The following is a 142529-nucleotide window of genomic DNA, read 5'->3' as shown; positions in this document are numbered from 1 at the left end:
GGACTTCCGTCCATTAGCTTACCTCCCACAGCCTCTGTCTGCACATTGTAGAATGGGAACATGATTCCTATGCAGCAGGGTTGTTAAAGGTTTAATGGGAGGACTCTTTGGGGATGCACGGGGCTCTGTGAGCTCTGGAAGAGGGCCTCATCATTCCCATTTTACAGATGAGGAAACTGAGGCCCAGAGAAAGGAAGTGACTTGCTCAAGGTGTCCCAGGGAGCCAGGGGCAGAATCAGAACCTACCCCAGGTCTCTAGCCCCCTGGACTTGGTAGGTGACACAGAAGCACCAGAGGCCAGGCCTGGGGTGGGACTTGCTGTCTCCACCTGCAGGCCCTCGGGTTGGTGAGCTCTGTTTCCTCCCTCCTCAGTCGTCCACCTTGCTCTTCCTCTCCAGGTGGGCATCCAGGTGGCCTCCGAGGACCTGTGCTCTGACAAGCAGTGGAGTGTGTGCAAGGCCTTGGCCACCTTTGTGGCCCACCGGGAGGTCTCCAAGGTAGGTGGCTACACCTGACCACCCGATGCTGCCGGACCACCTGGGTGCCTGTCTACGTGGTGATTCTGGGGGTTGGTGGAGGGGTAGAGGTGGAGGCACAGCAGGGAATCCCCAGAAGAAGGCCCACCCTGTGCTGTGGTTGAACCCCAGGCGCCTCCCCGCTCTGCTTTTCCCCACCTCTCCCTGTGCACCTCGCACCCCAGGATCCTCCAGTTCTCTCCATTGCCTCCCATGTCCTGCGTCAACACCCCCCATCCACAGTGTCTTTGCCCAAGGATGGGGACAGGGACACTGGAGGATGAAAGTGATGTATCAGTCAACAGGGAGATGGAAGATGGGGACAAAGAGGGGGCAAGACTTGTAACCATCCAACAGCCCCAGGCGTGAGCTGGCCGTTTGGGGGACAGGCTCTCACGCTATTCCAGGAAACTTGTCCTGAGCACCCCCCACCTCACCCCCTGCCACAGGTGAAGCTGAAGCAGATCACGCCGCGGACCGAGGAGGAGAAGACAGAGCACAGCGTGGCAGCCGAGCGCCGGCGCATGCGGCTGGTCTACACAGACACCATCAAGGACCTCCTGGCCAACTGCGTCATTCAGGATGGTGAGCGCCGTGCGTGGAGAGGGCAGCCCATGTCCTGCATGGCCCCCTCTGTCCTGGGCCCTTACTGAGCAGAGGGAGGAAGGGAGTCTCCTTGGGGTGTCCACCCATGGGTGGCCTCAGGCCTGGATGGCCCTCTTGCCTCAAGGTTCCTTTGGGGAAAAGGGAGCGTTTGGACATCTCGCCCAGCTCCCAGGAGCCATGAAGATGGACCTGGGACATACAGAAAACCCTTTTAATCCGCTAAATGCATTTGGGTCTCTAGGAGTCAAGGTATTTGGGAAGGTCGTGTTGAGCTTGGCCTTGAAACCCTAGGACTTTTAAAAAAACAGATAGGTAGCTAGGTAGGTAGGTAGAAAGAGATAGGTGTAGGCATAGAGATAGAGTAAAAAGCAAGACTCTCTTCTACCCCAGAACCAAGGCTCCCTCCAGAGGCAGCTACTGTTCGTCATTTGGGGGCATCTTTCCAGAGTATTCTCTGCATATTTAAGCACACTACCTACCAGTTTGCCCTCTCTTTTTACCCAAAAGTAAACATACAGTACATACTGTTCTGTATCTTGCTTCTCTCCCCTTAAAGCGTATCTTGGAGAGTGTCCTGTACCAGCACACAAAGGTCCACTTGGGACTGGGAGGATTTTGACAGGTGGAGAGGTGAGGCAGGGTTTTCTGACAGAGGGCACAGGCTGGGCAAAGGCCTAGAGGGGAGACCTTGGATTTGTTCACTGATGTCCGGAACACTAGAATGCAGAGTCATCCTTGAAACCTAAAGGAGGCAATTTTAGGACCAACCAAGGGTGGTTCAGCTGCCCAGAGTGGAGAGAGAGCAGGCGGAAGTAGCAAACACCAGTGAAGGCAGTGAGCTGTGCTCTGAATTCCGTGTGCTGTTATTTATGCTGGGCCCGGAGGCCATGGCTGGGCAGGCCCAGCTCTTTCTACAGTTGTCAAGGCCCACGGGAACCATCCATCCCACTGCAGCCCCTGTAGATCCCTCCTGTCTTGACAGCCCTTCTACCCAAGCATCAGTCCAAATGCCTGAGCCTGGTATCCAGGCCCTTGGCTGGCCACTCAGCCTCATCGGGTGCTGTTCCTTTACTTGCCCTCAGCTCCAGCTAAGCCAAAGCCTCGTTGCTCCCTGTGACTGTCCTGCCTGTCTGGTCTCCAGAACTTGGCTCAGGCCTTCAACCTCCCCTCCTCCCTGCCTGTGGCATCTCTGCACAGCCTGCAAGCCAGGTGAAAGGCTACCTCTTTCACAGGCCTTCCCTGATGAGCTCTCCCCACCCCACCCCCCACCCACCCCCCGCCCCCCCGCCCCAGGAGATGGGAGATGCACGGCACCTCCTTGGTGCTGAATAAATAAAAGAATCTGTGTGGGGTGGACTGGTGGGCATGGGGGTCCTGGGCTGCGCATGGGGAGGGTTTGCCCTTGGGAATTTTCTCACTTCCCCGCCTCCCTCCCTCTGCGCCTCTCTGGTCAGATCTGGAGAGCAGAGACTGTAGTCGCATGGTGCCAGCCGAGAAGACCCGAGTGGAGAGTGTGGAGCTGGTCCTGCCCCCACACGCCAATCACCAGGGCAATACTTTCGGGGGCCAGATCATGGCCTGGATGGAGAACGTGGCCACCATTGCAGCCAGGTGAGGGAAGTGGCCTGCCTGTGCCTCTCCTCCTTTCTCTTCCTCCTTCCCTCGGCCAGCTCTCTCTGCGGGAGAAACCCCAGCTTGGTACTGGCATTCAAGGCTTCAGAAGCTTGGCTCTTCTTTCAGACCCAGAGAACCAGAGAGGAATGATTTTCTGTGAGCTCACCATTCCTTCCGTGGTTCCCATCATGGCATGGGAAATGCCAAGCCCCCCGGCTGGCACCAGGGCCTCCCCTTGCCCTGGCCCTACTCGCTTTTGCTTCCTGGATCTTAACACTTCTTGCAAATCAAGCCATTTGCCTTTCCCCTTCCAATCCTCCATGCTCCCATCCCCCGCCTTCACTCCTGGCTGGCTTCCCATCATGCCAACTCCAGTATTCTTTGTCTGCTAAAATCCTGCCCATCTCCTCCATGAAGCCTCTTTCACTGTTTCCTTCTCCCTAGAGGTGGAAATAATTACTTCCTTTTCCTATAACCTCTGTGCCAGTCCAGGTCTTGTTCTGCTCCAAGTATCGGGGCTTGTTTTTATAGTTATGATAACTGACATTCACTAACTGGCACTCTCATACCTCCATGACTTTGTACTTCCTGTTCGCTCTGCCATGAGTGCCCTCCCCAACCCACGTTCTCCTCAGCCAGGCACATTCTTCCTCACCCTTTAGAGACCAGCTCCAATGGCCCCTCCTCTGTGTTTAACCTGTGGACGCAGTACATAAGCAATGCTATTTTGGGCAGACCAGGCTATGAGAGTGATAAGATCTCAGAGGACGGTCAGAGTGTGTATAGTCAGGGAAGGCTTTCTGGAGGAGGAGTACTTCATCTGGGCCTTGAATGACGAGTAGCTTTGGGTAAGGGAGGGCTTCCAGATAGTAGGAAAAGCAGGTGCTAGGGTGTAAAAGTTAGAAGGAAAAGGTTTACCGCAAGCCCTGCCCTTTCCTATGTCACCTCAAATTCAGCTTTTTTCCAGCTACGCACGTAGACCTCAGTATTCTAAGCTGTGATATTGGACTTTAGTTCTCTTCCTCTGGGCAGAGCTGTCACTGGGTTGGGTGGGAGTGGGTGGGCCAGAGGGTGGTACGTGTGGTTCTGGGCTGGGTCTGGGGATGGGGGCAGCAGGAGAAGGCTGGCCCAAGCCAGTGGCTGAAGCACTCGAGGCCTTTGTCTGTCCCCCTGACTCCCGCCTCTTCCAGCCGTCTGTGCCATGCCCACCCTACGCTGAAGGCCATTGAGATGTTCCACTTCCGGGGCCCGTCCCAGGTTGGGGACCGTCTGGTGCTGAAGGCCATCGTGAACAACGCTTTCAAGAACAGGTATGGGGCTGGGATGGGCGAGATGGGGCCTCTTGGGGTTGAGGGCTCTTCCTGACATAAGAAGGGACCTTCCTGCCAAACTGCAGGAACTGTTTCCCCTGTAGACGAGGTCTATGAGATCTGAACTCTGCCTGGCTGCTGGGTCCCTTTACCATCACCAAGATTCAGCTCTGATGTTCCTTCTCTGGCCTCCCGAGCCCTGTGCTGCCGCTGTCACAGGTCACACCATGTGCTTGGTGTGTCTCTGTCTCTCTCCCCGGCTCCTGTCTCTGGTCCTGCCACACTGTGGATGCTCAGGTCACAGGGCCACCTCTTGCCAGTGTTGCCTTGTTTATCAAACCCTTTCCTACCCTTTTCCTAAAACAGCAGTTAGTTCCCAGAGCCCTTACCTTTGGAATGAATTCTGATACCCCCATGAAAGCTTTTTGGTGATTTCAAAGATTTGGTCATTTTCAATGATAGCGTAGTTGTTAAAAGTGAGGGATCTGGAGCCAGGCTGCCTGGGTTCAAATTTGGTTCATGGCTTATCAGCTGTGTGACTTTGGGCAAGTTACTTAACCCCTCTGAATCTCATTTCTTTCACTTGTAAAATGGGGCTCACCACAACTACCTCGTAGCTGTGAGGATTCAATGAAGGGTTACTGGTAGAATGCCAGAGAAAACGTTCAGTGAAGGTCAGCCATTCCTGCTGCTTATTATTAAAATTATTATTATTATTTTACTATTCACAGTCTGACTATCACACATTCTACTGTCATGCAGGGGGAAAGCCCTGAACTAGGTAGGAGCCGTGAGGCCTGGTTCCTAGTGCAGGTTCTCTTCCTTCCTGACTGTTGTGTGACCTTGGGCAAGTTAGCGCCCTGTTCTAGGTCTTGATTTCCCCATCTGCATAACGTCTACATTCTGGGATCACAGACCTTCCTAAGTGAGGGGGAATGGAGGTGGCTGCTCTTTTATTATTCATAACGACAGTCGGAGAAACAGAAACAGCAGCGACCGAGCTGTCAGGGGCATGGCTACGGCTATTAGAGAGCTGGTGAATAGGCGTATGATGAACATTTTCTCAAATTAGCCTCTGCCCCTCCACCTCCTTTCTTATGTCTTTCCATCACCCTTTGCAGCTTACGTGACGTATTTTATATAGACGTTTGTTGCCCCATCCCCTATCTGTTAGCCCGTGAGGACCTGGACTGGACTGGTTTATTCATTTCTGTGACCCCAGTGACAAGCATGGGGCCAGGGGTGCAGTGGGCACTCTGTAAACATTGTTGAAAGGGAACAGTTCTGGGTTTCCTGCCCATCGGACTCTGATCTGGGCTGTGGGAGGAACTGCAGGAGTACGTGTGTGCCTCTGTGCATGTGTGCGTGCGTGTTGGGGAGGGGGTGGCCTCGGGAAGGTCTTTCCAGCTGAGACCAGCCCTCCTTTCCCCTCAGCATGGAGGTGGGCGTGTGTGTGGAGGCCTACCGCCAGGAGGCCGAGACCCAGCGGCGGCACATCAACAGTGCCTTCATGACCTTTGTGGTCCTCGATGCAGATAACCAGCCTCAGATGCTGCCCTGGATTCGACCCCAGCCTGGGGTGAGTGCCCCACTACCAGCCCCCCTCCCTCTCTGCCCAGGGTGATAGGACTGGGGAGTGGACCCAGCTCTGTCCTTCTGCCGGGTCCCAGCCAGCCCCGAGTGCCCCGGTATAACCCGCCCACGGGGATGCTCCTTGTGCAAGGAAGGCACCCTGTGCTTCCTGGAAGAACTCAGACCACGTGCTGGGTGTTAACAGGCATTCATGAGCCTGCAGAGCTGTAAGAGCACTGGCTTTGGGGTCAGAGGTGGGTTGGAACCCCACCTTGGCCACGTTCTAGCAGGTGCCCTCTGTGAGCTTTCACTCCCCATCTGTAAGGAGGGTGTATCTGCAGTTCCTGCCTCGCAGGGCTGTTGGGGAGATACTGACCTTGCTCCGGGCTGAGTATGTGGCGACTGCTCTGACCATGGTGACAGGGGAGCAAAAAGCATAGAAATGAGAGTCAGGGACCTGGGTTCAAGGCTGGCTCTAAACAATGTTCCCTTGTGCCTCCTTTGGGCCCGGCTCGGGCTTGCTTCTAGGGGGCCAGGGAGTGACCTTGGAGAGGTTGCCCCTTCTCTCCAGGAAGGTCACCCACCCAGCCCACCCACCTTACAAGACTGAGCATGGGCTGTGAAGACCCCCGCTCCAGAGCTGGGCAGTCAGGATGGGTGGTGGCCGGAGGAGCAGGGAGCCTGGCAGGCGGTGGGACTGTAGACAGTCCACGAGGCCCTTTCAGGCTTTTGCCACTTAACGTTCACGAGTCGGGAGACGTTAGAAGTAGTGGTTCAGAGGGTGGGCTCTGGGTTCAGGCCGTCTGGGCTCTGTTCCCATCCCCACTCCTTAGCCCTGTGACCTTGGCTGAGCCACTTAGACTTTCCGTGACTCAGTTTCCTCCTCTGTAAAATGGGGATAGTACTGGGAGTTCCCTGGTGGCCTAGTGGCTAGGATTCTGGGCTTTCACTGCCGTGGCCCGGGTTCAGTCCCTGGTGGGGGAACTGAGATCCCGCAAGCCGCACAGCGCAGGCAATTAAAATAATAAAATGAAATGAAATGAAATAAAATAATTGGGGATAGTACTAGTGCCAATAATGCTTAGATGCAGTTTTGCATGGAAAACACTTCAGAAGCATGTCTGCCCATAGCAAGTTCTCAATAAATGTGGGTTCTTAGCATTGTAAGTGCCCTTTGGGGATCCCCTTTTACGGAGGAGGAAGCAGGTACAGTGAGGGCAGGTGGTGTTCCCAGAGTCACTCAGGGAGCCTCAGGGGAAGCTGGGGCTGGAGCTCAGCGACGGGGCACTGTCCTGTGCAGGCTGCCCCAGTGAGATCTGAACTTCACTTTAGGGCTGCAGGGAGGGTCTCCTTGGGCCCTTTGGGGAAGGGGGCAGGCAGTAATGGGGGCGGGGGCAAGCTGTTTGTCCCTCCTGCGCCACAGTCTGTCTCCTCTCCCCAGGATGGCGAGCGGCGGTACCGAGAGGCCAGTGCCAGGAAGAAGATTCGCCTGGACAGGAAAGTGGGGGCCGGGTGGTGACAGTGGACACGGCTCTAGGGCTTCCCTGTCTGCTCCCTGGCCCTGGGAACTTGTGTTTCTTCGGTGCTTCCCCTGGGCTGGGCCTTTACATCCAGGCAGCCTCTGGTCTTGGCCTCATGACACAGTGGTCTTACTGGCCCCTTGTACAGGCGAGGACAGAGGGATTAGGTGGCCACGGGCACTCAGATAGGAATGATGGGCAGAATGAGAATTTGAACCTGGCCAGGTGTGACCAAATTTACTTCTTGTGTTCCTCCCATTGAATCTGATGCCCGTTTGGCAGATGAAGAAAGAAAGGCTCTGAGAGGAGATGCAATTGCTTAAGAAGCAAATCCAGGTGTGAATGACTCTGCTGTGAAAGCACTTCACAAACTTGAAAGGGCTGTCAACGCACCAGGATTCACCCTCCGATGTTAATAAGAAAAGTGCGCATATGTGGAGGGTTTACCATGTGCCAGGCACTGTTCTCCCTGTGACGACCCCATGAGGAGGCAGGTGTGACCACTGATCCCATTTTACAGCTGAGGACACTGAGGCATAGGGTGAAGTCGCTTAGCAAGGGTGTTGGGGGTCTGCACCTTTCCCCCAGCCCGCCCCCGCCTCTGAGTGTGTATGTCCTCAGCTGCTGTTTTCTGTGTCCCATCCGGTCTCCCTGGCCAGACAGGAGTCTCTCCCACGCCGCTGGGCTGAGCACAGGGCCTGGCACACAGTAAGCCAGCAGTGAAGTCTGTGGAAAGAGATGGGCTCCCAAGGGAACAAGGTTGTTGTTTTCCCTCTCTCCCAGGAAGTACATTGTGTCCTGTAAGCAGGCGGAGATGCCCCTCTCTGTCCCCTGGGACCCTAGCAACCAGGTAAGGCCTTCTGCTCTGAGCGGCCCGTTCTCAGGCCCGTTGGGATCCCCGATCCTCCCCTCTTGTGAGCGGGTTTGGAGGTAGGCCCGGAGGGGACAGGATACTGCTGCCTCAAGACTGGCACAGGTAGCCCAGGGCTTTCCTGTGTCCCTTTGCTTGGCAGGAGGGAGCTGGGGCCCCAAGAGGAGGAGGAGTCTGCCAAGCCCCGGCCTCCTTTCCCAAAGCCAAGGGCCCCTTCCTTCACGTCCAGTTTCCTCTCCCCGCCCCAGCGCAGCCCGGCACGGAGCTCCCGAGGAAGGCGGAAGTTGAGGCTTCTCTGTGTGCTCTGTCCAGGTGTACCTGAGCTACAACAACGTCTCCTCCCTGAAGATGCTCGTGGCCAGGGACAACTGGGTGCTGTCCTCAGAGACCAGCCAGGTAGCTGACCCCACCCTCCCAGCTTTCCTTCCTCCTCGGAGCCACCAGAGGTGGCTGACTGTGAGACACAAAAACCCTCTCAAAGCACTCCAGTCAAAGGGAGTTTCCTTAAAGGGAGCTGGATGAGGCCATGAAACCAGCTCAGTTAGAGAAGCAAACCTGCCCCGCCAGGGCCTGGAGTGGGGGTCCCCCCTCCGGATCCTCTCCTGCCCACCCACCTTCTTGCCACCCATTTCATCCTCCCCCGCTGAGTCCTCCCTCTCTCTGCTCCTTCTACAGTGACGCGCTGCTGGGATGGGGGCCTGGGGCAAGCGCGGGCTGAGGGAGGACTTGAGCTCTGCCACTTTGGCCTGTGACTTTAGGGGGCTGGACGGCACCTGGCTCTGAGGATTCATTCTGTTGTTGTGTCGGCCCCTGCTTCTTTATCTCCTTTTAACAAAATTTTTCCACATTAAAAAAATTGAGGTATAATTTACATGTAGTAAAATGTCCCCTTTTTACTGTATAATGCTACTAGTTGGGAAAACACATAAAGTTACAGAATCGCTACCATAATCAAGATACAGAACATTTCCATAATCCCCCCAGTTTCTCTCATTCCCCATGGTGGTCAAGCCTCTTCCCACCCCCAGCCCCAGGAAACCACGGATCAGTTTTCTGTCCCTTTAGTTTTGTCTATTTTGAGAATGCCCAATACGGGGAGTCATACGGTATATAACCTTTCAATCTGACTTCTTTCTCTTGGCACAAGTCATTCACTCGTGTTGAGTGCCTGTTTGAGTTTGTTCCATTTCGTAGTGAGTACCGTTCCATCCTGTGCTTATGCATACAGTCACTGCTCCTTCAGACACCTTCCCATCCACTTGTGCTGAATCTCCCCATTTACATGGGAATGCGACCAAGGCTCAGAGAGGTTGAGTCGCTTGTTCACAGTCACACAGCAATCAGTGGCAGCCCTGAGCTTCCAGCCCCGATCCCCAGCATAGGCTGAGGAGGAGGCGCAGGAACGAGGCTGCCCTCTGGCCCACGCAGGTCCGCCTGTACACTCTAGAGGAGGACAAGTTCCTCTCCTTCCACATGGAGATGCTGGTGAACGTGGACGCCGCCCAGGCCTTCCTGCTCCTCTCAGACCTCCGTCGGAGGCCCGAATGGGATAAGCACTACCGGTGAGGGTAGCGGGGTGGGGTGCAGAGGTGGGCCCTCAGGTGTCTCCTCCTGAGCCGTCCCCCCACTGTGCTCAGCGCCTGCCGGCCTTTAGCAGGGAGGATGGGGGTGGGGCACTTGGTTATGTGTTAGGTGAGCATCAGAGTCAAGGGTAGTCTGAGCCCTCAGGGAGGAGAGTGAGCCTGGAATTGGAGTCGGGGGCCTGGGTTTAAGTCTTGTTCCTGGCCTAACTAACTGTGACCATGGCAAGTCATGTCTTTTCTGGGCCTCAGTTTCCCTCCTCTTAAAATGGGTACTTGAGGTGTGGGTTGTAGATTTGCACCCAGGGATAGATCAGTGATTTTCAAAGCGTGTTCTGTGGAGTTCTGCCTTCCCAGAAGGGGCTCAGGGACTGCTTGGGGAGGTAGTTGGAAGTGGAGGGGGTGGGTGGGAACCCCTCCCAGACTCATGGTAACTCAGAGAACGGCCAATTTGCTGAATTTACCAAGTTTGCCAGTTCTTCGTGTGGATATGTACAGGAATGTACAGGAATGTTATTTTTTAATGTAGTGAGTTCCTGAATGTAAATGTTATTCCTATAAATGCACTTGTTCCCCAAATTTATTGACTCTCCATGTAAGTTTTTGCTTAGGAAAATAGCCAGAAGTTCAGTGTTTAATATGGGAATGTTGAAGTGGAAACTGGTATTTTTTCAAATCCCTTTCAAGTCATTTTCTGTTATGCCAACGCCCTCCTTTGGGGGTTCTTTGATCATTTCTCCAATGGCTTATTAAGAGGAGCCTATATTCCTCAGTGTATCCATAAGGGGGGCCTGTGCATTTGGAAATTCAGTAAGCAGGTCATTTGGTGAGTTGATATTTGACAAATTGGCCTTCCCCTACCTTTCCCCATCTCTCTTCACCAAAGCAGGCCCGCTTGTAGCTGTTCACACACAGGCTTTCTGCATAAGGTTTCTTTGCAAGAAGGGCTGAGTTGCTTTAAAAAGCCCTGGTCTAGGTTTGCCTCAGGCCTGCTGGCCATGCCATCCTGGAAGCCTGAGAGGTGATTTGGTGGTGGATGTTGGGGAGAAGGGGTTGGGCATGTGGTAGGAAGGCTTCTTGGAGGAGGCGGGCTGGTGTGGGCCTTGAAGGCCCAATCAGATCTTGATGCTTGATGGGATTGGGGGGTGTGTCCTGAGGGGAAGGGAGGCCCTAGCAGCTTTCCTCCACCCTGCCCACAGCTGCGCCGTTCCTGAGGCAGCTTCCAGGGTGGGCGGGAGAGCAGGGAAAAGGTGGCGGGTCTGGACGTGGCTGGGTGTGTCTCTGCGTGGATGTCCTTGTGTGTGTGCGCGTGTTGGTGTAAGCCTACGTGTGTCTACCTGGGCACACGCGTGCAGTGTGCCCGGGCCTGAGGGGCACAGCTCTGGCGCCCAACAGCCCAAGCACGTCCCACACCTGCTTCCTTATTAGCTCTGTGGCCGGAGGTGAGTTATTTCTCTGAGTCTCAGCCCCCTCATCTATAAAATGGGGATACTAAGAGTACCAACTGCATGGGCTGATGTGGGGTTAGGTGAGATAGTACCCATAGTGCTCTTAGAACAGTGTCTGGCACACAGTGGGTGCTCACTGAATATTCAGTACAGCTCCTAAATCATCACACATCTGTGTAGGGCATGTGCGTCTGCACATAGACAGACACCCATAGTCTTGTGTGTGCGTCGGTGGGTGTCTATCTATGCATCTGTGCACATGTGTGCCCACGGGTGTGTGTGTTCATTTGCTTGTGTATGTGTCTGTGTGCCCGTGTGTGTGTTTATCTTGACAGCCTTTTCTGCCCTCCTGTGGTCCCTGCTGAGCAGTGTTAGGGGTGAAATATACCCCAAGCATCTGCTCAGGGCAGCTGAAGCATGGGAGGGCCTGGGTCAGACCTGCTCTCCCACGAGGAGCTGGTGTGACGCCCGTGGGTTTTGCACAGGAGCGTGGAGCTAGTGCAGCAGGTGGACGAGGATGATGCCATCTACCACATCATCAGCCCCGCCCTCGGTGGTGACCCCAAGCCCCAGGATTTTGTGATCCTGGCCTCTCGGCGGAAGCCTTGTGACAACAGGTGCGTGCCTGCCTTCTGGGGCGGGAGGTGGGCAGGGCTCATCTTCCTCCCCAGGGAGGGGACATCAGCCTAGAGTCAGCCCTCTGCTTCCTACTGGCCGCAGTGGTCTTACTGTGGGTAGAATGGAGGACATGGGGATGCCTGGCCCCTCTAGTCACTCATGCTCTAAAGCGGGGTGGTCTCTGTCCCTGGGATAGTGAGGGCGCCTTGTCCCAGGCCACAGACAGGCCAGTTCTCACATGGCTGACTCCTTGGCCTCCAGCCTCTGAAGGCCCTGTGTTGGCTGAAGGGTGGTGAGGCTGTCAGCTGTGCCATGGTGGGGATGCCAGAGAGACGGCATCACTTCTGCTAGAGACAGGCAAAAAGATGAAGCGCAAAAGTCCCAAAGAGCAACACTGCTTCCTGAGTGTCTGCAGTGGAGGGGCTTTTCCAGAAAGTCCACAGTGCAGTCACGCTGGCTCCTGGTGAGTTCAGAGCTGCTAACCCACAGGCATCTCCTCTTTCCAGCTTGGCCCAGAGCCAGGCTCTGTGTGCCTCAGACTCTGGAACCAGGCCCTCACCCTCTCCTGTGTCCCCTCCACCCCCTTCCTCCATTCCAGGGACCCCTATGTCATTGCGATGAGGTCAGTTACGCTGCCCACGCACCTCGAGACCTCGGAGTACAGGCGTGGGGAGACCATCTGCTCAGGCTTCTGCTTCTGGCACGAGGGGGATCAGTTGACCAAGGTGAGGCTGGGTGTCTCCTTTCCCCCTCCCACCCAGATTCACCCCAAAGCCACACTTGTGTCCAGAACTCAGCACCGTCCAGCTCAGACAGTTCCCGACTCAGGCTCCCCTGCCTGCCAGCAGTCTCTCTCTTCCAGCTCAGGGGAGCCTAGGAGTGTCAGGGGCTGAACATGAGCCTTCGTTAAGACCTGATCTGTGCTAAGCCCCAGGCCACTGCAGGGTCTTGGAAAAAGCACTGGACACAGAGGGCAGAGGCCCCAGGTTCTGATCTAAAATTCTATCTCCTCGTTTACGTATTGTCTAGGAAGGCTTTAAATGGCTCTCAGCGCCCATAAAACTCAGCAGGGCAGTCAGTGTTGACTAACGCGTAGGGGAGAAGGCTGAGAGTGGCTGGGCTGCGGATGCCCACTGCCCCTTCCCCAGCTCACAGTGGCTCTGAGACTCCCCCCAGGTAGGGACTTGGACAGTGCTAGCTAACGGAACACATCGAAACTGACGAGCTCCTCAGGGCAATCCTTGGGCTTATTCTAACTTGCAGATGGCCCTAGAGCACCTTCATTTAAAAAAGGGATTCTGTGCTGGGCTCTGGAGACCCAGCCCCGGTCCTCCAGGGCCTCCCGGCTGGCAGGGGAGACACGTGATGACAGTGGTGTGTGGTGACAGAGGGAAGCCAGGGTTGTCAGCACCCGGGGTGGGGGTGAGGGGTGGAGGGGGTCACACCCGCCAGTCACGCAGTCTTCTAAGGCCTCAAGTGCTGACTGGTATTTGCTGCCTTCCTAGCAGGCGACAAGGCTGCCTCCCGCCCGCCTCACGTCCACTCAGCTCCCCCCCCCCAATGCCCCGCCTCCCTGAGTGTGGCTTCCCACCCTGCAGGTGTCCTACTATAACCAGGCCACCCCAGGCTTTCTCAAGTACGTGACCACCAATGTGACTGGCCTCTCGTCTGCGTTCTACACCACCTTCAAGGCTTGTGAGCAGTTCCTCCTGGACAACCGGAACGACCTGGCCCCCAGCCTCCAGACCCTCTAGGCATCTTCAGCGGCCACCTCACGCCTACCTCCCACTCCATGCTGCCCTGAGGACACACACGCAGGGCACCGAGGGAGGCAGGGGCATTTATTCCTTCCTGCCACCCCCGTGGGAAACCTGGACCCAGGGCTCCACCAGCCCAGCTCCCCTGGGTGGTCACTTTCTGCCAACGTCCACCAGCAAGTCTTGGTAGGAACTCTGGGGTAGCCTGTAGTAGACTCGGGTCCTCTCCACGGCCCTGGCTGCCAGCAGCACTGCCCGCACAGATGCATAGCTGCCCCAGCCAGGGCTGTGTTCCACTGTGACAGTGGCCCGGGGGGAGGCTGCCAGCAGCCTGGCCACGACTCCAGCCGCGCTCTGGCCCAGCGGCCCAGCCTGAAGCTGGAAGGACACGGGTTGCCAGAGGCCCTGGCACAGCTCCAGCATATCTGTGAGCAGCTGTTCCCTGTAGCCACTGCTCAGCACTTCCTCGGGCCAGCCTGGTGCCACCGTCACATGGGGGAAAACCTCGGCCACAGCTGTAAGCAGCTCCCTGCCAGTCACGTAGCCAGGGACCACAAAACTCCCGTGGGAGATTGTGGCCCCGACCCACACAGGCCTAGGCAGGTGGCCAAGGGTGGAGAGGGTGGCCAGTGTGGCCAGGGATGGCCGGAGGGCCGTGGGCTCTGCTATGTGCACATGGATGCCCCAGCGTCCGGCGCGCGTGGCCAGCTGCAGCAGGCAGAACTCCAGTGTCAGGACACGGCCATCTGGGGCACGTACGATGGGCACGGGGTCCCCAGCTGCAGGCTCCAGGAGGCCAGCTTCCAGCAGGATCATGCCTTCTCTGTCTGGAAGAGGCAATGGAGGCAGCAGAGGGGCAATGGGATCTGTCGATCAGATCTGGGTTCCAGGTGGAAGGGCTGCTTTGTGAATGTGCCCGGGGCTCGTCAGAATGATACAGTGAGTTGCTAGCTCGGCTCTGGGCCCTTGCCTGGGGCTCAGCCCTGGGGCCCATGTCCACCTCTCTTGCAGCGTGTTGTGACTGAGGGCTCACAGGTGCTGAAGGCCCGGAGCCCCGCACTTTTGACAGCGCTGTACTCCCTACCTTGCAGCCGTGTTGCTATGGTAACGGAGATCTGAGGCAGCTTCCCCAAGTGTAGGAAACTTGTGGTTGAGCTAGGAGCACAGGGGCTGCAGGTAGACCTTACCTGGGAGTCGCACTGTCGCTGTGCTCCTGTTGCCCTGGATGTCAGGAACCAGCCACTCCACGCTCAGACCCTCATCCCCAGGGAGTTGGAGAAAGGGGATCAGGCTGCCTCCCGTGTAGTAGCTTTGCTTCCGTGAGGCGTTCACTGTGGGGCAAATTGCCAGGATGAAGAGCCCTTCTGTGCACCGCGCATCCTCTCTAAGCCTCACAGCAAGCTTCCTGGGAGCTGTAATTCCCTGTTTTCTAGATTACAGGTGATTTGCCCAAGGTCCTACAGCCAGTAGGCAGGGTTGCTGGGATTGGAACCTGATGGAGCCAGGTCCGTCTGACCCCAAAGCTGGTATTCCTCCCCCTCACCAAGATGGCTCCCAAGGCAGGAATGTTGGGTCTGATGGGTCCCCTCTGAGATGGCCTAACTGCAGGCTGTCCTAGGTTTGGAGTCAGGGGAGTGAGGTGTTTGGACAAGGTAGTGTCTGCATCACTGATTAGCAGGTACAGTGGAGGGGCCATTCTCTGAAATGCTAGAGTAAACCTTAGAGGAACTGTATTACAAGGGGAAGCGTATGGGGTTTGGAATTTGCTGGTTCCAGTAGGAGCTGTGCCACGTTCAAGCTGAATGACTTTGTATAAATTACCTAACTGTTCTGAATCTCAGTTTCCCTATCTGTAAAATGGCATCCCTGCTTCACAGATCTATAAAGCTTAGCATACTGTACTGGGGTCTGGCATACAACTGGCGCTTAAAACGATTCCTTCCTCCCATCCCTCCTAGGATTTTCCCCTTCCAGTGCCCCATCCCACCTGACTCTGCTGCCGTGTCTACCAAGTGCTGCCCTGTGCAGAATCCGGCCCCACCGCCCTTTCCCACACTGCCCAGACCCCTCCCTACTGGCGAGCTGCTTGAACTGGGACAGGAGAGGCTCGAAGAGGTCATAGTAGACTTGGTGGGTGGCGGTGTTGTCCCGGACGTAGAGGAGATCGTCCACTGACACGGGGTCTGAGGTGGCCTGCCACAGCGTCAGGCTGTACCTGGGGTCCAGAGAGCCAGCTCAGTGCCTGCCTGGGCCCAGCAGCCCTCAGCCCCACTCCTGTGCTCAGAGCTGGACCTGAGCTGGGCAAGGGGGGAACACTACCCTGCTTCCTGGGGGCAGAAGAAGCCACAGAGGCCTCGGGAACGATGACTGAGAGTAGAGACTGAGAAGGAGGGGAGATGGACTGCCCTGCCTCCTCATTTGGAGTGTCTGTTTCTGGGTCCTGTCTTAGGAAGGAGACAAGGACAGAAGAGACGGGCGCAGGGGGTGGGGCTAGAGGTCAGGTATGAAGAGGGGAAGGGGGCGGCCTCCAGTGGGGAGAGGCTGAGGAATGTGGGGCAGCTGGGGACAGAGTGCAGGGGTGGGGATGGGGCTTCCTCAATCCCTACAGAGCTATCTTGGGGCAGAGGCTATAGGTGCAATCTGGGCAGCCCCAGGGAACAGCTGGCTTCCATGGGAGGAAGCTGTGGGAGGCAAATTGTGTCTCAGTGTAGACACTTTCCAACGGGCAGAGTTGTCTGTCAATGGACGGGCTGCCTCATATGATAGTGAGCTCCCCATTACCGGAGGCATACAAGCAGAAAGCAGGGACATTGTAGAGGATGTGAGCACCAGCAGAGGTTGGACCAGATGATCAATAAGACCCTTCTAGCCATGAGCCTCTGGGATCTTCTGGGGGCATCAGTGCCTGGGAGCGGGTTTGGAGGGAATGGGAGCTGTGGCAGGGGCCTGGGAGTCCTCACCTCTCAGATTGTCCCAGCAGCCAGCTGAAGTGGGGCCAGGCAGCCCGTACCATGACAGCCCGCACAGGGAAGGTGACCTTCTGTGGCAGTCCTCCCACCAGCCCCTGCATCTTCTCTACCATGGCTCGGGTATATGTCCCATTTGGGAACAGGGGCAGGTAGAGGGTGGTCCAGCCTGGAGACAGGGTTGCCTTAGAATACTTCTCCTGGACCAAGGCCAGGAACCTGCAGAGAATCAGAGATGCTGGTCTTTTAGAGCCCCTTCCTCATCTCCCAGGTTCCCATCACAGTGCTAAGAAGAGGCAGGATCTCTTGCATCTATGATATAAGGGCACAGTCCTAAAGAACAGAAATGGCTTGCTCAAAGTCCCACAGTAGGGCATGGACTTTGGTGTTGGGGAGGTCTGGGTTTGGGTCCTGATTCTGTGACCTTGGGCAGCTCACCCAGCCCCTTTGATTCTCAAAGATGGCATCCTTTCAGGCAGGACAGGCCTTCGTAAACATACCCACATGGACGGGGGAATCTAAAGCCCCAGGTGTAGGATGTGGGTTCTCCCAGCTGTGAGAGTCTCTGAACTTTCATATTTTATTTAAAAATTTCATTCAGATTTTGCCTTAATGCAAATTTTAATAGGCAAATAATGTTACCCTCTCCCTCTCCCCAAATTATTGAGTAATTTTCTTCACTCCAAGAAGGGGAACCATTATTTATCTTGGGCCACTGACTACATTTTCAAACTGCTGCTTTCCAAATGCACCTCAGTTTGAGAATCGTGATAAATATTGGACAGACGGATTGTTGGCTGACTGGCTGCAAAGATGGATGGATGGATGGATGGACGGTAAAGAGCGTGGAGGTTAGAGTCAGATGGGCCTGGTTTTGAATCTTTCCTCTGCCAATTACTAGATTCAGGCAAGTCATTTAACTTCAGTGAGATATTTCCTGTATTAATAAAATGAAAATAATATTACCTACCTCATTCTCAAGTAAGAGTTAAGTGGTATTCTACAACTAGAGTACTTAAAACAGTGCCTGTGACACATAATAAACATTCAACAGATTGTGCCTCAGTTATTGTCAGCTTTCTCATCTGCAAAATGGTGAGAAAAAATGCTCCTAACCTGGCATTGCTATGTGAAGATCAACTCAGATGTATGCTCTCCTTTTAAGTGGCCCTTTGTAAACTGGAGCACACCGTGAAGCTGGTGTTACACGAGGGCGGTTGATGGCAGCGCTGGGATTTCATGCGGGGCTAAGGAAGGAGTCAGTGCTTTAGACTTTTCTAGCAGGCCAACTGTTGCCCTTGTCACTGGACCAGGCCCTGTTTGCCCTCCAGGAATAATCACTGTAGTAAGGGTGACAAACTGTAATCCAACGGTGATAGTCCAACGAAATCAGGACTGTTAGGAGAAAGTGTGAGTGAAGGCCCTCAGCGGCCTTGGATGTCAGGGAAGTTTCTGGGACAGGTAATGACTGGGCAAAGGTTCATCAGGAAATGGGGGAAAGGCATTCGAGGCAGAGGGAATAGCACGTGTGAAGGCTCAGAGGTCAGACTACATGGTGTGACTGGAAGCAAACTCAGCAAAGGTCCCCTGAGCACCTACTGTGCCAGATGTTGACAGAAGAGGATTGGACACAGCTGGGGCAGAGAGGCGAACACTCACTGTGTAGCATTGACTTCTATCGGGATGGCCATGTTGGGGCCCCTCAGGATGTCGGCATTGATCCACACAGGCCTCCGAACTCTCCCCTCCTCAGTCAGCCGCCGCAGGAGGTCCAGGGAGGGGCCCACGGCCTTGATGCTCTTGAAGTCTAGTTTGATGCCTGTGGGGAGAGGGCCAAGGGCTTGGGGAACTGGTCCCTCGTGCTCAAGGAAGAAGGAAACAGAAGACATGACTTCCTGGGACAGAGAGAGCAGGTATGGTATGTGTGTTGGGGGCAGGGAGGGAAGACAGGGACCAGATTCTCGCTGGGTGTGAAGAAGGGTTTTCAAACAGGCAGAGCTAACCTGGAGAGAAAGGACTTGCCTCTGTAGGAATGAGCTCCCGTCCCCCATCATCAAGGGGAGGAAGCAGATGACGGGTAAGGGCTTGGGACTTGGGGCAGGTTCAGGGGTTGTCAAGCATCGGATGAAAAGGGACTGTGATTCTTGGACAGGCAGGCTCAGAGGGTCCTAAGCCACCTGAGCCTGAACAGCAGGAGATGAGGCTGAGAAGTTAGAGCAGGATGTTGCAAGACAGGCCAAGGAGATCACACTTTGTCCTGAGGACAATGGGGAGCCATGGAGGGTTAAAGCAGGGGAGTGACGTGACAACTGGCATTTTGGAAAGCTCACTCAAGTAGGGGCTGAGTTTGGAAGCAGGAAGCCACTGAGGAAGGAGGTCCAGGAGAAAGATGATGTGACTGGGACTGGATCAGGGGGTAGGCTTCAGGGTTAGAATTGGCAGGTGCAGCAGCTGAGCGGATGTGGGGGATGAGGGAGAGACATTAGGGTGATGCCTGGATTCTGACTATAACTGGCAAAGAGACATGGGAGGGGAAGGTGGAATTTGGCTTTTGAGCATGTTGTAACCAGTTCCATGGATTCAGGGCCCAAACATGTTTGGCCCTTTGCAGCTTACCCTGCACTTTTATATCCCTCGTCTCACTGATCTTCCCCGAGCCCAGGCCTCTAGAGCGGTGGGCTGGAAAGCCAAGGCAACGAGCAACTCCTGACGAGCACTGGACTAGCTTCCTAGTGGAAGGACCCCTGCACATGCGGCCTGAGGACCAGAGGGCTGGGCAGCTGGGGAGGGGCTGAGAGAGGTCCTTACCCTTCTGGGAAGAAGCCAGCACGGCCTCCAGCCACTGCTGTAGGGTGTTGTCACTGTAGATGGCTGGGGGGTGCGCCATGATGGGGACCCCTGTCTCATTGACTGTGCCGAGCCCTTCTACCGTGACATCTGCCTCCAGGGCCACAGCGTCACCTGTGCAAGAGGACAAACTCCTTCTTGATTGGTTCCTTTTTTTTTTTTTTTTTTTGCTGCACAACTTGTGGGATCCTAGTTCCCCGACCAGGGATTGAACCTGGGCCCCGGCAGTGAGAGGGCCGTGTCCTAACCACTGGACCGCCAGGGAATTCCCAGATCATTTCCTTTTTTAAAGCAATTTTTCTCATCATCAAAGTATTACACATTTATTATAGAACATTTGGAAAATACAGAAAAGCAGAAAGAGAAATATTCGCCCACATTTCTAAATTTTTGCTACGAACAAATAATGGTGCATATTTTATTCTGATTTTCTGATTATTTTTTATCCTGACTTGAGGAAAGCATTTCCATCATAGTTCATTTTTTAATGTATTTTCTTCCACTTTTATCTATTTATAGTTTTTACACAGTTGGGAATACTCTGCATTTATAATTTTAATCTTTTTCTTTCAATAGTGACACATTTTTTACAATCTTTTCTATGTTTCATTAAAAAAAAAAAAAAGCTGCAAAAACCCGATTGAGGGCACTCACCCTGCTTTAGTTAGCCACTCTCCCATTCCTGAGACATCATAGTAGTTTCTAAATTTTTGCTACTAACAAATAATGATGCATGTTTTATTCTGATTTTCTGATTATTTTTTATCCTGACAAGGAATTTGAGTCAGGGCCATGCAGGGTGTTTTTAAGGCCCATACTAACAAATTACTGTCTAGAAAAATTCTTCTGACTCATGTTCCTGCCAGAAATACGTAAGCTGGCCCATCTCCGGCACACTTACAGCACTGAGCATCGTTATTTTTATCTTTTAAATGCACACAGTTAACTCCATCAGGTGGCTGTGTGATGCCTGTTCCGAGAGTTCAGTCCAGGAGGGAGCTGAGGCCTTTCAGTGAGAAGCAGGCCAGAATGGTCGGCCAGGGTCTCTGTCTAAGGAATGGAGTGGAGGGCCGGCGGGGTCGCTCTCAGCTCCTGCCCCATCACAGACAGTTGGCATCAGAGGGCCTCTTGTGTTTGACACTCACAGCCTCGTGACCTGAGCTCTGCTCCCCTCCAAGTCCATTCTGCACACGGCCACTAGAGTGAGTATTCCAAACACGTACCTGATCGTGTCACTTCTGTTAAAAAATCAAAACGTCCCTGCCCGTTGTCCTAAGAGTCCAAGCTAAATGCCTTACCATAGTCTGTGAGGTCCTGCATGACCAGGTCTGGCAAACTTTCCCATCTCATCTCGAGTCCCTCTCTCCCTCAATCTCTAGCTTCCAGCCACTCCTGTTTCTCCAACGTTAATGTGCACACAAATCACCCAGGAACTGTTAAAATGCAAGTTCTGCTCAGTAGGTCTGGGGTGGGGCCCAAGGTGTCTGACAATCTCCCCCGTGATGCCCATGCTGCGGGTCCGTGGCCCGCACTTCGAGTATCGATGCTCAAATATCTTGTCTTCCCTTCTCTGGGCTCTTACACATGGCTGTTGTCTTGGCAACACTTCCCTCCGCAGCTTTACTAGGCCACCTCCAGCTCATCCGTGGGTGTTGGCTTAAAATATCAAGGAGGCCATCCCTAAACCACACATCCAGTCTAAGTTAGGTTGCCAGCTTCTCCTCTGAGTGCTCAGCCCCCATGTAATCACTCATTTAGCACCAGCTTTCCTGAGTGTTAGTGTCAGGGAGCAGGATCCGGGTCTATGTTGCCCATCACTTGGATTTCCAGTGCCAAGACAATAATAGGCCTAAAAAAGGAGCTTCAGAAATGTTTGCTGGATGATAAAAGACTGAATGAATGGGTGATAGAAAAGTTAAGGTCAACCAGCGCAGGTTCAGAAAGGTGATAGCGCTTGCCCAAAGTCGCAGAGAATTTTTGCAGATTTCTTTAAAATCTAGGTGTCTGGATTTCCAGGAGGGGGAGGAAGCTGAGTGCCAGGCTGTCCCCAGCGCTGAGCCAGGCGCTTTGCATTGTCCCACTTCATCCTCATGTTATACCTCCTGCCCAGAGCTCTGGACTTCCTGGAGTCCTCACTGGCCAGATGGGGATGAGCCTCCCTGGACTGTGACTACAGGACATGGACATAAAGGCACGTTGTAAACTGTGAAGGGCTATATGAAGGTAGCCTTTATGTTTATGGCTTGAACACAAAGCACTTTCTTTTCTTAACTTTCGGTTACCTGGGAATGCAAAGAGAGGGGTCCAAAGAGTTTGGGACCCATCAAGGCCCAGAGAAGCCAGGCCCGAGGGGGCAGCTGGGCAGATAAGAGGGTAGTTCAAGAGAAAGAATACTGGCCTTCCCTGGTGGCGCAGTGGTTGAGAGTCCGCCTGCCGATGCAGGGGATATGGGTTCGTGCCCCGGTCTGGGAAGATCCCACATGCTGCAGAGCGGCTGGGCCCGTGAGCCATGGCCGCTGAGCCTGCGCGTCTGGAGCCTGTGCTCCACAACGGGAGAGGCCACAACTGTGAGAGGCCCGCGTACCGCAAAAAAAAAAAAAAGAAAAAAAAAAACTGCTTAAAAAAAAGAGAGTGGATACTGAGGGGTCTTCTTCCCCATCTAACGGGAGCCAGTTCCGGTCTGGGGAGGGTGGGGGCACGCTGGGCAGGAGCCAGGGCTGGAACCCAGGTCTCTGCGGCCCGGTGAACCTCCGATGCTGCTGCCTTGCTTGACTTTCACCAGCTGCCTTCCTTGAGACACTGTGAGCCCCTTGAACACAGGGCCACCTCTCACTCATTTCTAAACCTCCTCCTGAGCTGGGTGCAGAGTAGGGGCCCAGCAAACGCTCAGTGAAGTGGACTAAAGACTGATGGACCTGACCTGCCTCCTTGCGATCGCCACCTGGATCCAGCTTCCTCCCGAAGTCTTCTCCCTTGTCATTTACCCCTGTTGTGTGCCTTCCAGATGCTGAATCTGGGGGGCCAACTCACTTGGTTGGGGGTGTGAAGGAACAGGAGATGAGGAAAGGATCAGGTTTCTGCAGCCACAGTAAGAGTCCTGGTCCTCAGGGGTGCAGTCAGGTGGGGAGGAGTGATGCTCTCCAGAGGGAGCCCACAGGAAGTTACCAGACACTCCTTCCCCTCCCCCACATGCCAGGAGCTCTATGCATCACGTCTGGCAGGAGGGCGCTGTGGCTGAGTGTGCAGATCCTGAACCCAAGGCTGCTAGCTTCCAGTCCCAGCTCTAACACCTGCAAGCTGTGTGATCTTGGGTAGGTTACTGGACCTCTCTGTGCTCCCTGTCCCCTCGTTTACTAGAAGTAAATAATAAAATATCCGTTGTTAGGCATTCACTAAGTATTAATTATCATTTACGTGGAGTAGCTCACTTAACTAGGGTGAGCACATGTCCCCATTTGCCTGGGATAGTCTGGTGTATTCCTGTTGTTTCAGCATAATTATTAATAATGTCCTCTTTCACTATCAAAAGTGCCCTGGTGTGGATGATAAATGATATGGTCACCCTACCAGCCCACATTTTGCAGAGGGAAAAACTGAGCTGCAGATGGGTGAAGTCACCTGTCCCAAATCACTCCTCTGGTAAATGATAAAAGGTAGAATTTGAACCCAGTCTGTCTGCCTCCTAGGCCTTTGCTGTGGCCCCTCCCCTCCACATGGGTGTCCAGTCACGTTCAAGGTGACTTCACCGGCCTAACCCTGGCCTACCATTGGCTCCCCCCAAGGGTCTCCACCTCAGTTGTGGAGCCACCCTCCTCCCAGAGACCTACCTCAGGGGCCTAGCAGGACCCTCAGGGAGAAGACTGGGCCTGGGGCCCTCCACACCCCTGCAGCTATGCTAAGGGGTGTCTCTGCATGCTCCACGCTGTTGGGCACTGCCTGGTTGGGGCCCTTAGCTTTCTTCTTGGCCAAGGTCCCAACTTGGTGGGGCCTGATCCTTTACCTGCTGCCCCAGGGCTGACCTGGGATGAGCCTGGGGCTGGCAGATCCTCTTTGCTTTCCCTCAGGCCTTATCTGCCAGATAAGAGCCCTCCCTCTTGCCAGGGAGTTCTCTGGCCTCTTATCACCCAAGTCTGGCCATTAGCCTCCCGATCCTGAAGCAGCAGCAAACTGGCTCCACCCAGCCTGTGGTGGCCTCTCCTCTGCTGACCACCAAGCCTGCCTCCTCCAGGAAGTCTCCCTAAGGACTCATTCATTCATTCAGCAAACCTTTCCCAGATGCTCATTCCCAGGCTCTCTGCTGGTGACTCTGCTGGAGTAAGAGCCAGAGGCCTGGCGCCTAGGTCTTGCTCTGCTTCAGACCTACTGTGTGACCTTGGACAAGACCCTCTGGATCTCACTTTCCTAAACTTGAGGGATTTTGGTTGAGCAGTGGTTCTCAAAGTGTGATCCTGGGGCCAGCAACATCAATGTCACCAGGGAACTTATTAGAAATGCAAATTCCCAGGCCCCACCCCAGAACCACTGAATCTGAAACTCCAGGGGTGGGGCTAGCAATATGTTTTCTGAAGCACGCTCAAATTTGGGGACCCTTCCTTTCATCTCGAATAGTCACTGCTTTAGAGTGTACAAGCACATACATGAACATGATCTAATGAGCTTCCCCATAGTCCTGGAAGAGTGATCTTCCCTTTTGAACTGGGCCAGGCATAATGCAGTGGTTTAGAGAGTGGGAGCTGACCACTGGGTGCTCCAATGCTGGCTTAGCCACTTTCAAACAGTGTGATCTTAGTGAAGTTAGGTAAGTCACCTAACTTTTCTGAGCCTCCATTTTTCTCCTGTCGAATGGCACCCACAAAACAGGCTGCTGGTAGTCCCAGGAGACCCACGTGGAATGTGAGTGTGTGTCCCCACCGGGAGTGGTTGCCCACTGGCTGCCGTAATCATTCTGAATCAGAGGCTCAGGAGTTACACAACTTGCTCAGGCTTCCACAGCTCGTTTTTGGTAGCGCTGGCACTCAAACATCTTCTGGCTCTTTAGACTTTGAGGACCAAGGCCTCCTTAGCAGGGAAGCTGTCTCCTGACAAGGCCTGGGAGGAAGGGCAGGATGTGACCTTGGAACCAGACATCTCTGCACAACCTGAGCCAGTCACTTAACCCCTGAGCCCCCACTTTCTCAAGTGGAGGATGGCAAGAACGCGGCGATACCCATCCTAATGCCACCTCATAGGTAGTGCTGTCTTAGCCCCACCTCTGCTCTCCCTCCATTGCCTCCACCTCTGCCCCGGCCTGCCCCAGTTCTGGCAACTGGACTTACTGCTGAGGGCAGCCCTCATCTCCTTCTGGCTGTTGGCAGCATGGTACCAGGTGACCAGAAGGCCGTCGTGTTGGCTGATCTGACCCAGGCTCAGCAGGTAGTCCAGCATGTCCGCATCGGAGCGGCAGACCGCATCCTGCTCACAGCCTGCAATCAAGGCGAAGGGAACTGTCAACATCAGTTCTTGCCCCAGACCAAGACTCTCATCCGTACATCCTACTAACCCTCCTTGGGCCCCGGGGAGTATCTAGCACACCATCTAGCAGAGACGGTGGACCCCAGATTCATCAGAGCTGGGAGAGAGAGAAATACGTGGGGTCCTGGGCACAAAGATGCTCTGAACCAGCCTGCAGATGTTGGGAAGTTCACTGATAAGGGAACGTTTAAGAGAGACCTAGAAGGATGGGTGTGTAACTTTGACCAAAATAGGGGCCTAGGTTATTTCAGACACAGAGAACAGTATAAGCAAAGGTTTGACCATAGGAAATATATGGTTACCTAAAGGAATGGCCATTGGCCTGGTACAGAATGCAGAGAAATGGAACACGGCAAGATGGGAAGAGGGCTGTGATCCCGTTGTAAATGGCTTTGGGCGCCAGCAAAGGAGTTGGGTGTGTGCTGGAGACAGCAAACTAGGTTTATGTTTAGAAAGATCTCCTTACACAGTGGTTAAGAGTCTGCCTGCCAATGCAGGGGACACGAGTTCGAGCCCTGGTCCAGGAAGATCCCACATGCCACAGAGCAACAAAGCCTGCGTGCCACAACTGCTGAGCCACGTGCTGCAACTGCTGAGCCCACGTGCTGCAACTACTGAAGCCTGTGTGCCTAGAGCCTGTGCTCCACAGCAAGAGAAGCCACTGCAATGAGAAGCCCATACACTGCAACGAAGAGTAACCCCTGTTCGCCACAACTAGAGACAGCCCACATGTAGCAATGCAGACCCAACACAGCCAAAAATAAATAAATAAATAAAAATTAAAAAAAAAAAAAAAAAGGAAAGATCTCCTTGGTGGCAGACCGAGCATGGGCTGGTGTGAGCAGGCTGGCAGCGGAGACTGTGTGGGAGGGGGAGGGCTGCTGCAGGGGTCCAGCAGGAGACAGAGGCTTGAGAAGTCATGGTGGGCAGGGATGGAGGGTAGAGGATGGGAAGGAAGAGCCTCGAGGCACAGGACTGAAGATACAGGCATGAGGCAGGAGGAAGAGAGGAGGCTGCTCCCAGGTCCCCGTGTGGATGGAGGACCCTTCACCGGGAGAGGTTGCAGAGGGGAGAGGGAAAGTTCAGCTCAGTCAGCTGAATATGAGATGCCTGCATGACCCTCTAAGAAGGAATGTTCATCTGGGGGCACAGAAGGAGGTCTGGGCTGAAGACCAAGGTTCATTGGTCCTCAGGTAACTGAAGCCTGGTAAAGAAGGAAGGGAAAGTTAATGGGACTGTCTGCTGGGAATCAAGTCTTGGTGGGGTTGGTGATGGGAGGGGCAGGTAGAGCTGTGGATGGAGGAGAGTCTTGGTAGGGAGGGGAGAGGAGGCCATCAGGGCTGTCAATGAGGACAGAACCTTTTGGGGGCAAGGAGTGAGGGATGGGGGAAGCCGATCAGATGGCATGACTGGGAAGCTCCTACCTGGCAGGATGCCCTGCTGCAGAGAGAAGAACAGGATCATCCCGATGGTGAACACAAGAGCCACACTGGCACTGCTGACAAGGGCCCACTTCGAGCACCCCTTCTTGTAGGCCATGATGACCCTCTCTGGGAAATGCCCCACACTCCTTGCAGTGCAGAGTCTCCTGAGGCTCTCAGAGCTAGGATCAGATGGGAGGCAGGAGCCTTAGCAGCACCTAGTTGTCCCCCAGCGGGCCAGGAAAATGTCCCAGAAGACAGTTCCCGAAGTCCCTCCTACCTTCCCGCCCTACTCCTCCTCCTCTCTCTCTCCCAGGATCTTAACGGGTCAAGCAGAAAATCCTGCCACCTTCAAAATGACCTTTGAGCACATTAAGAGTCAGCAGAAGATGTTAGACTGAGCCCCACCTGCTGCCTGTCTGCCCCTGCCTGGGAGTTGGGGGACCAGGGATCTAGATCCAGCTTGACTTTACTTTCCTGAAGACCTGGAGGTTTTCTGCCCCTGCATAAAAGGAGACACCTAGATGGTTCTTCCCTCTTTCTGCCCTGCCCCAGGGAGTCACAAAGGTCAGGCAAGGGTGGGCGACAAGGACAGATTAGATCTGCCTGAGGAATATGAATTTTCCTTCTATCCCAGATAGATTATCTACCTGAGATTGAAAGTGGTAGGCCTGGAGGGCAGGGGGGAAGATGGCAGAGTAGAAGGACGAGCGCTCACTCCCTCTTGTGAGAGCACCGGAATCACAACTAACTGCTGAACAATCATCAATAGGAAGAAACTGGAACTCACCAAAACAGATAGCTCACATCCAAAGACAAAGGAGAAGCCACAATGAGATGGTAGGAGGGGCGCAATCACAATAAAATCAAATCCCATAACTGCTGGTGGCTGACTCACAAACTGGAGAACACTGATACCACAGAAGTCCACCCACTGGAGTGAAGGTTCTGAGCCCCACATCAGGCTTCCCAACCTGGGGGTCCAGCAACGGGAGGAGGAATTCCTAGAGAATCAGACTATGAAAGCTAGCAGGATTTGATTGCAAATCAACAGGACGGGGGGAAACAGTGACTTCACTCTTGGAGGGCACACACAAAGTAGTGTGCACACTGGGACCCAGGGGAAGGAGCAGTGACTCCATAGGAGACTGAACCAGACCTACCTGCTACTGTTGGAGGGTCTCCTGCTGAGGCAGGTGTGGCTGTGGCTCACAGTGGGAACAAGGACACTGGCAGCAGAAGTTCTGGGAAGTACTCCTTGGCGTGAGCCCTCCTAGAGTCCACCATTAGCCCCACCAAAGAGCCAGGTAGGCTCCAGTGTTGGGTTGCCTCAGGCCAAACAACCAACAGGGAGGGAACCTAGCCCCACCCATCAGCAGACAAGCGGATTAAAGTTTTACTGAGCTCTGCCCACCAGAGCAACACCCAGCTCTACCCACCACCAGCCCCTCCCATTAGTAAACTTGTACAAGCCTCTTAGGTAGCCTCATCCACCAGAGGGCAGAAAGCAGAAGCAAGAACTACAATCCTGCAGCCTGTGGAAGGAAAACCACATTCACAGAAAGATAGACAAGATGAAAAGGCAGAGGACTTTGTACCAGATGAAAGAACAAGATAAAGCCCCAGAAAAACAACTAAATGAAGTGGAGATAGGCAACCTTCCAGAAAAAGAATTCAGAATAATGGTAGTGAAGATGATCCAGGACCTTGGAAAAAGAATGGAGGCAAAGATTGAGAAGATGCAAGAAATGTTTAACAAAGACCTAGAAGAATTAAAGAATAAACATCTAGAAGAATTAAAGAACAAACAAACAGTGGTGAACAATACAATAACTGAAATGAAAAATACGCTGGAAGGAATCAAGAGCAGAATAACTGAGGCAGTAGAACGGATAAGTGACCTGGAAGACAGAATGGTGTAATTCACTGCCATGGAACAAAATAAAGAAAAAAGAATGAAAAAAAATGAAGGCAGCCTAAGAGATCTCTGGGACAACATTAAATGCACCAACATTCGCATTATAGGGGTCCCAGAAGGAGAAGAGAGAGAGAAAGGACCTGAGAAAATATTTGAAGAGATTATAGTTGAAAACTTCCCTAACATGGGAAAGGAAATAGCCATCCAAGTCCAGGAAGTGCAGAGAGTCCCAGGCAGGATAAACCCAAGGAGAAACAAACTGAGACACATAGTAATCAAATTGGCAAAAAATTAAAGACAAAGAAAAATTATTGAAAGCAGCAAGGGAAAAACGACAAATAACATACAAGGGAACTCCCATAAGGTTAACAGCTGATTTCTCAGCAGAAACTCTACAAGCCAGAAGGGAGTGGCATGATATATTTAAAGTGATGAAGGGGAAGAAACTACAACCAAGATTACTCTACCCAGCAAGGATCTCATTCAGATACGACTGAGAAATCAAAAGCTTTACAGACAAGCAAAAGCTAAGGGAATTCAGCACCACCAAACCTGCTCTACAACAAATGCTAAAGGAACTTCTCTAAGTGGGAAACACAGAGGAGAAAAGGACCTACAGAAATAAACCCAAGAAAATTAAGAAAATGGTCATAGGAACATACATATCAATAATTACCTTAAATGTGAATGGATTAAATGCTTCAACCAAAAGACCCAGGCTCGCTGAATGGATATAAAAACAAGACCCATCTATATGCTGTCTACAAAAGACCCACTTCAGACCTAGGGAAACATACAGACTGAAAGTGAGGGGACAGAAAAAGATATTCCATGCAAATGGAAATCAAAAGAAAGCTGGAGTAGCAATACTCATATCAGATAAAATAGACTTTAAAATAAAGAATGTTACAAGAGACAAGGAAGGATACTACGTAATGATCAAGGGATCAATCCAAGAAGAAGATATAACAATTACAAATATATATGCACCCAACATAGGATCACCTCAATACATAAGGCAACTGCTAACAGCTATAAAAGAGGAAACCGACAGCAACACAGTAATAGTGGGGGACTTTTAACACCTCACTTACACCAATGGACAGATCATCCAAACAGAAAATTACTAAGGAAACACAAGCTTTAAATGACACAATAGACCCAATAGATTTAATTGATATTTATAGGACATGCCATCCAAAAACAGCAGATTACACTTTCTTCTCAAGTGCACATGGAACATTCTCCAGGATAGATCACATCTTGGGTCACAAAATCAAGCCTCAGTAAATTTAAGAAAATTGAAACCATATCAAGCATCTTTTCTGACCACAATGGTATGAGATTAGAAATCAATTACAGGGAAAAAAACATAAAATCACAAACACATGGAGGCTAAACAATATGTTACTAAATAACCAAGAGATCACTGAAGAAAACAAAAAGGAAATCAAAAAATACCTAGAGACAAATTACAATGAAAACACGACAATCCAAAACGTATGGGATGCAGCAAAAGCAGTTCTAAGAAGGAAGTTTATAGCAATACAAGCCTACCTCAAGAAACAAGAAAAATCTCAAATAAACAATCTAACTTTACACCTAAAGGAACTAGAGAAAGAAGAACAAACAAAACCCAAAGTTAGTAGAAGGAAAGAAATCATAAAGATCAGAGCAGAAATAAATGAAATAGAAACAAAGAAAACAATAGCAAAGATCAATAAAACTAAAAGCTGGTTCTTCGAGAAGATAAACAAAATTGATAAACCATTATCCAGACTCATCAAAAAAAAGAGGGAGAGGACTCAAATCAATAAAATTAGAAATGTAAAAGGAGAAGTTATGACAGACACCACAGAACTACAAAGCATCCTAAGAGAATACTACAAGCAACTCTATGCCAATAAAATAGAATACCTGGAAGAAATGGACACATTCTTAGAAAGGTATAACCTTCCAAGACTGAACCAGGAAGAAATAGAAAATATGGGCAGACCACTCACAAGTAATGAAATGGAAACTGCGATTAAAAATCTTTCAACAAACAAAAGTCCAGGACCAGATGGCTTCACAGGTGAATTCTATCAAACATTTAGAGAAGAGCTAACACCTGTCCTCAAACTCTTCCAAAAAATTGCAGAGGAAGGAACACTCTGAAACCCATTCTATGAGGTCACCATTACCCCGATTCCAAAACCAGACAACGATACTACAAAAAAAGAAAATTACAGAGCAATATCACTGATGAACATAGATGCAAAAATCCTCAACAAAATACTAGCAAACAGAATCCAACAACACATTAAAAGGATTATACACCATGATCAAGTGAGATTTATCCATGGGATGCAAGGATTCTTCAATATATGCAAATCAATCAATGTGATACACCATATTAACAAATTGAAGAATAAAAACTATATGATCATCTCAGATGCAGAAAAAGCTTTTGACAAAATTCAACACCTGTTTATGGTAAAAACTCTCCAGAAAGTGGGCATAGAGGGGACCTACCTCAACATAATAAAGACCATATACGACAAACCCACAGCAAACATCATTCTCAATGGTGAAAAACTGAAAGCATTTCCTCTAAGATCAGGAACAAGACAAGGATGTCCACTCTCACCACTATTATTCAACATAGTGTTGGAAGTCCTAGCCACGGCAATCAGAGAAGAAAAAGAATTAAAGGAATACAAATTGGAGAAGAAGAAGTAAAACTGTCACTGTTTGCAGATGACATGATACTATACATAGAGAATCCTAAAGATGCCACCAGTAAACTACTACAGCTAATCAATGAATTTGGCAAATTTGCAGGATACAAAATTAATGCACAGAGATCTCTTGCATTCTTATACACTAATGATGAAAAATCTGAAAGAGAAATTAAGGAAACACTCCCATTTACCACTGCAACAAAAAGAACAAAATACCTAGGAATAAACCTTCCTAGGGAGACAAGAGACCTGTATGCAGAAAAGTATAAGACACTGATGAAAGAAATTAAAGATGATCCAAACAGATGGAGAGATATACCATGTTCTTGGATTGGAAGAGTCAACATTGTGAAAATGACTATACTACCCAAAGCAATCTGCACATTCAATGCACTCCCTATCAAATTACCAATGGCATTTTTTACAGAACTAGAACAAAAAGTCTTAAAATTTGTATGGAGACACAAAAGACCCCAAATAGCCAAAGCAGTCTTGAGGGAAAAAAACAGAGCTGGAGGAATCAGGCTCCCTGACTTCAGACTATACTACAAAGCTACAGTAATCAAGACAATATGGTACTGGCAGAAAAACAGAAATACAGATCAATGGAACAGGATAGAAAGCCCAGAAATAAACCCATGCACCTATGGTCAACTAATCTATGACAAAGGAGACAAGGATATACAATGGAGAAAAGACAGTATCTTCAATAAGTGGTGCTGGGGAAACTGGACAGCTACATGTAAAAGAATGAAATTAGAACACTCCCTAACACCATACACAAAAATAAACTCAAAATGGATTTGAGACCTAAATGTAAGACCAGACACTATAAAACTGTTAAAGGAAAACATAGCAAGAACACTGACATAAATCACAGCAAGATCTTTTTGATCCACCTCCTAGAGTAATGGAAATAGAAAAAAAAATAAACAAATGGGACCTAATGAAACTTCAAACTTTTGCACAGCAAAGGAAACTACAAAGAAGACGAAAAGACAGCCCTCAGAATGGGAGAAAATATTTGAAAACGAATCAACGGACAAAGGATTAATCTCCAAAATATATAAACAGCTCATGCAGCTCAATATGAAAAAAACAAACAACCCAATCCAAAAATGGGCAGAAGACCTAAATAGACATTTCTCCAAAGAAGACATACACATGGCCAAGAAGCACATGAAAAGCTGCTCAACATCACTAATTATTAGAGAAATGCAAATCAAAACTACAATGAGGTATCACCTCACACCAGTTAGAATGGGCAACATCAGAAAATCTACAACAACAAATGCTGGAGAGGGTGTGGAGAAAAGGGAACCGTCTTGCACTGCTGGTGGGAATGCAAATTGATACAGCCACTATGGAGAACAGTATGGAGGTTCCTTAAAAAACTAAAAATAGAATTAGCATATGACACAGCAACCCCACTTCTGGGCATATACCCAGAGAAAACCATAATTCAAAAAGACACATGCACCCAATGTTCATTGCAGCACTATTTACAATAGCCAGGTTATGGAAGCAACTTGAATGTGCATTGACAGACGAATGGATAAAGAAGATGTGGTACATATATACAATGGGATATTACTCAGCCATAAAAAGGAACGAAATTGGGTCATTTGTAGAGACGTGGATGGAGCTAGAGTCTGTCACACAGAGTGAAGTAAGTCAGAAAGAGAAAAACAAATATTGTATATTAACGCATGTATGTGGAACCTAGAAAAATGGTACAGATGAACTGGTTTGCAGGGCAGAAGTTGAGACACAAATGTAGAGAACAAACGTATGGACACCAAGGGGGGAAAGTGGTGGTAAGGGGGGTTGTGTGATGAATTGGGAGATTGGTATTGACATGAATACACTAATATGTATAAAATAGTCAACTAATAAGAACCTGCTGTATAAAAAAATAAATTAAATAAAATTTAAAAATTCAAAAAAAAAGAAAAAAGGCAGGGGAAGTTGGTAGGAAAATAAAATGAAAAGAAAGGGATAGGCCTGGCATGCTGGCCTGGGTTGCTGCAGGCCACTCCTGAATCCACAGGGAAGGGACTGAGTCACCACCTGGCACAGAGGGTGTCCTGTGGGCCCCAGTGTGGGAAGGCAGTTAGAGACTGTCCCTATTTCAGGGACCCTGGAGTTTAAATGAGTCCAAGAATTACCTGTAATGTGCACAGGGACTTGGGCTTAGAGAGGTGCACAGAGAAATCCAGCAGGGTCCCTGGTGACTGACTCGAGTGTATGTGTGTAGGAGTGACTGGAAGGATGCCCAGGTGGGCAGATGGAGGGAATCTGGGAAGCAAGCAGCAGGTCAGGAGGGAGTTTGGTTCAGGCCTCCTGGAGTCCTGGGGGCTCTGTGTCATCCCTGAAGAGCTGTCCAGGAAGGAACTAGATATAGAGAGGTCTGGGGCTCCGGACCAAACATGAAGGTGTGAGCACCATTTCCTGCCCAAGGCAAAGAGAGAAGGGGGTGGAGGTAGACCTTTGGAGACCACTGACTTTAGGGATGATGGGGGAAGAGAAATCAGTCAAGCATAGTGGGACAGAACCAGCGAGAGGTTGGGGAGGGGTCCCGGGAGCCAATGGAAAGGTCACTTTGAGAAGAAAGCGGTGGTCATCTGTGCCTGGAGATGGAGGCCCATAAGGACAGCAAGGTCCTGCCAGATTCAACAATAAGAAGAGTAACGGTGATATTGGAGAGGGCAGCGTCCACGGACTCCATTTACAACGGGATCGTCACTCTTTTTGATTACAGTATCTAATGCCAATGCTGGACAAATCTATTTTTTGAAAGAAAAATCCAGAACTTAGCTCTTACAATTGACCAGGGCTCTCCACATACAAACAGCCCTCGTTTTAGAATTGTGTGCTTATTTAGTCTTTGTGACACTCTTATGGGGGAAGCATCACCCCCACTTCTCAGATAAGGGAGCGGGAGTGGGTCAGCAGCAGAGCTGGGGGATATGAGCCTGGGTCTTTCCGCCCAGCAGGCTGTGTGTTGCCTGCCCTTGGGAAGGATGCTGGTGAGTTCTGAGGCACTGAGCTTTGCTGCCTCTCTCGGCTCTGAGGCCTCTGCAGGCTGCCCTGGAAGAAGAGGAACTTTATCCAGCTCTGGCTTTTGGCAGGAGGAAGAGCTCTGGGATGGACTCCAGGCTGCAAAGGACTCTACTGCCCATGACACTTCTCATAAGACAGATAAAGGATGCCCCACTCTGTGCCCGGCACTGTGCTAGCTCTGGAGACCCCCTGGCCCCCCATGACATATAGTAAGAGAGGAGAACCTGAGGGTTGTCAGGGACTCCAGCATCTGAGAGGTGGAGCCACTGTTCTACAGCTGGCGCTGCAGGAGCGGGCTCACAGCCTATAAAGATGTTCTATTAATAGCAGGGCCTCCAAGGCGGGGCATGATGGATCAGGAGACACAAGGGGATTGGGAGCACAGCAGAGGAGCCCCGACCTCCTGGGTGGGCCAGGTGGTTTTCAGGGGAGGCATGGAGAACTTGGAGAGCCATGCGGGACTGGGGCTAGGGAAGGATGTCCTAGACAAGGGGGTAGCGTGTGCGGAGCGAGCAAGCCATGTGGGAGAGGGACTTGCTTGGGAGGGCAGTAGTGCAGTGGCACTGGATCCCACTAGGTGGGAGACAGGGGTGCTCGGGAGGGGAGGCTGGGGAGGCGAGCAGGTCTGGGTCACTGATAAAGAGCTTGGCACCTGGAGGGCACCTGTGGGACAAGCATGAGAAAGACACGCTCAGCTTTGATTTCAGAGAATGATTCTGGAAGTTGGTATTGAGATATGGCTGAAGAAGGCCTGACGGTCCCTAGCACCGGGGACATCCAGTTTTATCATCCCCTATACCTCCCCATCCCTCCATTCCCTGCATGGAGCCACAAGACTTCCCATGCCATTCTCCTCAGAACAACCACAGGCCCACAGAGGCCCAGCCTCTGTTACCTGATTACTTCAATCCCCCTGCCCTCACCTGAAAACTGGGTTCACCTCTTGTCGGTGTCAAGTCAAAAGACACAACCAAGCCAAACATCCGGAGAAGGAAGGATTTATTACTTGCAGCAAGGAGAACACTTGCTTTCCCAAAGGAGTGTTAAGCTAAGGGTACATGCATATTCATGAGGGGCTTGAGCAGAGGAGAATTCAGCATTGAACAGAGGCAAAGGTCAACAGAGTCCAAGCTTAAACTGTTTAAAGTCATGAAGGTCAGGAAAGGTCAACATCATCCCATCCTCCACCTGGGTGGGGGCCTTAGTTCCTGCAGAACTCAAAGATTGTTACTGTATCCCTTGAGGAGGAACTAGGACTCTGTTTTATCTGAACTACTGTTTTTTTTTTTTTTAACTTTTTTACATTGGAGTATAGCCGATTAACAACGCTGTGATAGTTTCAGGTACGCAGCAAAGCGACCCAGCCTGTTTCCTGACTGCTTTTCCTTTGTTCCTGCATTCCCTTACTTCCCTTAAGATTGTTGATTACTGAGACCTGTTCAAGGGCAAGCATTGTGGCCAGGCTTAGATCACAAAATGGCTTAGGCCAAAATGGCTTCTCTCATGTCAAGAAAGCCGTGCCTGGGATTCCCTGGTGGCGCAGAGGCTGAGAGTCTGCCTGCCGATGCAGGGGACGCAGGTTCGTGCCCCGGTCCGGGAAGATCCCACATGCCGTGGAGTTGCTGGGCCCGTGAGCCATGGCCGCTGAGCCTGCGCATCCGGAGCTTGTGCTCCGCAACAGGAGAGGCCACAACAGTGAGAGGCCCACGTACCACAAAAAAAGAAAAGAAAAGAAAAGAAAAGAAAGCCGTGCCTGGTTCTGTTTCTCTGGGGCTCCCCTCACCTATCTGCTTATATCCTCCACCTATATGATAGGGAGAAAAAATAGAGGTTATTAGGAAGCACCCACATTTCAGATATATGGAGCAGCGGTCTTCAGAATCTTTAGAGCTGGTGCTGCAGGAAGTTCTGCCCACTGCGCCCTAAGAGCTTCTGTGAGGCTGTGTCGCCCCACACAACCCCACCCAGAATCCCATCAGAGTGTCGGGAAATACAACCTTGAAGTACCTCAGTCAGGAAAAATGCTTGATTGTTCCTGAATCCAGGGCCCCCCTGGCACTAGCCAGGGCCCTGAGCTCAGGGGAGAATCCCACCTGAGGCATTTAGAATCCAGATGTAGTGTTAAGGCCATGGGAGAAGAGATGCCACCCCTAACCATGGGTAAAGCGTCTGGGAGGCTTCCTGGGGGAGGCGGCATTTGACCTGGACCTTGAAGGATGGGTATGATTGCTTAGGGAGAGTTTTCCCCTTATAAAAATGGTACAAAAAAGATATTGGAAAATTTGGAAATATGGAAAAAGAAATTATCATTCTTTAAAAATAAACAAAGAGATTCACCAACCAGATATAGCTGATTGTTTTCATTCTATTGAAGACCTGTCCAATCTTTTTCAACGCAGCACATTTATTACTGGAACTTTTGCTTTGCTTTGCTTTTTTGGTGGGCGTGTTTTCTATTGCTGCTGTAACAAATTACCGCAAATTTAGTGGCTTAAACAACACATCTTTAATCTTACAGTTCTGGAGGTCAGAAGTCTGAGATAGGTTTCTCTGGGCCAAAATCAACATGTTGGTATGGCTGGAGGCTGGAGGCTCTAGGGGAGAATCCGTTTCCTGGCCTTTTCCAGCTTCTAGAGTTGGCCTGCATCCCATGGCTCCTGGCCTCATTCCTCTATCTCCATAGCCAGCAAGGTTGGGCATATTATCATCTCTCGGTCTCACTTTCTTCTGCCTCCCTCTTCCACTTATAAGGAACCCTGTGATTACATTGGACCTACCCAGATAATCCAGAATAATCTCCCCATTTTAAGGTCGGCTACTTATTAACGTTAATTCCATCAGCAATCGTAATTCCTTTTGCATATAAAGTAATACGGTCACAGGTCCAGAGCTTAGGATGTGACTGTCTTTGGGGGGCCATTATTCTACGTACCATGGCAAGGTTTGGCTGTTACTGCCCTTTCAGTCTTTGGGGTTCCACTCCTTGTGGGGGGCAGCATGGCTAAGTGCACAGGCCCTGGGCTGCCGGCACTCCCTTCCAGCCCTGACACCCGCCAGCCGTGTGATCTAGGGCTTTCTGTGCCTCAGTTTCTCCATTTATTAGCTTGTAGGACTGTTGTGAAGCTTAAATGAGTAAATCCATGTAAATTACTCGGGACAGTACCCAGTACAAACCAAATGCTTGATAAAGATGATGTGCTGTTGCACGTGTATATACAATTTAACAAATATGAGTTTGCATTCTGCTTTTTTTTGTTGTTGTTGTTTTTGTTTTTTTTGTTTTTGCGGTACGCGGGCCTCTCACTGTTGTGGCCTCTCCCGTTGCAGAGCACAGGCTCCGGACGCTCAGGCTCAGCGGCCATGGCTCACGGGCCCAGCCACTCCGCGGCATGTGGGATCTTCCCGGACCGGGGCATGAACCCGTGTCCCCTGCATCGGCAGGCGGACTCTCAACCACTGCGCCACCAGGGAAGCCCTGCATTCTGCTTTTTTTCACATATATAATATGAGCCTTTCCCTATACGATTGTAATTTTCATTTTCATTTTGTCCCCCCTTTGGTCTGTTGGCCAGACTTTTTTTTTTTTAATTACTAGTGTTGTCTAATATGCAGCCCAGTGTTGTATTTTGGGCTCAGGAGCTGAACCTGAGTGTCCATCAGCCTTCTCCATTTTTATTTTATTTTTAAATTTTATTTTATTTATTTAGGCTGGGCTATGCGGCATGCGGGGTCTTATTTCCCCGATCAGGGGTCGAACCAGCAACCCATGCACTGGAAGCACAGAGGCTTAACCGCTGGACTGCTAGGAAAGTCCCTGTAACTTTCACTTTTAATAGATGCATAAAATCTCATTCAGTGGCTGTTTCCATAGTTTACGGAGCTATTGCCTTCCATGTTGGATACCTGGACTGTTTACAATCTTTTACTAACAGGCAAATGCTCCAGTGAGGATCTCTGGCCACATTCCTGATTATGTTCTTAGACCAGATCCTCAGAAGTGGAATTTCTTGGTCAGAGAGTAAGCACATTTTGAAGGCTTTTGGAATCTGCTGTTAAAATTTCATTCCAGGGACTTCCCTGGTGGTCCAGTGGTCAAGACTCCACTCTTCCACTGCATGGGGCGCAGGTTCGATCCCTGGTCAGGGAACTAAGATCCCACACACCGAATGGTGCGGCCAAAAAAAAAAAAAGAAAATTTCATTCCAAAAGATTTACGTCAATGTGGAGCCGCAGGGCTGGGTGGGGTTTCCACTGGAGGAGATGCAAAGAGAAAGTACCATTCCAGATAACGGGCAGGACGACCCAAGGCTCAGAGTGAGAGAGCACAGGACGCCCTAGGGGAGCCGGAAAAAAGACTGACTGGTCATGAGGTCTGAGTGAGCAGCGGTGGGGCATAAGGCTGCAGGGCGGAAAGAGTCATGTTTGATTCACCAGTGATGGGCAGGTCGTGGTGTAGGATGATTCAGGGAAATGTTAATGGAAGCGGGGAACCCAATGAAGAGGCTCTTGTTAGAAGCCAAGCAAGAGAAGAGGAGATCTGAATTAAGTGGGGGTGGTAAGAATGGAAAGGGGGGAGGGTATGGGTATTTTCTTTAAAGAACCTTTTGGACCTGGAAACTGACACCACATGGAGGAGGGGGGAGAAGGAGGGAGGAGTCAGAGGCCTTGCTGGAAGCTTTCAGCCTGCCTCTAGGAGAATCAGGGGCGACTGATAGAATGACGCTGGGTGGAGGAACATGTTTTGTGGGAAGGAGATTCAGCTGAGACATGCTGAGTTACAGGTGTCCCGTAAGTGGTGGGGCATGCAGATTGTGACCAAGCTGGGGCAGGAAGTATAGGTAGGGGGCTGTGTTAATCTCAGATCCACTCCTGGCTCTTCCCTTGCCCTGCACTGCGTTAACCCCTGCCTCCCTTCTCACTACCTTCCAGCTGCTCCAGCCAATGGGAGGCACTGGCAGGAGCATGGGGGGTGGAAGGGGAGAGGCAGTGTGTTTTGTCATCTCTCTCCCTCTGCTTCAGAGAACGTGTCCAGCAATGAATTGCTCTGTCTCCCTATGGCACTCACTTTGGCCAGGTGACCCAGGAACCTGGGCTCCTGTGTCCCTTCCTACTGCCCATTTGGCTTCTCAGCTTTCACTGTGGAACCATGTCCCTGGAATAAATTCCCTCTGTTTTAAATACTCAGTATGGTTTCTTGCTTTCCTGGTTGGACCCTGACTGATCTAGGAGCCAACTGCAAGGATGCCATAATGAAAGCAAGGAGTGTGGAAGAGGTCCCAAGTGAGAGAGAGGAGACCCAAAGCCAGAATCCTGGGGGACACAGATGTAGGGAGTGGGGGGGGTGGGGACTCTGAAAAGGACACAGGAGAAAAAGAATCTGGGGCAGGGAGAGAACCAGCAGAGTGAAGTGCCCCAGGGGCCAAGGAAGGAGAAAGTCTTAAGTTTGGATCATCGTACAGCAGATGTTCCAGAGGAGGCAGAGAATGAAGATGAAGGACAAGCCTTTCAAGCCAGCCATGGCCTCAGAGGCAGAACCTCAGTGGAGAGGAGGTGGCAGAGATTAAATGTTTAAGAACAGGGCAGGGAGTGAGGTGGAGGAGGCCAAAGTGAGAGTAAGACATTTCTTCAGGAAATACTTACTGAAGTATTGAAATTCTGACCCAAGTATACTTGGTATCAGGTATGGGTCAGGCCTTGGGTACCAGGCATGCAAAGATGAATAAGACATCATCTCTGTTCTTAAAGCATTCTCAGATTAATGGAGGAAATAATCACGTTACAAGAAATTGATAGCACACTGTAATAAGGTATAGTAATGCTGCAAGAGCAGAGGAGAAAGTCCTAAAACAGCTGTGGGGAGGGGCTCATGACAGACTTCCTAGAGAAGATACCACTGGGTTTTGACAGATGAGTAGGAGTTATGCAGATGAAATGGGGAGGAATGGGAGGGCAACAGCATTCTGCATGGAAGGAACAGCATGAGAAAAGGCACAGAGGCAAGAAACATCACTGTGAGTTCTGGGAAACCACTGTGTTGCTAAAGCAGAAATTGTGTAGGAGGAAATGGTAGGAGATGAGACTGGGGAATGATTCCAGTGGAATAATGAACTAGAAACATCAATGGAGGCCAGAAAGCAGTGGGATATTCACTTTGATGTGCTAAAATAGAATAACAGACACTCTAGAATTCTACATGCAGTGACAATATTTTCAAGAATGAGGACAAAATTTTTTTTGTAAACAAAAACTAAAAGAGCTTATCACTAGTAAACTCTTATTAAGGAATTTATCAAGGCTCTTCTTTTTTTTTTTTTAAGGCTATTCTTTAGGCAGAAGGAAATGGATCCCAGATGGAAGGTCTGAGATTGAATTAAAAAAATGATTGCTACCGAACCAAACATCGGTCCACTTGCTCGCCCGTGTGAAGTAAAGCCAATCTACTGACACCAGGCTGTGATAAAGGAAAATGCAGCATTTATTGCTGGGTGCCAAGCAAGGAGTTTACGCAGCTAGTGCTTGAAAGATCCGAACTCCCTGATGGCTTTAAGGAAAGGTTTTTAAGGACAGTGTGAGGGAGGGAGGTTGTGGGGTGTGTGATCAGCTGGTGGACATTCTTCTGATTGGTTGGTGGTGGGTAATAGGGAGTCAACATCATCAACCTTCTGGTTGCAAGAGGTCTGAGGTCTAAGTGCTGTGGGTGGCATACGGTTAACGTCTTCCACCTGGTGGGGCTTTCAGTATCTGAAAAATAGCTCAAAGGACATGACTCAGGATATTATCTATAGCCCTTGAGGAGGAACTAAAGGTTCTTGACTTTGTTTAATGGTTACACTTATTATGTTGTCTTGCTTAACTCTGACTCTTTTCCTTTGCTTCTGCATTTTCTCACTCCTCTGATTAAATTTATTCTTTAGAACTTGGGGAAGGCCTAGGAGGCTGAAGTTTTTCTACAAACAAGAGACAGGTGGAGGAAAAGGAGGGGTGTTCTGTCTAGGAAGGCCCCATAGAGTCCTGCTCGGTTACATGATCAGACAAAATATTGGTGAGATATTGGTTAAATCTAAACAAACACTGATTGCATAAAACAATGATGTCTAATTGGTAGGATTTAAAAATCAGAACAGGACTAAAATAAAGGATAACAATGGTATAGAAGTTGGCTGATTAGCGTTAAACTCTTCTCAGGTCCTTATGTCTTTTGTGTTTTGATTTTTCTGGAGGAGGATAACAGGATTACTTAATTTTAGATTTTTCTACGTAAAGCATGCATATTCAAATGGCTAGAGGAACCCTAAGGAATAGATACAAAATATGTAAATTCCATACGGATAGAAAAGGGGAAAAAAGGAGTGAGAGAAGAAAGGCAAATTCAGGAATCCTAAAGAAAGGAAAAAGGAAGACAAATAAGATAAAAATTAAAAAGGAGAGATTCTACTTCTGGTAATGGCAAGGTAGCTCCTATCAGACCAGCACTCCTAGAGGTAGCAGTTATGAGCTCTGGACAAAATATGAAGAACGACTAACTTCCTGAAGGCTCTGGAAAGAGATCAAGGTCAGGAAGAGACTAGAGGGGAGCCAACGTTTAGAAGAAGGAACAGCCAACACGTGCAAAGATATGTAAAATCTCACAAATTTAATATTGAACCAAAGAAGCCAGAAGCCAGAGTCTGTGCTGGAGAATTCCATTTGTATAAAGTCCAGAAACAGGCAAATCTAAACAGTACTGTTAGAAGTCAGGATAGCACTTACCCTCCGCGGGGCGGGGATAGTGACTGGGGGGTTTCTGGGATCCTGGTGGGTTCCATTTCTAGATCTGGGTGCTGGTTACGTGGGTGCGCCCACTCAGTGAAGATTCATCAAAATTGACACGGTATGTGCAATTTTCTGTATGTATATGGTGCTTCAGTACACACTTAAAAAATTGAAAAGGGAGCAGAAACAAGGCAGACTGTGAAGGGGCCTCAATTCCAGACCAAGGAGTGTGGATGTGACCTTGTGGGAAGTGGGAGGGCTTAAGGGGAAATGAGTTGTCAGGGATGCTCCCTAGCTGCAGGATGGAGCTGGATTTTATTGAGAAGACTGGCCAGAATCTGGGTTTCCGATGATGGTGAGGACCTCAGCCAGGACGGAGGGTATGGAGTTGGAGGGACAGGACAGATTTGGAAGCAGAAGGACTTGGTGATTAATTGGGTGCTTGAGGCCAGGGGAGGAGACGGAGGAGTCAGAAAGGGTTCTTGTCACTGCAGGTAAAGAGCGAGTGAGGGGCTGCGGGGAAAGAAGCAAGTTTGCTGGAGGATTTTTTCTGAGAGACCATGTTGGGAGGCCACGGAAACAAACAGGTGGAGGAGCAGCTAAGCAGCGGGGGGAGTGGGAGGTGCAGGGCCAGGAGTGGGGAAGCAGGGGGTGGGGGAAGGGGCCGCAAAGGCGAGATCCCAGGTAGACAGAAGGGGACCCACTCTCCAGAGCTGACACACCTGGGGGTGGGGACTACGTGTGAGGAGGCAGGTTTCCGGGCCGTAGAACTCAGAGCATCACATGACGTACACAGACTCTCCTAGGGTCTAATGATCTGGGTAAGTGGGAATACAGCTTAGTGGACAGTTCCACTACTGTTTTGAAGTTTGAAGTCACTGGTTGTCTTAGTTAGCTTAGTTATTGCTCATCGTTAAGCAGCTCGTCTTTAGGAAGATAATAGCATTGCCTTCATTTCCTTATCACAGGATCCGGGTTTCACATTCTGGGTCTCCTGGCCTGCCCCACCTCCACACTGTTATCTGTGCCTGCAGAAGCAGGGTGGAGCCCGAGAGAGACAAAGGACACATGCAGCGTCCTAGCTCATGACCTTGGGCTAATCTTTTCCCTCTGCGGGTCTCGGTTTCCTCGTTACAGGTTGTCTGATTACAAGCGCTTTGCACACACAGCACTACCCACGAGATTCCATCTCAGGTCTGCTGTGCCCCAAACCTGCCCTGTTCCTTGGAACCAGTCTGTCACCAAAAATAAATGGAGGCATAAGGTCACAGGGTGAGGGGCTTTTATGGGGAGGCTTGAATGCCAGGCAAGGAAGTCAGTCTTCGTTTGAGCTAGCTCATTTCATTTTTTTTAAAATTAAATTATTTTATTTTATTTATTTTTGGCTGTGTTGGGTCTTCTTTGTTGAGCGCGGGCTTTTTCTAGTTGCAGCGAGCGGGGGCTACTCATCGTTGCAGTGCGCAGGCTTCTCATTGCAGTGGCTTCTCTTGTTGCAGAGCACTGGCTCTAGGCATGTGGGCTTCAGTAGTTGTGGCACGTGGGCTCAGTAGTTGTGGCGCACGGGCTTTAGTTTCTCCACGGCATGTGAGATCTTCCCGGACCAGGGCTTGAACCCGTGCCCCCTGCATTGGCAGGCAGATTCTTAACCACTGTGCCACCAGGGAAGTCCCTGAGGTAGGTCATTTCCAGGCAGTGGTAGAGGGTCAGAAGATAGCTCCTTTTTTTTTTTTTTTTTTTTTTGCGGTAAACGGACCTCTCACTGTTGTGGCCTCTCCTGTTGCGGAGCACAGGCTCCAGACGTGCAGGCTCAGCGGCCATGGCTCACCGGCCCAGCCACTCCGCGGCATGTGGGATCTTCCTGGACCGGGGCACGAACCCGCACCCCCTGCATCGTCAGGCAGACTCTCAACCACTGCGCCACCAGGGAAGCCCGATAGCTCCTTTTTTGAAAGGACATCTTCCTGCTTCTTCCCACTGTGTAGGCATGAGAAGAGGCCTCATTGGCTGGGAACTCTGAGTCATGGTGACCTCACAAAGACCACGACACTGCCTGGAGTTGGGGGGAGCCTAGGTAAGCTTCAGTGTGGCTCTGGGGAAGTCCCAGGGGTGGAGGCGGCCTCCACAAGGCAGTTACCACCTTGACCCCCCCTCCCTGGGTAAAAGTCTTCCCGCTCTGGCTGTAATTCCACAGTTAGAACGTCATATCTTTGACTAACGGCTGAATTTCTGTTACCATGTGGATGCCCCGGGTGGAGGTAACACATTGAACTTTTACATCAGCACTTAAGGCTCATGGACAAAGAGTTTAGGCTATCAAGTTCTGAGAATGCGGTGGATGGGAGTCCGGGAGAGGAGAGGGAGAGTCAGAAGACTCAGGAGGGACTACCACAGCCTGGGGGGAAGAGGAGGCTGAGAAGCTAAAAGCCAGACTTGATCCTTTTCTCACGGCCCCCACCCAGCCATCACCCAGGGGGAGGAAGGGACGGTGAGGATGGACGTTTACGTGGGGAACTGCTGGGGGCCAGACGCTACGATCATCCCTGTGTGCATTATCCCATTTTATTCCCTACCTTACCTTGTGGATTGAGTATTAATATAGACGTGCAGTGTGGTGAGGCTAACCTTCTCAGGTTCACACCATTGGTGAGAGACAGAGCAGGTTTCAAATTCAAGTCCAGCTGACTCCAACGCCCTGGATTTGTGCATTATAACTGGGCATCAGGAGAGGCGCGTTGTTTTCACTGGACTTTTCCTCTAGGGTAGAGGCCCAAGAGTGGCAGAGGGAATGGGGGAAACGGGAAGACTTGGCTTCACTGAGTGATTCGTACCTTGGGAATCTCTGGGATCTTGTAGGGAAAACTGTGAGCTAAGGATACCTGGGTTGGAATCGTTCCTCTGCCACTTTCTGGGGACTTTGCAAAAATCTATTTATGTCCCTGATCAGTCTGAATTAACATGCCAGTAAATGAGGATAATGATACCTGTCTTGAAGAGTTGTCTTTCATCCATTCATCCCCTTATTCCGTTAAAGTGTTCTGAACCTTCTCTGTGTGCTAGGCACTATGCCATGTCCTGGGAAAACAGGGGTAATAGACACTCACCAAGCTCATTTTCTAAAGTGGAGACATACAAGTAAACAGAGCAATCCTCTGGTACAGGGTGATCACATGAGGTGGGCACCTTACCCACGTTTGAGGGTCCCAAGAAGACTTCCAGGAGGAAAAGACACCTAAGCTGGCATCTGGAAAGTGACTAGATGTTAACCAGGGGAAGTGATGGAGGTTTAGCTGCGTAGTCTTGGGGAAGTTTACAAGAAGAGGAAAGAGTATTTGCAAAGGCCCCATTTGAAGCACTAGGAGAAGTTGAAAGTGGCTCAAGCATAGGGCTGGGGAAGGGGATGGATGTAGCTGGAGAGATGGAGGGGCAAGGCCTGTGGGCTGAGGGTCCTGGCAAAAGAAACAGACATCAGACTGAAGATTAGAGGGTCTCCCCTTGTGGCCTGTCCACCAGCTATGTGATGATCACTTTGGGGAGGGTTGGAGGGGGAGAGCTTGATAAAAGGCCCCCTCAGAGCCTCCTCAGGGCTGCAAAGTGGAATTTCTAAGAGGGAGGCCCGGGAATCTGTCTTTTAGGAAATATAACATAACCCACACCCCATAGTCTAAAAAGCCATAAGAAGTCACAGAGAGGTTCTAAGAGGGGATCGGCACGGTTGAATTTGCATATGCATTTTTCCTTCATCTAAGAGAATCTTTTTTTTTTTTTTTTTGGTGGGGGGCACCAGACTGTGTGGCATATGTGGGATCTTAGTTCCCTGACCAGGGATTGAACCCATGCCCCCTGCGGTGGAAGCATGGAGTCCTAAACACTGGACCACCAGGGAAGTCCCATCTAAGAGTTTCTTTATTTCTCCTTCACCCCTCCATGGCTTCAGATGAGAAGATTGCTGTGATTTGAATTGGTGTTCTCCTATAGGTAATTCTCTCTGGTTGCTTTTAAGATTTTTTTTTTCATTGCCTTTAGTTTTCAGAAGTTTACTCATGATGTATTTTGGTATGGATTTCTTTTTTTTCTTTTAATTTAATTAATTAATTTTATTTATGGCTGCGTTGGGTCTTCGTTGCTACACACGGTCTTTCTTTAGTTGTGGTGAGTGGGGGCTACGCTTCGTTGCGGTGCATGGGCTTCTCATTGTGGTGGCTTCTTTTGTTGCAGAGCATGGGCTCTAGGTGTGTGGGCTTCAGTAGTTGTGGCACACGGGCTCAGTAGTTGTGGCTCACGGCCTTAGCTGCTCTGTGGCATGTGGGATCTTCCTGGACCAGGGCTCGAACCCATGTCCCCTGCATTGGCAGGTGGATTCTTAACCGCTGCACCACCAGTGAAGGCCTGTTTGCCCATTTTTAAATTGGGTTGTTTGTCTTTTTGTTGTTAAGTTGTAAGAGTTCTTTATATGTTCTAGATATTTGACTCTTATCAGATACATGATTTACAAATATTTTCTTACATCCTGTAAGTTGTGTTTTCACTTCCTAATAGTATCTTTTGATGCACAAGTTTTTAATTTTGCCGATGTTCAGTTTACCTATTTTTTCTTCTGTTGCTTATGCTATTGGTGTCATATCTAAGAAATCATTGCCAAATTCAAGGTCATGAAGATTTATGCCTATGTTTTTGCCTATGTGTTTATGCCTCTTATATTTAGGTCTTTAATCCATTTTGAGTTAACTTTTGTATCTAGTGTGAAAAGGGTCCAATTTATTCTTTAGATATTGATTTCCAGTTGTCCCACCACCATTTGTTGAAGAGACTATTCTTTCCCCACTGAAAGGGGTTGGCATCCTTGTCAAAAATCAATTGACCATAGAGGCATGGATGTATTTCTGGACTCTCAGTTCTATTCCATTGGCCTATATGTCTATCCTTTTGCCAGTACCACACTATTGAATGTAATTTTAAAGGAAGATCTTTGTGGCTCAATTTGGAAAATGGTTTATTGGGAGCTGCCCTTACACACAGAGACCCTTGTTGAGAGGGCAATTCAAAGACAGAGCCCCAAAGCAATGGGAGCTGTACTTGGGTTTAGCAGTGGTGATGGAGATATGGGGAGATACTTGGGAGATTTTCTGGAGCCAGAATTAGCAGAACTTGGCCAAATTTGGATTCAGCAAGTGAAGAAGAGAGTAGTCAAGAATAATATTTTTTCTGGCTTGGGTAATGGTGCCAGTTTCTTGCAACATAGGAGAATAAGAGGGTCTGATATGGAGGAAAGCTGGCATGTTCTCTTTCGGATTCTCTAGGTCTGAGGTATCTCAGTGTCAGGTGTGTGGGCACACTTACTCACACGAGTGCCTAACACATTCCAGGCCTATACGACTGATAAACATGTTCTCAAAGAGGAACCGGAAGACCCACTGGTAGTTCCTCCTCCGGAGAGCTCCAGAAACCCCTGTTAAGGGCCTGGAAAAGTTCACAGAAGTGGAGGAGAGAGGATGGGAATCGGTCCATGGTTCTGTTGGTCTCTGACTGCACTAGGTGTTTTATGGCCTCCCTCTACTCTCCTTATTTGGAGCCCCAGAGCCTGGGGGCAAAGGCCAATAGGTAGCTGTGCAGTGACCTCCTTTAGCTCTCTTGGGTACCACCCAAGCCCCTCAGTAACCGTCACTCTTCCCAGTGTACAACTTCCCTTTGGTGGAGGGTAAGATGTGGGCTACCCCCCACTGTCAGGCAGCTCTGAAGCCTTGCCTGTCTGCTGCAGGGTGGAGGAGGAAGACTGAGGGAACAGGAGAAAGTGGGAGAGATCACTCTTTTCTCATGGATGAAGGAGGGTCAGCCAGAGCTGGGACATGTGCCTTCCTGCCCAGTGACCAGTATTGTGCATCTGCTGGATCAGAGGGGTAGAAATTATTCTCTTTCACAGGCTAAACCGGTGAGGCCTTACAAAATCCTGCTGACTGCCTCATAGGCTGTACCTGACTCACATTTTTTTCCAGGTTGAAAATGCCTCCCTTTGTTAACTATAGCCTGTATGTGTGTGTGTGTGTGTGTGTGTGTGTGTGTGTGTGTGTTTCACGAGGGGAGAATTCGGGTGAGGTGATCCAGGGTGTTTTGGAGCTTGAGGCTTTTTATAATTTGGAGGCTCCTCTTTAAGTAGAAGAAGACAAAACGTGAACACAAAATTAAGGACAGTCCCTTTGGAAAAGAGCTATATGAGCAAGGAGCCTTGATATTTTCCATTTCATTAGCTTCAGGTTAACATCACCTCTGGTGCTGATGGTAGGTGAACGCTTCCTTCCTCTGAGGCAGATTGCAAAGGTCTGCATGAACTGCGTGCTTGGGGGTGACGGCAGGTCCCGCTGGGCTCTGAGCACCTTACTGTTCTCTGCCCACAGTGCCTCGCAGAGAGTAGCAGGACAAGTACTAACATTTAGAGAAGCCCTTCAGTGGGCCACGTGGGCTGCATGCCAGACACTGCGACTTCAACTACTCTTGGGTGGCAGGCTTTATGTGCCCCATATTAGAGATGGGCAGGGTGAGAGCCGAGCGGGAGTGTCTCTTCCCCTGATTTACTAACACTGCTAAGAGGATGAGCTGAGATTTGAACCCAGGACTACATGACTCCAGATCTATGTTTTTCCAAAGCCAAGCCATAAACATGCACAGCAAAATTTATGGGATGAGTAAATGACTTAGTGACTAAGTTAGTGCATAAATGAATAATAAATGAATACGTGTTGAAATGAACTAGTGACAGAATGGATGAATGAATGAAGAGATAAAAAGATGAAATAACAAGCTCACTTATTGAAAATTCACTGTGTGCCAGGTGCTGCGCTAGAGTCTTATGGGTCTTCTTGTCTAGTGAGGAAACCAGATATTGTGTGCCAAGAAAGGGGACGTGGATAAGATGCCCTGGGAACTTATAAGTGGACCTCACCTGTCTGGGGGACCTGGAAGGCTCATAACATATAAGCTGAAATCTGAAGGGGTGAAGCTGTGGGTGTTAGTCAGGGAATGCGGCTGGAGAAGGGGGTGCCCAACCTATGGAGGGCCAGAATTAACCTGGGAGCTTGGCTCTTCAGAGAAACTCAAAGGAGCTGAGGGATGTTGGAATGAAGAGGTGGGGTATAGAGGGAGTATGGAGGAGCAAGAAGGGAGAAAAGGGAGTTGGGTCCAGACACAGAAGGGCCTTTTAGGTCCTGCTAAGGATTGGGGATGCTGTCCTGAAGACAATGGGAAGCCATTGAGGGTAGGAAGTCAGGTGGCATAAAGAGGTGGTCTTGGCTGCCCTTAGGGCCAGTGGGGTGGGTCATTTTCCTCCCCTTGACCTCCACTTCCTTAAGTATATAATGCAGTAGTCATACCTAACTTCTGGGACTGTGTGTGTGTGTGTGTGTGTGTGTGTGTGTGTGTGCAGGGAGATTTTGTTAGCAGATGTGCATGCCTGGACTTTAGACTTTGCTCAGTAAGTGTTGGAAAAGCCACTCTTGCCTGACTTGCTCTCCTTTTGCATCTCCTCCCAGGGACCAACTCCTGCTTAAGAACACCATGCATGCAGGTGAGCTGTCCCTACAATTCCCGTAGGAAGGGTGGCCCAGGTATGGGGGCAGGATAGAGTGGGAGGATTGGGGAGTTCACCCAGCAGTCAGATTGCTGGGCTGAGACAGGCTCTGTTTTGGTTGATTGCCCCAGGTGCCTGCCGCACCCAGAGCAAACTGCTAAGGGCCGTGGGCAGCTCTGTCAAGGCTGCTTTGGGAATCTAGAACCACAGTCATTCACAGAATAGTTCTAGGAACTTAGGGGTTGGCTGGAAGTAGGGTAAGTAAGGAGGCTCCCCCTTCCCTTTTTCTGCCTTAAGGGGGATCCTCATTGGTCTAGTATTTGTGGACTTCTTACTGTGGACCTGGCATTGTGTTAGGTGCTGGGGATGCCCCTGGCACTAAGATGTGCATAGTTCTCTCCAGTGGGGAGCTCATCTCTAGCAGGGGCTGGACCACTAAACAAGTCATTGGAATAAAGTGCCATGAATCATTTGCTCAGAAGAGTGGGATCGGCAAGGACAGTAGGAGGAGGTTCCAGGACAAGGCAATTGCATGTAAGGGCCGTGAGCTGCAAGGGAGCAGGGTGTGGTCAAAGAAGGGAACACAGGGGATGGGGCTGGAACTGAGAGAGCCAGGGGAGAGCTGTGCAGGACGGGACTGGACAGGTGGGCTGGACGTGGTCATGAAGGACCTCGTAAGTCACCCCAGGGACTTCATGCTAAGGACGGTGGGGAGCCATGGAAGGGTTTCAACAGGTGAGGCTCAATTTGCCTTCTCCCTCTCAGGAGCTCAACAGTAGGCTATTGGACAGAAGGGAGCAGTGGCATTGAGAGAACTCCAGACCAGGCACGGCCATGAATCCAGGGGCTAGTCTGGTCCTCCGTGAAGACACAAAGATGATACCCACTCTCAACTCCACTGAGGCCCCTGGTTTAGGCTCTGACACCATCTCTGGGCCCAACCTAGATACAGAACTTGTTCCTGTCTTGAATCCACCCCTGGGTCCTGGCTTGGTTCTTGTTCCAGACCTTAATCCAACTCTGAGTCCTGTCTCAGAGGAAGCCCCTGGCCTGGCATCTGATAACACCCCCAGACCTGATGACAGCAGGGCCGCAGCTCCAGCCTGCCTCCAGGTCACCACTGCCCACTCTGGTGAAGCCTTGGGTTTGGATTCCAATCACATCTCGACAGCTGACTCACAGGGGGCCCTAAGTCCATCCTCAAACCTCGTTCTGAGCCCTGGCTCTACGGAAACCCAGGGTCTGAGTTTGGGGAACCGCTCTGGGCCAGACTCTGAGGAGGCCTTCAGCTCCCTCCCAAGCAAGAGTTTTGTTTTGGGTCAGAGTAACTCCAGTCCTTCCAGGCCTGAATCAAACCCATTTAAAAGGCCTTATTCAAAAGAAACCCTTGTTCTGGGCCAAAGCATCTCCAGGCCAGGCTCAAAAGCTCTCCTTATTCCAGCCCCAAACTCTTCTCTGGATCCTGATTCCAATAAGCTGCTCAGTGTGGGCTCAGGAAACATCTCCAAGCTGGACCTGAATGCAGCTCCAAGTTCTCCTGGGTCCCTAATGCCAGACATGAACGAGACCATCACTTTGGTTTCACATAACATCTCTGGATCTGTTTCAAAAAGAACCTTTGGTGCAGCCTGGAACACGAGTTCCAAGGGAACCATCAACATGGCTTCAAATGACAATCCCAAGTCTGATTTGAACATGACCATCACTCAGGCCTCATGCTTGACCCGGTTTCCTGGTCCCAGCGGGGCTATCAGCCTGCACTCCAGCACCCAGGGACCCAACTCCACCCCTTCTCCACCCTCATGCATGACCCCGATCCTGGGCTCCAATGAGACTCTGAGCCTGGTCTCCAGCCTCACCTTCAGTGACACCTCCACCCTGACACTGAGCAGCCAGCAGGACTGTTCCGAGGACAAGAGCATCCACACAGCGCCCGTAGAGGGGAATCCGGGGAGCTGGAGCAAGATGACTAGTGTCGAGGTGGGCCAGTTCCCACTGGGGTTCCCCACCAGTGACACCATGAACAAGGACTCCACAGCCTTCCAGAGCATCCCTCAGGGTGAGTAAGGCCAGAGCGCCAGCCCCAGAGAGGACACTGACCTGGAAGAACCCTATTCAGACTTGTAGGGCAGGGAGGGGAGAGGAGAGGGGAAAGGAAGGGAAGAGCATGCAACGGATAACATGCAATATATTTAACTATACGTGAGAAGGGGACAGCATGCAATGAATAACATGCAATATATTAATTATACATGAGAGATCTAGTGCTTGCTGTGTGATTTGGGACAAGTTACTTAAAATCTCTGAGTTTCAATTTTCTTAACTGTAATATAATATCTCCATATAATCATACTTTCATTCTGTCCAAATTACAAGTCAACTAACTAACTATACCTTCCTTTCCTTATTGAGAAATTTCAGGTCTGTCTTCTCAAGTCAAAGTTTGAACAGTGGAGCAGGCAGGCTTGAGTTTTTGAGGTCCCCACCTAAGTGAAGCCTTGGGGTCCAATCTGGAACCTGTGGCTCACTTCTGATGTGCAAGAGTTCTGTAAAGGAATCCCCCACCAGTTTTGGATGTTGTGAAGATCTTCTCCCTCTTATTTATATCTCCAAATATTTTTGTTTGTTCATGCACCAATACCATATTGCAATTAAAAAAAATTCACCATGGGTTTCCCTGGTGGCGCAGTGGTTGAGAGTCCGCCTGCCGATGCAGGGGACACGGGTTCGTGCCCCGGTCCGGGAAGATCCCACGTGCCACGGAGTGGCTGGGCCCGTGAGCCATGGCCGCTGAGTCTGTGTGTCTGGAGCCTGTGCTCCGCAATGGGAGAGACCACAGCAGCGAGAGGCCCGCGTACTGCAAAAAAAAACAAAAAACAAAAAATTTACCATGGCTTTGCAAGTATGCATTCATATCTGATAGGGTGAAAACCCCTCTTTAAAGTTCTCAAAACTATTCTGAGGACAACAGCATCCACACCATGCCCTGGAGGCTATTTGAACGCCCTCATTCTTCTATATACATTTTAAAATGCATTTGTCTAGGTCCTCAAAAAATCTTTCTGACATTTTTATTGGAATGTTATTAATCTATCCATCTATTGGAGTTTTACTTTATTTTTTAATTTTTTAAGCAAAAATTTTTAAAATTAATTTTTGACTGCGCTGGGTCTCCGTTGCTGCACGTGGGCTTTCTCTAGTTGTGGCTAGTGGGGGCTACTCTTTATTGCGGTCTGTGGGCTTCTCATTGCGGTGGCTTCTCTTGTTGCGGAGCACGGGCTCTAGGTGCACAGGCTCAGTAGTTGTGGCTTGCGGGCTCTAGAGCACAGGCTCAGTAGTTGTGGCGCATGGGCTTAGTTGCTCCACGGCATGTGGGATCTTCCCAGACCAGGGCTCGAACCCATGTCCCCTGCATTGGCAGGTGGATTCTTAACCACTGCGCTACCAGGGAAGTCCCAAGTTTTACTTTATATGGGATATATCCTTTACTAGAATTTAAAAAATTCTCCATAAAAGACTAGTGCATTTTTGGATAGGTTAATTCTTAGGTACTTTACAGTTCTTATTGCTTCCATGAATCATACCTTACTTTCTAATACAATTCTTATTTTGTACTGATGATGCTGATGATGTAGAGGAGCTTTGTTTATACAAGTTGGTCTTTTTGTTTAAACAGCTTTATTGAGATAAAACTTACATATCATAAAAGTCACTCAAAGTGTACAATTTAATGGTTTTAAAATCTACATGGAATTATGCAACCATCACCACCACAATCAATTTTAGAACATTTTCCAAAGTGGCTGAACTATTTTACATTCCCACCAGCAGTATATGACACTTGTTATTGTTTGTCTGTCTTTTTTTTTTTTAACAAAAAGCTAGGAATCCTTTTGAATTTCTTAAAATTATTTTTATCTTTTATTTTTATACAATTTTAAATGTTACACTCCATTTACAGTTATTACAAACTATTGGCTATATTCCCCATGTTGCACAATACATCCTTGTAGCCTATCTTACACCCAATAGTTTGTACCTCCCACTTGTCTGTCTTTTTGATTATAACCATCTTAGTGGGTATGAAGTATCTCATTGCGGTTTTGATTTGCATTTCCCTGAAGGGTAGTAATATTGAATGACTTTTCATATGCTCTCAGCCACTTCTATAGCTTATTTGGATAAATGTCAATTCAAATCCTTTGCCCACTTAAAAAAATTGGGCATGTCTTTTTATTATTGAGTTGTAAGTGATCTTTATATATTCTAAATATAAGTTATATCCCTTATCCCCAGATAAGATATATACCTTATCAGATATGTAATTTGCCAATATTTTTTAAACTATGGGTTGTCTTTTTACTTTTTTCATGGTGTCCTTTGAAACACAAAAGTTATAAATTTCAATCATGTCCAGTTTATTTTTTCTTTCATTGTTTGTGCTTTTGGTGTCATATGTAAGAAATTATTACCTAATCCAAGATCATGAAAATTTATGCCTATGTTTTCTTCTAAGAGTTTTATAATTTTAGTTCTGAAATTTAGGTCTTTGATCCATTTTGAGTTAACTTTTGTATATGGTGTGGAATTGGGGTCCAACTTCATTCCTTTGCATGTGGAGTCCAGTTATTATTGTGATACAATTCACATATTATACAATTTACCCATTTAAAGTGAACAATTCAATGGCTTTTGGTATATTATTAATCTTTTAAAAATTGTAGTAAAATATATATAACATACATATGCCATTTTAAACATTTTTAAAAATAAATTTGTTTATTTTATTTTTGACTGTGCTGGGTGTTTGTTGCCGTGCGTGGGCTTTTCTCTAGTCGTGGCGAGAGGGGGCTACTCTTCGTTACGGTGTGTGGGCTTCTCATTGCGGTGGCTTCTCTTGTTGTGGGGCACGGGCTCTAGGAGCGTGGGCTTCAGTAGTTGTGGCATGCGGGCTCTAGAGCGCAGGCTCAGTAGTTGTGGCGCATGGGCTTTTTTGCTCCGTGGCATGTGGGATCTTCCCGGACCAGGGCTTGAACCTGTGTCCCCTGCATTGGCAGGCAGATTCTTAACCACCGTGCCACCAGGGAAGCCCTTAAACATTCAGTGGCATTAGTCGCACTCACAATATTGTGTAACCATTACCACTATCTATTTCCAAAACCTTTTCATCATCCCACATAGAAGGTCTTACCATAGGCAATAACTCCCCATTCCTCTCTCCCCAGTCCCTCGTAAGCTCTAATGTACTTTTTCTGTCTCTATGAATTTGCCTACTCTAGGTAACTCATGAAATGGAATCATACATTTGTCCTTTTGTACCTGGTTTATTTCACTTAGCATAATGTTCATCCGTGTTGTAACATGCATCAGTACTTCATTCCTTTTTATGGTTGGATAATATTCCAATGTATGTACCACATTTTATTTGTCCATGGACAAATATTTGGGTTGTTTCCACTTTTTGGCTCTTATGAATAATGCCGCTATATACGTCAGCACACAAGTATCTGTTTGAATGCTTGCTTTCAATTCCTTTAGGTATATACCTAGGAGTGGAATTGCTGGATCATATGGTAATTCTATGTTTAGCTTTTTGAGGAACAGCCAAATTATTTCCCATATCAGCTGTACAATTTTGCATTCCCTCCAGAAATGTACAAGGGTTCTAAAGTACAAGGGTTCCAATTTCTGCACTACTAATCTCTCCTTGCCAACACTTGTTATTTTCCATTTTTTAGAAAACATTTTTATAATAGCCATCCTAAAGAGTGTGAAGTAGTATTTTATTATGATTTTAATTTGCATTTCCCTAATGACTGATGATTTTGAGCATTTTAACATGCTTATTTGCCATTTGTATATCTTTTATGGAGAAATAATTATTCAATCCTTTACCCATTTTCAAATTTGGTTGTTTTTTGTTGTTGAGTTTTAGCTCTTTACACATTCTGGATATTAATTCCTTATCAGATGTAGAATTTGTAAATATTGGCACCCATTCTGTGAGTTGTCTTTTCATTCTTTTGACATTGTCCTTTGATGCATAAAAGTGTTTAATTTTGATGAGAACCAATTTGTCTACTTGTCTATTATCTGTTATTTTGGTGTTATGTTCAAGAAATTGTTGCCATATCCAATGTCATGAAGATTTCCCCCTATGTTCTCTTCTAAGAGTCTCATAGTTTTAGCTTTTAAGTTTAGTCTTTAAGTTAATTTTTGTATGTAGTATGAGGTAGGGGTCCAACTTCATTCTTTTGCATGTGGATATCCAGTTTTTCTAGCATCATGTGTTGAAAAGAGCATCCTTTTTCCACTGAATGGTCTTGAGACCTTTGTCAAAAATCAATTGACCATATATATGAGGGTTTATGTCTATTTTATTCCATTGGTCTTTATGTCTGTCCTATGCCAGTACCACACTGTTTTGATTCCTATAGATTTGTAGTAAGTTTGGAATCAGAAAATATGAGTCTACCAACTTTGTTCTTTTTCAAGATTGCTTTGGCTATTTAGGGTCAATTTTTGTTTTTTAATAGGAGCATTTTGTCCATTTGGATTTTTAAAAACAATGTATTTTCAAACTGTATTTGTTTTTTAAAAACTTTTTCAAGGTATATAACATATATCAGTAAAATACGTAAAGTGCACTACTAACCTTAAGTGTACAGCTTGATGAATATTTACATACCTATACACACTGGTAACTACCACCCAGATCAAGACACAGATCTTTTCCAGCATCCCAGAACCTTCCCTTGTGATCCTTTCCAATCAATACCCCTTCTTCTGGGGCAGGGTTTCTCAGTCTTGGCACTATTGACATTTTGTGTTAGATAGATCTTTGTTGTGTGAGTGCGGGTGCGTGGGGAGCTGTTCTATGCATTGTAAGATGCATCCCTGGTCTCTGCCCAGTAGATGCTAGTAGTAACATCCCCCCTCACAAGTTGCCCTCAGCTAACAACAGCCATAGAGGGAACAATTCTGATTTGTATCACCATAGACTAGTTTTGCCTGTTTTTGAACTTCTTATCAATAGGATACTACAGTATATACTGTTTTGACTCTGGCTTCTTTAGCCCACCATGATGTCATTTAGATTCATCCACATCGTTGCATGTATCATAGTCGATTCTTTTTATTGTTTTGCAGTATTCCATCTTATGAACATACCACAATTTGTTTATCCATTCTTTGCTGATGGACATTAGGATTTTTTCTACATTTTGGATATTATAAATAAAGTTGCTTTGAACATTTTCGTACATGTCTTTTGGTACACAGATACATTTATTTATCTAGAAGAGGAGTTTCTGGGTCATAGCATAAGCATATGTTTAGCTTTAGTAGATATTGCCAATTTTTCAAAAGTGGTTGAATTAATTTAGCATCTCACCTGTGAGAGTTCCAACTACTCCATATCCTCACAAACATTTGGTATTGTTAGTTTTCAAAATTTTAGCCATTCTGTTTGGTGTCTAATGATATTTTGGTGTGATTTTAATTTGCATTTTTTGATGACTACTGATGTTAAGCATCTTTTAATATGATTATTGTCAATTTGTATATCCTTTTTTAGAATATATTTATTTATTTTTGGCTGTGTTGGGTCTTAGTTGCTGTGCACAGGCTGTTTGTTGCAGCGTGCAGGCTTCTCTCTAGCTGTAGCACGTGGGCTCCTGAGTGCGCAGGCTCTCTAGTTGTGGCATACGGGCTCTCTAGTTGTGGTGCACAGGCTCTCTAGCTATGGCCTGCAGCCTCAGTAGTTATGGTGTTCAGGCTTAGTTGCCCTGCAGCATGTGGGATCTTTGTTCCCTGACCAGGGATTGAACCTGCGTCTGCTGCATTGGAAGGCAGATTCTTAACCCCTGGACCACCAGGGAAGTCTCTGTATATCCTTTTTTATGAAGTGCCTGTTCAAGTCTTTTGCTTATTTAAAAAATTTGGGTTGTCTTTTTCTTATAGATTTGTGGAAGTTCTTTATATTGATATAATCCAGGTATGGGTACCCAAAGGTTGTGAAAATAGTCTCATATTTTCCCCCAGAAGTCTTATTGTTTTTTTGTTCACATTAAATTTATAATGCATCATGTATTAATTTTGGAAAACAGTGTGAGAGAGGGACTTAAGGCTCATTTTCCCCCCATGTGGATATCTAATTGCTCCAGACCATTTATTGAAAAGACCTACTTTCTCCACTGAATTGCAGTGTCACCTTTGAGGTAAGTCAAGTGACTGTATATGCATAGGTTTATTTCTGGACTCCTTCTGTTCCTTTGTTTGACTATCCTTAACCATTGCCGTAGTTACTGTGTTTTAGAGTAAGTCTTGGTATTTATTACTGTAAGTCCTCCAACTTTGTCCTTTCTCAAGATTGTCTATTCTAGGTGATTTACTTTTCCATACAGATTCTAGAAACAGCTTGTCTATTTCCATAAAATATAATAAAAATCTGTTAGATTTTCATTGGAATTTCATTGAATTTATAAATCAATTTATGTAGCATTGTCTTCTTTATAAACTGTGTTTTCCAACCCATAGTCCATTTATATTTAATGTAATTATGGATAGTTAAAAAAAATTTTTTAATTTTAAATTGAAGTGTAGTTGATTTACAATTATGGGTAGCTTGATATCTATCATCTTATGTTTGTATTCTTTGTTCTGCTTGCTCTATATTTCTTTTTTACTCCTTTTTTGGTTTTGGGGTTGTTTCTTCCTCCCTCTTTTCTCTGTTACTTGTGGGGAAGTTACTGTTTTAAGTCTTTTAGTGATTCTCTAGAAGTTACAATGTGCGTATTTAATTTATCACAAAGTCCAACTAATCAATGCATTTATCTTCCTCCCAGACAGTTTAAGACTTAGAAACATGTTAACCCCACTTAATCTCCCCCTCACCACCAATTTATATGCTCTCCTGGTAATGTATATTAATTCTGTCTTTTTCTTAACCCTATAAACATTATTATTATTTTATGTAGTTAATGTTCTTATATTTACCAAAATATTAACCTCTTTTTCTTATTTGCTTGTTGCATCTCAGACCTTCCATCTGGGATTAATTCCCTTTAGAATTTGCTTTAGTGAATTCAGCTGATGGCCGACTCTTTCCATTTTTGTCTGAAAATGCCTCTATTTATCCCTCATTCTTTAAAAAAAATTAAAACAATAAAAACTTGCAGAAAAGTTGAAAGTACAGTATAAAATTTTTTTCTGAATAATTTGATAATAAGTTGCCAAATGATATCCTACCCATCTTGAATTTTAATATGTGTTTCTTACAATAAAAGATAAAAGTTAACCATCAGAATCAGGAAATTAATACTGATACACTGCTACCATCTAATCATCACGCCCCATTCAAATGTCACCAATTGTCCCAGTAATGTTCTTTATTAAAAAAAGATACAGGTCAGAATCATTCATTGCTCTTTTTTGTCTCATCTGTTTTGTTTCCCCCAGCCCTCAGACTTTCCTTGGCTGTCGTGTGCCTGATACACTGGAAGATTACAGGCCAGCTATTTTATAAGATGTGCCTCATTTTGGGTTTATCTGATGTGTCCTCACGATCAGATTCATGTCATCCATCTTTGGCAGGAATAGCACAGACGTGATGCTTGGTTTTCCTCATTGCATCCTATCTGGTGGTGTATGATTCTGATTTGCTCCATTACTGGCGATGTTCACTTTGATCACTTGAGTACAATGGTTGCTGCCAAGGTTTTCCACTGTAAAGTCATTATTTACCCCTTTTTAGTAAATATTATGTATAAATATTATGTAAAAATATGAAGGAGGTACTTTGAAACTATGTAAATATACCATTCCTCATCAAACTTTCAATTTAGTTACTTATTTATATTAGTATGGACTTACGTTTTCCTAGTTTACTCGATGGACCATAATCTGTTGCTACCATCATTTATTGTGATACTCAAACTTTCCCGAGTTTAACCAAGGAATCCCTTTTGAGCAAGCTTTGTATCTCTTTGATGTGTTTCCATACTTCCTTGGGCTCTCTTCCTTGTTTTCTGGTACAAGATGTCTCAGGCTCATCCTGCACTTTCTCTGCCCAAGTCCTAGAATCAGCCATTTCTCCAAGGAGACTTGTTCCTTTAGTACTTAGAAGCCAAGGTTTGGTGCTAGCTCTATTCACTACTATTGAGGTGTCTCTGCTTCTCACTATTGACTCCATCCTCTGGTAGCCTTTGGTGGCCAAGTTACCCCTGAAGTTCCAGGGTCTCTCTCCTTGGGCTTCCCCTCAGCCCCACTTAAGTCAAGGGCTCTATTGGCCCTGCTCAGCCAATAGAGCCCATAGCTGGACCAATCACTGTGTCTGGGGGCACAGGACTCTCTTACTGGCCAAGCATGGGTTCCAGGTCCACCTTTATTCATTTGTTTGTTTATTGACAATATTATATTAGTTTCAGGTGTAAAGCCTACACTTATCTGAAGAGGGATGATGGGTGTGACTTGCAGCTTCACCTAGCTCTATGGCATGAGTAGCCTACATGGAACACAGAGGCTTTTTCACCAGAAGAAAGATGAGGAACTTTGGGGCTGACAAAATAACATGTATCTACTATAACAAATAAGAGTTTAACTATAGATTGTGATAACAACTGAAAGAAGAGACTAGGATGGTGCACAAGAGGATCACAGTGGGCCTTTCATTAGCCTGAAGGTCAGGGGAGGCCTCTTTGAGGAGTGGCAGGCAAGCAAAGACCTGAAGGATGGGGCTCTACCTGGGCAAGGGGGTGTGGCAGCGGAGCGGCCCAGGTAGAAGAAACGACCTGTGCAAAGGCCCTGAGGGGGAAGCTTGCTGGGCCTGGAAGGAGGCCAGTGTGGTGGGCGCATGGTGAGCGAGGGGAGAGCAGGGGGAGGTGAGGCTGAGGAGGTGGGCAGGGGAGACTGACCTGGCAGGGCCTTTAAGGCACTAACGAGGATGCTTGCTTTATGCTGGGTGAAATGGGGCCCCTGAAGGCTTTTAGGGATGGGAGCTCAGTCTGGCTGCTGGCGGAGTAAGGATTGGAGGGGCCTAGTGGGGGAGGTGGGAAGGGACTCTGCTATACCATATCTTTACCCTCTCCTCTCCTCTCCTCAATGGAACTATGACCCGCAGGAGCCTTCGATGAAGTAGCCTCATGTCTGGTGAAGGTGCCAGGGCAGAGAGAGGATGGCAGCAAAGTAGCTCTGGTATGCTTCCTGCTAACACCCACCTGACTTTTCTGGGATGCCCTCTCCCCCCGCGCCCACCCCACCCCCAGCATTCCTTGTTTCTCTGCCTGGCTCTTCTCTCCTCCTTGGTACTCATCATCATCTGAAGCACAACAGGCTTTATAAGTTTATCTTGTTTCTTGTTATCCTCTTGCACTGGGGTGCATCCTCCATAAATCAGGGATTTTTGTTTGTCTTATTCCCAGCTGCATTCCTAGCATCTAGAGCAGTGCCTGGCATATCCTAGGTGCTCGATAACAGTTTTTTAAACCATGGAATGAATTGTGAGAGGGTTTCTAAAAGTGGAAGAAAAGGGAATTCCCTGGTGGTCCAGTGGTTAGGACTAGGGTTCGATCCCTGGTCGGAGGAGTAAGATCCTGCAAGCTGTGTGGCATGGCCAAATTAAAAAAAGTTGGGTGGGGTGGGGAGAAAAGCTAGATATGACCTTTTTCAGGACACAAGCCCAACCCAGGTCTTAGCCATGCAGCAGGCCTCAGGAGGCCAGAGAAAGCCAGCATCTACTGGCCTTGGTGAGGGCCAGTGGGGGAAGACTGGACAGGCTGGTGGACGTGAGTGTGACACACGGGGTGTGGGTGAGCCTGGTTGGTGGACAGAGTCTGGAGGCAGGGGGTCTACCCAGGCCAGGCCGTGCAACCTGTTCTCTTGAAGGGAGGGATGGGAAAGAGGTTGTGACATCTTTGACCCACCACACTGTCCATTAGATTTTCTTGTTTTGCTTTCTTTACTATATATTTTATCTGTTTCATGTTTCTTTCTTCTTCTGCCTTAATAATGATAATGAGAACTAATAGGTTAATTAGACGTTGGTTAATGTTTTCCCTCTCTCAGGTTGCAGAATGCCTTAATCCGATTAGTGTGTGCCCTTAAGAAGGGTAGATATTAGAAGGCTCTTTTCAATTACGATGGCATTTCAGCTTGAGGTGCTGGGACCCTTTCTGTCCCATTGGCTCCTGCCTCTTCTCCCTTGCTTGGAGAGGAGAGAATGCTTTGCAGTCCCTGATATCTGGTCCTCCCCCAAATGCTAGCCTACAGGGATTATCCCCAACCTCCCCGCTGCCACCACAATCTTCTCAAGTCTTCAGCCCCCTCAAGTTCCCCTGTGGTTTCTCACTTGTCTTGAGCTGACGCTGGGGGCTGGCAGCTGCGGAGGAGCAGGCCGGCTTGCCTGCAGGTGGCAGGTGGCTAAGGGGGGTGAAGGGACAGCCCCTGAGGGCTGGGTTCAGTGTGGCTCTCACCCTGCGGCTTTGCCCTCTGCTGCCCCCGAGGTCGAGAATGCCCTCAGCCTCCAGAAGAGCCAGGATGTGCTGGACGTGGAAGAAGAGAAGATGACGGTGCGTGAGCAACTTGCGGTCTGTGACATCCGGGTGGGGAGGGGGCGGACGTCCCGAGTCCACCCACTGATGAGGCTGGAGTGGGGTGTGATGGGCAGAGGACAGTCGAGGCACAGACACTGGGGCTTGAGTCTCGGCTCCAGCTCTAACTGCCCCCCACCTACCCTGGGGGAGCTCAGCCAAGTCACTTCCCCTCTCGGAGCCTCGCTCTTAATACCTCACAAATGACTGTGATAAAACCTGTGTCCTTGGCTTGTTGGGAGGACAGAACCCAAAGGTTAGTTCACTGTAAAGCCTTAGGCACCTGGGAGCCGTCGTTAGTATTTTATACATTATTTCCCCCAAAATTCCTTCTGATGGGGAACCTGTGAAGGAACGTTCCTTTTCTCTTTGCTAAATACAGTCACTTCTCAGTTAACCACCAGAATGTTTGTGCTGGGATAACCACTGAAGTTTCCAGAATTATATTTAGCTACAAAGAGAGAAAAAATCCTTGCCTTTGACACTTCCATTTAATTAATGTTAACTGAGCACCTATAGGTCGTTGGTGCTAGATCAAAAGTGAGGAATTAGAAGGACATTTTAAAGGAATTCAACCGGACCACTTTCGAGGGCCATGCGTGGTGTTTTCTGCATTGGGTCGGTCCACGGTTTAGGTATACTTCCCCACCGTGGGGCTGCTGAAACAGTTCTTCCGGAGCCCTACATGGGGGGCGCGCAGCAGGCTAGGGCTTGTCATGCTTTTGGTGGCCTTGACCTGAGGGCTCTGGACAGGGCTTGAGCAGTCAGCTGGCTCCCCCCACTGGAGGCCAGGCAGGCTGTGGAGGCTGCCCACACCGAGGGGCTGCCATGGCCTGCTCCGCGAGGAGGAGTGGCCTCGGCCCTGGTGGTCTGCGGTGGCCTGTGCCCTCACTGACCCCTCCATGGTCCCCTGTCCAGAAGCAGATCCAGGAGGAGCCGCTGGATTCCCTCTTGAGCTCCGTCCGCCAGCAAGTCATGGAGACCCTGACCCAGCTGAGGTGACCACAGCCCCTTCCCCGAACCCCCTCCCCATTCCCTCTACCCACGGACTCCGCCTGTATCTTCTGGGGCCACTCTGCTGTGCGGGACCCCAGCCCAGTCCTGGGCCTTTTCCTTTCCCTTTGCCCAGCGCCTGCTGGGGCTGTCTGCCCTGCACCCCACTTCCCTCCTCCTACCCTCCTCATCTCGCGCTTTTGTAGATCTGAATCTCAGCTCTCATGCCAGCCCTGCATCCTTCGCTTCCTGCCTCCAGCCCCAGCATCCCCACCCCACACCCCGCCTCGCTCCATGCCCTTGCTTTCTGTCTCTTCCTCAGTCATTCCCAGCTTGTCCTGGGCGTGCAGCAACGGTCGGAGCTGGTGAACACGTGCATGAAGAGTGTGTTCTCCCTGCCCTCCGTGCAGGCCGTGCAGGAGAGAGACAAGGACAGGGCTGAGGCCATACAGGTGAGGCAGGGCCCTCCCCAGTGGGGCCTCGGGGCTGCCTGGCATCCTCAGAGCGAGGCACGTTCCTGGACTCCCAGCAGGGAAAGGAAGGTGTTCTGGGAGGTAGATTTTTTTTTAAAATTTATTTTACTTATTTATTTTTGGTTGCGCTGGGTCTTCGTTGCTGCACACAGGCTTTCTCTAGAGGCAGCGAGCGGGAGCTACTCTTCGTTGCAGTGCGCGGGCTTCTCATCGCGGTGGCTTCTTTTGTTGCGGAGCACGGGCTCTAGGTGTGCGGGCTTCTGTAGTTGTGGCACGTGGGCTCAGTAGTTGTGGCTCGCGGGCTCTAGAGCTCAAGCTCAGTAGTTGTGGTGCACCGACTGAGTTGCCCCGCGGCATGTGGGATCTTCCCGGACCAGTGCTCGAACCTGTGTCCCCTGCATTGGCAGGCGGATTCTTAACCATTGCGCCACCAGGAAAGTCCCCTGGGAGGTAGATTTGATGTTCACACTGCTCCTCAAGTAGCTTGGGCAGTTCACCTCCCCTCTCCTGGCCTGAGTAGGCACTCGATAAACATTTGGTGAATGTATGAATCTGCAGAATAAAGAATCCCTCATTTGAAGCACTGTCCACTTTGGGCTCTGCCCCGTGAGAAGGATGTGGGCAGATGTTGGCATGGCCTCAGGAGATGGCCAGAAGTGAGAGGAAAAGGCCTGAGGACTGGGTGAGTTGGGGCTGAGGCCTGGAAGTGGAACCTCAAGGGGCTCCCATGGCATCTTCAAACCCCGCAGGATAGTCCCAGGAGGAGTGATCAGAGGCGACCCTTCATGTAGGATGGAGTCAGTGGGGGAGGTTAGGGAGAGGGATTTCAGCTCTGGGTGAGGCACACGTATGCATCCTTTCATTCAGCAAATATTAACTGATGCCTAATCCAGAAGTACAAGGGAAGGATGCAGTAGGGCTGAGGGCAGATTATCAAAGTATCATACAAATAAATGCAAAATTACAACAGTGGTACGTGTTGCAAGCGAGAAGTACTTGATGCTATGAAGACCATGAAGAGCCTGGAACTGGCGGAGCCTGAGTGTGTTGGGGGTCAGGGCTCATGGTGCTGGAGGTGAGAGGTTACAGAAGAGCTAACTAGTTGAAGGGGATGGCAGAAGGAAGAGTGTGCCAGGCAGAGGGAGCAGCCTGAGGACAGAGAGAACATGGTGACCAAGGACGATAAGGAGGCAGTGTGGCTGGAGCCCAGAGGGTGAGGTGAGAGAGCCCTGGGGGCCAGACCAGCCCCAGTGTGAAGGTTCTGAGTCCCGGAGGTGGTGCACTTGAGAGAAGACCCAAAGGAGAGGGGGTGGACCCCATGCCGGGTGCGAAAAGAGCAGTGCTGCACAGTGATGGGCCACAGATGGGAGGGAAGGAGGAGGTGGTCGGTGAACGAGGCCTGCTTGGTGGTGGTGGTGTAAGCCTGGTGTGCACAGACTCAGGAAGCCTGGACAGAGACAACCTGGAAGGTAGATGTGGAGAGTGGTGGGAAGAGGGGAGGCAGGGGAGGGCGGGTCTCAGAACACTGCTCAGCCTTATGTGTGTGTAATGCTTGCACCCTCCTAAGATAATTTCAGGACTGTGGTGTGGCTGAGGAAGGAAGAAACAACCGGGCAGAAGAGAGATGGCTCCTAGAAGGGGCAACTTAGAAAATCTATTTGGATCTAGGAGTAGTAATATAAAAAAGAATCAGAACACTTCCCCAGAGACAGTAATATAAGTCACGCTGGTCGTCCGTTGATCTAGCTCTCACGGTTCCAGAGCTTTTTCCCACCCATCTTCTCATGCTCCTCACAAACCGAAACTTCCTTGTTCTGTGACCTTGGACAAGTGTCTCCTTATTGGTAGAATGAGAAAAACACTTTGAGGATAAGGTGATACGGTTGTGCAAATCACGAGGCACGCACCTGGCCTGCGGTAGATTTTCAGTAAATGCGGGGCCTCTGATGCCTCCCCTTGTAAGCTAAGAAGGGCAGAGATAATAATTACCAATTTGTCGATAAGGAAACTGTAACCCGTGGAGGGAAAGTAATCTGTCCAATGTCACACACCAAGGTTGGTCTCAGAGGCGGGACAAGAAAGCAGCTCTCCTGAGTCCGAGTGCCCCTTCTTCCCCTGACCCACACCAGGGGTCGCCTGGGGCTGGGGTCTGCTCCAGAGGTTCCCTAGTGGCTTGGCCCTCCTCCTGTCCACAGACACTTTATCGTCAGACCTGGGACGCCCTGCAGACACTTCTCAATGCCCTCTTTGTTGAGGACCCCACTCCTGCTGGGCTGAAGAGCATCTTGGAGGTACAGAGGCCGGGAGGAGAGCAAAGGCGGAGGAGAATGGAGAATTGACTCGGGAGATCTGGGGGTGGGGGGCTGGACCCAGAAAGAGTGATTTGACTTCAGGACGTCATCTTGTGCCAGGTCTCTGCTTCCCTGCCCCTCTCACAGGCTACGTCCCAAACTCCTGCCCCTTCACTCTCTCCCTATCCCCCATACTCCTGCTACAGCTGTCCCCATATCCTTGCTTTCCAAATTCTTGTTCCTGTCTCTCTCTCCTATCCTCAAGACTCTCCACCTTTCATCTCTCTCCTCACTGACGTTTGTCCTCCCTCTGGTCTCCCAGTCCTGTCCTCAGCTTCTGGACCCCATGTCTCCCCATGCTCTAAGAGAAGGAAGAGGGCTACAGCAGGTTGTCTTTATGCTGTCTCCGTAGAAGCTTCCTGATGATTGGTGAAGGCTGGCCTGTCCGTCCAGGCAGTAGACGCTGGCATCCAGCTTGTAGCTCTGAGCCTTGCCCTTTTCCCCACAGCCTCTGGGGCCCTGGATGAACTCTGGGAAGGCCCATGAGAGAGCACGGGCTGTGAAAAGCAATGTCTCCGTGTTGAACCACATGCTTCTGACCCTGCCTTTCTTTGTGAGTGGCCCTGGGAGGGAGGAGGGGCACTCCTAGGGAGACTCTTCCCAGCTCTGAGGGAGCCTGTGCATCCACCCAGAGATTCCCAGGTGGTCCCCCCATCCTCAGAGGGCTCAGCTCTCAGGGCCAGACCATCTAGCTCAGTTCACCATTTATGGTCTAGCCTTATTAAACCTGTAAGTCTCAATCCCTAAGATTATGACACAAACAGATGTCCTCGGGGTTCCCGGCACTGGGGCTTCTGCTGGGGAGGCTCATCATTCGCGTCGGGGATCCTGATGAGGAGATTGGCCGGGAGGCTCTGGACGGCATCACCATCCTCTACACCATCTTGGAGCTTCAAAAACGTAAGCCCTTTGGAGTGCCTCTAATACAAGGCTTTTGAGCAGGTACTCAGCCTAGGAATTGAATGGAGCCATGGCAACAAGGCACTGGGGGGATATGGAAGGGACCAACACAGAGTCCAATGGGGTCTGGAAATCAGTGTGAAGCCTTAGTCCCCACAGAACTAGGAGACAGAGGTGACAAACAAACCCGTTCTGACTTAAGCAATGCTTCTATGTAAGCTTCTCCTCATTCTTCCAAGTTTAATTTGTGACTCTCGTTTTCACATTCCCATGCCACCATGTACGCCCAGGCATAACAGCCCCAGTGTCCTGGGTTTTGGTCTGTCTTCCCCCACTAGACTATAAGTTCATTTGAGTCTGTGTCTTGTTCACCACTGTATTCCCAAGATCTAGCCCTGGGCCTGGAACATGGTGGGTGCTCAGTGAATATTTATTGGATGAATGAACAAAGAGCAGGTCCTATCTTGGAATCTGGAGTGGCTAAAACCTGTACGTGGGAGTACATCTCTGGATTCAGCTGCAGGGAGCTCGTGATATGGTATGGGCTGCCACAGGAACCCAGCTGGGACTGCACCTAGAGGTGTGCAGTATCAACTGTTACTTGCCTCCTTCCTTTCTCCAGAGTCCCAACTCTGCTCCAGACCAAGGAACCTTGGCACATTGTTCAAACTTCCCTGGCTCTGGAGGCAGAGTGACCTGGGTACAAGACCTAGCTCTGGCCCTTCCTAGCTGTGTGACCTTAGGCAAGTATTTTTCTTGTCAAGGCCTAGATTTCCTCATTTGTAAAGAAGGACACAATAGGATAGAACTCACAAGCTTTTTGGAAGATTAAATGAGATCATAGATGTAAAAAGACCAGCTCATTCCACACATTATAGGTACTTGCCAAATAGAGTTTCCTTTTTCCCCATCCCTACAAGGATCGTCTTATTAGTTTCAACCTTTGGGGATATGGCTGGTGTCCCTGCTCTTCTTGTTCTTTAGCATTTGGGGCAAAGATTTAGCCCCTCGGAGATTTCCCCTGCTGCCCAGGAACCACTCAGACCCCCTGAGTGATAGATGAAGGTGATATAAGCCACGTTAATGATCAGTCTTAGGGACAGGAATAGTATACACCAAATTAGTATTGCCAGATTTAGCAAATAAAAATATAGGACACCCAGTTAAATCTGAATTTCAGATAAAAGGTAAATACCTTTTGGTATATTTCAGACATACTTTCACTAAAAATTGTTTATCTGAAATTCACATTTACTGGGTATTTTGTATTTTATCTGGTGACCCTAAGACAAACCCACCCTGTTAGATTCTCAAGGAGTGAAATGGTTTATCCAGGGCCCCTGACTGTAGGAAGCAGCAAAGCTAGGATTTGAATCTGGGTCTGCCTGATTCCAGGTCTCAATCTCCTTCCTTTCACAAACAACCTGCCTACTTAGTCCATATGTTATTCTGCCTCAATGGCCCTCTCTTATGCCTGTGTCTCGCACACCCTGGGGGATCCAGGTAGGACCCACTCCAGGCCACAGTTAGGCTCAGGAAATGTTCCTGAAATGTGTTTCCTTCAGCAGAAAATAAGGAGCCCACACATGCAGGTACTATTCTAGGCACTCGGGACACAGAAGAAAAAAGATTAATTCAATAATCCTCCTGTTGAGCTTATCTTCTTGTTGTCAGGAGACAATGAACAAAAAAACAAGTAACACCTATTGTAAGTCAAGTGATGATTAGTATTACAGAAAAAAGAAGAAAACAGAAAAGGGGGATTGGGAACACCAGGGGTAAGGGAATTGCAATTTAATAGAGGTGTTGCCACACACACACCAGAGTGGCAAAAACGGAACAGACAAATTCACTGGTGAGATGTGAAGCCATGGAACTCTCACACGCTGCTGGTGGGGGCATAATCGGTCCCCACTGTGGAAAACTGTTTGGCAATATCCCCTGAAGCTGAACCCCTACCCACCTTAGGACACAATTCCAATCCCAGCTATGTGCCTACAAATGTGTACCTATAGTCACCAAAAGGCATGGACTAGACGTGTTAGAACATCCAGGTGAGCACTATGCATAACAGCTGGAAACAACCCAAATGTCCATCAGAAGTAGGACAGATCAATAAATTGTAGTATATTCATACCATGGAAAATTATACAGCGCTGGGAGTGAGTGAACCCATGCAACTTGCAGCAGGGTGGATGAATCTCATCCACATAAGGTTGAGTGAAAGCCAGACACGAAGGATAACATACAGTATGAGTCCATTTATGTAAAGTCCAACAGCAAGGAGACCGAATCTGCAGGTTTAGAAGTCAGAATAGTGGTTACCCTGAGTAGGGGAGGAGGATAGTGGACTGAAATGGGGGCACCGGAGGGTCTTCTGGGGTGCTGACCGTGTTCTGTTTCTTGACCTGGGTGCCCACTACAAGGACATGCTCACTGTGAAAACTGACCCCGCTGGTCGCCTATGATTTAGGCACATCCTACATCTATGTTTAACAAAAAGTTAAAAGACAAAATAGGTGGTCAGGCCTCACTGAAAAGGTTCTTTGCTTACAGGAGCCAGAGATAAGGAAGAGACCGATAAGAAGGAGCTGTATGAGAGCAACAAGCATTTCCTGGGCCCCTACAACCCTGTCAGCCCGTGCCAGAACATTCTGCGTGTTATCGCGGTGACCACCTGCTCCCCAACAGCCCTGGGCCTTCCTGGGGCGATGGGGACAAGGGAGGAGGGGCAGTACCAGCCTGCCCCAGTGCTTCCTCCTCCCCTTCCATCCTTCCAGGCTCAATTCCCTTTACGTTCCTTTACATGCTTTCCTTGACCACACAGGCCCATCCTGTGGGCTCCCAAACCCTCTGGTCTGCGCCACAGTGCGTGGGCCGTGTCACCAGCTCTGGGGGCAGGGGCCATGTCACCCCTTCTTTTGGAGCTCCTCCTCAAAGTGTTTGACACTCACGGATTCACTGAGTATATGCCCCCCTGCTGACCTCTGCATATGGCTGGTGGTGTTAGGGCATCCATGTACGGCTTGCTCTGGGTCTGCCCATGTGTGTCAAGGTCTCTATGCCTTTGTTTCAGGAATTTGGAGACTTCCTGGGGCCCCAACAGGTAAAGGACCTGCTACTAGCAGCCCTGGAAGGGCTGAAAGGTGGCTCAGAGGCTTGGGGCAAGGACTCGGGGGAAATGATGCAGCTGGCCTCGGAGGTCACACTCAGCTCGGTGCTGGAGCGGTACCGACACAGGGCACTGGAGGTGGTAAGGCCCCCGGGGGGCAGGGGCTGGGCTGGGAAACCCCACAGGGCCCACTCATCCCTCAGGCAGGGCAGGGCTGGTGGTGGCTGAGTTCCAGATGCTCCCAACTTGCAGGTGAGAAAGAACTCCCTTATTGGCCCCCAAGACAGCTCAACTATCAAGTGTGGGGTGCGGGAGGGCAGCAAAGACAAGCTGTCTCCCAGGGAAGGGGCGGCTGCTCTGTCTGCCCGTCTCCCCTTTTCTTCCCTCTGCGCCCTCCTCTCCCCTCTCTCTCCCCACACCCTGTCACCCCCTTCCTTCCTCCTCCTGTCTCCCTGCTCCCCCATCACCCCCTTGGCTTCTCCATTTGGCCCTCTGCCTGCTCCTGGTCACCCTGGCTGTACCCCAGATTCCAGAAATCATGCAGGGTATCTATGTGCACCTGAGCCACATTCAGAAGCCACGGGCCCGAGAGGTGGCCCTGCTGCCCGTCTCTCTCCTGGCCAGCTCCTTCATGACCGAGGTCGTCGTGGCCCTGCTCGTGTGTCCCCTCCCACTGGACAGGTACCAAGTGAGGGGGGCTTCCAGCCACTACACTTCAGAGGGTTGATATAGCCCTGTTCCCGGCTGGGAATCCCTTCTTCTACCAGAGGAGCCCCTCGCCCTCCCAGGTGGTCCCTCTTCTATGATCTACGATGCTCATGACAACCGTCGAGTCCTCCCTGAGCACTGCCAGGTGTCTGTGCTGCACATTTGTATGTTTTCTCACAAGTGTAACAACCCCATTCTATAGATAAGGAAACTGAGGCTCATGGGAAGTTTTCTAGCCCTAGGCACCTACTGAACAAGCAACAGAATGAGGACCTAAACTCGCATCTGACCAACTCCAAGCCCAGAGCGCTTCAACGATGCCATAAAAGTAGAACTGAGTGTTGGTCCTGATTCTGCCTCCAGACGCTCTGTGGTCTTGAGTAGCCTGCTTGCCCTCTCTGGGCTTGAGTTTTCCCCCAGATGCAAAAGGAAGAAATAATCCCCCCATTCTCACCCCAAATGGGTGGTCATGACAAGTAATGCAGGCGGTCGTGCTGAGTGCCTCCATGCTGTCAGCCTTCAGGGACCTCTGGTCTGATGGGCAGAGGGGACTGTGGCCAGATGGTGATGAGCTCGTGAGCAGGGGAGACAAATCTGGCTGCTCCAGTCTCCCAGCTCAGGAAACGCTCCCACACCTTTGAATGAAAACAAGGCAGAAGCGTGTGATCCACATCTTAAGGTAGTTGGTTGAGAGTGAATGGAAAAGAATTATGCAGAACTGTGCAAGTGAGGTGCGCTTCTAACCAGGAGAGCTGGTGTCGTTCATTGAAACCAAGATCAGCGCAGGGGTGACACACTCCCATCTCCCACCTGGAAGAATTTAACCCTTTCTGGCTTCACTGGAAACCAGGGAGTTTTCTTCTTGGAGCCACTAAACATTCAGACTCAAGACTGCCAGGGCCATACCTGACCTCAGTTACCCAGGATATAGGACAGGGCAGAGTCCTTACAGCAGCCTGTGTAGCAGGCCAGACAGAGCTGGGACAAAATTTAAGGAGGCCTCGCTCTCAATTGCCACTCCTGTGCTTGCCTGATTGGAGGACCTCCTTAAATGTTGTGCCCTGGATGCCTCACTTTCCTCAATCTAGTATTGGCCTTGGTCCTCCCAGGTGAAAGGTGTAGGTGCTGCCCTGGCTTAAGTGGCTCAGGCTTCAAAAGAACTAGTGTCTCTTACAGTAACTGTCTAGACTTTGCTTCCAGGATCCCCACAGGGACAAGCCCAGTCACAAGTCACTGCACCCTGAGAAGCCCAATGCCACAGCGTCCCCAATGGTCCTTCTAGTTAATTTATAGTTCCTCCAGCCCAGACGCAATTTACCAATTGGGTCATTTTTACCGTAAGCAATGTTGCCTAGCAACATAGTTGACATACTATCTTTATCAGGTTTCCAGGGGAACGGAGCTGGAAAGTTAATGGAAGGTTCAAATCTTAAGCAGAAGGGGGAAAGGGTTTTGTTAACCCTTTAGTGCACTGGCCCTGTCAGCATTTTCACCTCCCCACGATAGGAGTGCCTACAGGCTGGTGCCTGCTGGCCCAGATGCTATCCCCTGCCTGGTATACTGCCTTCTAAGGGACAGGAGTGGGCCCTCCTTGACATTATGTGACAAATGCAAGATCTAGGCCCCAAAGGGCTCCTTGGCATAGAAGAACAGGCACAGGCTTTGGAGTCATCAGGCCTGGTCACTTCTGGTCTCCGTAGCTCATTAGCCGTGTAGTCTTGGACCGGTGATTTCACCTCTCTGAGCCTTAACTCCACATCTGTAAAATTAGAATAATAGCCCACCTTGAGGGTCAGTGTAAGAATTCAGTGACCTTGAGTATCTTGACTACCTTGCTCACGTCTGCTGGCAGACAGCAGATGCTCAATATTTGCTGAAGTAATAAATTGTATGCAAAGCACCTGGTAAAGTAAGTCCCTGAGTCATAGGGTTTTCGATAATTGTTAGCCCCCCGCCTCTTAGGGAGCGTTTTCTTGTCCATTCCAGAATTTTCTGGTACGTCCATGGATGCCATTTCAAAGGCACCTTCCCTTCCCCCTCCCCAAACAATTGGGTGGCAGGGTGGCCCCACTGCCCTGGTCCCCACTAACCATCCCCACCCTTGACCCCCCAGCAACGGAGCAGAGATGTGGAGGCAGCTGATCCTCCGCAAGCCCAGCTGTGACACCCGAGATCTCCTGGATCTGCTCCTGACCAGCCTGAAGGAAAAGCCTGTCACCAAGAAGGGCCGGGCCTCCATCATGCCCCTAGCGGTGAGGACACCCCACCCTGCTCCATCACTGCCCCATCCCATCCTCCGCCCTCCTCCCCTCCCCCTGAGTTCTGCACACCCATTTTCTAGTTCCCTGCTCTTCCAGGAGCTAACTGTGGCCTTGAGCAAGTCTGTCTCTGGCCTCTTGTTTGTGATCCACTGGACGACAATAGTACTGTTACTTACAGTGACGGCAGCAGCCTGGAATAGTGGACACAGAATGACCTGGGACTCGCAGACCTTAGTCTGAGGGTTGGCTTTGCTCAGGTTTTGTAACACGAGCAAGTCACTTCACCTCCCTGAGGCTCACTCTCTGCCTCTGTAAATGGAAATAATAGTATATCCACCTCACATGGCAGTTGGGAAAATTAAACGAGGAAACTTGTTCACTCATTTAGCAACATAAAATGTTTAAGTGCTTCTGCTGCCAGTCTCAGAGGTCGGCCCTGGGAACACGGAGGGAAAGGGCTCTGACTGCAGGAACGGGGCTGGGTGGAGAGACAGATTTCTCTCTGCCTCTGTCACCAACCCCCTGGTCCTAGCCAGCTGGATTATACCCCCACTCATCTCCTTGCTTCCACTCCAGCCCCTCCAATCTGTACCACAGCCAAAAAAATCTTTGAGAAATGCACATCTGCTCTTCTCAACCCTCTCAGTGGCTTCCCATTGCCCTTGAGAGTAACACAGTGCTCCTACCTGTGTGCTACAGGCCCTGCACCCCTCACCGGCCTCGTGCCCTCACCCCTCACCGTGATCCTCTTGCTTGCATGGGTCCAACCTCGTTGTTCTTTGTCAGATCTTCTTCCTCTTCTTCTTTTTTAAATATTTATTTATTTGGTTGCGCCGGGTCTTAGTTGCAGCAGGTGGGCATCTTAGTGTGGCATACATGTGGGATCTAGTTCCCTGACCAGGGATGGAAGCTGGGCCCCCTGCATTGGGAGCGTGGAGTCTTATTCACTGTGCCACAGGGAAGTTCCCTGTCAGATCTTCTTAAACACTGCTATCTTCTGTCACAGGGCCTTTGCACATGCTGTTTCCTCTGCCTAGACTGCTATCCACCAAGTTAACTTCTGCTCAACCCTTAGCTCTTATCGCCTCCTCAGGGAAGCCCTCCCTGATTTCTCTGACCAGATCAAATTGGTGCATATTATACTTTGCTTCACATACTTTATCTTGGGAGAGTTTACCCCAGCTGTGATTTAACAATACTGTGTGTGTGTGTGTGTGTTGGGGGTGTCATTTGGGTAATCAGTGAGATGCATGAATTCAGTGCCTGAGCCTGATATCCCCAAAGTCCAACATACACCTGGCACACAGTAGACTCAAAAATTTTTTGTTGGATTGATCAATTTATTCAACAGGTATTGAGCACCTACTATGTGCCAGGCATACTCATAAGTTCTGGGGATTCAGCAGAGAGCAAGACAAGCTGGTGGAGGGAAGCAAATAAAGAGGGGCGAGTGGTATTATCCCTTTACAGAGGAAGATACTGATGCTCAGAGACATTCCACGTCTCATGTAAGGTCACACAGCTAGTGAGTGGTGGTGCCAGGACTCAGATCTCCTGCCCCGGAATCCCATGCTTTACCACTGGATCTCTCTGCCTCTCTCTCCCAGCACTGAGTTCCATGACTAGGGCACCAGCACCCATTCCTTCCCTGGTTTGGGCATTCATGCACTCCTCCTCTGATCACTGTGTGTTGGTGTATTCTCATGTCATTCAGAGGAGGCAGTGAGGGCAGCCTGGTTTAACGGCCCTCAACGAAGAGGCAACTGGTGTCCCCCTCACCGTCTGTGTGCCTGTGTTATGAACCAGAAGGAGGCAGGGCTCACTACAGCGCATAATCTGAAAACCTGGCTTCAAGTCCCAGCTGTGCCCCCGGGAGGCTGGGTGACCTTGGGCAAGTCTCTTCACTCCTCTGAGCTTGTCTCCTCCCCTGCACAGTGGGATGAAGACTCTACCTCACAAATGTGGGAAGAGATCCTCCCACCATGATTCTTCCAGGGGTGTGTCAAAGGCAAAGGGTCGCTGTGATTGTTCTGGGGCAGGGCTCACCCAGAGAGCCAGGAGTCGGGATGTGGTAGTTGGGGGGGAATCTGGGCTTGCCCAAGTCGGGCCAGAGAAGAGCAAAGATCCAGAGCCAGCCTCCTAGAGAAGCAGTCTAGGCCCTGCCAGGAGTGCTGGGACATCTAACAGATCCCGCCCCCTGCCCCACCAGGCAGCCAGTGGCCTCTGTGAGCTCCTGTCCGTCAACAGCTGCATGGGCCACGTGAGGCGCATCTACCCCCAGCTGCTCCTGGCCCTGCTTATTCAAGTCCATTACCACATCGGCCTCAACCTGCCTGGCCACGTGGTTTCCTGCAAGGACACCAAGAAAGATGGACAGCCCTCTGGTTTCGCGCCTGTATGGTATGTTCCTACTGTCCCCGGCAGGGGGAGGGCCACCAGCAAGGGCCCTTCCGAAAGTCTTTAGGGCAATTGATCAGTAGAAATTAGCTTTGGGACTAGAAGAGAAAACGGACGTGCACTTTTTTTTCTTTTTTAATTTATTATTTATTTTTGGCTGTGATGGGTCTTCGTTGCTGTGTGCGGGCTTTCTCTAGTTGTGGTGACCAGGGGCTACTCTTTGTTGTGGTGCACGGGCTTCTCATTGCAGTGGCTTCTCTTGTTGTGGTGCACGGGCTGTAGGTGCATGGGCTTCAGTAGTCGTGGCTTGCGGGCTCTAGAGCACAGACTCAGTAGTTGTGGCCTCCGGGCTTAGTTGCTCCGTGGCATGTGGGATCTTCCCGGACCAGGGCTCGATCCCATGTCCCCTGCATTGGCAGGCGGATTCTTAACCACTGCACCACCAGGGAAGTCCTCAGGTGCACACTTTTATGAGAGAGCCAATCATGTGTTCAACAACTGTTTGTGAGCACCTGCAGGGTATGTCTTCTGCTTAGTGCTGGATGGCAGGGAAGAATCAGCTTCCCCCAAGGAGCTCGCCATTTCGGTTTTCCTCCTCCCTCCCTAGAGATATTATTTGTATTAGATTTGTACCCAAGGCCGAACCATTTTGATTTTTATTTATTAATTGGAACAGGTAATATAGGCACACGGGTAAAAATCTCAAAAGGCATTAAAAGGGAGTCTCTGTTCCTCTCTTTACCCCAGTCATCTGCCCTAAGATGACTAAGAACCCCAGGTTCTTTCTTGCCCTTCAGAGGGGGTTGATGTAGGGCTAAGCCCATGTGTTTTCATTCTCTACTTTTATACCAGTGTTAGTGGACCTTACACAGTTATATATTTTTGCTTTTATTGTATACCATATCTCTGAGATCATTACATATAGAGCTGCCTCATTATGTTTAACAGCCGCATAATATCCCTCTGTGTAGATTCCAATATACCATCATTTACTTAACCAGGATCCTCTCGATTTAGGTGCTTCACAGCATTTTGCAATTAGAAACAATGCTGCAGTAAGTGAGGCTGTTTATATGTCTTTATACCTACATGTGATTGTATATGTAGGATGAATTCCTGAAAGTAGAATGGGTGCATCAGAAGGTTTCTGTATTTAAATATTATGGTGGAATAGGAATATGTGGTAGAAAAAGTTCTTGACCAGTGAGTGAAGGGAAAATGAAGGACCTCCTAAAGCACCCAGTTTGCCAAATTGCCTCCCACAGAGGACACCACCGCCAGTAGTATATGACACTATTTATTTCTCCACAGCCTTGCCAGCACATTCTCATCTTTGCCAATCTGAAATTTGAAAAAAATGGTATTTTGCTGTAATTTTAGTTTGTATTTCTCTTATTATGAATGTGGTTGAGGTTTAAATGCCATTTCTGTTTCCTTTTCTGTCAGCAACCTGTTCTTGTTCTTTGCCTAATTTTATATGGGACTGTTGGGAATTTTTCTTATTGGTTTGTAAGAGCTCTTTATATATTAAGGACATTAACTCTTTGTCATTTGTATTCCAGTTTATCACTTAACCTGCAACAATTTGATGGTCTTTGCTATTCAGAACTTTAAAATTTTTATGCAGTCCAGTTCCTCAGTCTTTTCCTTTTTGGTTTCTATTGCGTGTTATGCTCAGAAAAGTGCACTTTGAGGGATAGAAGGCAAGCAGTTGTGTAGCTGGGCTTGAAGTCAGGACACCTTGGGTTTGAGTCCTGGCCTATAACAGTGCTTTGCACTTTGGGTTAAACCAATTTAACCTCCTGGCAACTTGGTTCCTTGCCAATGAAATGGGGTAAGCAATTCCTACCCTGACAGGTGTGTTGTAAGGGCAAGATAGGATCTTGTCACATGACGATACCATGTGCTGAGGCTGTGGAGAGAAATTTGTCTGGCAGATGGAACTGATGGTGGGAGAGACTTGGGTGGAGGGAGGTCTGGCCTGTTGGGGGCAGGCTGACATGAGGTCTCAGTCCCCTTGTCTTGGCAGCTGGGTGGTCAAAGTGGTGAAAATCCTTCTGCTGAAGATGGGCTGCTCATACGAGGCTACCTTTCTGGAGGACCAGGGTGGCTGGGAGCTCATGGGACAGGCGGAGAACCACCACCGTGGAGTGTCCCTGCTGGCCAGGTGAGGCCAGCGACCCCCAGGGCAGGGGCTGGAGGGAGGGGAGAGACCTCAGGGTCTTTGGAAAGACCTGGGTTTGCATTTCTCTCTGGGCAAGACCCTTCCCTCCATCGTCTCTCCTCTGAGACTGGCAGAGTATCATATACCTCAGTGGGTAGCCAATTCAGATGTGAAAGATAGCACACACTCTACAAACTGTCGTTACAGCAGTACCTGGCATTGCAGAGCACTTAGGTTATTTATAAAGCACATTTCTCAGCACATTATGAATTTAGTTCCCACGCTAATACAGAAATTATGGTCTAGCCGAGCAGTTTATAGTGTGGCCTTGGAGCAGGTCTACCTGCGTCTGAATCCCAGCTTACCACTACCCAGCTGTGTGACCCAGGGCAAGTTCGTTTCCTTCTCTGTGTCTCAGTTTTCCCATCAGTAGTGTGGAAATAATAACAGGGCCCACCTCCAAGATCTGGGGGAGGATTAAAGTACTTTGAACAGCCCCTGACATATAGTAAGAGTATATAAAAGCTAACATATATAAAAGCTAACATATAGTACATATATAAAAGCTAACATATATAAAAGCTAACATATAGTACATATATAAAAGCTAACACAGGTTAGCTTTTATTATCGTCATGCTGACTGGTGGGGCAGGGATTTTTTTTGGGGGGGGGTGGCAGGGATTATTAATGCACATTTTGCAGGGGAGGGTGCCAAGTTTCAGAGAGGGACAGTTATATACCAAAGGTCACACAACCAGGAAGTGGCAAGGCTTGGAATTGACCTGCTGACCCAGATCAGGGCTTTTCCCCCCAACCACACACAGCCTCCCATGGGGTCAGGAGAAGGGTGGGGCGGCACCTTGATTTCACTAATGTGGCTCCTGCAGGAAGAGTCTGCTTCTTAGCCCTGCACGCTGAGTGTCCAGGATGGTGCTCTCCCCAGGGGTCTCAGGATACAACCGCATTTATTGAGCACTTACTGTGCTCTAGGCACCATGCAAACAGCCATACATTCATGGACTTCCATTTAACCCTCACCATGACCGATGAAATAGCACTATTATTTTCCCAGTGTTACCCATGAGGAACCTGAGACCCAGAGAAGTTAAGTGACTTGCCCAAAGTCACACAGCTAGTGGTAGGGCCAGAATTTGAACCCAGGCTGTCTTACTCCAGACTCTACTCTTGGCCGACACACTTTCCTGGACTCATTGATTAATGAAGCATAGTGCAGACTTGAGGTTGCATCAGAATCACCTATGGGACTCGTTAAAACACTGATTGCTGGGCCCCACCTCTAAAGCTTCTGATTCAGTTAGCCTGGGATGGGAGCCTGAGGATGTGCATTTCTAACAAGTTCCCAGGTGATGCTGATACTGCTAGTCCAGGGGCCGCACTTTGCAGTATTTTTTTTTTTTCTTTCTTTTTGCGGTACGCGGGTCTCTCACTGTTGTGGCCTCTCCCGTTGTGGAGCACAGGCTCCGGATGCACAGTCTCAGTGGCCATGGCTCAAGGGCCCAGCCGCTCCGCGGCATGTGGGATCCTCCCAGACCGGGGCACGAACCCATGTCCCCTGCATCAGCAGGCGGACTCTCAACCACTGCGCCACCAGGGAAGCCCAGGGGCTGCACTTTGAAAACCACTGGCTTAGTAGAATGAACGAGGCAGCTGGAGTGGGGAGCCCTGGGTTGGGGCTCCAGCTCTGCCATTTTCCAGCTCTATGACCTTGGGCATTTCACACTCAAAGCCTCTGTTTCCTCATCTATGAAACAGGTTAACAACAGTAACCTACCTCAAAGGGTAATGGTGAGGATCAAATGCAATAACTACTTGAAAGTGTCTGGCTGCTGCCTGGTGCCTAGCGAGTGGGTCCTCACACCCTTTCCTTCCTGTCTCTTCCTGCTGGAGTGGTCCTGTGCACGCAGGGGTCTTAAGCCTATCTTTCTTACTGATTTGCTCTGTGCTCTCAGGCAAGTCACTTTCCCACTCTGGGCCTCAGTTTTCCCATCTGTAAAATGAAGCAGTTAGATCAAATGGTCTCTGAGATCCTGTCCAGGTGGGAAACCCTGCGGATGCAGGAACACAGGTGACTTGGGCTTTCCCAGAGTTTTGAGTGTTGGGGCTAGGCCCCCACCCAGCACATGCCCCTGGGGCTGGAGAGCCTAAGGGCACTGTTCCCCCACCCCAGGGCCATGGTGCAGTACTCCTGCCAGGAGCTGTGCCGCATCCTCTATCTGCTCATCCCGCTCCTGGAGCGAGGCGACAAGAAGCACAAGATCACCGCCACTGCCTTCTTTGTGGAGGTAGAGACTGGGCACTGGGCGTGGGGCAGGGGTCCCCCTGGGCCTTCCCCTAAGCATAGGCCTCAGTTCCCACTGCTGGTCATTCCTCCTGTGCAATAAGTACTTAACACTTTAGAGTCTTTCCTGAACATGATTTCTTTTGAGTAGGAAGGCTTTGTAGTTCTCTCTCCCTCCTCCCTCCCATCTCTCCTCTTCTTTCTACCCCCTCCACCCCATTCCACTCTTCCCAGACTCCCCCTTGCCCCAGGCAACCACCAACATTTGCTGGGCACCTCTGTGTGCCAGGTGCCAGATTGGGGACACAAATATGAATTTGACTCTGCCTTGCTCTCAAGGAGTTCTTGGTATGGGAGTGGAGACAGAGTACACCCCAATTATGACACAGGGTACTATAGAGTGACTTGTGCTATGATGGGGGCAATTCAGGCTGTGGTGGGAGAACAAAAGTCTTGGATGTGTTGGGTGGGGGAACATCAGGGAGGCCTTCCTGGAGGAAGTGACAGCTAAACTGAGTGAGTGTATGGGGGTACTGGAGTGGGTACTGGGGAGAGATGAGTCAGGAGGAGGTTGGTAGGGTTGACCCCAGAAGGGAAGACTTGCCAATAACAATAGCCAACGTTTATTGAGCACTTACTACCTTCTAGGCATATTCCAAAAGCTTTACACATACCGATCCATTTAATCCTCACAATAATCCTATGATGCATATACTATTCCATCCCCTAGTTTAGAGGAGGAAACCAAGGCACAGATTTAAGTAACTTTCCCAAGGCCACACAGCTCGTTAAGTGGCTTATCCAAGATTCAAAGCCAGACACCTGGGCTCTAAAGTACACTCTCTCTTTCGTTTTGTGTGTGTGCTTGTGGTTGTGTATGTGGTAAAAAATATATATTTCATGAAAGTTACCATTTTAACCATTTTTAAGTGTACAGCTCAGAGGCATTAAGTGCATTCACACTTTTGTGCAACCATCACCACCATCCATCTTCAGAAGATTTTCGTTTTCCTTCCCAAACTGCAACTCTGTACCCGTTAAGCACTAACTCTCCCGCCCTCGTTTCCTCAGCCCGTCACCACCATTCTACTTTCTGTCTCTATGAATTTGCCTATTCTAGGTTTCATATAAGTGGATTCATCAATGTTTGTCCTTTCATGTCTTGCTTATTTCACTTAATATAATGTCTTCAAGGCTCATCCATGTTGTAGCGCAGGTCAGAATTTCATTCTTTTTTAAGTCTGAATAATATTCCGTCGTATGTACATACCACATGTTGTTTCTGCATTCATTGGTCGATGGACATTTGGAAAACCCACTCTCTTAACCGCCATCCCATCTTCCTCTTGTGACCTGCTGGCTGCCACACAGTGGGTCTGGGCTATCACCAGGGTCTGTACAGTGGGGCTCAGAGGCTCACTGTCTGCTCAGACAGCGGAAGGTTAAGGAAGGCTTCCTGGAAGAGGTGTCATTTGAGCTGGGCCTTGAGTAAAGATTGCCAGGTGGACACAAGGCAGCGTGGCAATCCCGGCACTTCTTGCACCTTTCTGCCTCTCCAGTGGACTGTGAGTTTAGGGAGTAGGGACTACATTGTGTTTATGTTGCATCCCTAAACCCAGCCCCAAGAGGGCCCCCAAGAAGTGGGGATAGGATGGATGAGTGAGCACCCAAGTGAACACTTTGCCTGGCTCTGCAGGCACCAGCAGAATATGTCACCTCCAAGAGGACAAGCGTGTGTCTGGGAGCCAGGAGGCGGGGTTACAGCCTCAGCTCTGCTGGGTCTACTTCTAATTTCCCCCATGACCCTGGTGAGGAAAGGGAAAGTGCCATTTCTTGAGGGGCTGCCACATGCCAAGCACCACGCTGACCTCTTTTATCTGCTACCCCACCCATCAGCACAGCAGCCCTGAAAACCAGGAATTATGAAGCTCATGTGTCGGCGAGGCAAGAGGCAGTTTTCAAGGTTGCACAGCTCAAGTTGTCCAGAGAGATTCAGACCAGGTCTGCCCACCTGGCTCCTCTATCCTGGTCAGCCTCGTGGCAGAGGCGGTCCTCTCTCTGTCTGTTAGTGGCTGCCACAGGGGCTCTTGGGGAGGGGGGTGGAGGTTGGACCTCCCGTGTCCACAAGGTCAGGGACAGTAGGCTTAACCTTTCCCAGCATTCCCCTGGAGCCCTGAGCAGTGGCCCTCCCTCCCTGTGGCAGGGGTCCTCACCCAGCTTCAGTCCTTCTCCCGGTCCCCAGAAGAGGTGGCCCACTCCTGGCCAGAGCCAGGCCCACCATGTTCACAGTGGTGCTTTGATGTCGCTCAGATGTCCCTCCCCGGCTCCCCCAGCCCCCCATGCTGTGACTGTGTGTGTGCTTGCTTCTTCCAATGGCGGGTGAAGTCTTCAAGGGAGCTGTGACCTTCGGCAAGATGCTGAACCTGTCTGTGCCTTGCTTTCTTATAATACAGGGATAAAAATTGCCCATCTCATGGGTTTTTTTTTTTTTTTAAGCAAAAATTTTAAATCTTTTATTGTTTCACTCTTATTTTGAAATAATTTTAGATGTAACAGAGGAGCTGTAAAAATAATGAGAAAGTTCCTATATATCCCACAGCCAGCCACCCCCGACGATAACAACTTACATAAAAATAGTACAATAATCAAAACTAAGACATGGGTACAATACTATGAACTACAGACTGCTCAGATTTCACAGTTTTCCACTGATGTCCTTTCTCTGTTCCAGGATCCATTCCGGATCCCACCTTGCACATTAGTTGACTTAATGGGACCTCCTTCATCTCCTCTAATCTTGTCTGTCATGGCCTTGGCACATTGAAAGACTAACTCTAGGTATTTTGTAGAACGTCCTTCCATTTGGCTTTGTCTCGTGTGTGCCCATGATTAGACTGAGGTTATGCATTTAGGAGAAGAACCTGTATAGGTGATGTGACCTCTCAGGGCATCATGTCAGGGGCCCCATGACCTCTATTTTAACTTCTTATTATTGATGATGTTAACTTTCATCAGTTGGTGAAGGCGGTTGGGACTGTGAGGGTAACACTATCCTTTTGTAAGTAAGAAATATATGTGAAATATATTTGAAACTAGGCAACTTAAACTTTTACCCCCTAATTTTAGCATTCATCAATGGATCCTGCCTTGAGCCATTATTCCTGTGGTTTTCTAATGGTGATTTTTCTACTTCCTTCATTCAGCCTACAATTATTAGTTGGAATTCTTCTGTACGAGTTGTTCCTTCTACTTTCACGTATTCATTTGGTCATTTTTTTATAGCAATACAGACTCGTGGATATTTACTTGATTCTTTGGGTTATAATCCAATACTATCCTTTTTTTCTTTTTTTTTTTGCGCTACGCGGGCCTCTCACCGCCACGGCCCCTCCCGTTGTGGAGCACAGGCTCCGGGCGCACAGGCCTAGCGGCCATGGCCCACAGGCCCAGCCACTCCGCGGCATGTGGGATCTTCCCGGACCGGGGCACGAACCCGTGTCCCCTGCATCGGCAGGCAGACTCTCAACCACTGCGCCACCAGGGAAACCCTTTATTTATTTATTTTTAACATCTTTATTGGAGTATAATTGCTTTGCAGTGTTGTGTTAGTTTCTGCTGCATAACCAAGTGAATCAGCTATACATACATGTATATCCCCATATCCCCTCCCTTTTGCGCCTGCCTCCCACCCTCCCTATCCCACCCCTCTAGGTGGTCACAAAACACTGAGCTGATCTCCCTGTGCCATGCGGCTGCTTCCCACTAGCTATCTACTTTACATTTGGTAGTGTATATATGTCCATGCCACTCTCACTTCGTCCCAGCTTCTCCATAGTGGCTGTATCAATTTACATTCCCACCAACAGTGCAAGAGGGCTCCCTTTTCTCCACACCCTCTCCAGCATTTATTGTTTGCAGATTTTCTGATGATGGCCATTCTGACCTCTCATAGGGTTTTGATGAGGATTAGGTGAGTTCACATAAAGCACTTAGAACAGTGCCAGCACACTGATGCAGAGCAGCAGTGCTGTATGATGAGTGGAGGGCGGGTGGTAGGTGGAGCCCCACTTTTCCTGCCTCCCCCACTCCCCACCCCATCAACTGTCCTGCCCGCTCTCTCCAGCTCTCTCTTCTCATCAAAGACACAGGGTCTCAATAGTCACAGTGGATGGAGGACAAGGGAACAGATGGGAGAAGTGCTTATGAGGATGACTAGGCAGGAACTGAAGACCGGTTGGGTGCTGGAGGTGGGGGGCAAGGGAGAGGAAGGAGATGAGAGTGATGCCTGGTTTGGGGCTGGGACAATGGGGGGCTGGTGGTGCTAATCCCGCAATTGGGGGCACTGGAGGAGGGCAGTTCTTTTGTGGTGCGCAGGCTCCAGGGCGCGTGGGCTCTGTAGTTTGTGGCACACGGGCTCTCTAGTTGAGGTGTGCAAGCTCAGTAGTTGTGGTGCACGGGCTTAGTTGCCCCGCGGCATGTGGGATCTTAGTTCCCTGACCAGGGATCGAACCCACGTCCCCTGCATTGTAAGGCGGATTCTTTACCACTGGACCACCAGGGAAGTCCTGGAGGGCAATTCTAAGGAGGAAAGGAACCATTTCTTGTTGGATGTGAACTCAGGCAACAAGTGTTCCCTGAGCACACACTTCACCCCAGAGCTTGTATCAGGTAACAGGTGCCCAAGGAGAAAGGCTCAGTTTGTGTCCTCAAGGAAGCCGCCAGTGGGATAGGATACGGGAGGCAGATGCATAAGCACATGGGGGCACTAAGGTTTCCATGTTCAGGACTCCCAGGGCCCCAGAGAAGGGGGCAGTCAGCCTAGACGAGACCTGGGGACACTGTCAAACATGCCTTCAGGGGGGCTGAGGTTTGGATGGAGCTGTGCATGGTGAGCTGGGGCTAGAGTGGAGGTGAGAGCCCCGGCAGAAGGGAATCCTGCCCGCACAGAGGGGACAAAACAGCCTGAGTCATTCCGTGAATGACGGGAAGCTTGGTTAGAAGCTGGCTGGTGGTAAGAATGTGGGCTAGAGGGTAGGCAGGTGTGAATGAGGCCCCAGAGGCAAACAGGGCCTGAGGTACCCCTTGGGCCAGGGAATAATTACCCTTACTTCCTCAGCTCCTCCAGATGGAGGAGGTGCGACGGATCCCTGAGGAATACTCTCTGGGGCGGATGGCAGAAGGCCTGAGTCACCAGGACCCCATCATGAAGGTGCTGTCCATCCGAGGCCTGGTCATCCTGGCCCAAAGGACTGAAAAGGTAAGTGGAGGGTAGGGGAGAGCCCACCCAGCTAGACCCCTGACAGGAGGAAGGATGGAGCTTGGCCATCCTTGACTCTCCAATACTGGTGGCTGGAATCAGAGCTCATTTCTGTCTCTGCCTCAGTTATCCCATCTGTAAAATGGGTATCACTTAATAATTCCCTATATACTTTATTCTTTTTTTTTTTTTTTTTGTGGTACGCGGGCCTCTCACCGTTGTGACCTCTCCCGTTGCGGAGCACAGGCTCCGGACGCGCAGGCTCAGTGGCCATGGCTCACAGGCCCAGCCGCTCCGTGGCATGTGGGACCCTCCCGGACCGGGGCACGAACCCGTGTCCCCTGCATCGGCAGGCGGACTGTCAACCACTGCGCCACCAGGGAAGCCCCATTAGCGTTATTAAAAGTGCTGTGTTTTTCTCTACCAGGCACTGTTGTTGCATCTTAGGATTTAGAGGGACAAAGGGACAGGATATAGACTCAGAAAGCCAGCTAACAATGCATGGTATCATCTATATAGTGCCAAGAAGCGGGGAGACAACAAAGGGCCTCAGGTATCCAGGCTAGGAAGGAGTCAGTGAGTCCAAAGAAGGCTTTGGGGACAGCAGGAGCTTGAGTGAGGGCATGCCAGGCAGGTGGGACAACGTAAGCAAAGGCCTGGAGGTGGGACTTGCTTGACCAAGTTCATCTCAGTGAATCAGAGGCTGGGTCTCCCACCTGTTAGCACAGATAGGAGCCCCCATCCCAAATGCTCCTTCTCCACAGACCACCAAGGTGCAGGCCCTCCTGCCCTCCATGGTGAAGGGTCTGAAGAGTGTGGATGGGCTGCTGGTGGTGGAGGCGGTCCACAACATCAAGGTCATATTCAAGGGGCAGGACCGGAAGCTGATGGACAGCTCGGTCTATGTGGAGATGCTGCAGATCCTGCTGCCACACTTCAGTGATGTAAGGAATCCCATGGGGGTGGGAGGATGGGGTGGGGTGGCACCCGGAGGGCAGTTCTCTACTGCTCTGGGAGTTGCAGTAGCTCCCACAGCCTGTTGGGACCTGTGCGAGGCTGAGTCAGCCCAGGGGAAGCGGCACTAGTCCCGACTGGTCCTGGTCTCTTTGTAACTGGTTTGCACAGAGAACGTTCCTTTTCTAATTAGTTCTCACAGAGGGAGGTCTTTTTGCGTCATCAAGTTTCCCCAGAGACTTGCCTCACTGTGAATGGTCCACCTAGAGGGGTCACTGTTTTATGATTGGTCGCAGCAGAGGGGGGCATTTTCCCACTTGGCATGAAGGCACATTTTAGGCTAGTGGGGGCCCTGGCTGGGAAGAGTGGGCAGAGCTCCAGACCTAGGCTTTGTTGAGGGAGACGCCAGCCCCAGATCGGCCCACCAGGTGGCCTTCACTGTTTTCCGTCTCTGTGTGACTTGCGCCTGGAGGGGCCCTCAGAATGAGTGGAAGGAAGGCCATGTGCCTCCATGTGGGGCACAGAGGCCCAGGCAGCCTCCTGGAAGACGGAGCATGCCTGAGCCTCTGGATCTGCCCCAGTCACGAGAGGACGTGCGTTCCTCCTGCATCAACCTGTACGGCAAGGTGGTCCAGAAGCTGCGGTCGCCCCGCACCCCGGCCATGGAGGAGCAGATGATCAGCACCTTGGTGCCCCTGCTGCTGACCATGCAAGAGAGCAATGCCAAGGTGAGCCAGGTGAGTGTGCACGGCCCTGAACCCAACCTAGAATCACAGCTGATCCACCACCGGACAGTTTATTTATGTCTGGCCAAGTCTGTTTACCAAAGGTACCCATGTCAGTATTTCTCTTCAAAACAGCCAACTTCACTTGCATGTTTCAAATAGGAATTGCTTTTCCAAAATCCAGTTTCATACAGTTGTTTGGGGGGAACACGTTCCGGCTGTCCTGGAATTCCACAGCTCTGGTGTTCTCTTCCTGTTGGCCCCCAGAAATGTGTGAAGACCCTGTTCCACTGTTCTTGCTTCATGGCTTGGGAATTGCCAAAAAGAGCTTACAGTCGGAAGCCCTGGGACAACCAGCAGCAGATGGTGGCCAAAATTTGCAAGTACCTTGTGAGTGCTTCCAAGACTACAGTGGGTCCTTCTGAGTGTGTTGGAGGTGGCAGGTTCTTTCCTTGCCTCTTTTTTCTTTTTACCTGAGCATCCTTACTGACAATTCCATGACCACCTATGAGTCGTTGGCTCCTGGAAGTTCATCTTCGTCTCTCACTCCTCTCTCCACTTCTGGTGTTCCCTCTCCATGGCTTACTGACATCTCCCCCAATGAACCACACACACCTTAAGCTCAGCATCTCTTCTGAACTTATGCCTATCCCATGTCAGTTCTGCTCTGTCCCTCTAGATCCCCAAAAGCTGAAACCTAAAACTAACCGAGGCTTATTCCTCTCCCTCACCTTCACCTTTGATCAATCTTAAATATCCTTAATACCTCTGAGTCTGTCTTTCCCTCCCCCTCCCCACTATCATTACCCTTAGTTCAGGTCATGGATGTCTCTCAGCAGGGCCATTGGTCCAGCCATCCATTGGGTCCCCAAGCCTTGAATCTCATTCCCTCCAGTCCACTCCCCATTCAGGCCACCAAAATGGTCTGGTTAAAACACAGTCTGTCTATATTATATCCCTGCTTGAAGGGCTCCATCGGCTCCCTTTTCTACAACAGTAATTCCCAGTGTGTATTCTTTGCAACACCAGTCCTACAAGATATGCCCCACAGGGGAGAAAAGAAGTTCCAAGACAAATAAGTTTGGGAAATACTGCATCGTCATCTTCCTCTTGGGGATTTGCAGTGCCATCGGTACATTAAAGCTCTGAGATGTTCTGTGCTGAGGAAATGTTTCATGGTTAATTCATGGTTTCCCAAAGTTATTTAACCACAGAACTCCCTTTCGAGATAACACCTGAGAACATCCTGCAGTAGAAGAGAGCCATATATACAGTGAAATGCTGCACTGCAGGATGCAGCCTGGTTCCTCCACATACAATTTGGGAAGCTTTGCCATCTAGTCCCACCTACCTTCCCTGTTGTTATGGGCTGCGTCCCCCAGGATGCAGACTCTGAGGCAGAGATTGGCATGCAGGAGGTTTATTAGGGAGCACCCTTGGGATCAGTTCCTGTGGAAGGAAGGGCAGAGAGCAGGAGTGGCAGTGGGAGGAGTCAAGCTGCAGTGTAGTTTCAGGGGAAGTCTCAGCCAACACTATGCTGAGATTCCTCACATTGGAACTAGGGGTCAGGTTTCCACATAGACCGAGCCGTCTGTCAGTTTCTGGTTCTGTCCCTTGAAGAAGGTCTTGAGGTTGTGGATTGCCTTGTCATTGGATGCCAGCCAGCCTGGGAAGGGACATGACTTTGGGCCAGCAGTTCTCTTCCACCAAAGCAATCTGTACCTGGGAGAATAAATCCTTTACACCCTAAGGGAGATCTGGCTGGGGCCTACAGCATCCCCATTCTCCCACCAACCTAAGAAAAATATACAAAGTAACAGATTGTTACTTTGCAACAGTAACCATTAACAACAATGCTCAAAACCTCTGCAACACAGTGCCTAATATTTTACCTCAGTTTACAGAGGGAAAAAGGCCTGGAGGAAGTGTTTGACCAGGGTCGCTAATTCAAATACTTACCATGATCTGTGACTGCGCAGTTATGATTATAAGTGACGTGGAGGTGGTAGGGCTGTGACAACCTGGAGCACCCAGGCTCTGTTTTTTTTCTGTTGTTTTTTTTTTAAGCATTGGTTTTATTTTTTTTTTTCCTTTTTTAAAAAAATATTTATTTAATTAGACTGTGCCAGGTCTTAGTTGCGGCACACAAAGTGTTAGTTGCAGCACGCGCAATCTTCGTTGTGGTATGCAGGATCTTTTAGTTGTGGCATGCGGACTCGTAGTTGCGGTATGCGGGCTTCTTAGTTGCGGCATGCAAACTCTTAGTTGCAGCATGCATGCGGAATCTAGTTCCCCAACCAGGGATCGAACCCGGGCCCCCTGCATTGGGAGTGCAGAGTCTTACCCACTGGACCACCAGGGAAGTCCCCCCAGGCTCTGTTGAAAGCACAGTGGAGAGCTCCAGCTCACCATGCAGCCCACTCTCACCAGGGTCTCCAGTTTCACAAGAAAATCTAGATTTTTATAAGACATTAATTAACAATCAATTTAGCTTATTTAAAACACTGTGCTGGCTGCTGCCCTGCCAGCCACTTGTGGCCTGTGGGCTGCCAGCTTGTGACCTCTGCATTAAACCCTTCCGGATTCTCAGTCTCTTCTTTGCTCTCCAGGCATCAGCACCTCTGCTCATAGGAAGGTCAACCTCTAGCCTTAGCTTTAAGAAGGGGTCCGTAACCTAGTCATTCATTCATCCAACGCCAAGCTCTGTCCAGGGTACTGAGGACTCTGAGCTGAGTGAGCTGGCCCCTTCTTTTGGGGGAACACCAGATTCAGTGGGGGAGACAGGTATAAATAATTATAGGCCAATGTCATAGGTGCCATGACAAAGGCTGTGCAACATGCTACGGAAACGTCAAGAGTGGCGGGATCAGCTTTGCCTGAGGCTTGTGGAAAGCTTTGGGGAGGAGCTGGTTTCTGAGCTGAGCACCAAAGAATGAGAGGGAACTCATCAGGAAGGAAAGAGGGAAAGGCACTCCAGTCAGGAGCAATGGCTTGTACCAGGTACAGATCTGGGGAGACCTGAGCCACGACTGGGACCGGAGCATGGTGTGCATGGAGGTGGGGATGGAAGTTGACACTGATTTGCCCACCAGGCCCAGGAGTTTACTCCCTGACATGCAGATTGTCAACAGGAGAGTGATCAGATAAGACTTCTCTTCATCTCCCTCAACAGTCTCTTAGCAGATTGCCTGCCCCCTAGTTTCTACTTGATCACACCCAACCTGAACATCACTGTCAGACTATTTTGCCCAGAACATTGCTTTGTCATTGCCCTTTTAAGAATAAGTGCTGGCTTTGTATTTTCTAATGCATAACGAAGCCCTATTCCTATCTGTATTTTAAGGACTTTTAAGACCCTCCTAAGTCTCTAGTTTATTCCCCACTGCTCTGTAACTTGAATCCTTTACCTTGGTCAAACCTGTCTCCTTAGTCATGTCCCTCGCATGCCATGTCCATTCTCAGCTCTGGCTGGACTTGCATTTATTTTATTTTTTAAAATATGTTTATTTTTAATTTATATTTGGCTGTGTTGGGTCTTCATTGCTGCGTGTGGGCTTTCTCTAGTTGTGGCGAGTGGGGGCTACTCTTCATTGCGGTGCGTGGGCTTCTCTTTGTGGTGGCTTCTCTTGCTGCGGAGCATGGGCTCTAGGCGCACGGGCTTTAGTAGTTGTGGCACGTGGGCTCAGCAGTTGTGGCTCGAGGGCTCTAGAGCACAGGCTCAGTAGTGGTGGTGCATGGGCTTAGTTGCTCTGCGGCATGTGGGATCTTCCCAGACCAGGGCTTGAACCCATGTCCCCTGCATTGGCAGGTGGATTCTTAACCACTGTGCCACCAGGGAAGTCCCTGGACTTGCATTTTAGAACTTACCTTCCGGCTGTAGCAGGTGGGTGGATTGGAAGAAGAGACAACCAAGACAGAAGGACCATTGAAATGACTGTTGCAATCAGCTAAGAGAACATGAGGCCTAGCCTCTGGGAGAGTCCAGAATGGGTAGCAGAGATGTTTAGGAGGCAAGGAGCCAGGACCCGACTGCCTGACATGGTCCCCATTCCTAGCTTTGGGAGGGGTGGATGGGTAGTCCCTCTGAGGGCCCAGCACTCTCAGGTTTCTCTTTGTCCCAGGTGGACACCCATCGAGACAGTGCCTTCACGTTCCTCAGCCAGAGCCTGGAGTACACCAAGAGTTCCAGGGCCTCCCTCCGGAAGTCCTCGGTCATGTTCATAGGTAACCTGCCCTAGCAGAACTAGTCCTACTGCTTCCTCCCCTTGGAAGGAAGCTGCGGCCCTTCTGGCACTGGGTGGATGCCTCCCCTTGGGTGCAAGCCTTGGCCAGCAGACGGCCTTGGTATAAATTAGAAAGGTGTCCCCTCCTCTGAGATCACTGCTTGGGAAGTGAGCCAAGGTCACAACCTTGGCATCTGTACGCAGAAGTGCTGCGTCCCCGCTGAGTACGGTGGGGTCCAGGCCCAGCAGGAGCTTGCTGTCAACCTCGGCAGGAGGCGCCAAGCTGCACAGTGGAAAAGTGAGCTAGGATCTCAGCTCCATGATCCCCTTTCTGTGTGACCCCAACTGAGTCATTTACTCCCACTGAGGCTCCTCTGTAAGATCTGTAAGATCATCAGTAAGATGGGGATCAACTCCTACTTCATGGACCGGATGAGAATTTTTTTTGCGTGTGTGAACACTGGCAGATAAAGGTACTCCTTCAGTGTTAGTCACCTTCATCCTTCTTTCCACAGTCCCGACCTCTGCCTTTCTGGGGGAAAAACCATAGATTCCCCTCGCTCAGGGTCCCCCCATAGGACCCTTCTCATGGCATGCTTTCTCCTCTCAGCTACCCCCCTCCCCTCCGCTCCCTGAAATATCCACACACCCTTCAAGGATCAGGAGACCCTACTGCAGAGAGGCTTGGAGAGGATGACGTTCCCAGCCCTCCACCTTGTAAAGCGATGTTTCTTTTAGTACCTTCGCCCAATTCACTTGCAGTTTTTCATCCATCCTGTCGTCCGTGCATGCATTCATTGGCTTATGCCGCAAACGTTGATTGATCCTCTTCTCTGTGTCAGGCACTGCGCTTAGCCTAGAGAAACACAGAACTTTTCAGGAGGTGATGCTGATGTTTGGGGGTGGGGAGGTGTAGGGGTGGCTCTTAACGTGATCAGTTCCGAGACATATGAGTGATGCCCAGGACAGGGGGCGGGGCAGAGGGGTGGACGGGCAATCCCTCAGGCTGTGGGGACCGGCTCAGGGACACCTTCTCACACAGAGTGACATTATTTCTTAAATTTTGACTTCTCTAAATCTTGCTCCAAATTAATCACTTCTAAAAATGTTGGTGTTTAACACCCTGGGAGGCTTCTCCGTGTCAGGGCCTGTGCTGGGAAAAGAAAGCTGGGTAGCACCTGCATCTGCCCGCAGACAGCTCCTAGCGTGGTGTTTTGATTCCTGACCTCCTGCGGGTTATGGATTTTTTGTGAGACCCTGAAGAAAGTTATGAGCACTTTCCCTAGAAAAATGCATATAAGCATACACTCAGAGACTATCCTTCCTACTCCCCCATCCCCAGTGGATCTAAGCTGAAGAAACCCCTGGTCTGGTGGGAGATGTTCACGGATCACAAGTAAAATACAGCACAGTGTATACAAGGAGAGAGAAACTCAGAGAGCCTGGGAACCCAGAGAGGCGTTTAACTAGCTTGGGGGCAGGGTCAGGAAAAATTTCCTGGACGAGCGACTGTGTTAAACTGCATATTCAAGGACAAATAGGAATTAACCAGGCACAGAAGTGTGGGAAGGGCCTTTTGAGAGGTCCGGCTCATTCACGGATCCACAGGTACGTTAGGAGCTGGGCATGCAGGCTGGGAGCGGGGTAGGGCTGAGCAGTGTGGCCGAGGAGCTGAGTCTCAGCCCCTCCCGGGGCCCCACCAACCACTTGCCCGGAAGGTATGCGAGGCACTTGGTACTCTTCCTGTTACTGTGGCTCAAACTCCCTGGAGGAGGGGGTGCCGAGGCAGCACCTCCCTGAGTCTAAGGACAGTAAGGACCAGCCTGGGGAAGAGACCACCTAGGGCCACCTCTCAGAGTCAGCTGCCGCCCAGCTCCTGCCCCTGTCCTGGTGCCACCCCTGCCTGCTGGACCTGCCACCTCTCCTAGGAATCTGTGTCGTAGGGAATCTGTCCCAGGTCAAGACGAAGTTCTCTTTTTGTGTCCTTACTTGTGGGGCTGGAAGAGGGTAGGGAGAGCTTTTCTGAGAGGGTCTGGTCCAAAGGTGGGGGTCGGAGTCAGGAGGTGGAGGCACTCACCTCTCAGATTATGCTCAAGGGTCCCTGGTCCCCTGCATGGAGAGCATCATGACGGAAGATCATCTGAATGAAGTTAAAGCCGGTAAGTCCTGCCCTGCGTTGGTGAGATTTCAGGGGCCAGTGAGGGAACGAGTAGGCTCACAGTGGGTAATGGGAAAGGGAGGGGTTATGTCCCAAGGCCAGGGGTTTTAGCTCAGTCCAACTGTGCTGGTATTGATCCAGGCAAGTACATGTTAAGTACTGTGGAGTCACCAGGACACAGACACACAACCCCACCCTAGGGGAGCCTATGATCCAGGAAACGAGGCTCAGAAAATAAGACCAGAAACCATTTAGAGTAGAGCAAGTAGTTTAGGCTCTTAAGGGAGCACGTAAATTTTGTAACTGGGGAAGCTGATGGGAGCATGAAGGTAGGCTGGGGTAGTCCAAGAAGGCTTCCCGGAGAACGCAGGTTTTGATTCAGGCTTCAAAAGGCATGAACAATTTGAAGAGCTGGGAGATGAGGGGACGCTGAGCAGAATGCTAAAGCCAAGGCATGAAGGGAGAAGGATGGGGTGTGAGACTCATGGGTGGACCTGGTCTTCACAAGCGACTTCTCTCCTCCCCATAACTCAGCTCTGGAAACCTTGAGACACGACCCAGAAGCATCAGTGTGCATCTACGCGGCTCAGGCCCGGGACAGCATCCTGGCCAGCTGCTGGCGGGACTCTTGGCCACTGCCACATGGGGACTCTTGGGCGTGTGACCCGGCTACCATACACCGCTGGAGCCCTAGCTGTGAGAACCTGCCCACTTCCCACCAGCGGCGCTCCTGGATCATGCAGGCGCTGGGTTCCTTGAAGATGTCCTTGAAGCAGTGATGTCCCTGAGCCCCCAGCCCTCCTCGGAGGTGGCCATGGCCCCAGCCATGCTCACTATAAATGCCACGTGTTTTGCCTCTCCTCACGGAATGTTTCCTATGAGATGAGCATGGCCTTAATCATTGAGTCAGTCAACATTTACAGATGGACATAGTCTGTCCTGTCCACATCTTATAAGTGGGGAGGCTGAGGCTCAGAGAGGTGGTATGGCTTGCTCAAGGCCACACAGTAAGTCTGCTAGATGTCTCAGGTTCCCCTCCCTCACAGGGAGAGAATAAGAACAAAAGGAGATGATGATTTGTTTAGCCTTTGGTGGAGGAAAAGAGAACCCCTTCCACCCCATGATATCATGCATATCCCAGAATCCTGATCTCTGAGTCTCACCCTCCAGTCTTTGCCCAGCAATTGGCCACCACTCATTCGGGCAATATTTACTGAGCACCTAATCTGGGCCAGGCCTGCTCTGGGTGCCAGAGATACAGATGTGAATGAGTCCCAGCCCCAGGCCCTGGGCAGTTCATAGTCTGATGCAGTGGTTCTCAACTGGGGGTGATTTTGGCCAGGTCTGAAGACATTTTTGGTTGTTACAACTTGGGGTGGGAATATTATTGTCATTAGTGGGTAGAGGCCAGGGGTGCTGCGAAACAGCCTACAGTGCACAGGGCAGCCCTACAGCAAAGACTCGTCCATCTCAAATTGTCAGAAGTGCTAAGGTTGAGAAACTCTGGCCTAATGGAAGTATCAGAGACATATAAAGACACGAACAGCCCAGCAGGTCAATGCTGTGCTGAGCGGCAGCATAGGGGCTGTGAAGTCCAGAGGAGGTACATCAGCCAGCTGGGGGTCGGAGTGTCAGGGAAGGCTTCCTAGAGAAGAGACGTCCCCTCCAGGGGGTTTGGAAAGATGACCATATGACAGGCGTGTATGGAGAAGAGCAGGGCACGTGGGACCAAGAACCAACTACAGATATGTAGGTGCCCTGGAGCCCAGAGCGGGAAGGAAGAGGAGGACAAGGGCTGGGTCAGTATGGCCTTGGAGTCTGTGTTAAGGAGGAAGACTTCAGAGTCTGGGAAGGCATGGTGGGAAGGGGAGAGGCAAGCAGTGGGGAGATGTGGGCAGATGTCTGCTTTAGAAAGCTCCCTCCTCGTGTGCATACAGGCACTGCTGATAGGAGGGCAGATGGTAGCCATTCTGGACAGGAATCTGTCACTCTTCAGTCATAATAGGTTTATGCATGCCTGTAACTCAGCAATTCCACTCGTGGGCACACGTGTCAGGGAAATATTCCCATAGGTCCATAAGGGGAGACGTATGAGGAAGTCTTAGTGTTCTCTGTGGTGCAAGGCAGAGGAGGCAGCCTGAGGACCCATCTTCGGGAAGTGAATGGGCACTCTGGAGTCTCATGCAGCAGTTAGGGGCAGTAGCACTATGGATGGGACCTAAAACCTAGTGCTGAGGGAAAAAACTATCTAAAACATATGCACAAAAGAAGTTGCATCTTGCGAGGATACTTACAAACTGAAAATGTCCATTAAAACACATTAGAGTGATAGGAGTGGGAAAGGAGGAGGGCTCTGGAGCATTAAATGGAATAAATCAGAAAATAGAGAGGAGGAAAGCTCATGCAGGAATGGAGGGAAAGTGCTGGGTCGGGGGGTGGTGGACAAGAGCACAGACAGGGAGACCCGGCTAGAGGCTTTCGGGGCCTGGAAGGGGCCTGGGCTGCAGTGCAGGATGGAGAGGGTGACTGGACCTGTGGGAGATTGAGGAGGGAGAATTTTCAGAATCTGGTGGATGACAGGAGGCAGAGCAAGACGTCAGGATGGTGCCCAGGTTTCTGGGTGGATGACTAGGCCAATGGCGTCCCCCACTGAGCATCCCTCAGGACCAGGAGCAGGTTGGGGGAGGGGTGAGTTCAGTCTGGACATGGTGAACTTGAGGGGCTTGTCTGCCATGCTAGTGGAGACCGCCCCCAGGTGCTGGCTGCACGCGGGAGGGATCTGAGATGGAAACAGATTTGGGATTCATCTGTGCACAGGTGTGAGCTGAGATTCCCTGGGTGAGTGTGCAGAGCAGGAAGAGACGTAAGCCTGAGGGGCACCTACATTTAAGCTCTTGCTGGGGATGAGGAACCCACGAAGTTGACCACACAGTCATCTTCTAATAAATGTAGGCCAAGGCCATCAGGATTCTGGGCCTGAGAGAGTAGGAAATGGGGTGGTCATTTTGCATAACCTTGTCCATTGCCAAGAATGTTCACAAGCATTGCCTCATTTGAATCTCACAGTAGCCATATGGAATTAAGGAGAAGGCAGGTTGGCTTCATTGCCCACGTTCTCCAAATGAGGACAGGGCTCAAAGACGGTGGGTGTTGTCCAATGTCATGCCAGGAAGCAATAGAAGTGTGGATCCCAAAGGCCTCCCAACTCCCATGCTTGAGCCCTTTCCACCTAGAGACACTGCCGTTTTCATTGGCCAGCATCCTGGTCTTGGTGGCCTTGATACATAACAGCCACCTATTCTGGGTCTGGGTGGTCTTGAAGCACAAAGGAGTCTGATAGGCTCAATTATTGGCCAAGGCCCCCAAGTAGTCTCGAGTTGGAAGGGTCAAAGAGCACATCCCTTCTCTGAACCTTCCCTACCATCACCTAAAATCGCACAGGATTTTATAGGAATCACATTTAAAAAAGGAAGCAGAAAGACTTTGTAGGCTCTGTATTCAGGAAGGGAAAATAAAGAGAATAAAAGGGAATCCTTAGGGAGCGGGCTAGAGGAGGAAGTGTGGAAAAGGAGGTTTGGATTTAGAGGAAAGGGAGCATTTGGACCAGGTGTTCTGCTGGGTGTGGGTGAGGTAAAAAGGAAAAGACACACAGTCCTGACCCTGGAAAGCTCCACGTGTCATCCTTAGCCCTGCTGTCTGTCTCATCCTCGTGTCAAATAATGAGCAAGCCTGCCAGCTCTGCTTCTGGGCTTCAGATCTCTTTTCTCCCTTGGCCTCTCACCAGCATTCTCCTTGTCAATCTCTTAATCCAGACTCCCCCATCAATCCTTCACCTGGCAACCCAGGCCTTCCTAAGACAAATTTGCCCATAGGTCTGTCAGTGGCTCACTGTCCTCCGCAGGATAAAGGGCTACAGGGCAGTCAGGCCCTCTGGCCCCCACCCACCTTGCTGGCCTTCCTCTTAACTCTTGCGGTAGCCAGCATGCAGGCTGTGGCCCACCCGCGTGTCTCTGCACATGGGCTCCCACTGCCTAAAATGCCCAACTTCCCTTCAGCCTCCATCCATCTGCAGAGATAGTCCTCATCTCTGCTCCCAGGTCTGTGTCACCTCCTCTGTGAAACCTCCCTGAACCCCCCAGGGAACACCCACTCCTCTGCGCCTCCTCTGCACAGGCTTGTGACCAGCTGGGGTTTAGATTGGTCTGCCACCTGCCTGTCTTTCCTTCTAGACTAGGCTGTGAGCTGCCAAGACTGTAGCACCCGATTCAGGGCCCAGCAGCCAGTTGCTGGGTAACCCAGGGGTTGCAGGAAGGCTTACCTGGCCTGGAGGCCTTGTTCTCATCTCAGCTGTGGGGACTGAGGGTAGAGATGGTTCACCTCAGAAACAGAGTGCGAGCACATCACTCCTTTCCTCAGAACTCTCCAGAAGGTCCCACTGCATGCTGAGGAAAGCCCAAATGCTCAGACTCACAGCCCATTATCCCTCCCACCTACCTTCTGCTCACACTCCTTGCTGCACCACCGAGCCCGGCCCTCTCTGTACCCTCCATGGGTAATGCTCTTGCGCAGACAACCCCCAGCCTCTTCCTTTGCTTGAATGCCTGCCCACCCTGTTTAAAACTTTTCTTCCATAGTCCTTGCTACCACCTGACAAGCTCTCACATCTTATTTGTTTATTGTCTGTCTCTCTCCTCTACCTAATCAACTCCTAGAGGGCAGGGATTTTACCTGCTTTGCCTAGCGCTGTATACCCAGCGACTAGAACAGGCCTGGAACACGGAAGGAGCTTAGGAACTATGGGTTGACTGAACCCACGACCCCAAAAGTACTCGGGAGGGCGCGGCGGGGCCGGTGCTTCCCGGGGAGAGGTGGAGTCCGGTCGGCCACGCCCCAAAAAAGGCGGAACCAGAGGCACAAGGGCCGGCGCAGCCCGGAAGATTGAAGGAAGGGTACCCACGCCGCCGGAAGTTGTCGAGCGATTCTCGGCGTCTGGACCATGGCAGGGGAGCCAGGGAGCTGACATGGAGCGGCAGGAGCAGGACGCGGCCTCTGATGACGCTATGGACTCGTTCCTGGAAAAGTTCCAGAGCCAGCCTTACCGCGGCGGGTTCCACGAGGACCAGTGGGAGGAGGTGAGCGGGCCCGGGGTCTCCGCAAGTGTGTGTGTGTGTGTGTGTGTGTGTGTGTGTGTGTGTGTGTGTGTGTGTGTGTGTGTGTGTGTGTGTGTGTGTGTGTGTGTGTGTGTGTGTGTGTGTGTGTGTGTGTGTGTGTGTGCGTCGTCCGAACTCCTGGGGCCTCCAGGGCGCCGAGGCCCCTCCCTCACCTCCGAGCCCTGCCGCTGCCAGCGGAAAGGTGGTTTCTACTTGAGTGTTAAAAATCGGCCCCGAAAAGTTTTGAGGGTCTTCTTAAGCTGCCAGTACGTTTAGGTGTCCAGGTTTTGGAGTCAGAAACCTGTGACTCCACCACATACTGGCTGTAATACTGGGTCAGTTAATTTCACCTATCTGAGCCCATCCCCTCATTTGTAAAATTCCTCTAACTGTAACACCAATCTCGTGGGATTGTGGCAGAGCTGAAGTGAGAGGGTGGGTAAAGTGCCAGGAACATACGAGCGCTCAACTGATGGTGATTACTACCACTCTTATAAGAATGTGAGAACTGAAAGATCTTTAGGGATTATTCTACACTCTGTTTTACAGATGGGAAACTGGGGCCTGGATAGGGAGAGAGAAAGGCAATCATGAAGATTAGCAAATTATGATGAGTAAGAAAACTTTGATGTAGAGACATGGAATTGGATGTACTCAGTGGAAAATCCTATTTATGTAGTTCATTCTTCTCTTAACAACCTCCAGGAATTTGAAAAGATCCCCTTATTTATGAAGAAAGCGCCATCAGAAATTGATCCCCAGGAGAATCCTGACTTGGCTTGCCTCCAGTCAATTATTTTTGATGAAGAGCGACCTCCAGAAGGTATCTTCAATGACTCTAACATTTGTTTTGCTCCTCCATTGAATTGAGATAAAGTGTGAGTCAGAAAGCTTCTGATGGATAACAAGAAGTAGTTAGCCCGAGCTAACTTGTCACTATTTATTCCAAATATACTTCTTTGGATACCTACTAAATGCTAGGCATTGGGGATACAGGAATGAATGAGACTGCCCTCAAAGGTTACATTCCAGTGGATAGCCAAACTGCCCTAAAGAATCAGGACAAACCTGTGTGATAAGTGCCAACGTGTAACTATAGGTGCTGTTGGAATACTAAAGGTGGCGGAGGTAGGAGTGGGCTTTCACTGGGTGGGAAATTTTAACTGAATTATAACAATTTTGTAGGCTTTTGCTAAGTTGAGGAGGGTAATTTGTATTCCAGGGACTCAAACAACACGCGCAAAAACAGAAGTGTAATTTCCCCCCGTTTCTTATGTACTTAAAAAAAAAAGTCCTGTCAGACTTCCCTGGTGGCATAGTGATTAAGAATCTGCCTGCCAATGCAGGGGACATGGGTTTGAGCCCTGATCGGGGAAGATCCCGCATGCCGCGGAGCAACTAAGCCCGTGTGCCACAACTACTGAGCCTGTGCTCTAGAGCCCGTGAGCCACAACTACTGAGCCCATGTGCCACAAGTACTGAAGCCTGCGCGCCTAGAGCCTGTGCTCTGCAACAAGAGAAGCCACCACAATGAGAAGCCCATGCACCGTAATGAAGAGTAGCCTCCACTCACTGCAACTAGAGAAAGCCCACGTGCAGCAACGAACACCCAACTCAGCCAAAAATAAATAAACAAATAAATAAGAAAAAAGCAAAATAATATTTGAAAAAAAGAGTCCTCTCTTCAAGAGCTAGGATAAGTATACTTTTTTTTTTTTTTTTTTGCGGTACGCGGGCCTCTCACTGTTGTGGCCTCTCCCCTTGTGGAGCACAGGCTCCAGACGCACAGGCTCAGTGGCCATGGCTCACGGGCCCAGCCGCTCCGCGGAATGTGGGATCTTCCCGGACCGGGGCACGAACCCGTGTCCCCTGCATCGGCAGGCGGACTCTCAACCACTGCACCACCAGGGAAGCCCAGGATAAGTATACTTTTTTCTTTTATGCTTTTTTTTTTTTTTCATAAACACTTAATAATCTACCTTGTAAAGTATTTGGAATTGATTGTAGTTAAGTATGTGTGACTTTATTTCTCCATGGTGATACCCAGTTTTATAGCATTCGTTTTTGAGTTTTCTTTCCCTATTGGTTTCTTGTTTGTCATATATTACATTATTGCATGATTTAGAATTATTTTTAATGAGCCCTTTAAAAAATAGGAAATAGTGATCATTTTTTCTCTTTTTTGCAGAACAGGCCAGGACCTTTAAAGACGAGGGCAATGATTACTTTAAAGAAAAAGACTATAAGAAAGCTGTGATTTCATACACTGAAGGATTAAAGAAGAAATGTGCAGACCCTGAGTTGAATGCTGTTCTTTATTCCAACCGGGCAGCAGCACAGTACTATCTGGGTAATTTATTCCATTATTTAGTACTTTCTAAAAAATTAACTTATGATAAAAACAACTGTATGATGGCTAGTGGAGGGTTTGAGAGTGTCGGCGAAGAGGAGCTGCTTATCCCAGAAGCCTAGGATAGCTTACTGTAACTGAACTCTGCTTTTCTAGATAGACTTGGTGAAAAGGGAAACCAGGTAGGTTGTATAATTCTTACTGTCTGAACCAAATGAGTAACATCAAATACCTTAATACATGAGTTGTTATGATCTGGAATATTTGAGCCCAAATGCTTCTACTCTCTCTCTCTCAAAAAAAAGTTTTTTTCTGGCCTCTTCTCAAGGATGCTAGAAGGGTTAAGGCAATAGAGTTCTTTGTGTGAGAGAAACTGTATTAATACAAGGGAGAATTTCTCAAAGAGTATTCTGTGGGACCTTTGAAGTAAAACATTCTTTGAACAAGTAAATTTGGACAGTGCTGCTTCTTCATGGGAGATTCGCAGTGCACATTAGTATGTTAATGCTGAGAAAACCTACAGCAAAGAACCTTACCCTGTGCTTCTCAGGTTTTATAAGCCCCCTTTTCAAGTAACACTTATTAACATGCAGGACTGTTCTGCAGACATGACTTTGGGAAACACTGATTAATTGTTTGGGTGGCATTATTGTTGGTGACTATAGTCTTGGTCGTATTAGGCCGATGTTTCTTATCACAGAGTTTTAGAGAGGACCTGGGAATGACCTCAGCCTTTTCTGAGGGGCTGGTCGACAATAAGCCTTGCAAGTCTAGCTGGGATAAGTCTGTTGGGACTTGTCACCATTGGAGCAGAGTTTCTTTCTAATCATAGGCCGCTCCAGCTGTCTTCTCCTTTAGAACTTTAGAGATTATTTGAGCCAACCAGCCCCCTCATTTTACATAGGCCCAGAGAGCGACCCCTTTGGTTAGTGCCAGAACCTTGACTAGAAACCCACTCTTCTAAATTCTGGAGGAATACATTTTCTTCATTGAGCAAACTGAGTTCTTGTTCCGTGCTAGGCACTGGCATCACAGAAGTGAGTTAAGACCTGACCTTTCCCTAAAGGAGTTTAATTTATTTACCTATTCAGTCAGTAAATAGAAAGCATTTACTGTATGTAGGCACTGCACTGTGAATAAGAGCTACATAGTTCCTTTCCTTGGGGAACTAAAGAATGTCATGTATAGGGCTAATAAGACCAAAAACACCTTGAAAGAAAAAACTGCATGTAATGTGATAACCAGAGGAGCAAATGTGTAATATTCAGAGACATTCCTTAAATGATGTCACTGGTATGGCTTACAGAGCACTTTCACATTTTTTTTTAATCCCTCTTGACCTCATAGCAGCTATGTAAGATAAATGAGGTTAACAGCTTTATCCCTAGTTAGCAGAGTAAGAAACTGTAGTAATAAATGTAGTAAAATGAATTGTTGAAGGGTACACAGTGCTAGCGTTAGGATGTGGAATCAGGTTTGATTCAGAATACACTAAATGGAAGACCCCTTTACCCACGCTTCCGGAGGTACCTGGTGCTGTTGATTCTTTAGTCCTGAGTACTTTGTGGGTTCTACAGTATAGCTTGGTAGCTTTGAGTTTTCCCTCTGCTGGCTTAGAAGTCAGTTTTCTCAAGCCTAATTAGGCATTTAGCCTGTGTCTCTTTGTTCTCCAGCTTTAAAATGTGTTCTCTGTTGTTCTCATTCTTGTTGTCTCTGTGGATTTATGGCTTTTTTGTGGCAGAGGGGAAGTGGTAGGGGTTGAACTGCATGTGTTCAGTCTACTGCCTTTTACCAGAAGTTTTTGGATTTCTCTTATATGTATTTTTTCCATAGTTAGGATCATGCTGTTCTTCCAATTTTGTATTCAGTTCTTTTCACTTAATTTTATAACATAAACAATTTCACCTGTCATTAAATTATTTGTGAATACTATTTTAATAGCTACATAAAGTTGCATCATATGGACATACCAGGGTTTACACTATTTGCTTTACTATTCTGCTGTTGTTGAGTATATAGCTGCTTTTAAGTTTTTTTTGTTTTGTTTTGTTTTGTTTTTTGTGGTACGCAGGCCTCTCACTGTTGTGGCCTCTCCCGTTGCGGAGCACAGGCTCGGGACGCGCAGGCTCAGCGGCCATGGCTCACGGGCCCAGCCGCTCCACGGCATGTGGGATCTTCCTGGACCGGGGCACGAACCCGTGTCCCCTGCATCGGCAGGCAGATTCTCAACCACTGCACCACCAGGGAAGCCCTAGGTTTTTTTTAAGTAATGCAAAAATGAACAAAGTTAGTGATAAAGTTTTTCCAGTAATTCTGGTTTTTCTTTAGGATTTGGCAAACTAGGACTCACAGGCCACATCTGGATCCCTGACCTCTTGTAAAACAATTTTAAAAGATTGTAAAACAAAGAAGAATGTATAACAGACCATATGTAGCCTGTAAAGTCTGAAATATTTACTATATGGCCCTTTAGAGAAAAATTTTGCTGACCCCCAGGCTAGAGTTTTAGAAGTGAAATTAATAAGTAAATACCAAGCTGTTAAGTAATACTTACAGTATAAACTAGAAAGTGAAAGTCTATCTCATGCCTCCTAGTTTGGATAACCAGTGTGTATGATTGCACACCTTTTTTAAATGCACTTACAAATATATGTGTGTGTGTACCTGTGTCTGTATATTTAGATTGGTTTGTTTTATAAAGATGGGCTTCTATACACATTGCCCCACCACTTAAAATAATATAGCACAGACATCCTATCATGCTTTTACATGCAGAACTGTCTTACTCTTTTTAATAGCTGTATAGTATTTAGTAGTATGGATTTACCATAATTTATTTCATCATTACTAAATTGAGGGTATTTAGGTTATCTCCAGCTTTTCATAATTAAAAGTAATGCAGTGGTTAACATGCTTTTACATTTATCCTTTTACATTTTTGCAAGCATTTTTTTTGTTTTTTTGCGAGCATTTTTTTTTTTTAACATCTTTATTGTTTTGCAAGCATTTTTGAGGATCAGTTCTTAGAAGAGTATTGTTGGGTCAAAGTGTACGTACAAAGTGCATGCCAATATGCTCTCTAATTTACTCTTAGAGTGTCCTTTTTCCATATCTTCACCAATATTGGATATTATCTGTTTTTAGTTTTTACCAATTTCATGTTAATTTTAATTTCTCTAATCATTAGTGATGTTGAGTATCTCTCCATATGCTTACTAGCCATTTATAGTTGTTCGGTGGGTTGCCTGATGCTGTAAACATTTCTAAGGTGCTTGATGAGCACAACTTTATTTTTTTCTATTGGGTTGGCCAAAAAGTTCGTTCAGGTTTTTCTGTAAGATGTTATGAAAAACCCGAACGAACCTTTTGGCCAACCCAATATAAACAGTTGCTCTGATTTTTATCTCTCCAAGATTGTCCAAGAGTGTTTTTGTTTCTACACACAAAATTTTGGAAGTAATCTGATCTCAAAACGTGTTTTCTCTTTTACTAAATGGTGTTTTGTTAGGCAATTTTCGTTCTGCTCTCAATGATGTGACAGCGGCCAGGAAGCTAAAACCCTGCCACCTGAAAGCAATAGTAAGAGGTAAGTCTTGTAGAGCTGCAGTATGATTGTCATCGCGGAAAAGCTGGCATGCACTGCACCAGAAGTATTTTAAGCTTTGATGTGAAGGTGCTAAGATACTAATGAAGTCACCTTATTTTTGCCATCTTGATATTAAGTCCTTGTCAACAGCAACATGCCATTTTTAAAAGAATTCCCCAGAGAATAATCCAACCCTCTGTGTTTTAAGAATTTGTAGAGAAATTGAAACTCCTCATTTTAAATTAATAAAGGTAAAATTAATTAAAATAAAGCAGTTTTAAAAGCCACATTCTAAGTTTTTTTCCAAACTAGCTGATTGAAAGGCAAGATCTTCAAATGCCATGTTAATGTTAATTAAAAGATAAGTTATGGGACTTTGGCTGCTAACTCTAATGCTGAGATGTTCCCAGATTATTTTTTCTCTTATAGTCTGACCTTTGTGTGTAATAATAGTGCTTTTATTACTTTTATACTTCACCTTTTCTTTGAGAAGCTCAAAGGTGCTTTGTAAACTTTAATTTATTCATTACATATTAATCTCTGTATCCTCATGACCAACTTAAAATGCTTTATCAAAGTTATTGCTTCGTTAATCATGGTTAGGGGGTTTGAGTAGATCTAGGTCCTTCAGCTGTAGGGAAAGGAGGTACTAAACAAAGATGGGCAAGTAAATTGAGTATAGTCCTGTGGAATTTGCCACAGGCTGGAAGTCTGTACTTTGATTGAATTGTCACTTTTACCTTACCATGTGACCATGGCGAGACACCCACTCTGAGTATCAGTATGCCGATCTCTGGAAGATCAGGTTGGATTCTATTGACATTTAAGCCCTTACAGTTCTGATATTTTTAAATTCTGTGGAAAGCCCAAAGAGGCTAACTGGAGAAAAAACATGATTAAAGGAGAGGCAGCTTAAACTGGTAGCCATCAAGAACAATTTTAGGAGAGACCTAATGTCTTTGGTCTTGCCATTGCTTTTGTGAATGACTGAGACAAATTCTGCTTTCTCTCTCCATTTAAAGAAAGTCATCTGAGATGAACTTTATTCTTCTCATTTATGGATGAGGAACCTGAAGCTCAGGGATGCTCAGTCCTTTGTCTAATGTTTAGTTGGTAAATGACAGCCAGATTTCCAGTCCAGATCTGTCTGATTCCAAAGACTGTGTTCTTTGCCACTAAGCTGTAGCCTTCCCTACTTTAAGAGTCCTTGATACCAGAAAGGCTTACAGGAGTTTTGAGCTGAATGGGCCCTAGAAATCTTTCTGATCTAAGATACAAGAAATAGTCTTCCTTGTCTGGGGAATGTACTACAAGGGTCTTTATCATCCATTTTCCCTTCAGGGTACTGGCTGGTAGCTGGTTAAGGTTGGGGGTCCCTTTCAAGGATGGCTCTTCCCATGCCTGTTGTCCACAGATACTAAGGGTGCTGGGTTCTACAGGTGCCTTATGCCATCTGGAACTGAAAAACTATGTCGAGGCTGTGAACTGGTGCGATGAGGGGCTGCAGATAGATGCCACAGAGAAGAAGCTTCTGGAAATGAGGACTAAAGCAGACAAGTTGAAGGTTGGTGGCAAAATCAGCCAATTGGCATTTGCTAATTAGCATTAATTAATTAATTAGCATTTCCCAGATTGTATCTTGGGTCATTGTAAACTTTTTCTTCTTTAAAACAAAACCCAGGGAATTCCCTGGCTATCCAGTGGTTAGGACTTGGTGCCGAGGGCCACGGTTCAATCCCTGGTCAGGAACTGAGATCCCACAAGCCATGTGTGGGATCAGCCAAAACAACAACAGCCAGCCAAACAACAAAAACAAACAAAACCCAAAATCAGTCCCTACCCTTGGCACTCTGGAGGATACAGATAAGTAAACAAGCAAGTACATAAATAATTATAATATGATAGAGGCAAGGAAGAATACGTAGTACTTGATAAATTTATGACTATTATGATTTGAATAAATAGATTAGTGCCGTAGTCTAGTCTGCACACTGAGTATAGCTTTTGAAAGAGAGGAAGGGAAATGACAGTTAAACATTTAAGCAAAATCTTAAGCTTCTATAATACTGTGTAACTCCCAGCATTAAGACACCTATAACTTGCTCATGAAATGCTACATTTCTGGCACATAACAGCAACAGTGATGATAAAATTAACTCTGTAGTCTGTAATAACAGACTGCCAACACTACCAAAAAAAAAAATCCAACATTTAGATAGCACTTACTGTATGTATGTTCCAAGTGCTATTTAAAAAGTTTTACTTACATGAATCCATCTGAACCACACACAGTCCTGTAAGAGAGGCAGTATTCTAATTCACCTTCCACTAGTGAGGTAGCTAAAGCAGAGAGATCAGGAAGTTGCCCAAGTCACACAACTGGGGAAGCTGGGCTTCAGAGTCAGGCTGTTTGGCTCCAGAGTCCACATTCTTAGTCCTGTGCATTATTGCCTCACAAGTCTGTTCAGTACAAATCCAGACTTGAGTTCTCTTGATTCCTGGTCTAGGTTCACTGCTTATACTATGGAATGGGAATTTTCAGTGCCAAGGGAGCCTAGAGCTGGCCCTGAACAGGGATAAGTTAGTCAGAGATCATTTTGGTCATATCTACAAAAGTAGATATGTGTGGACCCACATGGCTCAATAACAGAATTCTGAGCCTAGGCAACTAGGGGTGGGCCAGAATTTCTAGGAGTGGTATACACAGGAGAGAAGATCAAGAGGGCTACTGTGGAAGGCCATCGCTGAGCTTATCTGCAGAAAAACCCTTGTTCGACCTAAATGAAAGCTTTTAGGTCCTGCAGTATAATTAAAGGGAGATTTCAGGGCCCAAAAGCCTGACATTAGGTATAGGTGACATTGCTTGCAGAGTATCAGGATTATACCCTTTTATCTGAGTATAAATTGATTTTGGATTCCCATGTGCTTGGTATATGTGAGCAATAGACCCATATGGTTATGTTAAGATCAGACAAAATAGACTTCAAGGCAATGACTGTTACCAGAGATAAAGCAAGGCATTTTTTTTTTAATGATGAAAGGGTCAGTTTATCAAGCATATTTAACAATTCTAAATGTGTATGTACCTAATAATAGAACTTCAAAATGTATGAAGCAAAAATTGACAACTCACAGAAGGAAGAGACAAATGTATAAATAGGTAGAAATGTCAACATCCCTCTCTCAGAGTAACTGATAGACTTAAGTAGATAAATCAGTAAAGAGAAGTGATGTCAGCAAAAATAGCCAACTAAAGACCCGGAAAAATTTTCTCCATAAAGTCCATGGAAAATGGACAAAAATGCTCAATCAACTTTTCCATAACTCTGAAATGAATAGAAGGCTTGCAGCAATCTGGGTAGTGTTTGTTCAAGAAAAATGGTTGAACCTCCGTAAGAACAGCAAGCTTTGTGGCATTTTTATCTTGCCCTATCCCCATCTCCTCCCTCCCTAGTTGCATAGTAGCCTTGAAAGCCAACAGCCCACAATCATGGTGAAAATGAGCAGCCTGGCAGCCACCAGAGGCAGAACAGGATTAGAGCTCCTTCAAAGCCCCATTCCCAGAGGATTGTCATTATTTAACCATCTAGAAGATCCCACTTACAAGTTGTTTTTATTTGACACATCTTGAAGCTATCCCAGTAGGAAAAGCTTTTTCACAGAGTGTTGGTGTAGGAGGCATTTGTTAAAAACAATTTGAGGCAGTTATTTAAGATTGCATCTGCCTGAGGCAGTAGAAAACCCCTGAGGCAAATAATAGGCTTACCAGAAAACTTAAAAGGAAAAGCTGGGGAATGAGATTCTGTAGGGGCTTTGAAAAGCTCCAACATATTCCTGGGAATCTAGAAGGTCACATATGTGCTCTTGCTATGCATGTGCTCAGGAAAGATCTAAGAATGTCCTAAGCTCTAACCTCTGGCTGATTTGGAAGCTTTGTGCCAGCAGGAAATGAAGGCTAAGGCTGAATTGTTAACTGCTGGGGTGATTGTTGAAGCCTTGTCCAAACATGACTGCAGAGCCCCTTGGCAAAGACTGGGAGACTTTTTGGCTCCAGGCGTTTAGGGAAATCTGTCCAGTCATTATCTCACCACTAAGCTAACTGGAGACTTTAGTAGTCACATATAACAGAGAATACAGGCTTTACAGAATTAGTTCAGAAAAGTCACTAAACAAACAATAGTGACAGCAACAACAAACACTGGGGAGGGGAGAGAGAGAATATGCTTTCCAGAGTTGCCACATTATATTATTTTAAATGTCCAGTTTTCAACAAAAAATTACAAGAAAAGGAAAAAAAATCAACAGAAACTGTCCCTGAGGAAGCCCAGACATGAGACTTAAAAGGTAAAAAACTTTCAACCACCTATTTAAAATATGTTCTAAGAACTGCTGCCTGAAAAAAAATGCACCATCTAGAAGTTGAGAATTAAGTTTTATTCAGCAGACTTACTGAGGACTTAAGCCTGGGATACAGCCTCTCAGATAGCTCTGAAGGACTGTTCTGAGCAGGTAGGGGAGAAGCAAAGATATAGGGGAAAAAAAAAACCCATGTGGTCGAACATCAAAAGACTACTGCTAATTAAAGAAACAGACATTTCAAGTTAATGAATTTAGTGCTTTTCTATATGGGGAGATGGGCTTCTTGAAATTATTCCTTTGATATGCACATTAACTGTAGGACCAGTATTCTGTTTTTTTCCATGCTGAGCATCCCTTAGGATGTACCATCAGGGTGGCTGCAGTGGCTGATGGCTTGATGCCCACAAAATTCTTTGTTTACTGAAATGGCAGGTTACATTCTTTGTCCACAGTGCCTCCTCTTGATCATAAATTCGACCAATGTTTGGGAGGCATTTCATGACTATTTTTTCCCACTGCGCTAGGAAGGCTCATTCCTAGATCAGGCAGAGAGCCTGTTGGTAGGCTACTCAATGTGCTAATTTTGGATCAGGTCCTACTGATAATCTTAAATTCTTTGGATTGCCCGTCTTACTAGTCTGTTATTCAGGAGATGTTTTCCCTTGTTGCTTCTTCCCATATCTAGAGTTGCACTATTACAATTATTCTGTGTAGAGTTGTATATATGATCAACTGCCTCAAGATGTTTAACCATCATTAATTTTGTTGGAGGCCTGGTTACACATTGGGTAATGCAAGAGACAACAATCTTATAAAACAGACAGGATATAAGTAATATAGCTAGTAAATTAATAACGTTGTAGTGCAGCAAAGAGAGGCACAAGGTATAAATAATTTGACAACAACAAGAGAGCAAGTTAAAATAATGGTTAGTATAGCTAGTTGTAATATTGTCACAGTAAGCCATCAGATCCACAGGGGAGCCAGCTGGAGAAGCCAAATGCAGGAGGAATCAGGTAGAGAGAAAAAAATTAATGTTTCATCTTTGTTTAGAAAGGTATACTTTCTCAATTTGTTGTAGGTCATGGTTGCCATAAGAGGAAAGCTTTTCTGGAAAGCCAAGATTAAAAGCTGGTATATTTCAGAAAAAGTCATAAAATTATAAATCATATTTATCAGTTCATTCAGTCCCATGTAATTATGTCCTGTTGATCTAGATGGAGGCATTGGGTTTTCCATTAGAGTTTTGTAATTTCTTTTTTTTTTTTTAATAAATGTATTTATTTTATTTTATTTATTTTTGGCTGCATTGGGTCTTCGTTGCTGCGCACAGGCTTTCTCTAGCTGCGGTGAGTGGGGGCTACTCTTTGCTGTGGTGCGCGGGCTACTCTTCGCTGTGGTGAGCGGGCTTCTCATTGTGGTGGCTTCTCTTGTTGTAGAGCACGGGCTTTAGGTGCGTGGGCTTCAGTAGTTGTGGCTCACGGGCTCTAGAGCGCAGGCTCAGTAGCTGTGGAGCATGGGCTTAGTTGCTCCGCAGCATGTGGGATCTTCCCAGACCAGGGCTCGAACCCGTGTCCCCTGTGTTGGCAGGCAGATTCTAAACCACTGCGCCACTAGGGAAGCCCCTTTTGTAATTTCTTACCCATTTCAGTGGTATGATCTAAAAGTTATCAGAAATTAATATTTTTCAAAGTCCTTGTGAATCTTCTTGAAGATTTTCATTTTATAAAAGCATCAAAGTAAAACAGTGATTGTCTGTAAATGACAAAAGACTTAAAATGGCGTGGTTAAAGATCTGATTACAATGTAATTGACAAGAAACTTGGTCATTTCTGTGACATACAACATTTTAAGATAATAATTACAATTATGACTGATAACATACCAGGACAATCAGATTTTTAGGAATTCCACATAAAATTTGGAATATCTATATTAACATTTACCCACACAGCATAATCTAAGAAGGTTTATCTCCAATCACTTGACAATGTTTTTCAAGTAATTTAACATACCAAATAAACCTAATTAGTTTAATGTTCCTCTGAGATGCCTCAGGGTTCCTTTGAAGCTTCCCAGAGTTAGCTGGAGGTCAAAAGAACTTCAGTTAGAATTAGATATTTGGGAAGTATGTCAAGAATATCAAAAAGGTTTTAAAAGGTTTGACTTGGTCAAATAGGACCATAGGTCATTGTGAAATAATACTTATTCACTTAACCAAAGTGACAAAAGATTTCTAAAACAGGGACTTCCCTGGTGGTGCAGTGGTTAAGAATCCGCCTGCCAGTGTACGGGACACGAGTTCGATCCCTGGTCCAGGAAGATCCCACATACTGTGGAGCAACTAAGCCCATGTGCCACAACTACTGAGCCTGCAAGACACAACTACTGAGCCTGAGTGCCACAACTACTGAAGCCTGCGTGGCCTAGAGCCCACATGCCGCAACTACTGAAGCCCGTGTGCTCTAGGGCCCACGTGCCACAACCGCTGAGCCCATGTGCTGCAACTAATGAAGCCCATGCACCTAGAGCCTGTGCTCCACAACAAGAGAAGCCACCACAGTGAGAAGCCCGCACACTGCAACCAAGAGTAGCCCCACTCGCCGCAACTAGAGAAAGCCTGCGTGCAGCAACGAAGACCCAATGCAGACAAAAAAAAAAAGATTTCGAAAGGAAATACACATCACCTAAAGGCAAAGAAACCCATATAATCTGTTATCAAAAACAGTATTCCAAGAAAATTTTTTTCTCTTAATAGAGAAAGGAACCAAATCTAGTCCTGCACCAACCTACTTTTTTTTTTTTTTGCGGTACGCGGGCGTCTCACCGTTGGTGGCCTCTCCTGTTGCGGAGCACAGGCTCTGGATGCACAGGCTCAGTGGCCATGGCTCATGGGCCCAGCCGCTCTGTGGCATGTGGGATCTTCGCAGACTGGGGCACGAATCCGTGTCCCCTGCATCGGCAGGCAGACTCTCAACCACTGCGCCACCAGGGAAGCCCCCCAACCTACTTTTAATAACAAAATCCATTTACCTCATTAATTTAGTCCCAGCCTGACCATGTGCAAAACTCCTTTTTCAGGGCTTCCTTTCTACAAACCTTCCACAACTTTCTGTATCCATATTAGTTTGTTCCTTATTTTTCCATCTAGAAACAACCAGCTCCAGGACAAAATCACTGTTCCCCTTAAAATGTATTTCCATTCCTCATACCTTCTTTTGCTGAAAACACACATTGTACTTTACTTGCATACTGAAACATTTCCCTTATTGTTTTTAGTGCCTTTAATTACATATTACAGTTTTAACCTTTAAAAATCTTAATCTCTAGCAAAACTGACAAGCAGCAAGTAATTGTGAACTGTTTGTTATACTAGCATTTCCTGATTGGCAAATTTGGGAATATTCTAGAACCTCTAGAAACATATATCTTGTAGCATAATTTCTTTCCTCAATGTGGTACAAGACGTGTCTAATAAACCCAGGCATCTTTAGTTTCCCTCTTGTAAGGAGACAAAAGTAGGTAAGTTTAGACCTGTTTAGCAATTAATGTTCCAGTATTTTATTTGAAATGACTTGGATAGTCAGTGAATTCTCATCATTTAATTTAACTTAGCAAAACTCAAGTTACCAAAAATCAGGAGAAACTATAGATAGACATACCCAAAACATAATTATTCCTAAGAGTTCACCTGTAAACTCTTGTCTCATTTACCTTTATTTTATAACTTATGAAGATATCATCATACTGCGGATGAAGAATGTCACCTGCCATTATCAGTAAACAGAGGATGTTGCAGCCATCAAGCCATCAGCCACTGCAGCTGCCCCTGGCTGTGCACCCTGAGGGGATTCAGGATGGAGGAAAAAACAGGATACTGGCCCTAGATAGTTAAGATATAACATATATATCAAAGGAATGATTTCAGTGAGCCCAGACTCTTGCATCTTCCCATACATAGAAAAGTGTTAAATTCATTAGCTTGAGATGTCTGTTTTTATTTAACAGTAATCTTTCGATGTTCCGACTACCTGGTTTTATGTAGAAACTATATATCCTGGCTCCTCCCTTACCTCTTCAGAGCAGTTCCTAGAGCTGTCTGCCTCCCAGGCTTAAGTTCTCAGCAGGGACTTAAGAGGCTGCCTCCCAGGCTTAAGTCCTCAGCAAGGCCTCCAAATAAAACATAATTCTCAACTTTTAGGTTGTGCATTTTTTTCAGTCAACAATACCAAGTTAATTTTTCTTGCTGATAAACTCTGCAACAGAAATAACATGAACTTAGTTAACCTAGGTACAATAAAAGTAAGGTATGTCTATGTCTATATTGATTAAACCAACAAGCTTAAGCTAGCTCTATTACCAGATACAATTTAATATTGAATATTTCCTAGGTCATGTGAACCTGAAACTCATTCTGGCCAGTTTCCATTATATTTAGAAAAATTTAATTTGTAAGTGCTTACTTTTAAGTCAATTAAATGAGCTCTTTTATAAACTTAATTTTGATAATATTTTCCAGAGGTAGATACATCTTGTATATATAATGTACACACAGACATATAAACAGACAAAACTAGAGATCTCATAGCTTTAACATGTAGTTATGAATCAGGTATTATAAACTTACTAGTTTATAAATAGCAGTTGGAATAAGTTAAATTTATTTGCTCAGATGACTAAGGCTTATACTATGTGTGGAAAAGACTTAAGGTTTATATTTGTCCTTGATAAATCCCTTAAGGAGGCTATAAGTTAGATTTTGAGTGAGGGAGCCTTTCCAGCAGTTTGAGTTTAAAAGAGCCTTTTTGTCTCATTTGGTTTCAGGTTTTACCTGATTGAGCTAACTAGGCTCAGTCTCAGGTGTTTGTGGGCTGTATTTACATTTCTGATTTGTAGAGGTTTGCAACACAAAGACAGTTGCTTTAAATTCTCTAAAGAACTGGTCTGCTACCTAAATGATATTAAAAGATTGATTGGCCGAACTATATTTTCTTTAATTTGCATTTTTATATCAGTGAGAAAATTTCCAACTATCTGAAAATTAAGAGTTCTGTGTTCTAGAACTTTAGGGTTCAATTTATCATGCCTTCAAAAGTTTGCACAAGGCATTCAACCAAGGCTGTCTTTCTGAGTGTATAGGGTAAACCCAGAGCAAAAATCTCCATTATTATTTTTATTGGCCCCTGAATATTAACTCCCAGGTTTTATTTCATATGGTGTGGGCTCAGGTAGCCTTGTTGGTTTCTTTTAGGGTGTTTAATTAATATTGTCTGAGGGGCAGATTTATATACGCTGTCTTAAAATAGGCAGGGGAAGCATTCCCCAGTGAGACATAATGTCTATCCTACAATATAATTAGGCAGAAGGGATATAACCACCTTACATAAAGCCCATTTAAATATACCAATTTATATAAACTTTCATCTCCATTCTGTCAACTTTTTAAAAAAAATATTTAATTATTTTTGGCTGCGTTGGGTCTTCGTTGCTGCGCGCGGGTTTTCTCTAGTTGCGGCGAGCGGGGACTACTCTTCGTTGTGGTGTGCTGGCTTCTCATTGTGGTGTCTTCTGTTGCAGAGCACGGGCTCTAGGCATGCGGGCTTCAGTAGTTGTAGCTCTCGGGCACAGGCTCAGTAGTTGTTGTGCACAGGCTTAGTTGCTCCACGGCATGTGGGATCTTCCTGGACCAGGGCTCAAGCCTTTGTCCCCTGCATTGGCAGGAGGATTCTTAAGCACTGCGCCACCAGGGGAGCTCTATTCTGTCATCTTAATACCTTTAACTAGTTTCCATCAGGATCCGATCGACAAGCCTTGGTCTTAACAACAGTCCCAGAAGCTTTCTTTTCTTTTTATCCCCCAACCATTTAATCTATTTTTGTATAAAAGGCTCTGGGGTCCCCAGTGAGAGATTGAACCAAGGCACTCAGGCCTTTTTGTCAATCTTTTAACTTGATTAATTGGCCTAACTGTTGCCCCAAGTAATAGTTGGTCAGGTATCTCAGTGTAGTTTTTTTCTAGGCTTTTAAATATATATATATATATATACACACACATACATAAACACACACACGACACATAGTTTTTAAACTGGGGTAAATAGAACAGACTTGTTTGGGGCCCTTTAATGTTGGGGACCAATAGAGGGTCCCTTTGGCCCATCCAACCTTAGGTGGTGTTGTATCAGAACCTTTTTAATCCTATTAATGTTCATTTTATTTATCCCATTTCTTAATAACCGTCTAAAGATTTCTTTATTCATTTGGGATGAGACCCTTTAAAGTTTCCACCTTGTTGGGAAGAAGTCTCTAGACTTTCTTTTCAGTTTTTTTCTTACTTCCCTGTTAATCAACCTAATTAACATTAATTATCGTAATATTTTTATTGGCATCTGTAAGACCCACTGAGGGGAAGCAGAGACCACAAATAAGGCTTCCCAAACTGTTTTTTTTGTTTGTTTGTTTTAAACTAAGGAGTTCTGGGAATTCCCTGGAGATCCAATGGTTAGGACTCCACGCTTTCACTGCCTAGGGCACGGGTGCGAAGTAAGATCCTGCAAGCCATGTGGCCAAAATTAAATAAATTAATTAAATAAACAAACTAAGGAGTTCTTAGGTTAACCATTTTACATATATACTTTTTCCACCTTCTAATTTGGCTTTATCATAGGTACCAATAAAATAGCTGTTTATAATGAGAGCTCTCTAAAAAATATACCAATTTAGAATTTTCTCCAATTTAAAAGATCCATTGTCTGGCCATTAACTAGATATATCCTAATAGTGACTCAAGCCAACAAGATGCAAGAGGCGTCCCCACAGGAGAGTGTGAAGAATGCTGCCTATATAAGATCTAGAAAGTGTACTCCCAAAAATAGCGTAAGAAAGTAAAGGCCTTTGTTGTACAGGCTGACGCAACTAAGGTTCAGATGACAAAAGCCCCTGAGAATTGGCACAGTCAGACAAAAGACTGCTCAGAATCCCAGTCTGTTCGATTGGTTGTGAAATGTACACCATATGTGTACCTTCCAGATGTCAGAGAACAGGCTATTAAAACACACACACACACGCACACACACACACCCCCACACCACATTGAGGAAGATCAGGTAGAACGTTTTCATCTCAAAGGCACAGGGAGAGAAATGCAAGTTCCCTCTAGAAGGGCTTTTGTTTCTTTAAGGTCAGAATTCTGCAAAGATGTTTTATCAAGCTGTCTTTCTCTAACTTAACTGCAAACACAATAAAAGAACCTCATCTTGGCCATTTTCAGGGTGAGATTTCCTTTAATTACCAATTAAGTAAGTACAAGTTTTGTATGTACATAAACCTGGCTGGGGTGTTAGTTGGAGGCTGGCTTTCTGATGCCCCTCATTTAGAAAAGATATTAGGCCAGCCTCTCACCCAGTCACACAGTCCAGATCACTCAGTATCTCTTGACTGAGCAACTTGCAGTGTCTTCGAACCAGGATGTACTTTTTCCTGTTATCTTTCAACTGGGCTCCCCCAGTATCTTTCAGCTGGGGAGCCAGATACTGGTTATATACAACCAAATAAAACTCACAGCCAATAATTGGGAGATCTGAGAACCAAGAGAGACTCACCCAAATTTGTTTGGACTCTGAGGCAGATGGGCACAAGCGGCCTCTGCTGGTACCAAGACTCCAGCTCCTTGTAGAGGTCAGGTGAAGCAGAGAAGTCTGCCCTGAGTCCCTTTGTGGTCACCAAAACTGTCAACTGAAAAAAAAAAAAGCACAATCTAGAAGTTGAGAATTATGTTTTATTCAGCAGAGTTACTAAGCCTGGGATACAGACTCTCATATAGCTCTGAGGGACTGTTCCACATGTAGTGGAACATCAAAAGATTACTGCTAATTAAAGAAACACATTTCAAGTTAAAGAATTTAGCACTTTTCTATGTATGGGAAGATGTAAAAGTCTGGGCTCATTGAAATTATTCCTTTGACCATAAATATCTAGGGCCAGTATTCTCTTTTTTCCATCCTGAATTCCCTCAGGGTGTGCTCTCAGGGGTGGCTACAGTGGCTGATGGCTTTATGACTACAACATCTTTTGTTTACTGAAATGGCAGTTGACATTCTTTGTCCACAAAACAAAAGGAAACAATGTTTAAAGAACTTAAAAAAATACATGGCAACACTCACCAAATAGGGAATATCATTAAAGAAAAATTAACAACTGAAATGAGAAATTCACTAAGGGGGTCAAGAATAGAACTTTGAAGATAGGTCAATTGTGATTACTCAGTCTGAGGAATAGAAAGAAAAAAGAACAAAGAAAGATGAAGAGAGACTGAGAGACTTATGGGATGCCATCCAGCATATCATAGGCATAATGAGAGTCCCAGAATAGAGAGAGAAAGGGGCAAAAGAATATTTGAAGAAGTAACAGCTGAAAACTTCCCAGATTGATGGAAAATAGTAAGCTACTCTCCCAAGAAGCTTAACAAACACCAAGTAGGATATACTTAAAGAAATCTATATCCAGACACATCATAATCAAACTGTTAAAAGTCAAAGACAAGAGAATCTTAAAAGCATCAAAAGAGAAATGACTCTTCATATATAAGAGATCCTCAATAAAATTAATAGCTGATTGCTCATCAGAAGCTATGTTAGCCAAAGGGCAGTGGGATGACATGAAAAGTGCTGAAAGAAAAAGACTGTCAACCAAGAATTCTATATCCAGCAAACTTATCCTTCAGAAATGATGGAGAGGAAGAAGTAAAACTCTATTTATAAATGATATGAGCTTATATATAGAAAATCCTAAAGAATCCACTAAACTATTGGAACTAGTAAATTAGTTCACCAAGCTGGTAGGATATGTCAGAATACACCCATCAGCTGTAGTCTATACACTTTTAATGAACATTCCAAATGTGGAATTAAGAAAATTCCATTTACAATAGCATCAAAAAGAATAAAATATTTAGGAATAAATTTAACAAAAGTAGCGTAAAATTTACACTTTGAAAATACAAAACATTGTTGAAAGAAATTAAACCTAAATAAATGGGAAGACATCCCATATTCATGGATCAGATCTTTTTTAAAAAAAATTTATTTTTGGCTGCGTTAGGTCTTAGTTGCAGCACGCAGGATCTTTGTTGGGATCGTCACTGCAGCACGCGGGATCCTCTGCTGTGGTGCATGGACTCCTTGTGGCACGTGGGCTTCTCTCTAGTTGTGGTGTGTGGGGTCTCTAGTGGTTTCCCTTGTGCTCAGTAGTTGCAGCACGCGAGCTTAGTTGCCCCACAGCATGTGGGAACTTAGTTCTCCGACCAGGGATCAAACCCACATCCCCTGCATTGGAAGGTGGATTCTTAACCACTGGACCACCAGGGAAGTCCCTCATGGATCAGATCTTAATATTGTTAAGATGAAAGTACTCCCTAAATTGGTGTACAAATTCAATGTAATCTTCCTCAAAATTTCAATTAGTTTATTTGAAGAATATTGACAAGCTGATTGTAATATTCACGTGGAAATTCAAGGGACCCAGAATAGCCAAAACAATCCTGAAAAACAAAAATAAAGTTAGAGAACTCAAAATTCCCAATTTCAAATCTTACTATAAAGCTATAGTAATAAAAACATTGTGGTACTGGTGTAAAGATAGACATATAGATCAATATAATAGAATGGAGAGCTCAGAAATAAACCCTCACATTTATATATAGATGATTTGCGACAAGGGTACCTAGACCATTTAATGGGGAAGGAATAGTCTTTTCAACAAATGATTCTGGGACAACTGGATATCCACGTGCAAAAGGATGAACTTGGACCCTACCTCATATACACACACACACACACAGACACACACACACACACACACACACACATATTACCTCGAAATGGTTCAAAGAACTAAAACTGTAAAACTCAGAGGAAAACATCAGCGTAAATCTTCATGACCTTGGGTTAGGCAATTGTTTTAGATATGACACAAAATGCGTAAGCAACAAAAGGAAAAATAGGTAAACTGGACTTCATCAAAGGTTAAAAACTTTTGTTCTTCAAAAGACACCATTGAGAAAGTGAAAAGACCACCCACAGAATGGGAGATAATATTTGTATCATAATATCTGTAAGAGACTTTTATCTAGAATATATAACGGACTCTTAACATGTCAATAATTAAAAAGACAACCCAATTATTTAAGTGGGCAAAGGATCTGACTAGATGTCACTAAATATAATACAAAAATGGCCGACAAACACATGAAAGATGCTCAACATCATTAGTCATTAAGGAAATGTAAATCAAAACCACAGTGAGATACTATTTCATACCCACTAGGATGGCTCTAATTTTTTTTTAAAGGAAGATAACAAATGATGAAGATATGGAGAAATTGAAACCCTCATAAGTTGCTGGTGGGAATGTAAAATGGTACAGCCACTATGGAAAACAGTTTGACAGTTCCTAAAAAAATTAACCATAAAATTACCATATGACCCAGCACTTCCACTCCTAGGTATATACCCAAAAGGATTGAAACCAAATATTCAAACAAATACTTGTACGTGAATGAACATAGCAACAATATTCATAATGGCCAAAACATGGAAACAATCTAAATGTCCATCATGGTAGATAGATGGTAGAAAAAAGGAATACAAGTACTGTAAAAAGGAATGAAGTACCGATACATGCCACAGTGGAGACGAACCTCAAAAATACCATGCTGAGGGAAAGAAGGCAGATACAAAAGAACACATATTGTATGATTCCATGTATATGAAACATCCAAAATACATGAATCTAGAGAGAGAAAGCACATTAGTGGTTGCCAGCGTTCGGGGGAAGGGGGAAATGTTGAGTGACTGCTTAATGGGCTTGAGATTTCTTTTTAGGGTGTTGAAAAGTTTTGGAACTAGATAGAGGTGATGGTTGCACAATAAAGTGAATGTACTAAATGCCACTGAATTGTATACTTCAAAATGGTTAATTTTATGTCATGTGAATTTCACCTCAATTAAAAAAAATTTTTTTAAATATATACTAACCATGAAATAAAAAAATATTGATAAATTGGACTTGGTCAAAACTGAAAATTTTCTGTTCTATAAAAGACATCAATAAGAAGATTGAAAGACAAGCCATGGAATGGGAGAAAATATTTGTATTACATACAGTTGATCCTTGAACCACAGGGGTTTCAATTGCGCACGTCCACTTATATGTGGATATTTTTCAATAGTAAATACCACAGAACTACGTGGGTGGTTCATGGTTGGTTGAACCTGAGGATGTGGAGAAATAGAGGATACAGAGGGCCGACTATGAGTTATGCATGGATTAACCCTGGTGTTGTTCAAGGGTCAACTGTATATCTAACAAAGGATTTGTATGCAGAATACATAAAGAAATCTATTCAATATGAAAAAATTTTTTAATTTTGCAAAGAAACAGACACTTCTCAAAAGATTTACAGTAGCACATAAAAATATACATAGTATCATTAGTCACGTGGGGGGAGAATGCAACTTAAACATCAGTGCGATCCCAGTTCACAAGACTGACAATACCTAATACTGGCAGAGATGTGAAGGAGCTGGAACTCTCATAAATTGTCAGTGGGATATAAACCACTTTGGAAATCAGTTTGTCAGTTTTATATTCCTATCCTATGACTCAGCAATTTTACTCCTAGGTATTTAGCTAAGAGAAATGAAAACATGTTCATAACAAGACTTGTATAAGAATGTTGGTAGCCAATTTTATTCATAATAATCCAAAAACAGCCCTTGTGTCCATCAACAGGAGAATAGATAAGCAAAGTGTGGTATATTCAAACAATGGAATATGACTTGGTAATGAAAAGAAACAGACCTATCAGTGATGGGATGGGAGGGTGATGGACTGCAAAGAGGTATGAGGGAAGTTTCTAGAATGTTCTCTATCTTGATTGGAGTGTTGGGTACTCAGGGTATACATTTGTCAAAACTCATCTAACTATATACTTAAATTCTCAACAGAGTTGACTTTTTTTACATATATAAAGGGGCAGCAAACTTCATAGTTCAGGACTCCTCTGACCTAGGGGTTATGTGGGCTTTATGCAGGCTGCAAGACCCCAAACTTCAGGTGAGACAGCAGGGAAATCACATCCTCGCACTTGCATCTGTAAGTCAAGAGGAAAAACAACATGGGACAGAATCCAAGTCATCCTTAATCATCCATCTTAATCATTCTCTAATGTGGACCAGACACTGGTCCAGTGTAGCTCAACTGTGAAGGCAGAATTGGACATAGTTCTAGTGGTATCCATGGGTTTGATTACTCTTGGTAGTACAATCAAACTTCCTAACAGCAGAAAGGAGTTTTGCAGCTCTTGGCAGACTGGATTGGAGAAGGATGGCCAAGAATTATCAGCCGTTGTCTCCTGAAAGGGTAGACTTTCTTCATAAGAAAAAGAAGATCTGTGTTAGCCCTCGTGGGGAGGATAAGGGATGGTTGGTGCTATATTTTAGAGCAGGGCTCAGCAAACTGACCCACAGGCCAAATCCAGCCTTTGTTCTGTTTTTGTACATTCTATGAACCAAGCATGTTTTTCATATTTTTAGAGGGTTATGAACAACAAACAAAGCAACAAACAAAGCTAGATAATGTTCGACAGAGACCATACATGGTCTGCAAAGCCTAAAATATTTACTGCCGTTTACAGAAAAAGTTGGCCCCTACTAATCGCAATCCTGAGGGTAGGTAGGAGTACGATCACCTGGCTTTGGGTAGATTAGCAGGAAAAGGAAATCTAAATTATATTTCTGCCAGATGAAGTAGACTGGTGGTATTTTTCTCTCATGGACTGTAATTGTGCAAAAGGCAGAGCCTCTGGTAAGTTGTTGGCCTGGGTTTTTCCATTGTGTTTTCCTAAACCCCAGCCATAACAGAGAAGTTTAAATGCCCCATTGGCCCTGATGTCAGTCCCTCTACCAAGAATGCCCTCTCTCTTTCATCTGGTTTCTGTCTAAACCCACCTCCTCGATGGGGCAGAATCAGTCAGTCCCTTCTCTGTGTATCATAGCACTCAGTTCATACCACCAGGCTAACACGTAGACCTTTTTACATGTCTGTCCCCCTCTGGACTATGAGCTCCTTAGGTAGATTTTAACATTTTTGCTGCCACTGGTCCTGGCATCCAGATATGTGCTCCTTAAATGTTTATTGAACTGAATCCAGCCACTGGTATCCCTTGATATACAGGAGCCTGGGTTGAATAGAGACCAGAGATAGCTATTTAGGATCAGGCTGGGGTAACAAGTGGAGGCAAGTTCTCTAGAGCTGATGTATCTGAATTTCATTTTCAGCGAACTGAACAGAGGGATATAAGGAAAGCAAAGTTGAAAGAAAAGAAGGAGCAGAATCAGAATGAGGCTTTACTCCAGGCCATCATGGTGAGTTCTCAAGGGCACTTCAGGCCCTTCTGGTCTTGTGAAATCCACTAATCCTGAAGCCTGTTGGGAATGTTTCTGGGAATGCTTCACCTGAATTAGTTGTACATTTTCTTTCTGCTTTTGGTGAAGCAGTGTGACAAGTCAGACCTTCTGAGTTCAGTCAGCTCTCTCACTTGCATGCATGTATTGGTTTCAGGTAACATATACTGAATTTAGTAGCTTTCGGTTAAGCATTTTCTAATCTTCACAGTAGCCTTCTGGGGTAGCTCTTCTTGCTCCTGTTTTTGCTAGATGAGCACATAGTCTCAGGGATATGAAGAAACCTCACACAGCCGATATGTGTCAGAGCCAGGTCCTTGCTCTCAGCCCCTGTGTTATACTGCATCCTGAGAAAGGGAATTTTTAGGATGTAGCTCTTCTAACTATAACAACAACACAAAATTCTAACTCCCCTTCCCTCTCTTTACTGCATTTTAAATGAATGTCGTCTGATCCAAATCTTGCTTTCACAAGTCACTTTGAGCCTTGGCTGCTCAGGGGAGGTAATACTGGCTATGAGATTGTGGGGTAGGTTCTTGGTTAGGTTCTTGGTTTCATTCTTTGCTGAGTTAAATTATGTGCCTATTTAAATTACTTGTTGACTTTGAGAACGTCACAGTTCTAAGATGCACTCCACTCGTTCCTCCGCACAACAAAGAATCTGTTAACACATTAACAGATTAAACAGAAGGGAATACTCCAGAGGGATTTGGTCATTTTCTAAACTGTAGAATATTGGAATGCCCAGACATTTGCATGCAGACCTATTTTGGTTCTCTCCTTTAACTGTGCATCTCAAACTTCAGTGTACTTAAGAATTAATCTCAAGAGTAATATAAACAAAGCCGTATATACTACATTTTAGTGGCTTAAAGCAGAGGTCAGCAAGCTGCAGCCAGTGGCTTACAGCCCTGCCTGTTTGTGTATGTCTTACCAATGGCTGTTTTCACACTACAGTGGCAGAGTTGAGTAATATCAACAGAGACCATTTGGCCCACAAAACCTAAAATATTTCTTATCCGACCCTTTAAGGGAAAGTTTGCCAACCCCTGATTTAGGAGATACCATCAAGGTAATTTTGATTACATATCATTTTCCTCTTGTGTGCTAGCCTTAGGAGCCTCCACACAACATACATAAGAGGTGACTGTACTATTCAGACCTTTGATTTATCCTTGTTTCTATGAGAATATCAAGATTAAGTCAATGTATGCATTATTATCCCATGTCCTAGCTAAATGGAAACGTTTGCCATGTTCGTACATGCCTCTCTCTGCATCTTTTCTGTACCTTTGCACATGCTGTTCCTTGGCTGTTACTTGGGGTAGAATGCCCTTCCCACTCCCCTGCCCCCCAACTTTTCTGCTTTTCAAAGTCATTGTTCAAGGCCTAGCATCCCCCAGTCCCCTCCAGACCCCAGGCTGAATTAATTATTCACGGTCTGCAGTTCCACAGCTTTACTTCTTACCTTATGTTGTACTTATTACCATGTCTAGCTCATGTCTAGCATGCTAGACAGAGTCTAGCATGTGGTAGGTGCCCAGTAAAGGTGAGTTAAACAAGTCTCAGGGATAATAAAGACGAATCATGTGTAGAGCTGGCTCTCAGGGAGCTCGCAGTGTTATGGTTTCCTTGTTTTAGTGAAATGAGTTTGCATCCTTCCACACATAAGGTGTGTGTTTTCTTTTTCTAACCCAGGCTAGGAACATCAGGCTAGTGTCTGAAGCTGCTGGAGAGGATGAAGATTCAGCCTCAGAAGGTCTCGGTGAGCTCATCCTGAACGGGCTCACTTCTGAGAACCTCTACGGAGCCAGGCTGAGTGTAGATGATGGGGGAAGACTGAGCTGGCCTGTGCTCTTTCTGTACCCAGAGTATGCCCAGTCAGACTTCATCTCTGCTTTTCACGAGGACTCCAGGTACTTCCTTCCCCAGGAGCCCTTTGCTATGCTTGCGTGCTCTTCCCTGCTGTCTCCGCAGGATGGACAGGTGGATTTTTAGTTGTGGAGGAAAGAGAATAGTTTTAGAGGGTTTTACACAGTCTGGTTGGTATAACCTCTCTATTCCATAGCTGATTTCTCCTTTTACTAAGTAGCTTTGCAGTGACAGACCACAGTACAGTGTTTGTCAAGCGCTGGTACTTGTCTCGTGAGAGATGAAATCATTGGAGGTAGTACCTGCATAGAACTGAAGGGTGTATTTATTAGAAAACGTATGTCTGGCGATTTTAACATGTGATTTCATAGGGTTAATGCTTAGAATGTGGCTGAATATAAGAATGTTGTTAATCCTGAGTCAGTTTAAAGAGAATTACTATGTCATAATAGGACAAGTGATACACACATTTTGGACACTGCTGTCAAAATAGATTAAGCCTGCATTTCATGATTTATATACATTCTTGATATCTCTGTGAATTGGTGTCCAGGGCATGGGATGTAGGAAAACATATTATGAGTTATTGATACCCAGAAATACATGTTATATCTCCTTAGATTTATTGATCATCTAATGGTGATGTTTGGTGAAACGCCCTCTTGGGATTTAGAGCAAAAATACTGCCCTGATAATTTAGAGGTAAGAGAAGTTTTATTTTGTTCCTCTGTGGGAATTGGGGTGGGGAGGAACAGGGAGTGCAGTGAGGTTTCACTGCTTTTTTAAAAAAAAATCGTGGTAAAATATAAAAAACATAAAATTTACCATTTTAACCATTTTAAGTGCACAGTTCAATAGTGTTAAGTACATTCACATTGTTGTACAACCATCACCACCATCTGTCTCCGTTTTCATCATCTTAAACTGAAACTCCATGCCCATTAATCAATAACTCCCTATTTTCCCTTCCCCTCAGCCCATAGCATCTACCCTGCTACTTTCTGTCTCTGAATTTCTCTCTCATATAAGTGGAATCAGACAGTATTTATCCTTTTGTATCTGGCTTATTTCACTTGGTATAATGTCTTTAAGATTCATCATGTTGAGCATGGGTCAGAATCTTATTCTTTTTCAAGGCTGAATAACATTCCATTGTTGCAACTTAAAAAAAAAATAATCACAACTTTACAGAACAAAGAATTTATCTTCTAACTGTTTGAGAGTAAGATGCCAACTGATGCCCCGTCACTCCTGAATACTTAAGTGTCTATTTCCTGCAAAAAGGACATTTTCTTTCATGATTCCAGTCAATCATCAAAATCAGGAAATTATCTTAACACACTCTTACCAGCTAATCCTCAGACTCCATCAGTTTTCACAAATTTTCCCCCAGTAATGTTTTTTTTTTTTTTTGGCACACACTACTAATTTTTTAAAAAATTTCTTTTAATTGAAGTATAGTTGATTTACTGTATTGTGTTAGTTTCAGGTGTACAGCAGTGATTCAATTATATTTTTTCAGATTATTTTCCATTATAGGTTATTTTAAGATATTGAATATAGTTCCATGTGCTGTACAGTAAATCTTTGTTGCTTATCTATTTTATGTATAGTAGTTTGTATCTGTTAATCCCATACTCCGAATTTATCCTCCCCACCCCCCACTTTGGTAACCATAAGACTGTTTTCTGTGTCTGTGAGTCTCTTTCTATTTTGTATGTAGATTTATTTGTATTAATTTTAGATACACATAATGATATCATATACTATTTGCCTTTGTCTGACTTACTTCATTAAGTATAATATTCTCTAGGTCCATCCATGTTACTGCAAAAGGCAATATTTTATTCTTTTTAATGGCTGAGTAATACTCCATTGTGTATATATACCACATCTTCTTAAGCCAGTCATCTGTTAATGGGCACTTGGATTGTTTCCAATCTTGGCTATTATAAATAGTGCTGCTGTGAACATTGGTGTGCATGTATCTTTTCGAGTTAGAGTTTTCTCTGAACATATGCCCAGGAGTGGGATTGTTGGATCATATGGTAACTCTATTTTTAGTTTTTTAAGGAACCTCCATACTGTTTTCCATAGTGGCTGCACCAATTTACATTCCCACCAACAGTGTAGAAGGGTTCCCTTTTCTCCACACCCTTTCCAGCATTTATTATTTGTAGACTTTTTTTTTTTTGCGGTACACGGGCCTCGCACTGTTGTGGCATCTCCCGTTGCGCAGCACAGGCTCCGGACGCGCAGGGTCAGCGGCCATGGATCACGGGCCCAGCCGCTCCGCGGAATGTGGGATCTTCCTGGACCGGGGCACGAACCCGCGTCCCCTGCATCGGCAGGTGGACTCTCAACCACTGCGCCACCAGGGAAGCCCTATTTGTAGACTTTTTAATGATGGCCATTCTGACTGAGGTGTGGTGATACCTCATTGTGGTTTTTGATTTGCATTTCTTTAATACTTAACGATGTTGAGCATCTTTTCATGTCCCTGTTGGCCATCTGTATGTCTTCTTTGGAGAAATGTCTATTTGGGTCTTCTGCCTGTTTTTGATTGGGTTTGATACTGAGTTGTATGAGCTGTTTGTATGTTTTGGATATTAACCCCTTGTCAGTTGCATCATTTGCAGATATTTTCTCCCATTCTATAGGTTGTCTTTTCATTTTGTTGATGGTTTCCTTTGCTGTGAAAAAGCTTTTAAGTTTGATTAGGTCCCATTTGTTTATTTTCGGTTTTATATTTTGGCCTTGGGAGACTTAAGAAAATATTGCTACGATTTGTGTCAGATAATGTTTTGCCAGTGTTCTCTTCTAGGAGTTTTATGGTGTCATGTTTTATATTTAGATCTGAAAACCATTTTGGGTTTATTTTTGTATGTGATGTGAGGGAATGTTCTAATTTCATTGGTTTACATGTAGCTGTCCAGCTTTCCTCGACACTATTTGCTGAAGAAACTGTCTTCTCCATTGTATATTCTTGCATCCTTTGTCGTAGATTAATTGACTGTAGGTGTGTGGGTTTATTTCTGAACTTTCTGTTCTGTTCCATTAAGCTCTATGTCTGTTTTTGTGCCAGTACAATGCTGTTTTTATTTATTTATTTATTTTGCGGTACGCGGGCCTCTCACTGTTGTGGCCTCTCCTGTTGCGGAGCACAGGCTCCGGACGCGCAGGCTCAGCGGCCATGGCTCACGGGCCCAGCCGCTTCGCGGCATGTGGGATCCTCCCGGACTGGGGCACGAACCCGTGTCCCCTGCATCGGCAGGCGGACTCTCAACCACTGCGCCACCAGGGAAGCCCACGATGCTGTTTCAGGTGTTGTTTTGTTTTGTTTATTTTTGGCTGTGTTGGGTCTTCATTGCTGTGCACAGGCATTCTCTAGCTGTGTTGAGCGGGGGCTACTCTTCCTTGCAGTGCGTGGGCTTCTCATTGCAGTGGCTTCTCTTGTTGCGGAGCATGGGCTCTAGGTGCACAGCCTTCAGTAGTTGTGGCACACGGGCTCAGTAGTTGTGGCTCACAGGCTCTAGAGCGCAGGCTCAGTAGTCGTGGTGCACGGGCTTAGTTGCTCTGCGGCATGTGGGATCTTCCCGGACCAGGGCTTGAACCCTTGTCCCCTGCATTGGCAGGCAGATTCTTTTTTGTTTTTAATTTTTAAAATTTTTTATTTATTTATTTTTGGCTACGTTGGGTCTTTGTTGCTGCACGTGGGGTTTCTCTAGTTGTGGCGAGCGAGGCTATTCTTTGTTGCAGTGCATGGGCTTCTCATTGCAGTGGCTTCTCTTGTTGCAGAGATCAGGCTCTAGGCATGCAGGCTTCAGTAGTTGTGGCACGCAGGCTCAGTAGTTGTGGCACATGGGCTTAGTTGCTCCATGGCATGTGGGATCTTCCTGGACCAGGGCTCGAACCCGTGTCCCTTGCATTGGCAGGTGGATTCTTAAACCTCTGTGCCACCAGGGAAGTCCCAAACAGGCAGATTCTTAGCCACTGCACCACCAGGGAAGTCCAGCATGCTGTTTTGATTACTGTAGCTCTGTGGCATAGACTGAAATCTGGAAGGGTTACTCCTCCAGCTTTCTTCTTTTTCCTCAGAATTGCTTTGGCAATTCTTAGTCTTTTGTGATTCCATATAAATTTTAGGATTATTCTGGTTCTGTGAAAAATGTCATGGCTACTTTTTTTTAGCACTTTATATATATATATATATATATATATATATATATATATATATATATATATATATATATATATATATATATTTGGTTGCACCAGGTCTTAGTTGCAGCAGGCGGGCTCCTTAGTTGTGGCTCACCGGCTCCTTAGTTGCGGCTTGTGGGCTTCTTAGTTGTGGCACGTGAACTGTTAGTTGCACTATGCATGTGGGATCTAGTTCCCTGACCAGGGTTTGAACCTGGGCTGCCTGCATTGAGAGCACAGAGTCTTAACCACTGAGCCACCAGGGAAGTGCCAGTCATAGGTATTTTGATAGGGATTACATTAAATGAGTAGATTGCTTTTGGTAGCATGGACATTTTAACAATATTCTTTCAATCCGAGAGCATGGAATATATTTCCATTTCTTTGAATCTTCAGTTTCCTTTATCAGTGTTTTATAGTTTTCAGCATATTGGTCTTTCATCTCCTTGCTTATGTTTATTCCTAGGTGTTTTATTTTATTTTTTGATGTGATTTTAAATGGGATTTTTTTAAACTTATATTTCATTGTTAGTGTAAAGAAATGCAACAGATTTTTGTATATTAATCTTGTATCCTGCTACGTTGCTGAATTCATTTATTCTAATAGTTTTTGTGTGGAGACTTTAGGGTTCTCTATATAGAGTATCATGTCATTTGCAAGTAGTGACAGTTTTACCTCTTCCCTTCCAATTTGGATACCTTTTCTTTCTTTTTCTTATCTGATTGCTGTGGCTAAGACTTCCAATACTATGTTGAATAGAAGTGGTGAGAGTGGGCATCCTTGTCTTATTCCAAAATTTAGTGGGAAGGCTTTCAGCTTTTCACCATTGAGTATTACATTGGCTGTGAGTTTGTCATAAATGGCTTTTATCATGTTGAGATATGTTCCCTCTATACCTACTTTGGTGAGTAGGTATAGAGGGAACATTATCATGAATGGGTGTTGAATTTTGTTAAATGCTTTTCTGCTGTCTATTGACATGATCACATGGTTTTTGTCTTCCTTTTGTTAGTGTGGTATATCACATTGATTTGCGAACGTTGAACCATCCTTGTGGCCCTGGAATGAATCCAACTTGATCATGGTGTATGATCCTTTTTATGTGTTGTTGGATTTGGTTTGCTAATATTTTGTAGAGGATTTTTGCATCTGTATTCATCAAAGATACTGGACTGTAATTTTCTTGTAGTCTTTGTCTGGTTTTGGTATCATGGTGATGGTGGCTTCATAGAATGAATTTGGGAGTTTTCCCTCCTCTTCAAGTTTTTGAAATAGTTTGAGAAGGATAGGTGTAAGTTCTTTGTTTGTTTGGTAGAATTTGCTAATGAGGCTGTCTGGTCCTAGACTTGTGTTTGCAGAGAGATTTTTAAATTAACATTCTATTTCATTTCTAGTGATTGGTCTGTTCAAATTATGTTTCTTCTTGACTCAGTTTTGGCAGGCTGTATGTTTCTAGGAACTTGTTCATTTCACCTAGGTTGTCCGATTTGTTGGCATATAACTGTTCATAGTAAACTCTTATGATTTTTTGTATTTCTGCGGTATCAGTTGTTATTTCTCCTCTTTCATTTCTCATTTTGTTTAATTAGGTCCTTTCTTTTCTTGTTGAGCCTGGCTAGAAGTATGCTGATTTTGTTTATCTTTTCAAAAGCCAGCTCTTGCTTTTATTGCTCTTTACTATTGTTTTTTTTTTTTTTTTTTTTTTACCGTACGCGGGCCTCTCACTGTTGTGGCCTCTCCCATTGCAGAGCACAGGCTCCAGACGCGCAGGCTCAGCAGCCATGGCTCACGGCCCAGCCGCTCCGCGGCATGTGGGATCCTCCCGGACCGGGGCACGAACCCGCGTCCCCTGCATCTGCAGGCGGACTCTCAACCACTGCGCCACCAGGGAAGCCCCCAAATACATTTTTGATCCTCTTTTCTCTCTCTCCTCCTTCTGGAACTTCTATTATGTGTAGGTTGGCACGCTTTATATTAGCCCATAGATCTCATATGTTGCTTTCATTTTTTTTTTTCTTGTTTGTCTTTCTGTCTGCTGTTCTGATTGGATAGTTTCCATTATTCTCTCTTCCAGATCACTTATTTGTTCTTCTGTGTCATTTAGTCTGTTATCCATTACTTCTAGATCAGGTTTTATCTCGGCAATTGAATTGTCTAATTTTGATTGGTTCGTCTTTATAGTTTCTAGTTCCTTTTTACAGTGATCTGCATTTCTATCGATAATCTTCCTTAATTCCTTTAGCATTTTTTTTTTTTTTTTTTTTTTGCGGTATGCAGGCTTCTCACTGTTGTGGCCTCTCCCGTTGTGGAGCACAGGCTCCGGACGCACAGGCTCAGTGGCCATAGCTCATGGGCCCAGCCGCTCCGTGGCATGTGGGATCTTCCCGGACTGGGGCACGAACCCGTGTCCCCTGCATTGGCAGGCGGACTCTCAACCACTGCGCCACCAGGGAAGCCCCTCCTTTAGCATTTTTATTACTTCCTTTTTGAACTTGGGGTCTTATAGACTGGTGAGGTCTGTTTCATTATTTGTTCTTTCAGGGGATTTCTCCTGTTCTTTTAATTGGGAGTGGTTCCTCTGGTTTTTCATTTTACTTACTTTCACTGTTTCTATGAATTTAGGAAAACAGTTATCTGTTGTGGTCTTAAAAAGACGTTTTTATGTAGGAGTGTCCCTGTGTAGACTGTGTGTCCAATATTTTTGGTGTGAGGGCTGGTTTTGGAATGGATGCCTGCCACGTCTTTCGTCAGAGTGTGCTGGCTGTTATCCCCTTGATAGGGAGTGTGATTGGTGTTGCGGTGTCCAGAGCCTGTGTTGGATGTGAGGTGGGGCCTCCTCTTTGCTCCATGGCCTGTCAGGGGCGGGGTCTGCCCCTCCGTTGTTGGCATAGAAGCCATGACGGTCAGGTTCAGGCTTTGTTGCCCTTGAGTGTGTGCCCTGCCCCAAAGGAGGTGGTTGCTGAAGCAGGTGAGGCCCGTGTACTCACAGAGGACTTGTGCTCTACCTGGTTAAGCATCCATGATTCACTCAGAAGCAGCCCAAGGTCACGTCCCTTTCTCCATTTTGTTCGTCCCAGATCTAGTGCAAGGCTGTGGTGTGGAGTAGGCTGGAGTGGGGGTCAGGGCATTGTGGTTGCAGGAATTGAGGTGGCCGTGCTGCCACCTGGGACCTGGGGTTGCCTCTGTGGCAGAGCTCTCCCGGCACCTGGCCACTCCAGATCTGATGCTAAGGTGCAGTGTGGAGTGGGCAGAACTAGGGTGCTCCCACCGGGAAACCATCACTGCATACTCCCACCCAGGGCCTGCCTGACTGCCCAAGATTCAGCGCCTAGCCACTGTGTGTTCTTGTGGCACTGCCCGGTGTGCGCACTGACAATGTCTGCTGCAGCTAGACTTGCTACTGCTGTTCGGATGCTGACATTGGGTTTTGCAGCTACCCCAAATCACATCTCAGGCCTTCCAGGCTGTCTCTGTAGCTAGATTGAATCCTCTCCCAGGATCTGCATGCCTGAGATTCAGTGCTTAGCCGCTGTGTGTTCTTGTGGTGCCGCTTGGTGTGTGCACTGACGGTGTCTGCTTGGTTTGGCCCGCCCCCCTGGTGCGTACACTGACAGTGGTCTCCATCGTTGTGCTCAGATCACACCCCAAGCACCCTGGTCTGTCTCTGCGCAGCTAGACCGAATCTTTGCCGTGATCTTACACCAGGCAGTGGTGTGGAGTGAGTGTGGCTGAGGCACTGGCCCCTTTGGATTGGGAAGTGCAGCGAGGCAGCAGCCTCAAGTGCAGGTCTCTCTCCACCCTGATTGTTAGCAAGCCAGCACACGCGCATTCCTCTCGAGTAGAGTCTAGGCTTCTCCAGCCCCTCTGTCTGTGTCAGCAGATTTCCCAGCAGTCAAGGGGGCTTCCCAGGGTGAGGATCCATCCATGTGGACCTTCTCTTCCTTACAGAGCACTCCCAGGGGTGCCAGTCCCAACCTGATGCCTTTTTTTCCCTCTGTCCTGTCTAATCACATGGAGATCTTTCTTGCAGCTTTGGTTGTATAGGAGATCTTCTGCCAGTTTCCAGTTAGTTTTCTGTGAGAATTGTTCCACATGTAGATGTATTTTTGATGTTTGTGGGGGGAGGTGAGCTCCACGTCCTCCTGTTCCACCATCTTGATCCCCCTCTGCCTATCCCCAGCGGTGTTCTTTATAGCAAAAGGAATCCCACATTGTATTGTATCTAGTGCTCATGTCCCTTTAGTCTCCTTCAGCCTATGGAAGACTTTCTCAGTCTTCCGTCAGCTTCCTTGATCTTACCACTTTTTTTTTTTTTTTTTGCGGTACGCGGGCCTCTCACTGCTGTGGCCTCTCCCGTTGCGGAGCAGACTCCGGACGCGCAGGCTCAGCGGCCACAGCTCACGGGCCCAGCCGCTCCGCGGCATGTGGGATCTTCCTGGACCGGGGCACGAACCCGTGTCCCCTGCGTCGGCAGGCGGACTCTCAACCACTGCGCCACCAGGGAAGCCCGATCTTACCACTTTTGAAGATTACAAACCAGTTATTTTGTGGAAAGTCCATCAGTGTGTTTCCTTGTGACCATGACCTGGATTATGTATATTTGACTGGAATATCACAGAAGCAATGCTGTATTCTTGTTGCATCCCATCAGGTGCACATAATTTCAAATGTCCCATTACTGATGGTGTTCACCTTAGTCCCCTGATTGAGGTAGGGGTTTGCCAATCTTCTCTGCTGTAAAGTTACTCTTTTCCCCTTTGTAATTAGTATTTTATAGGGAGGTACTTCGAAATGGTACAGATATCTTATTCATCAAACCATCAACATAATCATTTATATCAGTGGATTTATGGTTTCTTACTTTATTCATTGAGTTATAATCTATGATTGTGGTTATGTTATGCTCAGATTTTCTCAGATTTGGTCAGTGGGAATGCCTTCAAATTTGCTTCTGTGTCCTTTTGACTTGTGTCCATTTTTAGAGCACTTCTTGCTTTCTGTCACAAGATGTTCAAGGCTCAAATTGTGCTTTCCTTGCCTTAGCTCTAGAATCAGCCATTTTTCCCAAGGAGGGCCTGGCTCTTTTTGGTGGAAAATGATACTTAGAAGTCAAGTAGTAGGTATATTCATGAGTACAGGGGTTAGGGGACGGAGGGTGCTCACTGCTCCAATGCTGTGTATGTGTGTGTATGAGCTCTCACTGGTATCTCCAGTTCTAATCCAACACTATCTCTTTCTATATTTTTAACAGTAACTTCTATTATTCTTAATATATTTATTTGTTTGATCAATCCCCCTGTATTTAATCCCCCTCCTGTCACCACCAGTGTCCCCTCTCCCTCGGGGAACCTTCCTCACCTCACTTGGATTCCTGACTCCCCCCAATCAGGCTGCTGCCCCAGCACAGTGCCCTCCTCATCCTACATGCACTCTGTCACCCCACGCTGCTTAACCACCCTGCATGAATCTTTTCCTCATCCTGCGTGGGTCCTCACTCCCCTCAGCAGGCCACCTCCTGCCATGAGTGGCTGCCCTGCTCACCCTGCTTAGCTGGCCAGTCTGCAATGAGGATGCCTATCTCCACTGGCCAGTCTCTGATACCCCCCACCCCCCAGCATCCCTCCTATGCAGATGTCTTCCTCAACCTACTTGGGCTTTGACACCTGCACAGGGCTGTCCCCTGTGTGGACATCTCTCTTCCCCTGCTCTGGGCCACTAGTGCTTTCTTTTCCCACACCTACTGTCTGTTGCACAGAATTGTTAGGGAAGGGAAGGCTCATAGGCCTGGACTTTCAGTCTTGGCTCCTCTGTTTACTAGCTGGGTTTAGTCAGTAAGTTATTTCCCCTCTGTGAGCCTTGGTTCTGTCTTTGGAAAATGGAGCCAGTAATATCTTTCTTAGTGTCGTGGGAGAGGATTGAGTGCTTTATACTCCACGACTCTATAAGGGAGGCATTCAGCTAATAACAGTTGCATGTCTTTAATGTTTCCCCAGACTTGGCCTCAACATGCCTAGTGCTGCTGAAGCCCTTTATTTGTATCTGACTCCTGCTCCCCTGTTCATCCTGCAGGTCTACTTTGAGGATGACGACAGGTCAGAACTGTACCGGGTGCCTCCCAAGAGCACCCTGCTGCAGGTGCTGCAGCACCCCAGGTGAGTCACCTTCATGGGGCTGTGTAGACCAAGAAGGACGCTCAGGTACCATCCCAGGGATACAGCCAGGTTCTCGTTCCACCACTGAGTGTTTGCCTTGTACTCCTCTCCCTTCTGCCCTGGATACAAAACTGTGTGAGACAGCGACCACAGAGACTGTCCTGGACCATCGGCCAAACAGGTTGCAGTGTGATGACTCAACCCATTGCACTGCAGCCATGACGTCCTCAGGGAGAGGTCAGTGGGGCTGGTTGAGAAAGAAGAAGCTGCCTGGCTTTTGTACCAAAAACAGCTGGGATGGCCCTCCTATTCCTGATTGTGCCTGTGTCCCCTGATATCGTCACATGGAAAGAGCATTGGCTCTTGAAGTCAGACACCGTCATTTAGTGGCTCTTTGGCTCTGAGCACGTACTGCCTCCCTGGGGCTGTTTCCTCATCTCTAAAATGGGGATAATAGCTGTTGCCTGCATGTTTCTCAGGTATTTGAGAGAGCAGGAGTCACAGAGCTCTGATGGACTAGGGGGCAGTCTTGCTGTGAGAGGGCAGCTTTGTTAGTCGCAGCGGCAGCCGGCTGGATTTGGCAGTTGTCTCTTTCTTCAGCTTTGGGATGTTCCTGGACTATAAGGGAGTGCCCTCAGGAGCTTTGTAAGGTGACTCTTGGGCTACTTTTCCCTAAGCTTTGAGCGAAGCAAATGTCTTGCATCTACGCTAAAAGAGCTAGGGCAACGAGGGTGGTTGGGCGTGGTAGGAAATGAGGCTGGAGGACCAGGTTAGGGCCGTGCGCAGCAGCCTTGAATGCCCTAAGGAGCACGAACTCTATCCTGATGGTGGCGTATGGAGCCCCAGTGGGTGTTCAGGTAAAATTTACCAAGGAATGAATGTTCAGAGCTTGTGTACTCTTCGGTGGTGAAGCCTGAAGTAGAGGGTGGATTGGAGAGAAGTGTAGGAGGCACGCTGGGATGGGAGCTGGTGATGTGCTGACTGACTCGGTGTGGGTGTCCAGCTGGCCCTGATGCTTCTGCTGCGGCCTGGCAGGCAGGCGGTGAAGGTTTCTTCAGATACGATCCATGGCTTCTCTTGGCAGCACTTTTTTCTGGCCCTAAGTCTCCCTTCTAGTTTATAGACAAATTTTTAGCTGTTCATTTTCTCAGTTGTGAGATTACCCAGAATTCTTTAAAGGCCCAAGGTCTACTCTACCCTGTCTTCCAGAAAATGGGGGAGAAATCTAAACAGAAAGCAGACTGATTTGTGGAGGAAAACCAGTTTCATGCTTCTCAGAAAGTGTAAATGCATTGGAAATGATTATTTTTTTAATGACTAACATAGGCAGGAGGCTTAGCACGGGTGACTGGCAACTTCAGACCCTGAACTGGGTGCTGGGCCAAGCTACAGGCTCCTGTGTCCATACCCAACTCCATGGGGTGCTGCTAACACCCCTGGACCCGGGAGGCTAAGGCCTTGCCTAGCCTGCCCACTCCATTGCTTTATGCCCAACAGCTGCAAACGCTCTAGTGACCCGCACCTCCTGGCTTTTGCTCCCCCATGCCCCGTCTCTACCCCTTTTTCAGTTAACGCAAGCTGAGACATGGCAGCTTCCCGGAAGCCTTTCCTGATTCCCCTTTCCCATAGAGGGAATCACGTCCCTTGGGCTAACACCATACCTCACAGATGCTTCTACAGTTGTGCCTTGCTGTCATTATTTATCTCCCTCCCCCCAGAGAGGGATGGTGAATTTTGTTTTTTGTTTAATGTGTGCTTTCAGCAAGGGGCCTGGCTTACCCTGGGCACTCACTGTTGAATGAAGGACTGAAAGCGTGTTCCTGTTTTATTTCACGTTTAGCCATAGACATACATGATGCTATAGGACTTGCCCAAGGGTTCTCACTAGGTTCTAAGGGAGAGAGGGTCATGCTAATTTGCAGACTTATAAACAACCAAACAAGTAAATATGCTGAACTTGCATTTTAATGTTGACTCATATCTAAAGGTTCACCTTGACTTGTTGGGAAGGTCCATGGATGATTAAGATTGCAATTCAATTAACCCCTCTCTTTTATTGTGTTCACTGCAGGTACTTTGTAAAAGCCCTGACACCAGCATTTTTGGTCTGTGTAGGATCCTCTGCTTTCTGTAGGAATTATCTCCGGGGGAGAAAGGTGCGCCAGGTAAAGTGACCGGGCCGTGCTGTGAGAGCCAGGCCCCCTGGACCTCCTCCCCCGTCCTGCTCCTCAGCCTGGGGTCTAGCACACTTGAATCAGCAGGACCTGCTCCTAGAATCCAGCGGTTTATTTCTGTCACCCTGGGGACAGGCCTTCCCTGCATTGTGGTTGGGAAGGAGCTGCCGACTTCCTGAACTGCAGCCTCTCTGGTCAGAGTGCTGAGCTCCAGCTGGTCTTCACTCATCTCTCTTGGTACAAAACTCCGTGCCTTGGTCATGACATCCTTGGACTCACTGTGAGCTGTGTTACCCACCAGCCTCCATCTCTGACCTGAGGAACTCACTGGTCTGTGGACGCTGACTCACAATCCAGTGACGTGGTTCTGAACCTTTGTGGAGTCAGAGGCCTTAGAGAAGCTGTGGCTCACACTGCAGACATACACAAACCATGCGTGTAATTGTAAGGTATCAGAGGTGAGAGACTCGGGCCTCCCGTGACTTCACGAGCACAGACGGCTGCTCTGTGGGGACGCTGTAGATCCCTTGGGGTGAGATGGGGCCAGGAAAGCCAGGTCCTGTTTCTGTATCTATAAAGACCTACAAACTGGGGTCCTCCAGAACCCCTAAAATGTTTGTCACTTTTCCTGATCTTTGCAGTATGGAGAACTGTGACATACTTGGACAGTATGTCACAGTTTTTACATTTCAGAATTTTATGCCTTTTAAACTGGGAAATCTTTTTGTGTGTTGAGTCACTGTCATACGTTGTATTTTTGTCTGCAGCTTTTTGCTTCCTGCTTCCTAGAGGATTTTATATACCCTTACCTTGCGTTGCCCACCCCGTCCCCCAGCGAAGAGTGTACTTCCCTGCTTCTGATGCAAAGGGATGTGGACATGTCCAGACCGAGCTTACAGAGCATCATGTGGTAGGCTTTTGCTCTTTTCCCTCTGCCGTGGGAACATATTTCCCAGAGAGGGGCTGTTCCTTTAGCCTGGGTGTCAGATGCTAAGACACATGGAGCAGAGCTGAAGCAGCTGGCCTGCAGCCATTGACTGTAACATGAATGAGAAATAAATGTTTGTTGTAGTAATAAGCACTGAGATTTGGGGGTTGTTTGTTACTATAGCAAAGCTAACTAATACATCATTAAACTGAAACCAGCTGCTGTACTTAAGATCGACTAATTTGGGGTTTTGTGCTGTGCCTGCCTTTGTCTTTGAAGCGCATTTTGCTGTGGAATATTTACAAAGGACCAGGCAGCTTTCTTCCAGGTGCAGGTCCCTGCCTGTGGCTTGTGGCCAGAGAGCCGAAGTCCAGCCTCCATCCTAAGCCTGGCTTAGGCCACAGTGAGGCCATCCTCTCTCACTTTCCAGCAGGACTCCATGCTTTGTGTAAGAGGCTAACATTCAGCTAGCAGCACCCCCAGCAGGCACTGCAGGGCTCCCTGCAGGAGCCACCACACTCTCATGGGGCAGAGCAGGTTCCAGGGTGCCGCCTTACTCACCTGTGACGTAGACTGGTTACCGTGCCTTCTGGACACTGAGGCTGGGGTGAGATGCCAGATGAGAGCAAATTGTACGGTCACAAGTATACGCACCTTGAGAACGATCCCTATGTGACCATCATCCCCGTCACCCAGCCCTTTCGTAAGACTCCCGGCAGTCAAGTCCTCAGTCGTTTCTGCTCTACCTTCTCTTCAGTCCCTGCCCCGGCTCCAGCTGGGGTGGGACACAGGCAGAAAGGGGAGAAAAGGGACTTAGGATGGCGAGCTGTGAGACCAGAGGTAGGATCCTGGTGCTGCTGACTTGCTGTGACTGTGAGTGAGGGACGGCCACGTGGAGAATGGTCCCTGTTCCCCCCTCACAGGCATGTCTGAGGCCCTGCTGTGCAGGTACCATGTGCAAAGTGCTCAATGCAGTGCCTGGCACATAATTACTAATAACCAAGTCTTAACTCAGTGACACTATACGCAGGGGCACATCCATACACACCTGTAGCACTTAGACCAGTGATTCTCAACCAGAGGCAGCTTTGCATCCTGGGGGGACATTTGCCAATATCTAGAGACATTTTTGGTTGTCACAACTTGGTGGAATGCTAGTGGGTGGAGGCCAGGGACGCTGCTAAACATCCTACAGTGCACAGGACAGCCCTCACAGCAAAGATATCTGGCCCAAATTGTCACTAGTGCTTAATTAGAGAAAGGCTGCACTAAACCTTCCAGAAGGTAAGCTCTCAGTGGGCAGGGGCCAGATGAGGGGCTGGTCTGACTGCCCAGGCCTGACATACAGTGGGAACTCAGTGAGTGTGTGCCGATGAGTGGATGGAAGAATGAAGGAACTAATGAATGAAAAGAAATTAGCCAGAGTCCTGTCCCAAGGCCCCACTGGCATACACACAAGCACTAGTAAAGGCATTCCCAAGCTCACACCCAATGTGGCCACCTTACACCTCTTCCAGGAAGGCTCCTGACCTCCCAGTCCGTGGCTGTGCCTCCTCTGACTTCTGCCATCCTCTAAGGGTCGCCAGGCGAGTGAACCCAGTTCGGACTTAGGAGTGACCTACAGAAGTTAGGATGAGAACCTGGCTGGCGTGAGGAGCAGGGGGCCCCGTGAGACCCACCTGCCTGGCGTGTGTGCCCACACCCCCTTCCAGAGCACAAGGCCTCACCCAGCCTTGCCCCACTGCAGTGGCTATGATGGTGGGCAGCGCAGCCCAGCTGAGCACAGCCAGGAGTGTGGGGGAAGGGCCCTAGGCACTCCCCTCCCTCAGCAGCGGAGCCTGCAGGGGTTGGGGGACAGGTGGCCCTCATGTGAAGCGGATGCGTGCAGTGGGACCTGTGGGCCTGGCCTCCACCTGCTGCCTCCCCGGCCACCTGCCTATGCCTGGGATTCCAGCAGAGCCTAATCAGAGCTCCCCACAAGTTCTTAACCCCTCGCCACCTCATTTTACAGATGAGGAAACTTAGGCCCAGAGGAGGGACAAGGAACCAGCATCCTTGGCATCCCCGACTTGAGGCAGAGCCTTTCCCACCATCCCAGGGTCCCTCCTTCCCACAAGACTAGAGTGTGGCCCTTCCCAGGGCCAGGGGTCAGGGATGAGGTGAGACCCCCCCACACCCTGTCTGGTTACCTCTGTGGAATTAGGGTGGCAGCTGGAGAACTGGGTGGAGGAACAAAGCCCTCTTAAGCCAACCCCTGATGAAACACACTGCTGGCAGTTGCACAAGGGCAGGCAGAGAGATGATGGCCATCAATACGGAGTGCAAGCACTGTGCAAACCATGTACCTGAATTCTCTCATCCTAACAGCCATGCTCTCAGGTCTGTGATGCCAATTTCATGAATAAGGAGATGGGGGCACGCAGTCTCACCAGTAAGTGTCAGAGCCAGGATCTGAACCCCAGCATCTCACTCCAGAGCCCACCTGCCTCCTTTGCCATGTTCCTTTCATTCCATTTGCTTTACAAACATTTAATGGGCACCAGCCAAGGGCAGGGCATCAGACAGCCTCTGCCTTCAGGGTCATGCTGTTGAGTGGGTGTCATAAACCTAACCCTGCGCTGAGAACTGTTCCAGTGAAGAGAAATGCAGCCACTACAAGCAAGTCTGTCCATGCCCCTGCTCCCTGTTCCCCCATCAACACTCCTGGTGTGGCATTCAAGGCCCTTCAGGGTCTGGCCCTTTACCTCTGCAGCTCCCTCTGTCTCCAGCCTCCTTAGCCCAGCCATCCTGGCCTCGGTTCAGCTATAGGGCAGGAGGGTGCACTGGCTAGAGTATCAGCTCTGGAACCACACTGCCTGCCTTCTAATTCCAGCCCCATGACCCACTAGCTGAGTGGCCTCGGGTACGGGTCCTCAGTTTCCTCATCTGCAAGACGAGGATAACAGCATCTACCTCATGCAGATGCTGTGAGAATTAAATGAATTAATCTGTGTGTAGCACATGGAACACAGCTTGCCTCATACCAAATATTTGTTTAATCTATGGAACTTAACTTTTTATCCTCCAATCTTGCCATGCTCTTAGCTTTGGACTTTGCACATTGTTTCCTTTGTCTGGAAGACTCTTTCTTCCACTTCTTCCCCTCCCTCCATTCCCACTGTTCCCCCCTTTACTATTTAACACCTAGTCTTCCATTAGGCCCAGGTGCCTCTTCCAGGAAGCCCTCCTGGCTTATCACATGTCCCATGATACCTGCACCATCCCTACACTTACACTACACAGTAATTGTCTGATTACTGGATGGTTGCTCCCACTTCTCTGGGAACTGAGTCAAGGACCCTGAACGGTGCGTGTACTCCCAGGACCTAGCACAGCACCTGCTCAGCACACAGCAGGTGCACAACAAATAATTACTGACTGATGACACAGGCAGGAGTGATGAATTCTGAACAGATGGAGTGTGGGGAGCCAGCACACATGATGGATGTGGGCCGTTCAGTTGAAGAAGGGATTGGTGGGGTTGGGAGAGGTGGGAGGGTCTTCAAGCAAAGGCAAGGAGCCTTGAAAGGACATATTCCAGGGGTAGCGTGCGGGCTGGCTGGGCTTGGTGGTAACGGCTGCCATCTATTGGGCACTTAGGATATGCCAGACAGCGTCCTAGAGTGCTTCACGTGGATGGGCTCAATCCTAGCAACACCTATGGGAGGCCAGGAGCTCAGCAACATTTTGCTAAGAAAAGTGGCACAGAGAGGAGAAGCAGCTTACAGAGCCAGCTAGTGAAGAGTGGGCCAGAACTTGAATTCAGGACTCCCCTCAGCCCCTCAGGAGATACTAACAGTAGCAAGACTGGGCCTCTGCCTCCAGGAGTTGGCAACAAACCCAGAGGCCCTTGCCTGCTCACTCCAAGGTCATGGTAAAGTCTTGGTGCTCACTGTGACCTGCAACGTCCCCGACGTGTCTACCTGCGTAGAAGAATCCAGCCTGCAGAAACCCCTGCCAGCACCCAACATCCTGCCCATGGCACTTCCGTGAGACCACGCGCTTTCTGGGTGAGCTGGGCAACAGGTTCTCTCCTTGTACATGGGGTGTCCTCACCGGTAAGTGCCTCCACCTCACTCCCCGGCCCTACACGGTTTTAACCACAAGCCTATGAGCAGCCTTGAGAGCTGCTGGCTTAATAGGAGTGGACACCATCCCTGCACAGAGGAGGGGCCTGAACGTGGGAGCCTAAAGTTGCCACCCCATTGTGGTGGCCCACGTGCACTGCCCACCCACCTACTGAGCACAGGACTAACTGACTTCCATAAGGGCAACTGCCACTTCCCAAGCACCTGCTGTGAACAGGCACTGCTGTCCCCGTTCTACCTATGAGGAAGCACAGGGGTATAAGTATCTTGCACGAGGTCACATAGCTACTAAATGGCCCAGGCAGTCTGACACCAGAGTCTCTAGTCTGGGTCACTACGATGTAAGTCATTATTTTAAATTAAGTGAAGTACCTTGACTTCTTTTCCCCAAAGTTCACAGTAACATCATAAAAATCTTTATTTTCCCATTTTCCACATTATAGAAAAGTTAAAAAAAAATCCTCTTCCTAATCCTAAAACAAAGCCGTGTGTGCCCTTGATGCGTAACAATTCTAAAATGCATTCTGGCGTCTAGGTGTAGAAATGGACAGTGGGAACTCTGTGAAGAGGCCTGGCACTCAAGTAGTTAAGGAAATGACAATTTCGAGATTTCTGCAAAGCTCCTTTATTGATAGCCCAGCAGGTGTTTCTTCCATTAAAACACTGAATATTAATGGAGCGCTTGATTTACATTCTCAACTTGATTTACACGACGGTTTTTTTATGCACCAGCCTTTGTCCTCAAGTATTATTTCTGCTAAACATTTCTCAGCCAGTTGCTTCTCCATCTCCCCAAGGAATGAGCAATGATAATACAGCCTGTACCTGTTATTTTGCCAGCAACCCCATTTCATCAATTTATGGCAAGAGGTAACATTGGCAAGTTCAGAAAGGAGAGAAGAAGGTACACGGTTTGAAAATGTCTGTCTTTCCTCTAAGGAGATGGAACCATTCTGCAGGCGTTACTTAATTCTTGCTCGTGGCACCCCCCAGGAAGGTTGTGAAGCAACATATCAAAAAACAAAACCCAGGTCTCGAGGTAATGTTAACAGCAGAACCTGAGCTCCCAATGGGGGTATTTCCTAAGTCATCCCATGTAAGGGAAGCATTTCCTGAGAGCACACTAAGGGTTAAGCTTTTCATATGTCAGCTCAGCCAACCCTTAGACAACCCAGGGAGGTAGGTACCATTATCATGAGCGCATCTTACAGATGAAGAATCTAAGATACACAGATGCACAAAGGACAAGTTATTTGTCTAAGATAACATCCCTGCTAAGTGGTGGATTTAGGACTGTCTGTTCAAGGTTCTGATCTTTCCACCAAATTATACTGCCCCTGGCTACAGGACACTGGCTAAGTAATCAGGAGACCTGGGTTTCAGTTCACCTTGACCTTGAGCAAATCACTGTGCTCCTTGTACGTGTCTCCC

At 47.7% G+C, this 142529-nt stretch overlaps 4 protein-coding genes across 6 annotated transcripts in view; 3 read left to right on the top strand and 1 right to left on the bottom strand.

Annotated features, from left to right (window-relative positions):
- Positions 1–13560, top strand: part of ACOT11 (acyl-CoA thioesterase 11) — a 45825-nt gene extending 32265 nt beyond the window's left edge. For 2 of the 3 annotated variants that reach the window (XM_082671428.1, XM_082671429.1), the window contains exons 5-16: positions 399–497; positions 965–1100; positions 2576–2732; positions 3926–4045; positions 5480–5624; positions 7059–7118; positions 7925–7987; positions 8321–8404; positions 9437–9570; positions 11522–11653; positions 12253–12379; positions 13253–13560. In XM_082671428.1, the coding sequence (XP_082527554.1) occupies positions 399–497; positions 965–1100; positions 2576–2732; positions 3926–4045; positions 5480–5624; positions 7059–7118; positions 7925–7987; positions 8321–8404; positions 9437–9570; positions 11522–11653; positions 12253–12379; positions 13253–13408 (1413 nt within the window). In that variant the 3' untranslated portion in view covers positions 13409–13560. Of the gene's footprint in view, positions 1–398; positions 498–964; positions 1101–2575; positions 2733–3925; positions 4046–5479; positions 5625–7058; positions 7119–7924; positions 7988–8320; positions 8405–9436; positions 9571–11521; positions 11654–11915; positions 12044–12252; positions 12380–13252 lie in introns of those variants that run through there. The other variant, XM_082671430.1, reaches the window with a different exon arrangement.
- Positions 13561–13564: 4 nt separating this feature from the next.
- FAM151A (family with sequence similarity 151 member A) lies at positions 13565–26274 on the bottom strand (the record flags this gene model as incomplete). Its single annotated transcript, XM_082671458.1, has 8 exons — positions 13565–14238; positions 14599–14742; positions 15487–15626; positions 16372–16596; positions 18037–18196; positions 19186–19338; positions 24540–24686; positions 26160–26274. 8 exons carry the CDS (start codon positions 26272–26274, stop codon positions 13565–13567), a joined length of 1758 nt encoding a protein of 585 aa, XP_082527584.1.
- Positions 26275–50004: 23730 nt separating this feature from the next.
- MROH7 (maestro heat like repeat family member 7) lies at positions 50005–93513 on the top strand (the record flags this gene model as incomplete). Its single annotated transcript, XM_082667076.1, has 22 exons — positions 50005–51229; positions 60290–60363; positions 61671–61754; positions 62676–62755; positions 63073–63202; positions 65419–65514; positions 66023–66127; positions 66339–66474; positions 69031–69143; positions 69551–69727; positions 70113–70267; positions 72408–72546; positions 74765–74955; positions 76982–77119; positions 79307–79421; positions 84534–84674; positions 85439–85618; positions 86210–86365; positions 86621–86743; positions 90475–90577; positions 92673–92735; positions 93269–93513. The coding sequence occupies 22 exons, from the start codon at positions 50005–50007 to the stop codon at positions 93511–93513; spliced, it is 3969 nt and encodes a 1322-aa protein (XP_082523202.1).
- Positions 93514–97723: 4210 nt separating this feature from the next.
- On the top strand, positions 97724–137184 carry TTC4 (tetratricopeptide repeat domain 4). The gene is made up of 10 exons (XM_082652753.1): positions 97724–97866; positions 98590–98707; positions 100073–100234; positions 103743–103820; positions 105260–105384; positions 121516–121602; positions 123340–123557; positions 124134–124215; positions 133787–133869; positions 135941–137184. Exons 1-10 carry the CDS (start codon positions 97756–97758, stop codon positions 136041–136043), a joined length of 1167 nt encoding a protein of 388 aa, XP_082508879.1. The 5' UTR covers positions 97724–97755; the 3' UTR covers positions 136044–137184.
- The last annotated feature ends 5345 nt before the right edge of the window (positions 137185–142529 follow it).

The sequence above is a fragment of the Grampus griseus genome (genome assembly GCF_964374135.1).
Source record: "Grampus griseus genome assembly, chromosome: 1".
NCBI lineage: Eukaryota > Metazoa > Chordata > Mammalia > Artiodactyla > Delphinidae > Grampus > Grampus griseus.
Note: the sequence above shows the minus strand (reverse complement) of the source record. Positions and strands in the feature narration are given on the sequence as shown.

Excerpts from the sequence above, each read along its gene's own strand:
- TTC4 (XM_082652753.1), top strand. The coding sequence starts at position 97,756 with ATGGAGCGGCAGGAGCAGGACGCGGCCTCTGATGACGCTATGGACTCG. Across the intron at positions 103,821-105,259 it reads CCTGAAAGCAATAGTAAGAG|GTGCCTTATGCCATCTGGAA; the intron begins GTAAGTCTTGTA and ends TGGGTTCTACAG. Across the intron at positions 105,385-121,515 it reads CTAAAGCAGACAAGTTGAAG|CGAACTGAACAGAGGGATAT; the intron begins GTTGGTGGCAAA and ends TTTCATTTTCAG.